Genomic DNA, 144,179 nt, shown 5'->3' on the forward strand with positions numbered 1-144,179 from the left:
TTTTCCCTTCTACCCAGTGGCACCTACCATGCAGGTTCTGGGTTCACCGATGGGCAAATGGAGCCCGGAAAAAATGGCATCAGAGCATGTGAGGGGCATTTTCTGGGGTATGTGGAAGCTCTTGGGTGTAACTGTTTTTTTTTACACTTCTTCTTTAAACTTTTTATTTTTCCATCACATGGGGACAAAAGTCCCCAATCTGATGCATTTTTGGTGACAGGCAGGGCCATCTTAATGAGAGGGCACACCTGGGCACAGCCAAGGGGCCCCAGCTACATGGGGGGGGCCCTGCACTTTCCCCAAAGAAGCTGCTCCTTGATCCCACGCTGCCCGGAAATTGGCAGCCCTATGATGGCACAGAGTGATGGATACATGGGGGAGACAGGCTGGCAGCTGTGTGCCAAGCTGTAGAGAACAATACGTATTTCACAGCCAGCAGGGATGGGCGGGGTCACAGCACCAGTGATGCTCTGACCCTGCTCCATGCAGCTTGAATGCTCGGGACTTGAAGTCCGCAGGGTAGGAGATGGAGTGGGATCTGCTGAGTTGGCAGCACTGAGAGCCTGCCTGTGGAAATGAGATTGTGGATGGTGTCATGGTGAGCCCAGCTGTCCAGCACTGTTTTCACCGAAGGGCTTGGAATGCCCAAAGGAATGCTCCCTCCTCCACCCCTCCTTCTGCATGCATGACTTCATTGGTATAGGTGAGTCCTTGCTAGAGGTGGGTACATATCCAAAAGTTCACATGCACTGTATCTCCACTGGAAACGGGGGTACTACATGGCTGGAATAATGGTGGTGGGGATTTCAAGAGTGTATGGGGGAAAAAAACAATGCTGAGGGGGGATCTGGAGTGTATAGGGGGTAGCAATGCTTGGGGTATCTTGGGTGGCTATACTGCTAAAGGTATCAGGGATATAGAGAGGCCACAGTGTAGGCAGTGTAGGGGGTATCAGGAATGTAGTGGGGTCACAATAAAAGGAGTATCTTATTATATATGGTAACAATGCTGGGGGAATATCTAGGGTGCAGAGAGGGATCAGAGTGCTGGGGGATATCTGGGGTGTAGAGGGGTCAGAGTGCTGGAGGATATGTGGGGTACAGAGAGGGATCAGAGTGCTGGGAGATATCTGGGGTGTAAAGGGGTCAGAGTGATGGGGGGGACATATGGAGTGCAGAGAGGGATCAGAGTGCTGGGGGAATATCTGGGGCGCAGAGAGGGATCAGAGTGCTGGGGGGATATCTGGGGTGTAGAGGGGTCAGAGTGCTGGGGGGATATCTGGGGTGTACAGGGGTCAGAGTGCTGGGGGGATATCTGGGGTGTAGAAGGGTCAGAGTGCTGGGGGATATCTGGGGTGTAGAGAGGTCACAGTGCTGGGGGGGAATCTGGGGTGTAGAGGGGTAACAGTGCTGGGAGGAATATCTAGGATGTAGAGGGGTCAGAGTTCTGGGGGGAAATCTGGGGTGTAGAGGAGTCACAGTGCTGGTGTGATATCTAGGGTGTAGAGGGGCCAGAGTGCTGGGGAGTTATTTATTTGTAGCTGAGAATCCAGGGTGTGGAGGTGGGAACAGGATAACAATGATAGGGAGAAACCTGGTGTATGTATGAGGGGGGTTAGTTGGGTGGAGTTAGGAGTGATGGATGTATATAAGATGTAGAGGGGTTACAATGTCTGAGGCCCTGTGAGGCTGAATGGTGCTTCATGATTTTTATTGGCGGCCATGTCTATACTTGTCACAGCTGTCCTGAGCATCATTCTAGCAGATATATTACATGCACAGGACAGTTTTGATACTTTATGTATGTAGTATTTCCCCACTGTTTCTTTGCTGTACAGAATGATTGTTCATGTAGTTAAAGCGGAGCTCCGCCCAAAAGGGGAAGCTCCGCTTGTCTGCCTCCTACCTACTTGATGTCTGTTTACCTGCGCTGTCTCCATTGTAGGGGCCCCAGAGCATTACTTTGCCCAGGGGGGCCCATGATGCTATTAAGACCGTCCTGATGACAGGTTCTCTTTAATGAGACATCAGAGGTCTCACCTGTCATCACTGATCTTCTCTTCCTCTACCTGGTGGCACCCACCATGCAGGTTCCGGGTTCACCAATGGGCACAGGTTTTTTTGGTAACAGGTTCTCTTTGATGAGACATCAGGAGTCAAAAAGAGCCCTGATGTGACATCTCACCTGTCCTTTAATAAAACTAACAGGACTCAGAAGTGATGTTTTAGATGTTGCTTTTGGGTTATTAACAGGAAGGGGAGATCAACAAAGAGACATTGCTGATCTCCCTCTCATCTATCTGGTCCCAGGTTTTCTGATAGACATGGAGCCTGGAAACCTGATGGAGGAGGACCCAAGATCACTGGTGGGGGACTCCAAATAAGTTTCAAAATTCAGGGCCTCTCTGTGCCATCCTGTTGCACACAGAAGATTAGTCTAACAGATTTGTTATTTTAACCACTTCAACTCTGGAAGGTTTTACACCATCATGACCAGGCTATTTTTTGTGATATGGCACTGTGTTGCTTTACCTGACAATTGCACAGCTGTGCGACGCTGTACACAAATAAAATTGATGTCCTTTTTTTTCTCACAAATAGAGCTTTCTTTCGGTGGTATTTGATCACATCTGTGATTTAAATTTTTTGTGCTATAAACAAAAAAAAGACTGACAATTTTGAAAAAAAAAAAACAATATTTTTTTACTTTCTGCTATAAAACATTATCAATAAAAATTTTTTTAAAAATCTAATTTCTTTATCAATTTAGGTCAATATGTATTCTGTTACATATTTTTGGTAAAAAATACCAATAAGCGTATATTGATTGGTTTGTGCAAAAGTTATAGGGTCTACAAACTACGGGATATATTTATGGATATTTTGTTTTTATTATTGTTTTTAATAGCAATGGCAGCGATCAGCGCTTTAAAGCAGGACTGCAACATTGCGGCAGACAAATCTGACACTAAGATACACATTTTGGGGACCTGTGACACCAATACAGTGATCAGTGCTAAAAAAACGCACTGTCACTGTATAAATGACACTGGCAGGGAAGGGGTTAAATGTGCTCCTAAGGGGTGCTTTCTAACTGTGTGGGGATGCTTAGTTGAAGCACAATATCTCTCTTTACTCTCTGACAGAACAGCAGTCTGCCTTGTTTACATGGGCAAATTGCTATTCTCCCTTTCCTCCTATCGGTGGGTCCAATGGCCGCCGGGACCCGGACTCACTAATTGGCTCCCATTGTGTCCAGTCACAATGGTAGCAGCTGTCTGGTGGCACGCACGCACCCCCTGGATTGCGTGCATAAAATGATGTACCTGTATGTGAGTTTGCACGGCCGGGCTGTCTGCGGTGGGCAGTCCTAAACTGGTTAATTAAGAAAAAAAAAACATTACACCCACCTTAACAGGAAAAGGAGATAAGCAAATGGACATTCGCTGATCTTTTTCTCATCTACTTAGTGGCACCCACTAGAAAAAAACATTCAAAACATTTTATTCATCACATTCGGACAAAGTCTCCTATGTGATGCATATTGTTACTGTTTTTTATTGTTAACCATTGTTTGCTTTTCAGGTACACCATTCAGCTACAGCACTGATCTGTTTACTCTGACAGCAACAGTGTTTGCTTTTAGAATACATAAATCAATGACTACAGCGCTGTAGGAGGTGATTTCACCACAATTAAATAAAAGAGCATATATGAAGCATATGTGAAGCATGGGGGCTCGAGTGGTAAGAGGGCGGATCACCCCTATGCTTCGGCATATGATTTTTACTCTTTTTTGGCACAGATTGCAGGTACGCCATTCAGCTGCAGCACTGATCTATTTATTCTGACAACAGGGTGTCAGGGCTGGCTTAGCCCTTCCTCCTCTGGGCTGGCCGCTCAGCTGTCGGCTAACTGCCAGCTCTCTTCTTTCTCCACTCTTACCAGCTGTTTCTGATGATGCTCGTCTGGCCAGCCTATTTAAAGTCTCCAGCTCATTTCTCCATTGCCTTCACGTTTGGTCACATCACTAGGAACCAGCTCCTGCTGTTGTTTCAAGACTGGCTTGCTGACATCCCACCTGGCTTCCATCCTGCTTGCAGTTGCTCACCTTGGATCCCTGACGTCTGGACTGGCTGATTACCCGATCTGGTTTATGAACTTTGGACTGGCTGACTACCTGATCTGGCTACTGGACTCTGGCTTGCTTGACTACGCTTTTTCCTATTTACCTTTTTATTTTTATTAATAAACAAGTGTGATTTGATTGTACTTCTGTCTCTGTCTGTTTCATGGTTCCTGACACAGGGTTTGCTTTCAGAATATATAAATCAGTGACTACAACCACCCTTTTAAATAAAAGAGCATATATGCCAAAGCATGGGGGCTGGGGTGGTAAGAGGGTGGAACACCCCTATGCTGAGGCATACAGTGCCTTGCGAAAGTATTCGGCCCCCTTGAACTTTTGAACCTTTTGCTACATTTCAGGCTTCAAACATAAAGATATAAATTTAAATTTTGTGTGAAGAATCACCAACAAGTGGGACACAATTGTGAAGTGAAATGAAATCTATTGGATATTTTAAACTTTTTTAGCAAATAAAAAAACTGAAAAGTGGTGTCTGCAAAATTATTTGGCCCCTTTACTTTCAGTGCAGCAAACTCACTCCAGAAGTTCAGCGAGGATCTCTGAATGATCCAATGTTGTCCTAAATGACTGATGGTGATAAATAGAATCCACATGTGTGTAATCAAGTCTCTGTATCAATGCACCTGTTCTGTGATAGTCTCAGGGTTCTGTTGAAAGCGCAGAAAGCATCATGAAGACCAAGGAACACACCGGGCAGGTCCGTAATACTGTTGTGGAGAAGTTTAAAGCCGGATTTGGATACAAAAAGATTTGCCAAGCTTTAAACATCCCAAGGAGCACTGTGCAACCGATCATTTTGAAATGGAAGGAGTATCAGACCACTGCAAATCTACCAAGACCTGGCCGTCCCTCTAAACTTTCAGCTCAGATAAGGAGAAGACTGATCAGAGATGCAACCAAGAGGCCCATGATCATGAACTGCAGAGAACTACAGCTGAGGTGGGAGAGTCTGTCCATAGGACAACAATCAGTCGTACACTGCACAAATCTGGCCTTTATGGAAGAGTGGCAAGGAGAAAGCCATCTCTCAAAGATATCCATAAAAAGTCATGTCTAAAGTTTGCCACAAGCCACCTGGGAGACACACCAAACATGTGGAAGAAGGTGCTCTGGTCAGATGAAACCAAAATCTAACTTTTTGCCCACAATGCAAAACGATATGTTTGGCGTAAAAGCAACACAGCTCATCACCCTCAACACACCATCCCCACTGTCAAACATGGTGGTGGCAGCATCATGGTTTGGGCCTGCTTTTCTTCAGCAGGGACAGGGAAGATGGTTAAAATTGAGGGGAAGATGGATGCAGCCAAATACAGGACCATTCTGGATGAAAACCTGTTGGAGTCTGCAAAAGACCTGAAACTGGGACGGAGATTTATCTTCCAACAAGACAATGATCCCAAACATACAGCAAAATCTACAAAGGAATGGTTCACAAATAAACGTATCCAGGTGTTAGAATGGCCAAGTCAAAGTGCAAACTGCTGTTCACAAACACTCTCCATCCAACCTCACTGAGCTCGAGCTGTTTTGCAAGGAAGAATGGGCAAGAATTTCAGTCTCTCGATGTGCAAAACTGATAGAGACATACCCCAAGCGACTTGCAGCTGTAATCGCAGCAAAAGGTGGCTCTACAAAGTATTAACGCAAGGGGGCCAAATAATTTTGCACACCCCACTTTTCATTTTTTTATTAGTTAAAAAAGTTTTAAAAATCCAATAGATTTTGTTCCACTTCACAATTGTGTCCCACTTGTTAGTGATTCTTCACAAAAAATAAAAATGTTATATTTTTATGTTTGAAGCCTGAAAGAGGAAGTAAACCCTGATGGGTTTACTTCCTCTTTTTTTCCCTGCAAAGGTAAAGCATAATGGACTACTATGCATCGCATAGTAGCTCATTATGTGTCACTTACCTGACACAGGAGCCAGCGAAGTCGCCGCTGTCCCCTGTAGTCCGCCGCATCCATCTTGCTGGTGGCGTCTCGCAGCTCCGACGAATCACAGCGGCGAAGCCGCGATGACGTCACTCCCGCGCATGCGCACGGGAGTCGCGTCTCGCAGCTCCGCCGCTGCCATTCGGCGAAGCCGCGATGACGTCACTCCCGCGCATGCGCACGGGAGTCGACAAATTAGGCAAATCCATTCTTGGACTTGCCACATTTAGTGCGCCTGCGCGCCGCTGTCTACGGCGCATGCGCCGTAGACAGCGGTGCCCATTTTTGGGCAAATATCTCCTAAACCATATAGGTTTAGGAGATATTGCTTGGACCTACAGGTAAGCCTTAATCTAGGCTTACCTGTAGGTCAAAGTGGTTTGAAAGGGTTTACTTCCTCTTGAAATATGGCAAAAGGTTGAAAAGTTCAAGGGGGCCGAATACTTTCGCAAGGCACTGTAAGTGTCCGATTATTAAAAGTGAGCAGCTGCAGTATGTGCAGCTGCTGGCTCTTAATTTTTGCAGCAGTGGGCGGACCTCCGCTTTAAGCTAAGGAAAAATCTCCTTGCAAAGTCTGGAGATGCTCTGATGTTTAAATTTGGGATCATTTTCTTATTGTAAATCCCCCCAACGGGGATACAGACAGCTAAAAAACCTGACAAGGGAGTGTAAACCTCCAACACTTTATCCAAGCCTACAGAAACAATTCAATGTGAAAGGGAGCATGGGCAGGCTGATTGTACCCAATCGATCAACTTGGGTACAACCAGCATTTCGGATTTTTAGTATGCGATTATTGCCATCAGCTATAGCCATTTAGCTATAGCCGCTAGCAGTAAGCATTGTGCTCTCCCAGCAGGGCTCTCTACGTCCCCTCCCCTTCCCCCCTCCAAAGGGAGAACACATTATCTCCATGGGAGAGATTCCACAATCAACACTGACTGTGTTGATGGGGGAAATAGAGCATTTTTCTTTCAGACGCAGGAGAAAAAAAAATAGCACAATCTAAGGCCGGCCAGCTCTTACATCTGGACTGTTTACCCTTGGTCTTACCAGTCTTGTAATAAGAATCATGATTACTTAAAGTGACAATAATCTGTATTCTCCAAATATAATCCATATAATCCAATACTTTATGGCCCCACAATCTATTTTTCTTCCTCCATGTAATGTCCTCCTTTTCCCTCTCACATTCATATGTTTGGAATAAGCAGTGAATGTTAGTTGTGATCATGTGTACTGCTCTATGAACACTACCAATCCCATAGTCCATGTCAGGAGTGAGCAAATGATGACGACTACGTTCTTTTACACAGAGGGATCATGGAGTATAAACGTAGCCAGCCACCCTCTAACATTAAGTCAGATTACAGCAGCAAAAAAATAAAAAAAAATAAAAGAAGGAATTTATAGGAGGTTGATAGCAATAGAATACAGAATAGATTTTTTGAAAAATCAGAGATTAGTGTCACTTTAAAGCAGAGTCCCCTCCCAATCCAAGCATGAAATAATTTGGCTACAACACAAGCATTAATACAATCACTGCATTTTTTATTCAAAATTATTATTATTATTATTAAACACTTGGAGTCTATTGTTAGTATCTCCAGGTTAATAAGATACATCATTTATAGTAAAAAAAATCCTCCCAAAAACAGAATTGCTTTTGTGCAATCGACCTCTGATAATGCAATTATTTTACCCTACTGTGCAAATAAAAAAATAAGCATTGTCCAGCACATGCCAAAAAGGAACATATAATAGTTCTGCCCATACGGCTGCAGTTCACAGACAGAGCGATTAATGCCAATTCAACAAGAGCATACAAAAGCTTTTAATATCTGTAACAGCTTTGAGTATGTCATGCTCCTGGCTTGTGGAGGGATGTTGTCGTCCCCAGTCGTTACGATTATCAGGTCTCAGTACTGCACTGCTAAGCCATTCCTTACCCCTGCGGTACCAGCTATCAGTGAATCCTGCACTGTACAGCTGCTCAGTACCTGGGAAGGGAGACAAGCACATAAACAAACTTTTACTAGTATCTTTTCTACCATGTTTAGCACCAAAAGTAACTGCACTGTACACTTTGAAGATCACCTGTTCAATAGTCTGAGAGTGCTCAATACAATGCTTTACCTCTAAAGCTCCAATTCTTCTTCATTGTTAAAAAAAAAAAAAAAAAAAGGAAGAAGAAATATTGTTATGGTGGGCTTATAAAGATCACAGACAGTATGGCCCGGGACAAGGGGTGGGCAAGAGGGACAGTTGCCCTGGGCGCAATGGTTTACTGGGTGCAGGATCCTCTAAGCTTGCACATCATGAATGAGGGAGGGGGACGCCATTTGGCATCTTTGTCCTGGGTGCTGGACTTGTCCCAGCACTGCGGACAGTTATTGCACCATACAATTAAAGGAAACAGCCATGCGATACAAGCATTGCCAAATTCCTCCTGAGAATTCTAGTTGTCTGGATGTCATGTAGACCTTTTGCATCTATAGGGACTCAGTCATTGTCCATTCAGGGCAAACTCACTTTTTGAAATTAACCCCCTTGAGCTACTTGCTACATTACTCAGTTGGAGTTGCCATAAATACCCAGGGCTTAGCCAGAACCAGCTGCTGACAAATGCTATGCTAACACTCCAAAAGATCCAACTATACCACAATCACTGAATCCACATACACTTTGTTATATTCTTCAAGCTCCGATGGAGAGGGTGGCGTTACAGCCCCCAATATGCCTTGGCTTTGCAAACAATCATTGGAATAAATTTGTATTTGTACTTGAATACCACAGTGTGGTGCTTCAATTCCAAGGTGACCTTGGAAGCCCTTCATTGGGCAGAAGCTGCCAAGACAATATTTAAGCTCTCTATATTCACTACTAACATACACTAGCATTAAACAAAATAATGTAAAACAAACGTATCAAAGGAAACAAAGGGTACCAGCACCTCTTATGCACTTCCCCAAATGTTGGGCGCAAAGGGGTTACATCAGCCCTGTGTAAACTCCATTGTCATCTGACACAGAACCTACACAGGGGTTAGAACTGCGCATGAATGGAAAAGTGGTGAAGGAGGATTAAAGGTTGGGCCAGGAGTGAGTTTCAAAGAGACTGTCGCATTGCCCTGAATGGGAAAAATGGCCGTGTCTTTATCAAATGACTGACCTGGAACAAGGGTGTATCTGAAGTGTTGACTTCAATGGCCTAATGCTTGCTGCAGGTCAGAGATTCATAAGATGGCCATGATAAGAAACTGCATGACAGCCAGGCAACTGGTGCTTTTGAAGGAGGATGGCAACATATCTCATGTCAGATACTGGATACTCTTCAATCATAACTGGAGAGAACGCCATATAATTGAAATGGCTTGTACAAATTTGCCTACAATCTCTTGTACAAATCTAAAAGGAGAAGAAAAAAGTTCTTCAGCTGTTCTGAGGGCCTGTTCCACCAAGCTTGTCCATGCAAAGCCAATCTATTTCCACAGCATGGATACTTTATATACTAGGTCATTCCATAATAAGGATTGTTCTTGATGTCCATAGCAACCAGATTTTCCCTTTCATTCTCCCAGAACTTAGTGCACTGTAGAGAGAATAGGTTGCTATGGATGACCAGATCAGTTCTTCTAGTCTAATGTGAGGAGAGGGCACAAGGGGCTGGATTGAAATAAATTAGAAGAAGTTAGCAACTTTTTAAGATTCCAGACATATCAACCTGCAGAGTTTATAATCCCTTTTGTAAGTAACTAAAAATAGCGCCTGAAAAAAGCGGCTCCTTTAACTCCAGTGTGAAAGCCGGAGGGCTTTCACACTGGAGCGGTGCGCTGGCAGGACGGTAAAAAAAGTCCTGCTAGCAGCATCTTTGGAGCGGTGAAGGAGCGGTATATTCAGCGCTCCTAAACCGCTCCTACCCAGTGAAATCAATGGGGCAGCGCAGCTATACCGCTGGCAAAGCGCTGCTACAGGGGCGCTTTGAACCCATTTTCAGCCGCAAGCGGGGGGTAAAACAGCCCTGCTAGTGGCCAAATACCGCTGCTAAAACGATGATAAAGCGGCGCCAAAAATAGCGACGCTTTACCGCTGACACCCGCACCACTCCAGTGTGAAAGGGGCCTTAGTCTATTGTCCACTTCAGACAGATCATAGAAGCTCGGTTAGCATGCCATGGCGCATGCTTTAGTTCTCCAGCCTCTTAATTCTGAAATAAATGGGCAAAGCTGGGAGTTAAGCTAGTCCACATTTTCCCTTTTCTAGCCTGGTACACACTAAAGCCGGGTACATATGGGCCAAATGTCAGGAGACAACGGTCGGTTAAAAAAAAAAAAAATGTCTGACATTTGGCTCATGTGTATGTCAGTCTGTCGAACGAAAAAAAAAAACCTGACAGGTCTGAGCCACTGTACTAACCATCCAACATTAGTACAGTGATCTCCCCTGCTGAGCTGTTGTGTGCTGACAGGGTGACCGCCCCCCCCCCCCCGCCAAAAAAACTCCGATCAGCGCTTTCAGCCATGGGCTGAGAGTGCTGATGGGGAGCCGGTTGGCTGCTGGTTTTCCAGCATGCTCGTCCGACAGAAGACGGCCAAACGGCTGGCTTCTGTTGGACCGGCTGGCATACACACAGGCCGAATGTTGGCCCTTTTTTTTTTTTTTTTACCGGCCGATGTCGGGCAGCATATGGCCTGTGTGTACAGGGCTTAAGAATCCGGATATCCTAGTCACATACCCCTATGACACTAGTATAATCTTAAGATTCCTGGGATATCTTTCCAAATTTCTTTAATACATCTTTCATCCTTCTGACTGCTCTAGTCTGACAAAAAGATACAATTTGATTGGTTGATACAAGTAATACCAATTTGTACATCTCTTCCCACTGTCCGAACAACAATGTAAAGTCAGTCAGGGAAGAGAAAGAAGGTGCTACTGGTAAAACTACACGTGATCTAGTAAAGGAGGAATACTCCAATTTACCAAAAGGCCTTCTGAATTGGATTCACTTAATTCATTTAAAAAAAATCCTGGACAATGAAAGCACACGTTTTATGGGCCAAATCACTTCAAAGCCCAATTGTAGTCTTAGCCCTTGTACACACAGTCGGAGATTCCGACAACCTAATCCATTGGATTTTGTCCAAAACTGTTGCATACACACGGTCGGTAGTAGCCAATAGCTTTGGTGTAGGAATTTGATCTGAGCATGTGTGGCACTTTGTCCGATCTGAATTCTCTACACATGATCGGAGCATTTTGTCGGAAAACTTTACCAACAAGTTGGAAAACTTGGTCCGTCGGATACTCCGACGGAAACAGTCCAATGGAGACCACACACAGTCGGAATATCCGCCAAAATGGTCCGATCGGACACATTCCTTCGGAATCTCCGACCGTGTGTACAAGGGCTTATACCTTTTCTTTTCACTCCTGTATGTCTGTATTTTATGGCACCTGTGTAAGTTCACCTTACAGAGTTTTCTGTAAAGGTGAACTTACCCTTTAACAAAAGTGGGCCCAATTCATAAAGCTTTACACAAGGATAAGAAGCTTTAATTTCAGCCATGTAACCAGATTTGAATCTCACAGGACTCAGCTGAGTTTTCTTTTTGGAAACAAGGCTCCTTATACTGGTGTTAAACTGAGCCTCATGTCTGGCTTAATATCTATTTCTAGGACTTCAGTTGGGCTTTAAGGGATTTCCAGACACAAGTGACATCACCAAGCCTCAAGTCTCGATGAGGTTACAAGTCTCCTGCAAACCCTTGTGCTCCTGATGTTTGGCCAACAATGACTTCACAGGGTGGAAACCGGTAGACAGATGTGTCTAAGGAGTGTTTGGGGACTCAGGCAATGGAAACTCGGCCAATTTAGTGCCAAAAAAGTCAGTCTGAATTTGCATTGTTCCAGTTAGAAAATGTAGATACAAAAATGTCATTACGGAGATGCTACTGTTGATACATTGTGTGATGCCCAGTCTGGGAAGTTGTCTAGATCAAACATAGGTATTCCCCATGTATAAAGTCCAAAACATAACGTCAGCATGCTGATAAGGTTTGTCCCCAGTCCCGCTTTCATCTAAAAAAAAGAAAAGAAAGATTAAGTATTGGCAAAAAGCCAATGTGTGCTATGTTCAATTACAATATACACTATATTGTCAAAATTATTGGGACGCCTGCCTTAAATGCACATTAATGGTATCCCAGTTTTGGTCTGTATGGTTCAATTTTGAGTTGGCCCACCCTTTGCAGTTAATGCAGCTTCAACTCCTCCGGGAAGGCTGTCCACAACGTTTAGGAGTGTGTCTATAGGGAATGTTTGACCATTTTTCCAGAAGCGCATTTGTGGCACTGATGTTGGATGAGTAGTCCTGGCTCGCAATCTCCGCTCTAAATCATCCCAAAGGTGTTCTATCGGGTTGAAGCCATTCAAGTTCCTCCACCCCAAACTCACTCATCCATGTCTTTATGGACCTTGCTTTGTGGCACTAGTCCAAATAATTTGGTGGAGGGGGATTATGGGGTGGGGTTGTTTTCAGGGGTTGGGTTTGGTCCCTTAGTTCCAGTGAAGGGACATTTTGGAAAATGTTATGCTCCCAACTTTGTGGGAACAGTTTGGGGATGGCCCAATCCCTGAAAACAACCCCACACCATAATTCCCCCCTCCACCAAATTATTTGGACCAGTGCCACAAAGCAAGGCCTGTAAAGACATGGAAGAGCGAATTTGGGGTGGAGGACCTTGACTGACCTGCACATAGTCTTGACCTCAACCCGATAAAACACCTTTGGGATGAATTAGAGTGGAGACTACGAGCCAGGCCTTCCCGTCCACATCAGTGCCTGACCTCACAAATGCGCTTCTGGAAGAATGGTCAACCATTCCCAATGCTGGGAATTCCCATTTCCTAAACTAAGTGGACAGGCTTCCCAGAAGAGTTGAAGCTGTTATAGCTGCAACGGGTAGGCCAACTCAATATTGAACCCTACAGACTAAGGGCTCTTTCACACGGGGCGGATCAGTGATGATCTGCCCTGTGGATATCCGCTTGCTCAGCGAGGATCGACGTAGCAGGAAGATAACAGGTCTGTCTCTGCACTGTGCGCAGGAGCGGACCTGTAAGAGCGCCGTTCTCCTCCTATGGGAGATCGGATGGCGACGGACCGCACAGTCCGTTGTCACCCGATCCGATGACGGATGGAAAAGTAGGTTTTTCCTCCGTCACACTTTTTCGGATCGGAGCGGGTCAGATGTCAGCGGACATGTCACCGCTGACATCCGACGCTCCATAGACCTCTATGGAGCATTCGTTCAGGTCCGCCTGAAAAACTGACAGGCGGACCTGAACGGATCAGCCGTGTAAAAGAGGCCTAAGACTAGGATGCCATTAAAGCGGGAGTCCGCCGGGAGTCCGCGTTTTTTTTTAAAAGCCAGCAGCTACAAATACTGCAGCTGCTGACTTTTAAAATAGTGACACTTACCTGTCCAGCGTGCCCGCGATGTCGGCACCCGAAGCCGATCTCTCGATCGTCTCTCGGTAGCTGCCGCCGCCATCTTGGTTATGGGAATCAGGAAGTGGAGCCTTTCGGCTTCATTTCCCGGTTCCCTACTGCGCATGCGCGAGTCGCACTGCGCAATAAGAATGGACCCGCTGCCTCTGGGATCTGTGTGTTTCCCAGCAGGCAGCGGGGAACCTTCGGAAAGGGGCGTAATGTACGCCCCTTTCCGCAGAGAGCTATCCTGGAAGTGGGTGAAGATATCTGTGCTGTACAGGTACCTGCACCCCCCTCCCTCCTGAAAGGTGCCAATTGTGGCGCCGGAGGGGGGGAGGGTTCCGATGAGCGGAAGGTCCACTTTAGGGTGGACCTCCGCTTTAATGTTCATGTGCGTGTAAAAGCAATACTTTTGAGAAGTTTATCAAAAGCTTTACTTTAGACAAGATTTTTTTTAGCTCTGATTTCAATTTAAAAAACATAAGATACCGTGTGTATAGTTATTTGAATTTTAGAATTCTTTACGTATTTCTTTCAGATCTGTGCAGTAATCCTGCATGCCACAATGTCTGCGTTTTGCCCCTGTTCAGGAGTTTCCTGTAATAAAGACCAGTCACTGCTGCTCTCTCTCTCTCTCTTTGTGCAGGGTGACTGGTCGTGTCTCCGCAACCTTCTGCAGCTTTCCTCTGGCAGCCTGTAGTGGATGGACTTGCTTAACCCCTCTCACAGCTCTGCTCTCTGCACAGGCTATATGCAGTACAGTGATTGGGTCACTGCTACTTGGAATTTGGCCCACACAAAGTGGGTTTTACATCATTCATGGCAACTGAGGAACATAAATAAAAAATATTTTTTGTGCCGCAAGTCCAAATTTAAAAATATAAGATCTTCTGATTTCTTCCAAGCTGTACCTGCAAAAGCATGTTGTAGCCATCTTTTACAGCTACAGTAGCCTGCCACTAAAAATGGTGGTAACAGTATATATAGATATATTATTCTGTTATCCACTTTTACAAGTGCTATGCACTGTGTGGTGTATAAGTGACCAAAATATGTATTCTCCTTTTTTCCTGAAAACTTTTGTTTGCGTTTGCACCATTTAAAAAAAACAAAACCCCAAAAAAAAATTAAAAAAATTAATTGGTATGATCTACTCACCATGTCTGGCACAGTTAAATGGCCATATGAAAATACAATGGCATTTGGAGGATTGGCAACAGGCAAAAGGAATGCACATGAGGCACTTATTGTAGCTGGTATAATTACTAGAAGGGGGTTCACTCCGATTCCTTCAGCCTTTAATCAAAGGGAGAAAAAAATGCACAGATTAATTAAATATTAGAAGCTATGGAGATATTAAAGACACAGATCATGTAATTATTAATACAATGAAGTGGTTTGTGGGAGGGCCAGCTAGGTACCACATATCCCTTGACAATGTAAGCATACAAAAAATTAAATATAGTGGTAGTGGGACTTTAAGGTGATTGTAAAGGTCCTTTATTGTAAAGGTCGTTTTTTTGTTTTTTGTTTAAATAACAAACATGTTATACTTACCTGCTCTGTGCAAGGGTTTTGCACAGAGCGGGCCCGATTCCCTTTTTCTGGGGTCCCCCGGCGGCGCTCCTGGCTCCTCCTCCGCATCAAGTGCCCCCACAGAGAGCCACTTTCCATGGGGGAACTCGTGTGGGCGCACTCTCGAGTCCTGCTGCTGCGTCTATTGACATAGATAGCAGGACTCAGCCCCGTCCCCCATGTCACTGGATATGATTGAAAGCAGTGGGAGCCAATGGCTCAGTCTATCCAATGAGGACCCGAGAACTGCTGGGCTCGTTCTTGTTGCTGGAATGATCGGGCTCAGGTAAGTAAAAAGGGGGTCTCTGGGGGGAAGCTGCACCACAGAAGGTTTTTCACTTTAGTGCATTAGGGTGAAAAACCACGAAACTTTAAAACTCCTTTAAGGTGGAAACATATCTAAAAACAAGTGGAAAATTCCACATATGTCTATTTCACATGTATCGATTGAACATGGCTTATACCACCCAATATTCACCCCATCTGTACGGGGCTTAAAAGATTTTATTCTGCAACAAAAGCCAATGTGTTTCGGGGGCTCAATACTCCCCCTTCATCAGGGCTTGTAGAACAATAACAATAGTCCATCCTGGACTGTAGGTTGGAACCCAACTAGGCATATACAAATGAAGGAGTGTGAACAAAGATGGCTTTACCCAGTCACCAGACTGGGCCAGGTCCAGGAGGATCTAGGCTCACAAAAAAAAAAAAAAAGGGTTGAATGATGCTACGCCATCAGCAGAAAAAAATATTGCAGGGGAAATCTCTGTATTGAAAGGGAATATTGCAACAAAAACTGCTTTTTTATTTCATCTTTTAACAATGTCTTCATGCTTATCTTGTTATTATTGGCTGGAATTTTGCTGGAAATACCAAAACCCAAGCTGTGTAAAAATCATAGCAATCCAGTCATATCTGCATGAGAACAGTTTCTGGCATTGAGATTTACATTGGTAAAATACCAATTACCCTTCAAGACAGTCAGTAACTACATCCTCTAAATAATGATATAGTAAAGCTTCTATAAGCTGTACACACACAATAATTATCTCTAGCATGCAAGCACAATTCAAAAATACTAACTCAATGGGGAAGGGGCGAGCTTAAAGGGGGCGTCAGAATGTGGCTAAGAAAGTTAGTAAAAGTGTATAAATATATCATTTAGGCAGGAGCCATCTAATCTATCAATGTATCTTGTATGGGCAGATTCGGAGTTCATGGAACTCTCTGGGGTGGCTGTGGATTGTACCTGCATGTTCATCTACACTGTAAAATCTATGTGTAGTGTAAATCAGGGCTCAAAATTTTAAGTCCTGAGCTACTAGCCAGGCCTTAAGGGTTACTCGCCACCAGTTGCCCTACCCAACCCCTACCCTGCCCCACTCCTAATTCCATCCCTAAACACGCCCTCATAAATTATCTCATGAAATGACACTTAGGCTACTTTCACACTGGGGCATTGCGGGCGCTGGCGGTAAAGCACCAATATATTTAGCGGTGTTTTACCGTCGTTTTACCGGCCCTATGCAGCCATCAGTGGGGCAGTTTTAACCCCTGCTAGCTGCTGAAAAAGGGTTAAAACCACCCGCAAAGTGTAGCTGCTCTGTGCAATATTTTTGCACAGAGCAGCCCCCAATCCTCTTCTTCTGGGGTCCCCCACCGGCACTCCAAGCCTCTTCTTTTTGGCAGGTGGCCCCAACAGACAGCCGCTTTCCATGGGGCACCCGTGCGTGTTCGCTCCCAAGCCGCCCTGCCTGCTTCTATTGACAGAGAGCGGGTGGCATGGCACCACCCCACGCTTCCATGTCACAGCATTTGATTGACAGCAGGGGGAGCCAATTGGCCCCCACTGGCATCGATCTGCCCAACGACGGGGGGAGCCACTGTTCTTGTACACGTCGTTGGATCAGACTGGGCTCAGGTAAGAAAGAGGGGCTCTGGGGGGAAGCTGTAAGACAGAAGTTTTTTCTCCTTAATGCATAGAATGCATTAAGGTGAAAAACCTTAAGGCTTTAGAACCACTTTAGGTGTTTTTTATTTGCTTAAAGCGGAGCTCCGACTAAAAGGGGAAGCTCCGTTTGTTGGCACCCTCCCCCTCCACTGCCAACGAGTATGATCCGGCCCCTATTCCTTCCTCTCGCTGCCTTCTGAGACACGCACAGTTCCCAGAAGAAGGCAGAACCATTCAGAAAGCGCAGCGTGACCTGTGCATATGTGCAGTTGAAAACTGGCGGTGAAGCCTCAAGGCTTTACTGTCGGTTTCTCTTAATGAAGATGCTGGCGCCTGCACCGGAAGCCGATTTGAAGAATGCATTAAGATAAAACAACCTTCTGCCTTTACAGCCACTTTAACATGGAGGAGCAACCAACCTGAAAATGGAGCACAGAACTTTACAAACTTGTTTGGGCCACTCTTCTGAACTAAAACATTGGCAATGTATGGGTAAGGGGGCAGGAGCTGGAAGGAGCACAGCAGAGACTGCCAATTGTGGGGCAGTAGTAATCAGATTCTGCTTCTATCCTCTGATCACTTTTTTCTTCCAATAGCAGCTCAGGGGCCACCCACAGGTAGGAGACTGCTTCATAAGTGGATCAGGTGACAATCAGGCAATGGTTATGTCATATCTACAAGTGCACTAAAAATGAAATTTTGCACACCGTTTCTGAATTTGTGACATACCAGAGAAGAAAGGATGGGTTGGAATATGGTAATAGTGGCCGGGTTGCTTGCCACTTCTGTAACAGAAGTCACCAGTAGACAGACGATCAGTACAATCACCCAGACAGGCAGGCTGCTTAAAGGTTCCATCTTGTGTCCAACCCATGTTGAAAGGCCAGAGACCTGAACCAAGAAAAAAAAAAGATTAACATTGTACTATTGTACTATTCAAACAATTCTACTATACATTCATTACAATGGGTTCAATAAAGTGCAAAGCGCAGTAATGCACAGCAGTCAATCAAATATGCTCCACCAATTTGAACACTAATATCGAATTGGCTAATACAGGTTACCACGTTATACTGCCAATTATGGTCTGTATACAGTATAATGCTTATATTTGTGCAAAGAAAAATAAGCAAGAGTTAAAGTTAAACTCAAGGCAGATATAAAATACACCAATTAATGAAGCCATATATTCATGATCAATTCATAATGCAATGCCCTTTATAACAGCATTCAGGAAGGGAGATGAATGGGCAGGACTTAGAGCTAATCAGGTGCACTGTTATAGGTAAATATGCTGACAAGGAAAAAACCGATAAGAGGAAACAGTAGATTGAGCAGAGAGATGACCTCATCCATCTGCTGCTGCTCCTCTTTCAAGGGTCTCTGTTATATCAGAATCGCAAAAGGCATCTGCTTTTAAGAATGCTAGTTCCCTGGCAGTCATGTTGACGCTTTGGCTTGACTTCCTGATTCAGAACAAGCATGGAGGAAAAGAACACTCAAAAGCACAATCAGGCATAAAGCATTTTCTTCAAGCCAGTTATGACAGCCTCCACAATTCCCTTATTACAATGTCTCTTGCACTGCCTAGTCAACAGACCTTATCTAGCCATAGATTAGTCCGTGTTTTTTTAGTTCAAGCAGGCTAAAAGGAAAAAAAACAGACCCGATCCCCCCATCCACACATTCAAGGTGAATGAGGAATCCTTCTATTGTGTCATTGTATTCTGACAGTGGGCAGGCTTCCCCGCCGTCAGAATACACTGATCAGTGCTGCAGGCTAAAGTACAGTGTGACCCAAAAAGACAAAATTTAGTGCCACTCAGGTAGAGGAGGTAAGTCCAACTAGACCGCAGGGACAGGGAGGCAGTACAGGCATGGACAGGCATGGACAGGGAGCTCATCCTAGCTCCAAGCTGCATCAATGTCATAAGCCGCACATCATGAAGCAGACCCATGTGCATGAAGTGAGATGAATGGCAGCCTCAGCCTGGACTCCAACCAGGCCATGCTCCCAATGCGTTTTGTTCTGATCCTTGGAGCTTAATCATGGAGATCCCCGTGATTTAGCTCCAAGGGGCAGAGTAGATAGAAGACAAAAAAAAAAAAACGAAAAAACTAGGCACTAAAAAAAAAAAAAAAAAAAAAAAAAAGTAAAGATAAAAAAAAGGCATCGTCCTTAAGAGTCAACCTATTTTTTTTAACCTGCACTACAAGTAGATGCCTGGAAAGTGTTTTATTTCAACAGCTCTCTTTTATGTATGTACATAGAGGCAAAAGAAAAATTGGCAAGCAGCTCATCAGTTTATATTTAGAGACACATCCCATGTGATAGAGCCATTTTGCTGGTCAAAAACCAGACCACTTTTTGCGATTCGGCACTGTGTCGCTTTAACTGCCGATTGCACGGTCATGCGACATGGCTCCCAAACAAAATTGACGTCCTTTTTTCCCCACTAATAGAGCTTTCTTTTGGTGGAATTTTATCACCCCTGCGGTTTTTATTTTTTGTGCTATAAATGAAAATAGAGCGACAATTTTGAAAAAAACGCATTATTTTTTACTTTTTGTTATAATAAATATCCCCCAAAAATATATATAAAAAAATTTTTTTTCCCTCAGTTTAGTCCGATACATATTCTTCTACATATTTTTGGTAAAAAAAAATCGCAATAAGCGATTATTGATTGGTTTGCGAAAAAGTTATAGCGTTTACAAAATAGGGATAGTTTTATGGCATTTTTATTAATAATTTTTTTTTACTAGTAATGGCGGCGATCAGCGATTTTTATTGTGACTGCGACATTATGGCGGACACATCTGACATTTTTGACACATTTTTGGGACCACTGTCATTTATACAGCAATCACTGCTATATAAATGCAATGATTCCTGTGTAAATTACACTGGCAGTGAAGGGGTTAACCAGTGGGTGGCAGTGTAGGGGTTAAGTGTTCCTAGGGGTGTGTTACTAACTGTTGGGGGCTGGGCTTTCATTTAGTGAACACTGATCTCTGCTCCAATCACATGGAGCAGAGAACAGCGTCACTAGTTGCTAGGCAGAACGGTGAGATGCTGTTTATAACAGCATCTCTCCGTTCAGCCGCCCCTTGAGACAATCGCGGGTATGCCCGCGCCGATCGAGTCCGCGAGACCCGCAACCAGACTCACGGGGGTCCCGAACCAGCACGCCGCACTCGCGATGGCAGGGCGACATTAGAGATTGGATGTACCTGTACGTCAATATGCCTGCCCATGCCATTCTGCCGACGTACATCGGTGTGCGCTGGTCGGGAACCGGTTATGATACAAACTGAATTCTGAGTTACTGACAGTAGGTGGAAGATGGGACATGACTATGGCGGTGCCACTGTGGTGAAGTTCTTAGCCCTTGTACACACGGTCGGACATTCCGACAACAAAATCCGTCGGAAAATCTGATCGTTTCTAACGTGATGATGTTATTTCGTTACGACGGAACTACGTTCGGGCTAGTAGCCAATAGCTTTGGTCTAGGAATTTGATCTGATCATGTGTGGCACTTTGCCCGATCGGAATTCTCTACAAACGATCGGACCATGTTGTCGGAACATTTTATAGCCCAGCTCTAAAATGTTGTCAGTCGGATATTCCGACGGAAACAGTCCGATGGAGCCCACACACGGTCGGATTATCCGACAACACGGTCCCATCGGACATTTTCCGTCGGAATGTCCTACCGTGTGTACAAGGGCTTAAAGGGATATGATAATTGGAAGGTATGAGTACATTTAGAAAGTAGGTTGTATTGACTGTAGAGAAGTGCATATAGCTATTCAATATATGTGAATGACTCACTTCACATCCCTTAGCCAAGGCAAAACCCCCTCCAACCAATATAACGATATGCCAAGGTATACATTCTTCAAACTCCTTCCAGGTGATCATCGATGTGTACTCCCCAGACTGGGAAGGCTTAGACTTTTCTAGAATAAAAAAACAAAACAAGGGCATTGTAGATATAAAGGCAAGGTAATGGAACCAAAAATATATTTTAGGTCATTCAAACCAGCAACAACACAAAGCCAGCAGAGAAGGTTTAGCAGAAATGGATGTAACCCACGAATGGAACGCATGTACTATATTGAAACATCAGACGCTTAGAAGTCCCTTGTCACTATAGCCAACACAGGCTACTATAGCAGAGGTATAGACTGGTGTGCACATGAATAAGTCATCTTAAAGTGGTTCTAAAGTCAGAAGGATTTCTATCTATTCTATGCATTACTATAAAAAAAAACTTCTCTGTGCAGCAGCCCTTACCTACTTACCTGAGCCCCATCCCAATCAAACGATGTGGATGAGTCCCTCAGTCATCTGGGACTCTCCCTCCCGATTGGCTGAGACACAGCAGAGGCACCACTGGCTCCCACTGCTGTCAAAGTCAGTTAGCCAATGAGGAGAGAGGGGGTTGGGCCAAACCTTGGCTCCACGTCTGAACGGACATACAGAGCTGCGGCTATGCTCGGGTGCCCCCATAGCAAGCTGCTGGCTGTGGGGGAACTTAACAGGATGGAAAGGCCAGGAGCGCTGGCGAGGGACCCGAGAAGGGGAGAATTGAGTCAGCTTTGTGTTATTATTTTTAAAGAAAAAAATAACCAGACTTTAGTATCACTTTAAGTGGAGTGACAGGCCAATTTGGACAGGACATTTGCATACAAATGCTCAGGATAACCAAATCCTTAAAACCAAGTCTATTTTGTGAGTGTTGCTTTAAACAAACTTGCATGCAAAGCTTAATAACCAGACACCTACAATACCGCTATATACAACTTACCTCTTGATCTACAACGCAGCCAGCTGGGTTTGCGTCCAGGTATAATAAATAACAGAAATCCAAAGAGAATAGCTGAGGTAGCGTCCGACTTATACCCTTTCCTGTTCAAAGAAAGACATAAAATAAAAAGGCATAAAATGTTACATCACTGTAGGAAAACATCCTGGGGGGGGGGGGGGGGGGGGGGCTGCATACCAACACCATTACAGGAAAGGTTTGCGTTGCCCATAGCATACAGTCAGATTTCAGACGTCATTATCTAAAGTAGGTTTGAAAATGTAAGGATGGAAAGGAATAATTTGGATTCTATTAGCGAGAAGCAAAAAATAAATAAAAATTGCTGTGCCAGTAAAGGTTAACTACCCCCAGATTTATTTGTAAACTGGTAAAAAGTGGTCTGGTAGTAGCGAATGAACAAACTACAAGTACCATCTTCCACCACGGCAGATGAACTTGTATTTTCATCGGTTGCAAGGGCACTGATGAGTGCTCTCGTAGCCCACTGACACATCCTCCTGCTTTCAAACAATGAAATCAATGGAACCGATATTCCTCTACTCTCTTCCTTTACAGTATATATATTCTTTATCTATTAGTAATTAAATGATTCTTTTTTTAGCTTGTATAATCTCTCAAATGGCAATATCCTAAGTTTGTGTGCAACCAGGATACAAGCTAAACAGACAGGGGGACATAGCATGCAACTCGGCAACAAACGCAGGCGCTATTCAGGCTGTATTTGAGACCCCTGCACATGCAATCCTGGATAGCAAAGAAATCTGCAAATGCCTGAGGCAGATTAAGAGCTTGTTTACACCATGTGGCTTGAGCTGTATTGATTAGCCTAGATCTGTGCAAGTTCAACGCAAGGGCACATAGAAAACAATTGCCCCATTCACACCTGAGCATAGGGTGTGATTTTACCGCAATTTTAGCGTTTTTTTACCACAATTTTGTGCAGGACAAAAAGTCACCAATGTAAAAAGAAGAAAAACACCCAAATCTGCCCAATTCGAGCGACAAAAAAGGGTCCAGAACTTGTTTGAGCTTCAGGCGTTCGGCTACAGGCGACTTGTACTGGAGATGTGATCCATCTCCATTGAGAATAATAGATTTTTTCCCCTCCAGCGTTTTGTAGCTTCAGGTTTCAAGCTACAAAACGCTCAGGTGTGAATGGGGCCTAACACTGCATTAATAATGCAGACATGCTGCATGTTTACACAACGCATATAACTGCACTGTGTTGCAATGCACTGCAGTGCATGAAGGTGAGTGATGTGTTATTTTGTGAAACTTCAATAAAAAAGGTATAAAAAAAAATGTAAAACAGTGTGTGTTTTAACAAAACATCGCACCACCCCTCACCTCCCCTACACAAGGTACTCCAGCATACAGGTTTTTGTGTGTGGGCTGGTATGAAAGCGATCTTAGCATTCAATATGAGATACATTTATAAAGCAAAACAGACATACAAATGAAGCGGAACTAAAGTCTGAAATAAAAAACCTGTAAGCAGGAAGGTTCTTTATTGCAGAATAAACATGCAATGTCTCTTCTTCAATAAAATAAACCTACCTGCCTGCTCAAAGTTTTATGTAGGATATACACTGAGCTGCACATGTGTAGCTCCGTTTACATTCTGGCACAGTACCCGTGTTCTGGGATTACTTCACTCCTGCACATAAGAGTGAGTGAGTTCACCCAATGCCAGCTAAATCGAAGTGGCCAAAGACCGGAAACCCATGAGAAGCCAGGAAGAAGATGCCGTTGCCAGCAATCAATCTCACAGGAATTCAACTGCTGAAGCAGATGTAAGTATGGTGGACTTTAGTTCTGCTTTAAGAAGTGCTCAGGCACAGGTTTAGTCTGCCGCAGTATTTTATAGCAGCTAAGGAGGGGAATTCATTCATCGGGGCTGCAACCTTATGGTAATAATCTAATAATCTATAATCTGTCTTGCTGCTCCTGTTTAGCTTTGGCCTTGCTGTGTGACATATTTAATAATTGTACATAAACATTCATGAAGTGTACATCAAATTAAAGAGGAGTGACAGAAATCATTAAAAAAATTGTGTTATCCACCTAGCACAACTCACAGTCCAAACAGTGAATCCCAACCTGGGACAAATCCGGGATCCCGGGTGAACCAAGACAAGGCCATTAACAGGAAGATTGTGAGCGTTACAACCTCCTGGTAGCTGCAAGGAAAAAAAAAAAAAACATTTATTGCCAGATCTTTAGAATGCAGATGTTCCAAACAATACGGCATCATGATAAGGACCTAGAATTATAAAATTGGAGAACTATGGTCAAACTATAAAATCACACATGCTGAGGCTGCCCATGCAAGTTAGACTGGGCTCTCTACTTTTCTGGAATATTTTGTAAATGCCTGTCAATCCTTCTGGTAGAACCATTAGATGGGCACTTACTGTGATAGGAGGACACCACTCTTGCTTACACAGTACAATCACTATCACCCGTGTTGCTGCTGTAGCTGCTTAAACCTAGAACACATGGGCCGAACGTTGGGAGGCATCGGTCGATTCAATAGAAACGGCCGACATTTGGGCCGTGTGTACGGCAGCCAGACGTTCAGCCGGCTTCTGTCGAAGGGTCATGACCAAAAAAGGTCTGCAGACCAGCTTCTGATCAGTGCTCTGAGATGACTGGAGTGTTCTGGGAGGGGGGCGACCATTCGCCTGTCAGAACGCAATAGCACAGTAGGGGAGATTGCGGTACTAACATCGGATTGTTAGTACAGTGGCTCTGACCTGATTCAACCAGAAAAAAAAAAAAACTAGCAGTGTGTATGAGGCTTTAGATGCTGACATAGCCATGCCTAGGCTCTGCCCACAGCCCCATAAATGTCCACAGGAGTTAGAGCTGCACGATTCTGGGAAAAATGAGAATCACTATATTTTTGCTTAGAATAAAGATCACGATTCTCTGCGTAACATCATCTTTCACATTATACAAAAAATTGGGCTAACTTTACTGTTTAGTTTTTTTAAAATGCACTGAAGTGTATTTTCTCCAAAGAAAATTGCGTTTGAAAGACCACTGCGCAAATAGTGTTACATAAATTATTGCAATGACTGCCATTTTATTCTCTAGGGTCTCTGCTAAAAAAAATATATATATAATGTTTGGGGGTTCTAAGTAATTTTCTAGCAGAAAATACTGATTTTAACTTGTAAGCAACAAGTGTCAGAAAAGGGCCCAGTCTTTAAGTGGTTAAATTGCCTTAATTTACAGACAGAAGGTCATTCCTTTGAATGAAATCTAAAATAACTAAATGTTACAATGTTTCTTTTTATCTTCCAGCACTGAGCAATGTTGATAAACATTTTGTTGTTTTTTGACAGATGTGAGTGAGCAGAGAATGGCTCTGTACTTGTTACATCAATGAATTGTGGAAATGCTGGATTAAGATCGCAAGGGGGGTTGAATCGAGATTGCGATTTTTTAACAATTACTCCTGCAGTTCTAATAGGAGTTCATAGATATGTTGAAATGGCCCTGCTCATTACCCCCTACCCCCATTCAGCACTGCCTAGCAGGATGCTGGAGAAATTCAGCCTGACAACTAAAGTATTTACACAGGCTTTTTAAGTTTTCACTCTAAAAAGTATTTAATCTTCAGCATAATGCAGTATCAAAAAAGGTATCTGGCTACTTGCATCACTTGCAAGTTGCCATATAAAACATACCTTAAGGGGCCCAGCTTTTCATACTCTTGTCTCAAAATCTTCCTGGAGTCATCTTCCGTAGGAGATTTTGATTTTCGACAGCACTGCATTTCTTTTAGACTGGAAAAACAATATATAGTGTACATGTTTTATATTGACTTCGTATAAACACAAAAAAACAAAAGGTTAATTTTTTTTAGATTTATATGTAAAGGTTTAGCTTGGTGAAAACCTGAGCAGTGTGTTTAAAAAACCTTGTTTTTCAATTTGAATGCATGTAGATGGGGACAGCCAGATGTGATTGTTACATATGCAGTCTCTGCTTACTACTCTACTGGGCTACACAATGGCTGTTCTTTACTGTTCCTTCTCAACTCTATAGTTTTGCAGCCTGCTGAAATACATATAGCAGATGTCTCCACTCAACAACTGTTGAGGCTAAGTGACTGCAGCGGAATACAGCACGCCCTCTAGTGGTTATTCTACAAATGTCTCTCTCCATCTCTGTCTCTCTCTCTCTTCTTCTCCGTCCCCCTCTCTTTCCATCTCTATCTCTGTCTCTCTCTCTCTCTCTTTTTCCACCTCTCTCTCTCTCTTTCCATATCTCTATCACAAAAGTGAGTACACCCCTCACATTTATTCTATCTTTTCATGTGACAACACTAAAGAAATGACACTTTGCTAAAATGTAAAGTAGTGAGTGTACAGCTTTGTATAACAGTGTCAATTTTCTGTTCCCTCAAAATAACACAACATGCCATTAATGTCTAAACCGCTGGCAACAAAAGTAAGTACATCCCTAAGTGAAAATGTCCAAATTGGGCCCAAAGTGTCAATATTTTGTGTGGCCACCATTATTTTCCAGCACTGCCTTAACCCTCTTGGGCATGGAGTTCACCAGAGCTTCACAAGTTGCCACTGGAGTCCTTTTCCACTCCTCCATGACAACATCATGGAGCTGGTGGATGTTAGAGACCTTGCTCTCCTCCACCTTCTGTTTGAGGATGCCCCACAGATGCTCAATAGGGTTTAGGTCTGGAGACATGCTTGGCCAGTCCATCACCTTTACCCTCAGCTTCTTTAGCAAGGCAGTGGCCCTTTTGGAGGTGTGTTTGGGGTCTTTATAATGGTGGAATACTGCCCTGGGGCCCAGTCTACGAAGGGAGGGGATCATGCTCATGCTCTGCTGTAGCTCCCCAGTGCCGGCAGCACTCATACAGCACCAGACCATGACACTCCCACCACCATGCTTGACTGTAGGCAAGACACACTTGTCTTTGTACTCCTCACCTGGTTACCGCCACACAAGCTTGACACCATCTGAACCAAATACGTTTATCTTGGTCTCATCAGACCACAGGACATGGTTCCAGTAATCCATGTCCTTAGTCTGCTTGTCTTCAGCAAACTGTTTGCGGGCTTTCTTGTGCATCATCTTTACAAGAGCCATGCAGACCAATTTGATGCAGTGTGCGGCGTATGGTCTAAGCACTGACAAGCTAACCTCATACTCCTTCAACTTTTGCAGCAATGCTGGCAGCACTCATACGTCGATTTCCCGAATACAACCTCTGGATATGATGCTGAGCACGCCCACACAACTGCCATTGTCGACCATGGCGAGGCCTGTTCTGAGTGGAACCTGTCATGTTAAACCACTGTGTGGTCTTGGCCAACATACTGCAGCTCAGTTTCAGGGTCTTGCCATTCTCCTTATAGCCTAGGGCCTATCAGTCGAGGGATTGAGGGATTATCAGTCCCATCCACTATACAGAGCCACTGGTAGGTTTAATTTTGTGCTAGCACTTTGAAATAAATAAGTTGGTTTTGTGTTGCTGTTTGGGCACTCAGGCTCAAAAGGTCTGCCATAAATGGCCTAATCCATCTTTATGTAGAGCAACAATTATTTTTTTCAGATCTTCAGAGAGTTCTTTGCCATGAGGTGCCATGTTGAACTTCCAGTGACCAGTATGAGAGAGTGAGAGTGATAACAGCAAATTTAACACACCTGCTCCCCATTCACACCTGAGACCTTGTAACACTAACAAGTCACAAGACACCGGGGAGGGAAAATGGGCCCAATTAGGACATTTTCACTTAGGGGTGTACTCACGTTTGTTGCCAGCGGTTTAGACATTAATGGCTGTGTGTTGAGTTATTTTGAGGGGACAGCAAATTCACACTGTTATACAAGCTGTACACTCACTACTTTACATTGTATCAAAGTGTAATTTCTTCAGTGTTGTCACATGAAAAAGTATACTAAAATATTTACAAAAATGTGAGGGGTGTACTTTTCTGGGATATATATAAATCAAATTAAAAATATAAAAAAAAAAAAAAATTAGCTGGTTAAAAAATATACTTTTCCTTAAAGGGCCAGTGTAGGAAAAAGAAAATTGATGTATGAGTGTTGCAGGGTGTGAAGAGATAAATTACACCTCCAGGCTACTGATCAGGAGGTCCGCAACCTCAAGTACTGCCTCTTATCATCTGCATTCTGCAGATGTCTTTGAGGATTTCAGACAACCCATCTGGTAAAGAGAAGCATGCAGGGAATGTGTATGTGCCTGGGGCCAGCATGTGTAAGATGGAGATCTCTCAAATGTTAGCACAGAGGAAAGTCATTTAAATCATGATACGTTATAACACCCGATCTAGAGTTCTCTCCTTCCTAGACTTGTCCCTTTAGGCAAAATGCTTTTGCATATAACTTTCCTTAAAATGAAAAGAAAAAGAAAAAGCCCAGCCTGTAGAGAAAAGCATTAATATCTCGCCGGCCCGTTGGCCAAACTCTACTGCCTTATATGATAGCCCCCTTTCACACTGCATAGCGGAGCAGACACAGACGCGTCATCTGCCTGCTCAGCATGGATCAGCGGAGATCCCCCGCTGAGCAGGCGGATCTGCTTGACTGAGTCCACCCCGTCTGCAAGGGGCCATGAACTTCTTGAAATACCTTCTGCATCTGACGCTTTTTAGAGTATCTAATGCCTGCATACCCTGCTGGGCTCTGTGGTCATCTGCCGGCTTCTACAACTTTAACAGGACCCAGTAGTGACAACGTAGGGGCCAAATGAATTAACCAAAAAGTACAGCGGGCAACCAGAAAGCCAACACCCCTAGAAGGGTTCAGATGCTGAAGATTTTTAAGTAATTATCCCAACAAGACAGCAAAGTTCATCTACGGGACAGGTAAATGTTAGTAGGACTTTTCTATGCAAGCAGAATTTTTACCTTTTTTTCTTTTTATAAATAGCTACAAAGTTAATAATATTTTTAGGCCGATTTTTTTTTAAGTTACCAATTCTTTCTAGGTAAGGCAAATATGAAATGTTTTATTCAAAGCTATATTTAGGATTTGCTTCCAGCAAGTTGTGCATTTAAATCAGTTCTCCACCACCTTTGGAGAATCATGCTGTGTTGCAAATTGATCTGCTATCCAAAGGCATACACGGCTGAATGGGCCAGGGGAGGGACACATCTTTTCCATCTCATACGGCTCAATTTTTGGGTTCCATTAGACCAACCTTTTCCAACCTAGTTAACAGTGCGGAAACCTTGAAATAACTTTAAGATCTTCGGAAACTTCTGCTAATAACTATTATGTCTACAGATCATGGGAAATTAGTATTAACATTAAGTTGTAGATGTAAGAATGAATAAAAGAATATAGAAATGTAGAATATTTTGCATATTCAACAACCATAGCTACTCTTTACAACAAAACTGCCATCAGTAAAAATAATCATATAAAACAATAATAAGGGCCAAAAAAAAGGGAAAATTCTAGTGCTTTCACATGTGGTTGGGCAGTGGAGAAGTGCCCCCTTACATTGTCAGTGGAATAGTAACCTTTTATACTGGTGATCAGTAGAAAAGTGCCCCTTATATTAATGTTCATTGAAATAGTACCCCTTTACACTAGTGGTCAGTAGAAAAGTGCCCCATTACATTGGTGGTCAGTAAGGGGTCCATTTACGTTTGTGGTGAGTGATGTATCTGCTGGATTGGATGTCCAGTTTATAAGGGTCCCTTGGATCAGTAGAAGGACTACATTGATCAGTGGGAAGAATGCCCCTTGTATTAGCAATCAGTGGGAAACCTGTCCCCTAACAGATAGCATTGTTGCACCTTATAGACCATCAGTGGTGTCAGTTGTAACTTATCTGAGTGACAAAAATTGCTCATTGTTCAAGAAACCCCTAGCAAACTCTGGAGGAATCCTGGTTGAGAAAGGCTTATTTAAAGAATCAAAATGAGCAGCTACTGCTGGGTTTTCTTCAGAAAGCCCCAAATACGATGCAGACATGAAAGCACCTTGTATTAAAGCGGGAGTCCGCCGTTTTTTTTTTTTTTAAAGCCAGCAGCTACAAAATACTGCAGCTGCTGACTTTTAAAATAATGTCACTTACCCGCCCAGCACGCCCGCGATGTCGGCACCCGAAGCCGATCTCTCGATCGTCTCTCGGGTGCTGCCGCCGCCATCTTGGGTATCGGAATCAGGAAGTGGAGCCTTTCGGCTTCATTTCCCGGCTCCCTACTGCGCATGCGCGAGTCGCGCTACGCAATAAGGATGGTCACCGCTATCTCTGGGATCCGTGTGTTTCCCAGGAGACAGCAGGGGACCTTCGGAAAGGGGCGTAGATTCTGCGGAAAGGGGCGCAGCTTCTGCAGAATCTACGCCGGAAGTGGGTGCAGATACCTGTACTGTACAGGTACCTGCACCCCCCTCCCCCCTGAAAGGAGCCAATTGTGGCGCCGGAGGGGGGGAGGGTTCCAATGAGCGGAAGTTCCACTTTAGGGTGGAGCTCCACTTTAAGGAGAAGTAGGGTCAAAGCTCTTTTGGCTCTACTTACTCCTATGGGTCACAGGAGTGCACTTGGTTCTGCACTCCTGTGATCCGTATTCAGCTGTCAGCAAGCTAAATTCGACTGACCTCACTTAGCCGGTCCAAGCTTTGGAGCAATCCTGACTTGAATGTCCAGATGCCTGGACGGCAGCTGGCTCAGGCTCTCTGCGGCGATCACTGAGTACGTGGTCTTAGAGGTAGCGGGGGACAGATGCAGCATCCATCTAAGCGAGTAGTACTGTTTATTTTATTTTTTTACTTCACTTCTCTTTTAAATCTCCCCACCATAATTCTCACTTGTTCCCTCTAACTGATTCTAGAAAGCCAAATGATGGCTTCACTCCCCTCCGAAGGATTCTTTACAATGTGAAAAGAAGAAAAGAAAATTAGAAATAAAGACACGTGTGAGCACATGAGTGATTCAATCAACGTGTGAGTTTTTTAACCTGTCTTTTTCTCATAACATTAATGTGATATATAGATATAGATTACAGAGCTATATATATTTTTTTATATATATATATATATATTTTTTTTTTTTTTTTTTTTTCCGTTTTTTCATATATATATATATATATATATATATATATATATATATATATATATATATAATTTTTGTCTTTTTCTCATAACATTAATGTGATATATAGATTACAGAGCTATATATATATATATATATATATATATATATATATATTTATTTAGTTTTTTCTATATATATATATATATATATATATATATAAATGTGATTGTAAATGATCACCTTGTAAAACAACCCATCCAGTCTAAAATAGAAATAGAAGGAAAACCATTTGTGTATAGATATTAGATATACAAAAATTAATACAATTGATATTTATAATGTTTTTTTGATAAGTGATCAGATTCCCTCTGTTCTCAGCTACATAACAGCTGGGGAGGAGAAACAGCACTACACTAGTCTTCTCAGTATTTGGCTGTGCGGGGGGTGGTGGTGGGGGGACGTCAGGATGAGTTTGATCATTGGAAGAGAGCAGTTTCCAGCCCATTTACAGAACTGGCCACAATGTATTCTGCAGCTTAGTGTGGTCAGTTTTTGATAAGCGAGCAGAGGGACTGGCAGGAACGCCAGCCATTTCACACAAAGGAAGAAATACAAAGAAGCACTTGTCATACAAGCAATACGTGATTTGCCATTTCTTCTGAGTATGCTGGTTGTTTGACTGTCGCTGGCTCTTAGCAGTACAAATGTAGCCATCACTCCTGATCTCCATCTAGGTCATTTAAAGCCGAAGGATCAACACGACAGTCAAGCAAACGAGCATTCGCACTTTCCACATGAGAGGTTTCCGAACCTTCAAAGGTTCAGATAGTGTCCTGCATATTGGGCATTCATTGCAATAGTTGGCCGGTTGCTCCAGATCAAAGTCTCATCCAGTTATCTGAGTCCTGATCACCTTCTACAAAGTATCAGGATAAGAGGACAGGATAAATTATATAGTTCAATAAGCCAATTTTCCCCTTACCTGAAACCCAGGAATAACCAGGTGATCCACATCCAGGTAAATATCAGGATGATGAATGCAATAGGAAATGAGAAGGCGATCCAGGAACCGAAATTCACAAACTGACAACCAGGGTAACGACTGCATGAAGAAGGAAAGGACAAAAGACATGAATACAAACATTCTCACATCATAGTAGAACTGATATTTCATTGGACACCTCATTACACCCCCTACAATAATAAAATAGAGAGAAGCACAACCGAAAAAAAGAGAGAAGGGCTTGATTTTTAAGAGGAAGTGCATTTTGGTAGGAAAATGCACCCCCAACCCATAACACCCCCCCCCCCCCATCAAATTCACCAATTGAAGTTCATATTCCAAGTACAGATCCAAGTTCTTTCTGCCTGGCCTGCCTATGGCTGGAGAAAACATTGCATCTTCCAGCAGCCTCTGAAACTACTGCACATAAGGCAGGCCTGGTTGTAGGAGATAAAAGGGCACCCTGTGGGCTTGTTCAGAGTATGAAGTGGAGAGAACAACTATAGGCAGCTGGAAATCACACGCTGACAATGGCAAATCAAAAGCATAAAAGTAGAACTATAGGCAAAACTTTTTCTTTTTCATTTTGGATAGGGCGAGGGAGGGTTATAACTTTTTTTCACCATCAGTGTCCCATTGAAGCGATGTCCCTTCACTTCCTGTCCCATGGTTAAACAGGAAGTGAGGGGAAATCCCTGCAAATTAAGGGAATCCCCCCCCCCCCAGAACTAGTGTGCCCATTGGAAGATTTCTCCTGTATTACTTTTCTGTAGACAACCCAAAATTTGGGATTTTCTTTTACTGTCACTTTCAATGCTAATGGTAAACAGCACAAATAGAGAGGTCAATCTCCTTAACGGGGACATAGACAGCAATAAAAACCTGACAGGTGTTCTAATCCTTCTCCAATCTATCCAAAACTAATAATTTGTGCCCTTAGTTACACTTTAAGAATCATGCACTCTAGTCTACACAGCCAACTAGAGGACAGAGTACAGACGCCAATGCTGACCTTTGGTGGACACAGGTAATCTACAGGCCCCATAACTAGGTATCATGTGGCATGCCTTTAGTGTATGTTGCTGGTAGCTAAGCCCTACACCTAATATAGCTTGCTATTTTTCCAGCCAGGCAAGACTATTACATGCAGCAGAGACTGCCGCTCCTCTGGAAAGCAATCTGCTCTTAGATTTTAAGAGGAGTTTGACACGCAGGGAGGAGGCTAAATATCGCCTCCTCACCGCCTTCTTTAACCCTCAAAATGCTGCAACGCAACTACATGTGGCTAAAGGGTGGTTACAGTGTAGCCATATTCATTTGATTGGGTTGCATTCAGCAGAACACTACAGAGGATTTAATTCCTGCCGCTGCCATGAAGCAAGGCATCACAAGTGTACAGCCCTAGCCACTGCCTTTGCAGCCTAAAGTGATTGTAAACCCTCACATATACCCAGCGAAGTGACTGGCCCTCAGGGGATACACAGAGATTAAATAAATCCTTCTACGTAAGTTGTACTTGTTTATCTGCAGTCTTCTAAACATTTGTTCAAATTCTAGAATTTATAAAGCTTGTCTGAGCCGTCAGAAAAAAAGGGGGACTGGAGCTGTAGTTACTTTCTGCAGAGCTCAGTGAGGAGAGCTCTAAGAGCTGATTTGAGGGGAGGCACAGTACAGCCCCTCTTTCACACAGGAACAAAGCTGTCAATCAGCTGGACATGCCTCCCATCACCTTTTTTCTCTTGGTGTCAGGAAAACTTGTCAGAAGGGATTAATGCGGACAGCAGAAGAAGGAAGCAGCAGACAGAAATGACACTTAGGGAGAGATTTACTCCTAGGTGGAGATTTAGAGATTTAGTCCTAGGTGGTAAAAACCCAATAAGATCAGTTTCTTCTTTTCATTATACAAGACGGGTCTGGTTGGCTTCCTGTGTCAGACCGGGTAATATATGAGATCTACAGTAATGTGTTCCATGAAACAAAAGACCATGAAATGCAAAGCTGCTGGCTATGTGACCCAATTACTCACGTTTCAAACTGTTCAATAAATATGAGATTGGTGGAAGTCCCTGTAAGCGTGGCCATCCCACCAATGGTTGACGAGTATGCGATGCCAAGAGAGAACGCTTTGCACATCATGTGATCGCGCTTAGTGCGGTAGAAGCGACCAGATTTAGACTGTGGAGACAAACAATGAAAGATACATTTATATTGGATTCAGCACAAACATTTCAGTTTCAGAAGATTTCTTATTTTTGCCATGTGATATTTTTTCCAACAAAATAATCAATTCAAATTAACTTTGCATCGGTGGGGAATCTTGCAGCGCGACAGATCTTTAAATTGTTTAAATATAAATATATTATAGTGCATTTTCTCTCTTTTTCAACTGGCACTATTCTTTTCTTGCCTTAACCCTTTCGTGTCCAGAAGTCACTGAAGCCTAGATGCCCAAGGCCAGGTTTAGCAGCAACAGCCTACAATGGTAAGCTTGATTATAACGCTAAAAAATATGCATACCTTCCTGCATATATTCACATTCTTTATTCACAGATTCATTTTCCACTGGTGGCAAAGAGGAATGCAGTATTGGTTCTTGCTGGTATGATGAAGCATGTGACTTTTTTTTCCCCTTTCTACAGGTTGGCCATATGTGGAACAAATTTATTTGAAATTAGCTTGATTTCCCCATTAGCCCACTGGGGTTGATTTACTAAAGGCAATGTGCACTTTGCAATGTGCAGTTGCATTCTGCAAGTGCAGTTGCTCCAGAGCTTAGTAAATGAGGCAAGCCTTGACTTTACAAAGAACACCCATTAATGTGCAAGGAAAATAAAAAAACAGCATTTTTGCTTGCACATGATTGGATGATAGAAGTCAGCAGAGCTTCTGCTCATTTACTAAGCTCTGGAGCAACTGCTCTTGCAGAGTGCAACTGAAATTTGCAAAGTGCACTGTCTATTTGCCTTTAGTAAATCAACCCCACAGTGTTGATGTGGGAATACCTTCTGCTGGGCCATTCTCTTCTCCCGGCAGGGTCCCCACCAGAAGACTATGATTATTGCTAAATCACGGGTAAAACCTGGCATGCTTGTACCCAAGTTGATCGATCAACTTGGTACATTCAGCCTGCCCATACACAGTTTGAATCTGAGCTGATTCAGCAGAATTCGAACCATGTATAGCTTGCCTAACACAGCTATGATGCTGGTGATTGTGATTGGCCCTGTGCTGTCACTGAGAGAGACATCAGCCTTGTGCAAACCCTGGTTGGGCTAGACCGAGAGCTTACATGGAGCTTCCTTTCTCCCTCCTAGTAACAGGGGAGCAAAGAGAATTGATTCAATTGATTCAATTCTGTGAGCTGCCTGACTTTAGGAGCTGTGTCAATGGGCTTTTAGACAGGTTTTGCATTTCCATACAAGTCTATGGGAATGCATCCGAACTTGAAACAAGTCAACTGCAGGTCAGAAGGAGGTCAACTGCAAATGTCAATGAATTCTGAAAGATCTCAGAAAAGTCTCCAACTGATGTCATTCACACAAGCCCCAAGCCCATCAACTCAGGCCCTAAAAGTAAGCTCGAAGATAATAAGCTTGAAAATAGTAAGCTCTAAAATAGTAATAGTAATGTAAAGTAATAATCCACAGATATCCTGAGTATATAGTATTAAGAAAACTTCTCAGTTTTAATCATGATAATTGGAATTTGTGACACGGGGAGGAAAGTATGGGTACCATGCACCATGTGGCTTTACCAACTACCTCTTACACTTCCTTTCCCATTAGGCCCCATGAACACCACCCTGCCCAAACCCCCTCGGTCTTCCCATCCCCTGGTCTCTGCCCCCCCTTTTCTCTCTCTCTTTACTTGTTATCCCTTCCCAACCCAATGACCATTTAGCTTCCCATTGGGAACACTGACTTTAGCCCCTTCCTTTAACAGAACTTACTTTAAGAACAATTTTAGAACCAAGGTAGTGAATTGGCTCAACCTCTGGAGTTGGCAACCCAATATGTATAATGTTTTGTATTCATATGTGGTTCCTCTATTAAAGCAGCTTTCAACACAAAAGTGGAAGTTCCACTTTAAGCACTCCTTACCCCCTTACAAGCCACATTTGGCATGTCTTTTTTTTGGGGGGGGGGGGGGGGGGGGAGTAGGTACCTAGTTTTCACAGGTACTCGCTTCCACTTCTCAATGTAAACCTTGTTTTATATTTGCTTTGTTAAACATCATATGGTTTGACATTGTTTAACATTTTATACTGTACCCTTTGGATGAGACAATAACGTCTTTATAGTATTAAAAGCAAGGAGCTGAAAAATACATTTCAGGAGCTTCCACTGACTACTGGTGGCTCTCTACAGCCTGGATGGAGCTGTGGTTGGGATCTCTGTGCAGGGAGAAAGACCCTGCTCCACCAACAGCTACTCCTCCGTCTTCCCAACCTACTACGTTTTTTTAACAAATAAGATGGAGCTCCGGAATTGAGTACCCTGCATCTTGAATATATAGTAATGTGCCGAGTCAGTTTTCCTTGAATGCTCCTACATGTTATATATGATATTGCCTTACATGGGTTGCGGTCATAGGATAACCCTAGCAGATGCTAGAGCCTATTTTGATCTGTAGTCATTTTGGACTGATGCGGTTTTATTTTTGTTATTTTATGCAAAAAACTGCATCTGTTAAAAAAAAAAAAAAAGTAGCAATCTGATAAGCAGAAAAAAAAAAGATTTTATGGTAAATTTATAGTAAATATTTCTGCAAATACTAACAGTCTTTATTCTAGCTCAGGTTAGGGGCTAACAGGGAAAATCCACTAGATCCACTTTAGAACAGCATGGATGTAAATGTTGAAAGTTACATAGCAAGCTACTTTAGACTTCAATTCGTGCATAAAATGAGAAGACCTCTAGATTATATTTGTCTGCATTTATATCTGCCTTTCACAGCAACTGGTGAAAAAATGCAGAGATGAAGCTTCAGCTGCATAGGGAGAGTCTGCTCTTCAGTCAGCCAGGAGTGACATTTGCACCAAGAGAAAGACTTTTTACATTTTAATGTTAATGTAATGATGATGTCATTAGAAGAAATGATGTCATGGAAGTTATGAAGCATGGACGGTGGCTGGGTACCTGCTTTGAGTATCGCCTGCTTTCAAAAGCTGGTTCTTCCTGAAAAAAACAAAAAACAAAATACATTTTAAAAGATATATGAACTTCTACAAGGAACTTATTTGCTCCCTTTAATTTCTGTGATCAATGCCTCATGGACACCGTAATGAGCACTTTTACAGGAAGCATTACTGGCAGAATCAGTGTGAAGGCCCGAGCGCTTCCACACTGGGGCACTGTGCTGGCAGGGCGACACAAAAAGCTCTGCCAGCAGCTTCTTTGCAGTGGTGAATACACTGCTCTTCCACCGCTCCTGCCCATTGGAATCAATGGGGCATCACTGCCATACCGCCCTTTTTGCGGCCTCTAGCGGGGGTTAAATCCCCCAGCTAGCGGTGAATAGCGCCGTTAAACGTTGTTAAAGCGGCGCTAAAAATATCACTGCTTTACAGCCGACGCCCGGGCGCTTTCAGTGCGAAAGCACTCTTAAAAACCTGAAAAAAATGTATGCAGCCACCAAAGAGGCAGGCATGTCATTCACTCAGCATTTTTCAATGAATGCAAAGCATTCTCTGATTTGTACAAGGTGGAAATTGTGATGTCACCATCCTGCCTCTCCGTCTCTTTCCAATCAGAGAATGCTTTGCATTTATTGTGAATATGCAAAGTGTTCTCTAAATGAAGCCCATGCTGAGCGGGTGACCTCCTGTGTTCACAATACAAAGGACCTGGAAGCTAGTGGAGATCACTTTAATAGCTGTACCTACTGTTTGCGATTTCCAGCTTCTACTTGAATCAGCCAGTTACTGAACATACATGCCTAGCCTGGTCCAAGCTATACCAATGTACCCAAGTAAAAATATCCATACTGGGAATTCATCTTTAAAGGTACAATTGTTGTATATTCCAGCATGACAGTCAGGGCCATTTTTAAGGCAGGGCAAAAGGGGTAGCTGCCCTGGGCCCTGTTATTGTTGTGGGGCCCAAAGCAGCTGCCTCATGCTTGCCAACTATCCTGGTTTAAATTCCCTTGAGGATTTTGTTTTGTGCTGTGTTCCCCGATATCTCAGTGTGAAGTGCTGCTACTAATGCTGCCCAGCTCTTCCCTATTGTTGTGTACAGATGATTCACCTGCAGACCCTGTGTTTACATGTAAATTACCGGCATTCATATGTAAATAGTGGCGGCCGACAGCATTTATATGTATATCATTGCCCCCCCCCCACCCGAGATCATATTCACACTAATCTCTAGCAACAAATCAACAAGCAGAAATCATGTGCTGTAACCTCTAGCAACTAATCAGTGAGCCATAATGTATGGTGTAACCTCTAGCAACCAGTCAGTGAGCAGTAATGATACACTGTAACCTCTGGCAACCAATCGCAATAGCTGCCTGATCTGATTCAGTAAACTGATTTTGAGTCTAGCTGCTTTTTATTGTATGTGTCAGAGCAGCAGGTGGAAAGCAAAACTGCATGGGGGGTGGGCAAGAAAAGTTCTGCCCAGGGTCCAATCAATATTAAAGACGGCCCTGAATTTATTGCTGCAGAGTTTTAGCAGTCCTCATACATATAAAGACCTAATCAGTTGGTGATTTACCATCACATTTCTTATTTTAATGGATTTGTTAAATTGGTTAATCAAACCAGAAAGCAGCACGCAACCACCCAAACTGCATAGAAGATCATTTTATCATAAAATGCACTAATCGATCAATTTTAATCTGTTAAATATTAACTGAAAGATCAATCAGCCATGTTTGTTGATCCAAAGCCACACAAATTGATTTGTTACAAATTGTTGGGTATATGACATGTGTAAGTCACGGATCCCCCTAAAGAAAATATGATAACCTGATGCGGGATAAATCATAGATAGAGGTGGAGACTGACAAGCCATGAAAGTTGACTTCATTATCAAACTCTCCCTATTATCTATTGTAGTAATCAAAAATCGCTTCCGACAAGAATGAATAGGAATGACGGGTAGAAGATAGTGTGCGCCAACAAACCTCATTTTCTTCAGTGCTTGCGGTTCCATTATCCAAAATATTATTGCTGAAAGAAAACCAGAAATGACATTCAGATGTCAATATTTTCACAGAGGACGCATCTACTTCCCAGCACTACAAAATGATTATCCTGATAGACAGACAGACAAAGCTCACTCTGTCAGTATTCCTTTTCACTGCACAATTCAGAAAGCGAACAGACTCAGATGTCTGTGTACAGAACGGTTTTGTTTCCTCCAAGTTTAGAAACTAAAGCTAAAAGCTTAAGAGCAGGGGAAAAGAAGCAGAGACGTCTGTATGTTAGGCCTTGTTTACATGGGCAGATGGGAGGGATGGTAAAATTAGGTGGCTGAGCTGCAGTGTGACCAACACCCAAATCACCATGCCATAAGTTAACACAGCCACTGGCTGTGCTGGAACTCACTGCCGCAGTCACGGAGCATCAAAATGAATACAACAGGTCATGTTCGGCTTGAAGTACCGCCGCCAAACACGACCCATTCAACTGAATGTGGCCGTACTGCAACTGTGAAATGCAAACCGTTTGTGAGGCAAAAGTGCAAGGGAAAAATTAAGGGTTCAATAGACACCTGAAGTCTTCATAAAAAGGACCTGTTACCTGCACAATACTATCACAAGGGGCTTATTATAATTTTTTTCCCACACACATGCAAAAATAGTAGCTGCCAGCAGTGATCACTGAATTCTGCCGGTGCTATCCATCAGCGGAACACCATAGCGCTGTGGGAGGGATTCCCCCATCAACACTGACTGAGTTGATGTGGGAATCGGGTAATTTTCTTTCCTTCAATCCAAGGTTGAAAAAAGAAAACTTTATAATGTATGGCCTGTCTTATTCTGGTGTGCACGTGGATACTGAATATGTGTTGTGCATTCTGAAATGATATACATATGTGCTTCCTAATACAGTATACAAATAGATAGCTCACACATACTTGCACAACATTGATGATTCATTTTAGCAAAGAAATATTCAAATTAATGTTTTTCCTAGAATGCCATTAAATGCAAATTTTAAAAGGCGTTGTAAAGTCAGAAGGTTTTTATCTTACTGCATTCTATGCATTAAGATAAAAAAAACTTCTGTGTGTAGCAGCCTCCCCAGTCCCCCTAATAGTTACCTGAGCCCCATCTCTCTCCAGCGATGTCCACGAGTGTCTTAGCTGTCCAGGACTCTCCTCCTGATTGGCTCCCGCAGCTATCAAAGTCAGATAGCGAGTCAGGGGAGAGAGGGGGCGGGGCCGGGGCTCCATGTCTGAATGGACACAAGGAGCTGTGACTTGGCTCGGTGCCCCCATAGCAAGTTACTTGCTATGGGGGCACTCGACAGGAGAAAGTGATCAGGATCACAGAAGAGGGACCTGGGAAGAGGAGGATCCGAGCTGCTCTGTGCAAAACCATTAGGCCTCTTTCACACGGGGCGGATCAGTAATGATCCGCCCCGTGAAGATCCGCTCGCTCAGCGGGGATTGCTCCGTTGTCCCCACTGAGCCGGCTGCGGACAGGGCGGTCTCCGCACACTGTGCAGGGACCGCCCTGTCAGATCTCCGCTCTCCTCTATGGGGATCGGATGAGCACGGACCGTCTGTCCGTGTTCGTCCGATCCGCTCTGCAGACGGATAGAAAAATAGGATTTTCCTCTGTCTGCAGAATCGGACTGTTGCGGAGGCGGACAAAATCGGGTGTCTGCGGATGCTCATCCGCAGACACCCGCTATCCCATAGGGATGAATGTATGTCCGTATTTCATCCGCAAACGGATGGATGAAATACGGACATATCATCCGCATGTGTGAAAGGGGCCATACATAGGGGAGGCAAGTAAAACATTTGTTATTTCTTTTGTTTTTAAAACAAGACTTTACAATCACTTTAATATTTACCTTTCAGGAAAAGATGCAAGATCAATCTTTGTAGTATCTGTTAAAAAAAATTAAAACAGGAAATGATTATATGAAGATATATATATATTATGCACATATTGTTTTTTTAAATGGCTCATAATAGCAACACCGCCTGCCAAAGATTATTGATCAAACCAAATCTGGCCGTACAAAAATCGAAAACATGGCCGGTTCAGCAGGACCTGGTCAAATTTTTATCAGTTTGTGACCGGCCCTGCTCGACAGAACTCGATCATGCTGTAAAATTCTGTCGGTCCACAGCTGCTGATCATTGTATTCTGATGGCAGAAGGGAGATTCCTTCATCCACCTCTAACTAACCTAACTCCACCCACAACACGTTAAAACCATTAGGGCAGCGGGTATTTTTCCCTCTTTTCGAAAAAAAAATGTTTTAATAAGCTCACCTACTGCAATATTATTATACCCATATTCAAGGTGTAACATGTTACGAACGGACCGCCCCCCACACCCCCCGATCTGACATCTAGCGGGGATCCTCCCCACCCCCGCTAGCTGTCACAATTATTTAAAAAATGTGGCCAAGCGTGGCTCTGCCTGCATGGCTACATCACTCATTCAAAGTGTCCGATGAATAGAAAACGACAAGGTCCGGCAGCCTTTTCAGTTGTCAGGTTGTAGTTTTCAATGAACTACTATGGCGCTGTGGCGTGCTCTGGTAGTTCATTCTCTCTTCCTGTCAGATTGTATCTGCTTGTCTGTACGAGATGTACAGGTACACAGATACACTGACAGTCTGCAGGAGACCTGCATGGTATCAGTGATCTGCTGATTGCCGGTGCAATGCTCTACAGGCTCCAGAAATAAAAAATAATAAATGCAAATTTTTTTCTTACCTGCATTGATTATTTTTTGTTAAAAGGTGAACTTATCTTTTAAAGCATAAGAATAAAATCTGATCATTGTAAGCACTCCCAACAGTGTTATATGGCTTGTCCAAACCCCTATAATAGTAACTTTTTCTTGACAGCTTGTACAGCATTTCAATGTGGTAAAATAAATATCTGTATAAAGACATATGAAATCAAAAATTAAAAAGATTTTTATAAACTTAATGCTCTCATAACAGGTACAGTATTACAGTGTTACTAAATCCATAATAGTAAAATCAGTCTGTATATGCATGCTTGTTATACCCACTGTGGATCCTAAGGGGTTAATCTTCCGCATTGTGTAAAAAGGTTGTTTGATCCTGTCTTCTCTGATCCTCCCCTTCTTCAACAGTCCCCAATCCATCTTGTGAGAAGACAGAGCCTTTGGAGTCACTCTGCACATGCTCAGTTTGGTGTGTATTGCTAGCGAGATTTTTTTATTTTTTCTTGGAAGAGTGCATGTGATCGGCACAGGGCAAATCAGCACTTTCCAGACAGAGGGTCAAGGGTCATCCAGCATCATAGGACAGTCAGAGTAGAATGAAAACTCCTCCTACAAGCTTTAACCAGACACTGATAGAAGTCACAAGACTGCTATATACTGCTGGTGAGAAAACCAGTAGTGAATGCAGGGTCCTGGGTTTAGTAACACTTTAATCATATGCCAGAGTACAACATTTTTCACCATAGTGGACTTTAAGAGTGAGCCTGTTTAAAAACATGTATTTATTTCAAAACACTGAGCAGACAATTCTAGCACCAGACAGCTGCTGACTTTGTATTCCCCAATTATTAAACAAGAAGTTCCTAAAATGATGGTGCTCTAGGGGTATGTGGCAGACGTCATCTCCTCTGCCAATCTACAATTATATTAATGAATGACTTATTACAGGCTACAGCCTAAGTTTAGTTAAAAAAATAAAAATAAAATAATCAGCACAAGGGACATCACTTCCAATCACTGTGATTTGTACCTTGTGCTGCTGGCTGGTTCTTTAGATTAAATCTTCCATTCACCGTTCCCCCACTTTCAGTTTTTTCTTGTTATTGTGTGTATCATTGGGAGATTTCCCTTCACTTCCTGTATTGTAGACTCAACAGGAAGTTGGAGAATTTATTTTCAATCTGAGGGACATCCCTTCTAAAGCAAGCCATAATCCCTCTCGCTTCATCATTGCATTCTGACAGTAGGAAGTTCCCTCGCTGTCACAATACAATGATTACTGCCGTTGGCAGCGATCACACAGCAAAAAAAACATCAGACTGGTTATACTGGACCTGATCAATAGATCGACATCAGTACAACCAGCCTGCTCATAGGTGGATCGAAATTCAGCTAGTTCCTGCTGTATTTCAATTGGTTTATGGCCAGCCTTAAATTGCTGTCCCAGGCACAAAAAGTCACCATTGGAAGATTTTTCCCCTACTCAATCCAAATATTTTAATCACTTGAATTCCCTGTGACATTGATGATCGGGACAAATAAAAAAGGTGACACTGTCTAATGGGGATTCGAGCAGCAATAAAATCCTGGCAGTAGTTCTTCTAACCCAGGGATATGCAATTAGCGGACCTCCAGCAAAACTATAAGTCCCATCATGCTTCTGCCTCTGGGTGTCATGCTTGTGGCTGTCAGAGTCTTGCTATGTCTCATGGGACTTGTAGTTCTGCAACAGCTGGAAGTCCGCTAATTGCATATCCCTGTTCTAACCAATAATTACTCTATTCCAATCTAATAAAACTTTTTGCCTTTTAGTTACACTTGAACAAAGGCTTTTATTGATAGCAATGATGGTTCGAAACCATGCGGGGGCCGGCTGAATGTACCAAAATTGATTGATTGGACAACTTGGGTACAACCAGCCTGCCAGAGTTTACATTCAATTGCTGCTAGCGGCTGTTATAGCCGCTAGCAGTAATCACTGGCATGGGGCAGGGGAAGCCGTGGCCGCCAGGAGAACACAATGGCTCCGTGAGAGGGATTTCCCCATCAACTCAGTGAGGGTCGATGGGGGAATCAAGTGATTCTCTTTCCTGCAACCCTTGGTTAGTGTTGTGACACTCGACTGCTAGCGAGACTGCAGTGGGGAGATTGTGAATGGAGTTTGTGATTACATTGCTGCAATTTGATTCTATATGACAAGCCTGGTATACCAAGTCAGCTTGCATATTGTTTAATTTGAATAAAATACCTACCACAGGACCTTACAATGCCAGTGTGCTTTTTGTTTCGTCTTTTTTGTGTGACTGCTGCCCTGAGATTTAAGGCTCATTCACAACAGCGGCCAAATGATACCGCGGTTTCTGGCATGTGCTGTGAAGGGATAAGTGCCAACGTTTTATAAACGAGGCGCCACACAGTTTAATTTCTTTTTTCAACATTATCGAAATGTCACAAAGTGACAGCTCATTCATCTTTGATTACTGCAGCGATGCGTCGCAACATGCCGTGTTAACAAAAAAGTAGCGCATGTCCTACTTTTCTTTCTTTTTTTTTTTATTGCCACACACCACTGCAGTGAAATGTTGTGAACTGAAATCATAAGACTTTAAGTAGAACTAAAAAAGTAAAACTTTTTTGTCCCCTTTTTTTGTGAGAGTTAAGATGCATACACACGATCAGAATTTCCGACGGGAAATGTTCGATGTGAGCTTGTTGTCCGAAAGTCCAACCGTGTGTATGCGCCATCAAATTTCCGCGTACAAATGTTTGAGAGCAAGTTCTCAAATTTTCCGACAACTTCACTTTTTGTCGTAAAGTCCGATCGTGTGTACACAAGTCCCACACAAAAGCTCACTCATGCTCGAAATCAAGCAGAAGGAGCCACACTGGCTATTGAACTTCCTTTTTCTCGGCTCGTCGTACGTCTTGTACACCACCGCATTCTTACATTCGGAATTTCCGACATTTGTGTGACCATATGTATGCAAGACAAGTTGGAGCCAACATCCTTCGGGAAAAGAATCCACGGTTTTGTAGTCGGAATGTCCGATCGTGTGTACACGGCATTAGGGTGAGGCCTTATTCACACGGGCGTACCTAAGCATACGCCTGTTGAAGGGCTGTGTTTTCCTGCACAGAGTTGCACAGTTGTTCCATGCATCCCCGTGCAGGCAATCCATTCATGTCAGTTGTGATGCAGCAGCTGCACGGACACAGTCGCTGCTGACCGCCATGCATGTACTTGGTCCCAAATGCTCTGTTTGGAGCTGCACACTCACTGTCAAATTGCAACCAGTGGCTGTAGCCATGCAGTCCCTTTGTCCCACCTAACATGAATGCACCTACCTGCACAGGGATGCACAAGTACCTGTGCATCCTGTGTGGGCAAACATGACCCTTGCAAAGGGTTACACATGAGTACGCTCTATGGAATGAAGCCTTGTCAGACTTTTTGCCATCTATGTCCCACTGGGGAGATTTCCCTTCACTTCATGCCCTGTTGTCAAAAAAGGAAAAGAGAAATCCCTCCGAAGTGAGAGAATCTCTGGTTGTTCCCAATGGAAAATTTCCCCTTTATTCCTGTTCTAGTAACAACCTAAAAATTTTGAATTTTTCACTTCCACTCTCGATGAGAACAGTAAACAGGACAAATATAGAAAGCGATTCTCCTTAAGGCCCCTTTCACACAGGGAGGACTGCTCAGCAGGGGATCTCTCCGCTGATCCAGGGGGTGACAGGTCCATGTCCGCTCTGCTCATGCAGAACGGACATGGATGGCTCTCCTCTATGGGCTGCCGGATATAAACAGACTGCCTATCTGTTTACACCTGACTGTCATCCAATATGATCCGCTGAATAGAAGGGGAACGGATCTCCATCTGCCTCTTTTTGGCAGATCATATCCAATGTAGGTGGGTGTAAACGAACACATATCTGTTTATACCCGCTGCTTCATACAGAAGAATGGAGGTTCTGATCAGGTACACCTGAAAAATGGACAGGTGGGCACGATCGGAACTTCCGTGTTAAAGGGGCCTTACAGGGCATAGACAGCAGCTCTAATCCCTCTCCACTCTATCCAAAACTTAAAAAAAGTTTTGCCTTTAATTATACTTTGAGTCAATCTGCCTTCTCTACGTGTTAGAACTGCACTTTTAGCAAAGCTGCTCAGTGCAGCCCAATGCATATGTTGTGAATGGGTTCCTAAATTTTGGGCATTGGGTACTCATTCACATTGGATATTGTGGATGAAGATGAGATCAGTAGTCTTGCTAAAATTCTTAGAGGTTTTTAATATTATTTTATTCAATCAATTTAGCATGCTAGACAATTTCAGCGTGGCCCCTGGCATTACTACATACCTACAGGCTATATGCTAATCTCTTTTACTAGCAGATGGCTAAACTGCTAACTAATAGGTCACTAAGCTACCCCCCCCCCCCCCGGTCACGTTTTGCACTTCAAAAAGGTGCCATACCTTCAGTGTTGGGTTCTGGGTTTGGTTTAGTGTTTGTTAATGCTCTCTCCTCTGGTGTAGCACTGTTTAGCTGGTACAACACGGCATCTACGATGGGCATCACCATGGCAGCTGTAGAAGTATTACTTAACCACATGGACAAGAGAGATGTGCAGCTCATGAAGCCTAGTAACAGCCTTAGAAACACAAAAAAAAAATAATAATCAGGATGAAAACATAATGAACATTTGTTCTGAACATGCACAGAAGGCACACTACAAAGAATATATTGGATATAAATTGAAATATTAGTAAATAAATACGTGAAACCGATTACTTTTAAGTAAATCTTACCAAATGTGTTTAAAATAAAAATAAAACATTTATATGTATTGTATATGCACAAGTAGATGGAAGCAGCCATATCTAACTATTACATATTCATACAGTGGCTGTGCTTTGCTGCTCCTCCTCACAGTGCAATGTATGAATGTATGCAATGTATGAAGCAGCTGATCCAGTGAGAAAAAGGCCTCTTTCAGCCCTTGTACACACGATTCCGACGGAATGTGTGTGATCAAACCGTTTTGTGTGTGGTCTTCATTGGACTGTTTCCATCGGAGTATCCGACGGACCAAGTTTTCCAACTTGTCGGTAAAATTTTCCGACAACATGATCCGATCGGACCTTGTCCGATCATGTGTAGAGAATTCCGATCGGACAAAGTGCCATGCATGCTCAGATCAAATTCCTACACCAAAGCTATTGGCTACTAGCCTGAACGTAGTCCCGTCGTAATGAAATAACGTCATCACGTTCTGAACGATCGGATTTTCTGACAACTTTGTCTGACCGTGTGTATGCAACAGTTTCGGACAAAATCCGTTGGACAAAATCCGACGGATTTGGTTGTCGGAATGTCCGACCGTGTGTACAAGGGCTCACACAGACTGTCCGTTCAGGTCCTCCTGCCAGTTTTTTAGGTGGACTTGAACGGACACTCCATAGACCTCTATGGAGTCGGATGTCAGCTGTGACATGTCCGCTGGCATTCGACCCGCTCTGATCCGAAAAAGTGTGACGGAGGAAAAACATACTTTTCCATCCGTCTGAGGATCGGATCGGATGACCACGGACTCTACGGTCTGTCCTCATCCGATCCCCCATGCAGTGTGCAGAGACAGACCTGTCATCTTCCTGCTCAGCGGAGATCAATGGAGCACGTCCGTGTGAAGGCACCCTAATGCACCCATATGTCTCTGTTCTTAAAAAGAAATTGGACGAGTTAGAACCGCTATCCATTACTGCTGTTCATGTCTCCATCTCGGAAGCTCCACTTCCTGTCCCACATAAATCAAAGAGAAATAAAAGAATTAACAGGACCAGACCTCCTCTCATCGTGAAAAATGAAAAAGTGAACTAACTCCAAATATCCTGGCCACCCCTCCAGGGCCATCTTAATAAAATCATGAGTCCCTGAGTAAACTAGTGCTGTGGGGGCCCCTACCAGTCTGCCCCAGTGTATGCACCTAATCTCAAGAATTAAAGTACAGTTGATAGAATTAAACATATTTAATTATTTTAGTTTACCCTTTGATGAAGTCACGTGTTCAGTGACGCAACACTCCAGGGAGGAAGTTCCTGTTTTGATCTTACCGAACTGTAAGTTAGTACTTGTTTTTTTATTAAATTGTATTTGAATACTACACTATGGAGTCCTCCTTCTTATTAAATGGTAATACCACATTGGATGAGCCTGAAACCCATCATGGTCTGGGATTGTTGTGGATACCTGGGAGCGGATAGATCGCTGTAGGGGTCTACCTGTGAGGTGGGAGGCTGGGGCAAACGAGTGGCGCACATCGGATGGTGAAATTGGATGAAGTGGAAATTCTGACTTCTGTTATGCATATTGAAGTAATTAATTCCTTGTTAGTTTAGCACGGCCACCTTAGTGTTATATACTGTAGGATTGATTGCACATTCGTATAGTTAGCATTTACATTTTATTATTGAGCTGAGTCAGCGCCACATATCTTTCCTTTTTCAATTTTATTTTTGTGTGAACATGTTGGCAGCTACTCCATCATCCCTGAGTGTAGTATAGGTTTGCGCATTAGAAATTTACCCTTTTACATTATATATTTATTTGTACTTTCAATAAAATTAATTTTAAACAATAAGAAAACAAGTCATAAATCAAAGACTAATCAACATAAAACAGCACAGTATGGAGGGGGAGGCAGAAGGGCACAGTATGGGAGGTCAGGAGGGCACAGCACAGGTTCTGGGACACAGCCATTCATTGGCAGCTTAGGAAAAGCGTAAAAGCAAATCCGGGACAGTTGGCAAGTATAATGTTATGCAAGATTATCATGGGGCCCCATGAACCCTGGCAGTGCCCACACATTAAGAAGCCCCTGCACCCTCGCTGACAATAGTAGCCGTGATGCCCTGTACTGCTAGTGTACACCACAATACACAGCCCCAGAGTGAGTATCCATCATAATGCTTGCAATGGCAAGCACTCATTTGTCAGGGCAGTCACGTGACTGTGCTGAGGAATGAGAAGCGTATCTGAGGATTCTTCCAGTATGGTGTCCCAGAAAAAGCACTTCTCATTGGTTCGTGTGGTCACACTGGCCGGTGAGCCATTGCGAGAAATATAATGGAAACTTGTTCCAGGGCTGTGCATTGAAGTGTCTGCGCTGCTGCAAGAGGGATCACGGGCGCTATGTGCAGCAGGGTCTGGAAGGGTGGACAGGATCTTTGGGGTTCTTTCACTTTTTCATTTTCACGAAAAGGTGAACTTACCCTTTAGAGGAAATCTAAGTGCTAATAATGGCTGCCGATTTTAACGCACTTATGATGTGTTTTTCATAGGTCATGTGACTCAAAAATGCTACACGGGTGCGTTTTTGATGTGTTCATAATGTGTTTTCAATGCAGTTCAATGTGGAGGTGCGTTTTTGGCGTGTTATGTTTAACTGACCAAATATGCACCAAAATGCAGCACGCAAATTTTAAGACCGCAACAGAAGTGCAACAAACCAGTGTTAAGGTATACATAGAATTTAAAGGAATGCGTTTCTCATGGGCTTTTCTTGCGCTTTATTTATTTATTTTTTAAAATGCCAAAGCCCTTAAAAAACTGCTCAGCGTGAAAGCAGACTATTGGCCGAAAAGGTGCCGATAATGGCTGAAAATAAATTCATTTTCATTTAAATTCATGATATTAAATTAAAAAGTCTAACATAATACAATTAAATATTAAAAAAATATATATATTTCCAAAAAAATAAAAAATAAATCGGTTTTGGACAAGTGCATCCTGAATTTTCGGTTTCGGTACTGGAATTTTTAATTTTGGTGCACCACTAAACAAAAATGTAATATATTGTAGCTTATCAGTCCTCAGGTGTGGTGGTTCCATTTGTTGAATTTTTTTCAGGCTAAGAATACATCTTTCTATAAGTACAGAAATGTCTCTGGTGCCCTTGCCATAAATCCATCATCCATGGAACTTCCAGTGCACTGAACATAAGCCTTGAGGAATCTTATTAGCCTTCTTAGCTATTTCTATGTATTAGAGAAGACGACAAGGGGAGTTGTTCTGTAGTCCTGTCCTAGGTTGACAATGCTACCCCTTCATAGATACAGAACAGTGAGTAACTGATGACACCATAAGACAGGAGGCGTGTTACTGGCTGGATCACCAGGTGAAACTAAAGGAGCATAAAAAGCAAGAAAAAAAAGAAAAGAAATGCATTTAACAGGCAATCTATAAAATATGCATTCTCTGTTTTTAGGTTTAGATACACTTTAAGGGACAATTGTCACGAGCAAACCTTAGCAACTAATCAGACTATCTTGCATTGGTTTAGCTCCGCTTGAGTGAATTTTGATCATTTGTTTTGGAGTACTCGCCAGGCAAATTGCTATATAAACAAATGAATAAAAATATATGGAAGCTTTCTTACTTGCCAAAGCATTTGCCCCCCCGCCGGTGCTCTTGGCTTCTCCCTTCTGCCGCATGCCCCAATGGTGGGTGGCTTGATGTGGGGGCGCTTGTGTGAGCTTGATCCCGGGCCCCACTGTGTGTGATCACTGGACACACGCAGCACGGCTCAGCCCTGCCCCCACTCTCTCCTTACAGTATGTGATTGGCAGCGGCGGGAGCTAATGGCTCCCACCGCTGCCTCCATGGCTCAGCCCTTCCTTCTGAGCTGGCCACTCAGCTGTCAGCTCTATCTCTCCACAGTTACTCAGCTGTTGATGATATCCTGCTCGTCAGTCATGTCTACTTAAGCCATCCAGTCCAGAAGAGCTCTGCCTTCAGCTTGGTCAAACATCACAGAAACTGAGACGCTCTCCTGCGATCCTGTTCAAGACTTGCTTTGCTCACATCCTTTCTGGCTCCAGATCATGCTTGCTGTTCCACTACATTGATCCCTGACTTCTGACTTGGCTGACTATCCATTCCGGTTACTGAACTTTGGCTATGTTTTGACTACGTTTGTTCTTTTTACTTTTATTAAACAAGTGTGATTTAACTGTACTTCTGTCTCGGCCTGATTTCATGGTTTTTGACAAGATGTTCTCGTGCACAGCACTGAATCGACATCAGAGTCAGATAAGTACGCTGAAGCATAAAGCCCAAGTGGCAGCACTGCTGAAGAAAGCCAGGTGGCTCGGAATTTTTCATTTATTGTTTTTGGGAGAAGAACCCCTGTGGGGCAACCACGTGCATGTATGAACTTTGTTTTGTTCCTCTTAATAAAAGTGGCCTACCATGCCCTTAAACTAAAGTTCCTGTTTATTGTGTTGTGTACTTACTGAAAAGGCATCTACCACTGAGTTAAACATCCCCCAATGTCACTATATATATATATATATATATATATATATATATATATTTATATACATACATACATACATATATATATATATATACACACACACACACAGTTACATTGGTTTAGGCTGGATCATGTAATTACATAAAATTGCCATATCTGAAAAAAATAAAATAAAAAAAAGTCCATAAATCTTTGAATACTTGAGTCCAGCAATTCCTGAAACTGCAAAGAAGAAAAGTAAAGCAACTGAAACTGTAGGAGGGATAATCTGGAATGCGGCGTTAATTGTGGAGCAGCTTTCCTTTGAACAGTCAGCTTTTTATCTTGCTTTGGCTTGCAAGCTTCATTGCAGCAGAACAGACTATATTTCTAAGTAGATCAATTACACACACACACACACACACACACACACACACACACACACACACACACACACACACAAGAATGTTGCATTTCCCGACAGTTTCTGAGCAACCATTTGTATGCAATAGTTTCTCTGTATATGCAGGAAACAAGCTGTCACATCGCCCACATCTGGATCATGACATCACCGTGAAAATAAAGACACCAGGCCCAGGGATGTCTTGGTAATAACCAAATCACTTTTCCCAGCACTAAATACACCCATGTAATGCCCAGGAGCATCTGCAATTAAAATGTAGATTGTCATAAAAACAGATTGCAGGGAAATTAAAAGCTTTTCATTTTTGTCTCTCTTGGGAAATGGGTATTATCTAAAGAGCATTAAAATGCCTTATATCATCAAAAGCACAAAACCGTTTAGCACTCCTTGTCCACAGGAGGGGCCCGGCTGCCTTCCGCACAGCACAGGAGGGGCCCGGCTGCCTTCCGCACAGCACAGGAGGGGCCCGGCCGCCTTCTGCACAGCACAGGAGGGGCCCGGCTGCCTTCTGCACAGCACAGGAGGGGCCCGGCCGCCTTCTGCACAGCACAGGAGGGGCCCGGCCGCCTTCTGCACAGCACAGGAGGGGCCCGGCTGCCTTCGGCATAGCACAGGAGGGGCCCGGCCGCCTTCCGCACAGCACAGGAGGGGCCCAGCTGCCTTCCGCACAGCACAGGAGGGGCCCAGCTGCCTTCCGCGCAAGCACAGGAGGGGCCCGGCTGCCCCACCCCAGTAGCACAGTAGGCGCCCGGGTGCCCCCCACGCAGCACAGGAGGTGCACGGCTGGCTGACCCCCCGCGCAGCAAAGGAGGCACCTAACTGCTGCCCACACATGTAATGGAGATGAATAGATATGGGCATGCTTGTAGTCCATATGAGCTGAGCAGCTTAGATTGACAACCAGGGCTCTCTCCAGTGATAGTGGTGGAGAGAGTATAGCCACTCAGACAGTGGGTTCTTTGCAAAATTAATAGGTGAAAATAAAACAAAAGAGGTTTGAAAAAAAGAAAACAAATGCAGCCACCTCACCAAGGACTAGGAAGCTACAATATATTACATTTTTGGCTTTGGGTTTAGAAACACTTTAAAATGAAAAGAAACCAAACATTGTTGTTCAAAAAAACATGAAACTAAAGTTTCTTTAATGCAAACTTTGTAAGTTAGGAAAAAAGTAAAGTTCCTAAAATGTAATTTAGTCTTTGTGAAGTTTAGTAGCGCTTCCCCGTAATGCATATGTACGGTGGTGAATAAAATGGGCTTTAACACCCACATGCCGCACATTTGTGCCCATGGGCAGCAGAGGCTTCTGTCCTAAGAGTGCGTTCCTCGTACAATGACTGAGCTGTCAACAACAGCTCCAAGCCTCTAGTAATGATCGGGAGCCAGCAAGAACCGGCTCCTGATCACATGACCACTGTGACAGCCAATCACAGTAATCATGTGATCAGACAGGTCTTCCTACTCCCTGGGTGTTAGAGCCCAGTTACGCCGGGGCTTAATAGATGATCTTTATAGGGAAAGAAGCAGACGTCGGTAGGGCCGACATTTGTTTCCTCTGGTTGGTGTGGCTTGCAGAGCGCAGACCATTGAGAAGCATTCTCCTGAGAATATGGAAAGTACATTACAAGTTCACTTTAGTCTATTTTCAGAGGTAAACTACTACACTGGCCTACTGCCAGCTGTAATCCTGACCTAGTAGATCAAGGATACTATTATTATACAACATATAGTATTCAGGAGAGAAACCCAGTCCCAGGATGCTGAGACTAATTGTTGGTTTGATACTAACATGTCAGAGCAAGTAGAGAGCACAGCAAGAGCAAGAAATCTTACCATCCGGGCTGGCTGCCCACAGACAAGACCATCCAAAGTGCTATCCGCTTGTGCAGGTTCCACTTTTGGATAGAGGAGGCCAGACAGACGACACCAAACAGAAGCAGATGGATGTCCTTGAAGTATTCTGATGCTACCTGTAATAAAATAACACGTGGTTGGACATCCACCAACATATCAGAAAACACAACCTAAAGATAGATAGAAAACACACACACGCAGTATTTGACAAAAGTGAGTACACCCTGCACATTTTTGTAAATATTTTATTATATCTTTTCATGTGACAACACTGAAGAAATGATACTTTGCTACAATGTAAAGTAGTGAGTGTACAGCTTGTATAACAGTGTCAATTTGCTGTCTCCTCAAAATAACTCAACACACAGCCATTAATGTCTAAACCGCTGGAAACAAAAGTGAGTACACCCCTAAGTGAAAATGTCCAAATTGGGCCCAAAGTGTCAATATTTTGTGTGGCCACCATTATTTTCCAGCACTGCCTTAACTCTCTTGGGCATGGAGTTCACCGGAGCTTCACAAGTTGCCACTGGAGTCCTCTTCCACTCCTCCATGACGACATCACGGAGCTGGTGGATGATAGAGAGCTTGCGCTACAGATGCTCAATAGGGTTTAGGTCTGGAGACATGCTTGGCCAGTCCAAAACCTTTCCCCTCAGCTTCTTTAGCAAGGCAGTGATCATCTTGGAGGTATGTTTGGGGTCATTATGTTGGAGTGCAGCCCTGCGTCCCAGTCTCTGAAGGGAGTGGATCATGCTCTGCTTCAGTATGTCACAGTACATGTTGGCATTCATGGTTCACTTAATGAACTGTAGCTACCCACTCATGCAGCCCCAGACCATGACACTCCCACCACCATGCTTAACTGTAGGCAAGACACACTTGTCTTTGTACTCCTCACCTGGTTGTCACCACACACGCTTGACACCATTTGGACCAAATAAGTTTATCTCGGTCTCATCAGACCACAGGACATGGTTCCAGTAATCTATGTCCTTAGTCTGCTTGTCTTCAGCAAACTGTTTGTGGGCTTTCTTGTGTGTCATCTTTAGAAGAGGCTTCCTTCTGGGGTGACAGCCATGCAGACCAATTTGATGCAGTGTGCAGCGTATGGTCTGAGCACTGACAGGCTGACCCCCCACCCCTTCAACCTCTGCAGCAATGCTGGCAGCAAACATACTTCTATTTCCCAAAGACAACCTCTGGATATGACGCTGAGCACCTGCACTTAACTCCTTTGGTCAACCATTGGCGAGGCTTGTTCTGAGTGGGACCTGTCCTGTTAAACCGCTGTATGGTCTTGGCCACCGTGCTGCAGCTCAGTTTCAGGGTCTTGGTAATCTTCTTATAGCCTAGGCCATCTTCATGTAGAGCAACAATTCTTTTTTTCAGATCCTCAAAGAGTTCTTTGCCATGAGGTGCCATTGGACTTCCAGTGACCATAAAGTATAATTTACTGATCGCTGACAGCACTTGGTTGAACTCTGGTGTCCGTTAAGCTACATGGTCATAATTAGATGACCTGCACAACTGCTGTAACTGAAAAGTGGATGTAATTTTAGTGCATTGTCTATCTGACTAAATACCTACTGTATTTCTGTGACTTCAGTTAAGCTTTAAGATGTTTTGGTCTCATTTGGGGGAAGCCTGAAATGCAAGTCTAGTAGTACAACAGCTACACAAAGGGGGGGGGATTTACTAATACTGGAGCACAAAGAATCTTGTGTAGCTGTGCATGGTAGCCAATCAGCTTCTAACTTCAGCTAGTTCAATTCATACCAGTGAACCGATCGGGCCCGCATTTCCGTTTTTCAGGCAGACCCAAATCGGACCACCTATTGTTCCCTATGACCAAAGTCAGCAGACATATGTTCGCTGTCACCCATGGGCACCCGATCTGGTCCATTAAAAACAGATGGATGGGGATACATTCACCAACCGTCCGGTAGCTCAGATGACAATCAGATGGAAACGGGCATGCAGTCTTTTTCCATCTGACCGTCCCATAGAGAGCAGCAAGCTGTGTCTACTCTGCATAGTGGCACGAACACAGGCCTATCATCCTCTTGCTCAGCAGGGAGATCCACTGCTGAGCAGGTGGATCCGCTTGGACAGATTCTGCCCTGTGTGAAAGGGGCCTATAGCATTGACAATAATACCTAGAAGCAGATTGGTTACTATGCACAGCTGCACCAGACTCTGTACACCAGCTTTAGTAAATCTCCCCCAAAGAGCCTTCTCAAGGCAATGAAATCTGCCGCAAAGCTCTGCCTGCTACATGTAATAAAAATTTAATATTCCATATTTTTAAATTACAAAAATTATTATTTAAAAGGTATATTTTAGTACAGGATATAATGGGTTATTTCAAAAGAGAAATGATAAGCCTCCTTTACAGATAAAGAACAGAAAGTCATTACAAGCAAAGTAATTACTAAGAATATACTAACCTCGCTTGACTTCATGATACCAAAGAGTGGGAACAAAAATGCCGGGACCAGAGCCGCAGCACCCAGAGGAATGGCCTCTGAGATCCAGTATGTGGCTGTGACCAGTAGTACATAAGCACATGCTGCTTCCTGAAAAACAGAATAATTATAAAAATTGTTATTGTGTACTTTTAGTCAGGGGATTGTGTTTTTTTTTTGGTCCCCATCCATCTCTATTAGAAACCTAGTGACATCTCAATAGTGTACTAATAAAAACCAGTCTGGCCCTTCCAATCATTTATCCACATTTGCTGGGCTGTATAGCTTTAAAAACAAAAAACAAAAAGGTGCATCACTCAATAGTAGAAACCTCTTACACATATTCTGGGAATGTCCAGCTCTACAAACTTTTTGGCGTACGTTTTTAGAGGTCATACACCAAACCACAGGATTTGCCTTGGCAGGCAACCCAGAGTCCTATATCTTGCAAGAGGAACCAAAAATCCATGCTGATACAGCTACTAAATGTTGCAAAGGCATGCATCCCTAGCGTTTGGAGTATAACCCCCCTCCCCCGACTCTGAGACAATGGTTTGCCAGGGCAAATGATATTCAAGAGATGGAGGAACTTACAGCAGCACTCAGGGACAAGATTTATTGGAGCCAATTCACATATTCCTCTAGGTGCCAACAACTGCTCAGACACACTAGGCCTCGAGCACACAATCAACGGCCTCTCCCTCCTTTGGCCCTACATTGGACTAAGGTGGGACTGTCTGATAAACCTAGGTTGCATTCTTGACCTTAATTAAAAAATGTTCCCCATCACCTACCTCCCAACCACTCCTCCTCCTCTTCTCCACAAGGGACAGTTCCCCCTGAGAGGAAAGCCTCATCTATACTCTCTTCCCCACTTATCGAGATCCCACTTCCATCGGACCAAGGGGTGGCCATCCCAGACACTCTTTGCTTTCCCCTCCTCAATGTTGGAAAAGTTGGGTGCCATCATGTTCCTCAACATCCCATGGACCATGTCCCATAACACTTGTAGTATGATACTCTAGTTATGGGTACCGGACACTCACCTTTACTATAACATGTATCTGTACTTTGTATGCTGTTCATATTGAATGTTCTCACTTCCTGGAAAGGGGACACTGGGGGTAGATTCACTAAAACTGGAGAGCGCAAAATCTGGGGCAGCTCTGCATAGAAACCAATCAGCTTCCAGTTTTTTTATTTTTGTCAAAACCTAAATGAACAAGCTGAAGTTAGAAGCTGATTGGCCAAAGGCTACCATGTGGAGCTGCACCAGATTTTGGACTCTCCCGTTTTAGTAAATCAACCCTATTGCATATTTGCTGGATGAGACCCTCTCAAAATAAAGAGAGGAGAGAGAAGATAGATATAGAGGTGTGTGTGTGTGCACGCGTGTGTATATATATATATATATATATATATATATATATTAGGGGCACTCTCTTAACCACTTCAGCTTTGCTCTGTTGGGGAAGTTTTACCCCCTTCCTGACCAGAGTACTTTTTATAATTTGGCACTGCATTGCTTTAACTGGTAATTGCACAGTCATGCAACACAGTACGCAAACAAAATTTGCATCCTTTTTTCCCACAAATAGAGCTTTCTTTTGGTGCTATTTGATCACCTCTGCGGTTTGTTTGTTTTTTGCGCTATGCACAAAAATTAAAAAAAAAACAACAATTTTTAAAAAAAAAAATTTTTTTACTTTTTGCTATAATACATATCCCCAAAAATGTTTTTAAAAAACAAATGTCTTCATCAGTTTAGGCCAATATATATTCTTCTACATATTTTTGGTTAAAAAAAAAAAAAAAATAGCAATAAGCATATATAGATTGGTTTGCACAAAAGTTATAGCATCTACAAACTATGGGAAAGATTTATGGCATTTTATTTTTTACTAGTAATGGCGGTGATATGCAACTTTTAGCAGCATTGCGACAGTGTGGCGGACAGATCAGACACTTTTGACACATTTTTGTGACCACTGACACTTATACAGTGATCAGTGCTATAAAAATGCACCGATTACTGTGTAAATGACACTGGTAGGGAAGGGGTTAACACTAGGGAGCGATCAACTCTATGGGGATAGGACTGAGTAGAAGCGGAGACATATCGCTGTTCTTATTTACTAGGAACAAACAACATGTCTCTCTCCTCTGACAGCACGGGGATTTGTGTTTACACACACAAATCCCCCGTGCTGGCAATCGCGGCCAGCGGCCACGTGCATCAGGTCCCCCATGCAGCGGGTGTGCGTGCACCCTCTGGCGGTTCTTAAAGGAACCCTGTATATGTACAGGGTTTTGCGCAGCGGTGCCATTGTGCCACAGTATATGTACGTGAGCCGCTTGTTACCTGTATAGAAGACACCTGCCCAGAGAAGCAATCAATCATATTCCAATCTCTCCATTATGGCCAAGACCAAAGAGTTGTCAAAAGGATGTCAGGGAAAAGATTGTAGACCTATGCCAGGCTGGAATGGGCTATAAGACCATCGCCAAGCGAGAGGGTGACAACAGTTGGTAAGATTATTCGCAAGTGTAAGAAACATAATATAACTGTCAATCTTCCCTCGGTGTGGGGCTCCATGCAAGATCTCACCTCATGGAGTTTCAATGATCATGAGAATGGTGAGGCATCAGCCCAGAACTACATAGGAAAATCTTGTCAACGATCTCAAGGCAGCTGGGAACATAGTCACCAAGAAAACAATTGGTAACACACTACACCATGAAGTACTGAAATCCTGCAGCGCCCGCAAGGTCCCCCTGTTCAAGGAAGCACATGTACTGGCCTGTCTGAAGTTTCCATGTTTAAACTGGGAGGGGGAAGAGGAGGAAAAATGCTGCCTATGACCCCCAAGAACACCATCCCCACAGTCAAACATGGAGGTGGAAACATTAAACATTATGCTTTGAGGGTGTTTTTCTGCTAAGGGGACAGGACAACTTCATTGTATCAAAGGGATGATTGACGGGGCCATATACCGTCAAATCTTGGGTGAGAACCTCCTTCCCTCGGCCAGGGCATTGAAAATGGGGCGTGGATGGGTATTCCAGCATGACAATGACCCAAAACACATGGCCAAGGTAACAAAGGAGTGACTCAAGAAGTAGCACATTAAGGTGCTGGAGTGGCCTAGCCAGTCTCTAGACCTTAATCTCATAGAAAATATGTGGAGGGAGGTGAAGGTTCGAGTTACCAAACATCAGCCTCGAAACCTTAAAGAGGGATTTCACTGGAAAAAAAAAATATTAAAAGGCAGCAGCTTTAAATACTGCAGCTGCTGACTTTTAATAAATGGACACTCACCTGTCCCAGGATCCAGCGATGTCGGCAGCCAAGGCCTATCGATCGCTCGGCTCTCGGAGGCTGCCATTCTAGGTGAGGGAATCAGGAAATTAAGCGTTGCGGCTTCACTTCCCGATTCCCTACTGCCCATGCACAAGTTGCACAGCGCAATAGTAATGGTCTGCGCCGTCTCTGGGACCCGTGTGTGTCCCAGTAGACAGCGTGCCGGGACAGCAAGAGACATAGACTCCTGTGGGAGTCTATGCCCGGAAGTGGGTGCAAATACCTGTCTTAGACAGGTATCTGCACCCCCCTCGCCCCTGAAAGGTGCCAACTGTGACACCGGAGGGGGGGGGGAGGGTTCCGATGAGCGGAAGTTCCACTTTAGGGTGGAACCCCGCTTTAATGACCCCGAGAGGATCTGCAAAGAGGAGTGGGACAAAATCCCTCCTAATATTTGTGCAAACCTGGTGGTCAACTACAAGAAACGTCTGACCTCTGTGATTGCCAACAAGGGTTTTGCCAAGTACTAAGTCATGTTTTGCGAAGGGGTGAAATACTTTTTCACTCATTAAAATGCAAATCAATTTATAACTTTTTTGAAAGCAGCATCTTTGTTATACAAGCTGTACACTCACTACTTTAGGGTCGGTTCACACTGGGACAACTTGTCAAGCGACTTGACAAGTAGCGTCCCGTTCTGTACAATGGAACCGTTCTAATTGGAGCGACACAAGTCGCTCCGACTTAGAAAAAGGTTCCTGTACGACTTTGGGGGCGACTTGAGGCGACTTGCATTGGCTTCTATACAGAAGTCATTTTGCAAGTCGCCGCAGCGGTCGCGTCCAGGTCGCCTGAGGCAGTCACGCTGTAAGTCATGCTGCCTCAGTGTGAACCGGACCTTACATTGTAGCAAAGTTTAATTTCTATAGTGTTGCCACATGAAAAGATAGAAGAAAAAATTTACAAACAAAGGTGAGGGGTGTACTCACTTTTGTGAGATACTGTACATACACACGATTATGATAAATGGCTGCTTTAGCAAACTATTGCCCTTCGGTTAGGTTTTTTTTTTAATTATTTATTTATAATGATATTTAGAGGTTTGTACATGCAAATAAAAAATAAAATAAAATAATAAAATTAAAGAAAATCAGAAAGTCACAAAGAAAAATACGGCAATACTTCAAAATGTAGAGGAACAGTAAGGGCACTATATGTGCTCATTAGGAACTATAACCAAATGTCTCGTGACAGTCCTCATCTCAGATCCTTCAGGTCTGTGGCCTTTAGCTGTGTATGTAACAACCAGCCTGCAGACTTCCTGGATGACTCTACACGGTTTAAAGATTTTCCGCTTGCCAATTTTAGCACTTCTCCTCTGAGAAGTCTTCACTATACGAGTATCAATGGCAGCATTTCAGGAAGGTGTATACACTGAAGGTACAGAAACCCAGAACAGGCCCGGCATTGTGTCCTATGAAGGCCTCTCTGACTTCTACCACAGATAAAGTTTCCTTACACTCTATACGTGCCGTCCATGAAATAAGTCCTGGACATTGCATCAGACCTCCATTCTCCGGACACGTGGCCACACTCTCTGTACTTTCACACTTACTGCTGTAGAGTTAGGCCTTATATTTTATATATTTTATTTTTTTTTCTGCAATTAGATTTTCTAAAATACAGGAGAAGTCATCTGGGAAATGTGGACAACTTTTTAGGCCTCTTGAAAAAGCTCAGTACAGCTTTTTCTTTGTTTTTTTACTGAGCTAAAATACAGCCCATAAATGAATGCAGACAGGCGCATAAACAAGCGCCGTGCATTCTTCAGTAAAAAAAAAAATATATATATATATATATATATATATACACACACACACACACACACACACACATACACACACTTTTGGTCAGTAATTTACAACTCATGCGTGCAAATGCTCACAAATGTGCGCAAATGGCCATTTACATATTGTACAGAACGAGAAAGTGAGAATACTTTTTTGCACATTTGCGCAAAAATGCACAAACACATATACGCAAAAAAAATCTCAAACAGGAGTATCATGTGCAAGAGGCCTTAAAACATTAATAGGAATAGGACAGTTTGTATTAAAGCGGAGGTCCACCCTAAAGTGGACCTTCCGCTCATCGGAACCCTCCCCCCCTCCGGCGCCACAATTGGCACCTTTCAGGAGGGAGGGGGGTGCAGATACCTGTACAGTACAGGTACCTGCACCCACTTCCGGGATAGCTCTCTGCGGAAAGGGGCCCGCCCCTTTCCGCAAATGCCCCGCTGCCTGCTGGGAAACACACAGATCCCAGAGGCAGCGGGGACCGTCCTTATTGCGCAGCGCGACTCGCGCTAGCGCAGTAGGGAACCGGGAAATGAAGCCGAAAGGCTCCATTTCCTGATTCCCATACCCAAGATAGCGGCGGCAGCACCCGAGAGCCGATCTAGAGATCAGCTTCGGGTGCCGACATCGCGGGCGCGCTGGACAGGTAAGGCCGCGTACACACGCGGGGACTGTTCGCCCAACTTTGTCCGTCAAACAGTTTCAGCAAACAGTCCGCTCAAAATTAGCATGGACGGACATGGCCACACACGACGAACGAACAGTTTGCTGAAACCGTGCGCGATGACGTGAACGGCACGTACGACGGGACGAAAAATACGACGTCCTATACACTGCATTATAACTTTCGGCGTGTAAATCCTTTCTGAGCATGCGCGGAACTTAGTTTGACGAACAAGCCTACACACGAGGGGACTGTTCGCTGAAACAAAGTTTCAGCGGACAGTTTTTCGGAATTTCCGAAAAACCTTGTTCAGCGGACTGTTCGCTGAAACTGTCCGCTGAAAGCCCACACACGAGCGGACTGTCCGTCGAAACACTGTTCAGCGGACAAAGTTGGGCGAACAGTCCCCGCGTTTGTACGCGGCCTAAGTGTCACTATTTTAAAAGTCAGCAGCTGCAGTATTTGTAGCTGCTGGCTTTTAAAAAAAATAAAAAACGCGGAGTCCCGGCGGACTCCCGCTTTAAAGTGGAACTACACTGCATCTGGTTAGCATTAGCTAACCAAAAATGCTATTTAATTCATTTTTTATATTCAAAGCAAGCTCCCCCCCATCCATCCATGACTCCATGCTTTATTTTGCTCAGAAGTCCCTTTGAAAACATCTCCCCTAGTATTCATAGTGGTGGCCATCTTGAGTAAGGGCAGATGATTCTTAGCTCAGGCATACAGGCAGGAGGGTGTGCTTAGCTGAGAAAACCCCTCCTCCCCTCCCAGACTGGGATGTATGACACCATTTTGGCCTAGGCTTGGATATATATATATATATATATATATATATATATATATATATATATATATATATATATAAACACAAGTAAATATGGCATACTTTCCTATCCATTAACCATTTACTAATGCTAGCAGCATAAGGATTTAAGATAGTTAAAGCGGAGCTACACCCAAAAGGGGAAGTTCTGCTTTAAGGCCTCCTCCCCGGCTCCGATTTTGACAGGTATCCGCCCCCACTTCTGTTCCGATTGCCTTAGGGCACAAGCACAAGCGCGTCTGTACCTGAGACGACACATTTCGCACACATGGCTCCAGCATGGTAACGTTTGCAGACACTGCACTACCTTCTTAGAACTATAGACCAGGGGGGTCAACTCAATTTCATCACAGGCCGCATCAGGAGCATGGTTGCCCTCAAAGGGCCAGTTGCATCTGGGGTTCACAACATTGCAGAGTGTAGGGTTCAGGGGTGCGCTAGGTACAGAGTGTAGGGTTCTGGGGTGCGCTAGGTACAGTGTGCAGGGTTCAGGGGTGCTCTAGGTACAGAGTGCAGGGTTCAGGGGTGCGCTAGGTACAGAGTGCAGGGTTCAGGGGTGCTCTAGGTACAGAGTGCAGGGTTCAGGGGTGCGCTAGGTACAGAGTGCAGGGTTCAGGGGTGCGCTAGGTACAGAGTGAAGGGTTCAGGGGTGCGCTAGGTACAGAGTGCAGGGTTCAGGGCCCAGGGTGCACTAAGTACAGAGTGCATGGTTCAGGAGTGCGCTATGTACAGAGTGTAGGGTTCAAGGGTGCGCTACGTACAGAGTGCAGGGTTCAGGGGTGCGTTATGTACAGAGTGCAGGGTTCAGGGGTACGCTACGTACAGAGTGCAGGGATCAGGGGTGCGCTACCTACAGAGTGCAGGGATCAGGGGTGCGCTACGTACAGAGTGCAGGGTTCAGGGGTGCGCTACTTACAGAGTGTAGGGTTCAGGGGTGTGCTACAGAGTGCATGGTTTAGGGGTGCGCTACATACAGAGTGCAGAGTTAGGGGGTGCGCTACGTACAAACTGCATTGTTTAGGGGTGCGCTATGTACAGAGTGCATGATTTAGGGGTGCGCTACTTACAGAGCGCATGGTTTAGGGGTGCGCTATGTATAGAGTGCAGGGTGTGCTGTGTACAGAGTGCAGCGTGTGTAACCCCCCCCCCCCCAAATGTCCTCCCATCTTTCTCTCCTACCTTGACCAGCTCTACTGCCTTGCTGTGTAGGCGGCTCTGTCTTGCTGTATAGCATTTGACCATTCTGGAAGAATGGTCAAACATTCCCGAAGACACTCCTAAACCTTGTGGACGGCCTTCTCAGAAGAGTTGAAGCTGTTATAGCTGCAAAGGGTGGGCCAACTCATTATTGAACCCTACAGGCTAAGACTGGGAAGCCATTACATTTCAGGAGCCTGTAAAGAAAGGTGTCCCAATACTTTAGATAATATAGTGTGTATGTGTGTTCGTCCACATTGTGTAAAATTGCAGTAATGCACACCACTGCTGCAATGTGCTCCTCTGTCATTCTAATAGTTAAAAAAAAAAGTAACAATTGCAATACATTATAACAACGCATTTCACTACTTTCTACATAACGCATGTATTATATGGAGCTAACACACGGGGATGGTGTGAATGGGCTCTAACTAAAATCTCGGCTGAGCTGAGCTTGCAGTCCTCTGCCATCATCTGTAGTTCTAGTGAAGGGGAGAGTGGATCGGACTCATTAACCTAACCACACTTTGAGGTCCATTCCTCAGACATGTCCCCGCTCACCGATCCGGTCATCTAACAGATAATTATCCTGTACAGATCATGCTTCTGCCTTAAGTTTTTATAGACTTGTTATACTTTTCAGGTTTTTAATTAGCAAGAAGATCAGCACACAGATCAGTTACTAAAATAACACAGATACCATAGAACCCAGCCGTTCACCATACTCTTCTGTTCATGATCATGTTGCTAGGCCATTATTGTCAAAATGTAACGCTAAAGTTGGCTGTACATAGATCCAAATTCATCTGGTTCAGAAAGGACCGGCTGAGATTCGATCCGTCTATGGGCAGGCTGATTACCCAAGTCGATCCATCGATCAACTGGGGTACAACCAGGCTGTTTGATTTTTTTATATGTGATTACTACCAGCAGCTACAGCCGCTAGCAGTAATCACTGTGCTCTGTATAAACAGAAAAGTCAGTGCTACTACCCATACACCACATAGATAGCAGAGGTCCAGGAGCTCGATCCACAGTCGCTGACTGAGTAGACTAATGTAGAAAAATGATCCGCACTCCGGTTGTTGCTCTTAAAATTTCTTCAGCCTATAAGGTCTTAGTCATAACCACCAGTCATTGGTTATAACTAAGGCCTTATAGGCTGAAATGCGTCAACTGACTTAATCTGCGTTTGTTCACTGTGGCCATTCAATAAAATGAAGAAATTTTAAGAGCAACAACTGGAGTGCAGATAATTTTTTCTAAACCATTATGCTCTGCCAGCTGGGAAGGCTTCACGCAGAATACAATAGCGCTGTGGGAGGGATTCCCCATCAACACTGACTGCCTATCGGCTGCTTAAAGGTAAAAACGTTTGGATTGAGTACGGCAGGCCATAGACTGTGCAAATTTCTTTCCTGCAGCCACGGGTTGCAGGAAAGAAATTAGCATAATTCTCCTACCAACATGGACAGTGCTGACAGGGGAATCCCTCCTGCCAGGCCATTGTCTTCTCTGGGCAGGGGAAGCCATCCCCGCCAGGAAAAGACAGTGATTATTGCTAGCGGCTATAACAGCTGCTTGCGGTAAATCGGGAGAGAATCAGGCAGGCTGGTTGTACCCAAGTGGCTCAATCGATCAACTTGGTACATTCAGCCTGCCCATCAATGGTTCGCATCTCGGCCGGTTTCTGCTGAGCCGACTCTAAGATTTAAACCGTGTATGGTCGGCCTAAGGAGGGAAATCGTTCATTCAAGAAAAACTTTCCCTCTCCTTTGAATTCACTGCAATCGAAAACGAAAGTTGATCTGACCCCCTCTAAAGCCCCATTCACACACGCAAGTTCCCGATTTGATTTTTTTCCAATTTTCATGCGATTCCACGTGTCACAAATAGAGCAGCTCATTCACTTCAATGGGCTGATCTATGCGTGTTTGTTGCTCAAAAGAAGCTGCTGCTCCTTTTTTTGGGTGGCAAGCTTCGTGCGATTTTTACATTTTTTTACATTTTCCCAAGAGTTTCTGTCTTAGCGGCAAAAATCACACCATGTTTGTGATGCTATTTAGAATGAATGGCCCCCAAACGTGCATTGCACATTTTGCAGATATTGGGAATTGTGGGCAGAATGACGCAGATTCTGCCCGCGATTCCACATAACCAAGTGTGAATAGGGCCTAACTTGTAGAAAATAAAAATGTTCTATAACTGAATATCTACTAGTGTATGGCTAGAAGTTGACTGTACATTGTTAGAAATGTTTTGTTTTAGGATCTGATATCTAATCTTTAGTGGGGCCCAACTGACACTTAATTTGGAGCGCAGCGGTGCAAAAATTTGAGGGCCAGTTCACACCAGAACACGATGTTGGAAAGGTACGTTCTCTGCCCATTTCTCGCATTCAAGACGCACAGCATTTGCAATCTGCTGCACATTTTTAATCACTTTAGGTCTGCCATAAAGCAGTTTTACTGCTACAGGACAGCACCTGTGCACCGGATTGTGTATATATATATATATATATATATATATATATATATATATATATATATATATATACATGCATATATATATATATATATATATATATATACATATATACATATACACACACACACATACACATGTGATCCAATACTTCAGAGTAGGGGGCGCGCACGCGCATCTATGTCTTCCAGCACCAGCTGATCGTCATGCAGAGAGACAGAACTGAGATCTGCCTATATAAACAAGGCAGATTGCCGTTCTGACAGGTAGGAAGAGATGGCGTTTATGTCCCTGCCCCTGGTAAAAGCACCTAACCCGCGGTATTGACCAGTTGAGGTCCGAGCCATAGCCGTATGACGGCTACAGCGTGGAACTCAATTTCCGGGAGACTGTCATAGGACGTCCTCCCCTGGGCTCACGGGGAGCTCTCTGTGATCACCGAGTCACGGAGACTCGGCTGATCACCGATCCTAGTAAGGGGCCGGTCCCGGCCCCTTACCATGTGATCAGCTGTCAGCCAATGACAGCTGATCATATGATGTAAACAAAAGCTCGTGATCTTTTTTTTTTCTCCTCACACCGACAGCGTGAGGAGAAAAAAAAGCTGATCACCGGCTTATGTTAAAGGGACATCGGTCCCGAAGAGGAAGGAGGTAAAGATGCCTCCTCTGTGCCATTTAGTACCCCCTGCCAGTGCCACCTATTGTCACCTGCCAGCGCCCACAGTGCCACCTATCAATGCCCATGAGTGCCACCTATCTATGTCCACAAGTGCCACCTATCAATGCCCACCAGTGGTGCCAATCAGTGCCACCTAGCAATTGTGCCAGTGCTCATTACTGCCACCTCATCAGCATACATCAATGAAGGAGAAAAATTTGCTATTTACACAATTTTATAACAAAATATAAAAAAAAAAAAAATAAAAAAAAAAAATGTAATTTCATCTTTTTCTATTTTTTTAACAAAAAATAAAAACTGCAGAGGTGATCAAATACCACCAAAAGAAAGCTCTATTTGTGGGAAAAAAATTATAAAATTTCATTTGGGTACAGTCTAGTATGACCGCGCAATTGTCATTCAAAGTGCGACAGCTCTAAAAGCTAAAAATAGGTCTGGACAGGAGGGGGGGGGGGGGGGTTTAAGCGCCCGGTAAGCAAGTGGTTAAGAACTGGGGTATGTAAAATTTGATCAGGGTCATTTGGGTAGTTTCTGTTGTCATTATGATTGAAAAACAGTAAACACAGTTGATTGATAATAAATGGCTTCAGCCAAACACTAACCATGAGTGAAAGAAATGTTTTTGAGTTATTCATACTCTGAAAAATGGCCAAGAAATCATAAATTCTGCCAGGGTGTGCAAACTTATGAGCACAACTCCAGCAAATAAGTAAATAATATTGTTTTTTTTCTTCAAAATGTTTCTTTTTTGTTTATAGTGCAAAAAAAAAAAAAAAACGCAGAGGTGATCAAATAATGGCACCAAAAAAAATACGTAATTTGTGGGGGGGGGGGGAGAGAATAACATACATTTTATTTGGATACAGCGGCACATGACCGCGCAATTGTCAATTAAAGTAACGCAGCCCCATACACACTATCAGATTTAATGATGATTTTGGTCTTCAGATTTACCAAAACCATGTAGTGTAAAGGCCTGCCTGATTGCATACAAACTGAAACTCGTATGCCCTGTACACACGGTCGGACTTTCCGATGGAAAATGTGCGATCGGATTTTGTTGTCGGAAAAAAACTATCGTGTGTGGGCTCCACCTGACTTTTTCCATCTGAATTTCCGCCACACAAAGTTTGAAAGCAGGATCGAAAAATTTTCCAACAACAAAATCCGATCGTTTAAATTCCGAACGTGTGTAGACAAATCCGACGCACAAAGTGCCACGCACGCTCAGAATAAATTACGAGACAAAAGCTATTGGCTACCGGCCCATTTATAGTCCTGTTGTACGTGTTCTACATCACTGCGTTCAGAGCGATCAGATTTTCTGACAACTTTGTGCGACCGTGTGTATGCAAGACAAACGGGCCAAACTCCGTCTGGAAAAATCTGTTGGAAAGTCCGACCGTGTGTACGGGGCATTAAGGTTTGACCTCATATTTTATGGTTCTGGTAAATCTGAAGGAAAAAATCTGCAGAAAATCTGATCGTGTGTATGGGGCTTTAGACCCAATGATCGTTGGGAAATTTCCTAGTGTATGATCAGCATTATGCTCATCTTTCCCTGTGAGATTTCTGACAATACTTGTCAAAATCTTCCCTGCCGATCATCCTATGTGCTCAGGAATTTTCCATTCAGTCCTATGAAGCTCTCACATCCCAATTCCCCATAGGATTAAATGGAGAATGGGGCTTGTGTGACACCAAGAAAACCATGGAGCTGAGATCAGGAAAGGTAAGTCCCCTCCGTCACACCTGAGCTGAGCATCTTTGCTCTATTTTTGTACAGACATTTTTTTTTTGCAAGCTTGAACATTTTTTATTTTTTAGCCAATTAAAATTTTGCTACTAGGCAGGAAAACGTGCATTTTTTAGGCGTGCTAATAAAGTCAAATGGGGTTAAAATGCACAACGTCCGAAAAGAAGCTCATGTACTTTTTGAATTGACGAGGTTCGGGGAGCAGTGCGCTCAGGTGTGATCGGCACCACTGAATATAATGGGAACACAGGTGATCAGAGTTCTGGTGAACCTTCAAACTTGGTGGGTCTGAACAGGGTCCAAGGAACTGGGAGGGAGCATTAAAAAAAAGAGAATACACATTAAAGAAGCTTCTACTGAAGAAAAAAAAAGTACAGGGGGTGCCAATGCAGACCTCGCCTCTAAAAAAAAAAAATGCTATTTGCCTGGCTGTCATGCTGACTCAGAACACGTATACAGTTGAGTAGTTTGGTATTTTCTGGCCGGCGTGCTTTTTTCCAGCTTAGTGACTCAACCTACCAAAGCCACCGGATCAGCATGACAGCCAGGAAAGTAGCATTGTACAAAGGAGAGGACAGCCAATGTATTCCCTATATTCCTCCCAGCTCAGGATTCCATGAAAACGTGGATACCGGCAGGAAATTAGTCACTGTCTATTGCTATGAATGAGATTCATCATTACAGTGCCTTTCCTCCTACTGTGTGTATAGCAGAGTGGAGGAACCCCCGCCATACATTCCTTTACCTCCTATCAGATCGGGGGAAGGGCCCCTCCATACAGCACACAGCATTCCTTCCATCGTATTCCAATCAGAGCCATAAATTGTCACATCCCTACTCAATACACAGGGACTGGCGAGATTCACTGTAGATGGACCTGATTGGGACCGCAAATCAGGAAAGGGACTGGGAAGGCAAAATTGGAAGAGAGAGCACTGGGAATGGGAGGGGATAGGACTGACTTAGGGACTGGGAAAGGAATAGGGAACAGAGACATGGACTGGGAATGAAACTGGGAAAGAAGCAAGGAACAGAACAGTGGCAAGGACTGGTACAAGAAAGGGAGAGGGAGAGGGACTGGTAGTGGGACAGAGAACTGTACTGGGAAAGGGACAAGGACTGGGAATAAAACTGTGAAAGGCACAAGGAACAGAACAGTGGCATGGACTGGTACAAGAAAGGGAGAAGGACTGGTAGTGGGACAGAGAATGGTACTGGGGAAAGGGACAAGAACTGGGAATTGAACTGGGAAAGGGACAAGGACTGGGAATGGAACTGGGAAAGGGACTGGGAATGGAACTGGGAAAGGGACAAGGACTGGGAATTGAACTGGGAAAGGGACAAGGACTGGGAATTGAACTGGGAAAGGGACAAGGACTGGGAATGGAACTGGGAAAGGGACAAGGACTGGGAATGGAACTGGGAAAGGGACAAGGACTGGGAATGGAACTGGGAAAGGGACAAGGACTGGGAATGGAACTGGGAAAGGGACAAGGACTTGGAAAAGAGCCTGGTACTGGGAAAGGGAATGGAACAGTGACAGGGGCTGGGAAAGGGACAAGAGCTGGGAAAGGGACAAGAGCTGGGAAAGGGACAAGAACCGGGAAAGGGATGGGGACCGGGAATGGTACAGGTACTGGGAAAAGGACAGGGAACAGGTCTGGGTACTGGGAAGAGAGTCTACCACTGTAATTGGAAAAAAAAGAGAGTCTGGTAAAGGGACAGGGAATAATACTGGGAAAGGGACAAGGACTGGAAATAGAACTGGGAAAAGGACTGGGAATAGTACAGGGAAAGAGACAAGGGCTGGTACTAGAACTGGAAAAATGACAGATACTGGGACTAGGAGAAGGAGAGGGAATGGTACTAGGAAAGGTGCTGGTATTTGTAAAGGGACAGGGGCCGGTACATTGACATTTATGCTCTAGTTCTCAATATTGTATTGATGGCTATCACATCGAGCCTTGATATCATATGATATGTATTAATGTTATTTTGTTGCTGATTGAGGTCTTCATTCAACCAATGTATCTTTAGCTATTGCGGACGTTGGCACTTTTTACCAAGATTTATATTGGGATATCCACTTTTACCACTAAGTGCCTTTTGATATCCCCTATTCATTTTTTGCAATAACTGGTACTAGAACTGGGAAAATTAGATAGACTGGGAAAAGGGGAGGGAATGGTACTGGGAAGTGGAATGGATCAGTAACAAGGACTGGGAATGGTACTGGGAAAGGGACAATAACCGGTACTAGAACTGGGAAAGTGGCATTGACTGGGGCAGAAAACAGTACTGGGAAAGGGACAGGGAATGGTACTGGGAAAAAGAGAGGCACTGGGAATGGTACTGGAAAATGGACAAGAACTGGTACTAGAACTGGGAAAGGCAGAGGGACTGGGAATGGTACTGGGAAAGGGACAGGGAAAAGGATGAGGACTGGGAATGGTGCAAGTTCTGATAAAAGGACAGGGAATGGGAAAGACTGGGAATGACACGAGGAAAGAGATAAGACTGGTACTGGGAAAGGGGAAAGGAGAGAGTTAGTACTGGGAACGAATGAGGACTGCGAATTGTACAGAGATCCCCAATCCCTGACTGCAGATACGAGGGCCCTTCCTCCTGTGATAAGTGATGCCCCCCATGTAATGGTCTCCTGTAGCCCCCCATCGCTCACCTTGCTCTGCGCCCCTAGTGGTAGGGGTAGGAGTATTATGGGGAGGATGAAGGTGATGATGACGTCCTTCTGCTGCCAGACACAGTGCAGAGCGGAGCCGGCCATGTGTACACACAGCAATCCGGGGATCCAGACGGGCAGTGGGCGCCCCAGAGGTGGGATGTCCGGTCCTGGCATTGGGGAGGGCCGGGATCTCCTCTCCGATCACCTCACCATCCCTCCCCCACCTTCCGATGGGCCGCCGGCGAGTCGGATCCACACAACCGGCTCTTCCACAAAGGAGTCCGGACTATGGGGGGAGGGGGCACCGAGACACGTCACCGGAGGAGCCACCAACCAGGAGGGGAGATCACCCCCCCATACAGGGGGAGGAGGGGGGACTGTGAATGCGGCATTGTGAACTCATCACCCCGCCCCTCCTCCTCTCCTCCCCGCCCCTTCTCCTCTCCTCTCCTCTCCTGCTCATCTCTGATGCTGGACCAGGCATGTCTGGAGGATCCTCTGTCATTATCTATGGGAGATGCTGAGCCCTCCGCTTCACTTCTTCACCACCCCCCCACACCATCCATCCCCCCCACCAACACCATCCATCCCCCCCACCAACACCATCCATCCCCCCCACCGACACCATCCATCCCCCCCACCAACACCATCCATCCCCCCACACCATCCATCCCCCCCACCAACACCATCCATCCCCCCCACCAACACCATCCATCCCCCCCACCGACACCATCCATCCCCCCACCGACACCATCCATCCCCCCACACCATCCATCCCCCCCACCAACACCATCCATCCCCCCCACCAACACCATCCATCCCCCCCACCAACACCATCCATCCCCCCACACCATCCATCCCCCCACACCATCCATCCCCCCCACCGACACCATCCATCCCCCCACCGACACCATCCATCCCCCCACACCATCCATCCCCCCCACCAACACCATCCATCCCCCCCACCAACACCATCCATCCCCCCCACCAACACCATCCATCCCCCCACACCATCCATCCCCCCCACCAACACCATCCATCCCCCCACACCATCCATCCCCCCCACCAACACCATCCATCCTCCCCACCGACACCATCCATCCCCCCACACCATCCATCCCCCCCACCGACACCATCCATCCCCCCACACCATCCATCCCCCCCACCGACACCATCCATCCCCCCACCGACACCATCCATCCCCCCACACCATCCATCCCCCCCACCAACACCATCCATCCCCCCCACCAACACCATCCATCCCCCCCACCAACACCATCCATCCCCCCACACCATCCATCCCCCCCACCAACACCATCCATCCCCCCACACCATCCATCCCCCCCACCAACACCATCCATCCCCCCCACCGACACCATCCATCCCCCCACACCATCCATCCCCCCCACCGACACCATCCATCCCCCCACACCATCCATCCCCCCCACCGACACCATCCATCCCCCCTACACCATCCATCCCCCCCACCGACACCATCCATCCCCCCCACACCATCCATCCCCCCCACCGACACCATCCATCCCCCCCACACCATCCATCCCCCCCACCGACACCATCCATCCCCCCTACACCATCCACCCCCCCTACCGACACCATCCACCCCCCACACCATCCATCCCCCCCACATTATCCCAACACCATCCATTCCCCCCCACACCATCCCTCTCCCCCGACACCATCCCTTCCCCACACCACCCCCCCCCCACACACCATCCCAACACCATCCATCCCCCCGACACCATCCCCCCCCACAGCATCCATCCCCCCACCGACAACAAGCTGAGATTAGACGCACTCCCTTTAAGAGAGTGCTCCTAATCTCAGCTTGTTACCTGTATAGAAGACACCTGGGAGCCAGAAGTCTTGCTGACTGATAGAGGATCAAATGCTTATTTCACTCATTATAATCCAGATTAATTTACAACTTTTTTGAAATGCGTTTTTCTGGATTTTTTGGTTGTTATTCTGTCTCTCACTGTCAAAATAAACCTACCATTAAAATTATAAACTGATCCTTTCTTTGTCAGTGGACAAACGTACAATATCAGCAGGGGATCGAATACTTTTTCCCTCACTGTAAACAAAATATATCACCCCATTTAATGGTAAAATGTAAATAGAGTAAATACATAACTAACATGTCAAGTCTTGAAATTCTGTGCACCCGTGAAAAAGAAACAAATTTTGGCACCCTATATTTTCCATAGGGGGTGCTTTAACCACTTGCTTACTGGGCACTTAAACCCCCCTCAGTCCCAGACCAATTTTCAGCTTTCAGCGCTGATGCACTTTGAATGACAATTGCGCGGTCATACAACACTGTACCCAAATGAAATTTTTATCATTTTTTTCCCACAAATAGAGCTTTCTTTTGGTGGTATTTAGTTACAGCTCGGAGTTTTATTTTTTGCTAAACAAACAAAAAAAGATGCAAAAAAATAAAAAATAAAAATCATGTTTTAATAGTTTGTTATAAAATTTTGCAAACAGGTCATTTTTCTCCTTCATTGAAGTGCGCTGATTAGGCGGCACTGATGGCTGCATTGGTGGGCACTGATGGGCTGCATTGGTGGGCACTGATAGGCTGCATTGGTGGGCACTGATAGGCTGCACTGGTGGGCACTGATAGGCATAGTTAAGGCGGCACTAATAGGCACAGATAAGGCGGCACCGATGGGCACAGATAAGGCGGCACTGATGGGCAAAGATGGGCACAGATAAGATGGCATGGATGGGTGGCACGGATAAGTGGCACGGATGGGTGGCACGGATGGGCACTGATAGGTACCACTGATAGATGGGACTGATGGGCACTGATAGGTGGCACTGATAGGTGGCTCTGATAGGTGGCACTGCTGGGCACTGATGGGCGGCACTGCTGGGCACTGATGGGCGGCACTGCTGGGCACTGATGGGCGGCACTGGGGTGCAGCACCTTTGAGGCACATTGTGGGCACATTGTGGGCACTGTGGGTGGCACTGTTGGTGGCACTGCTGGATGGCACTGTGGGTGGCACTGTGGGCACTATGGGCACTGCTGGGTGGCACTGCTGGGGGCACTTACTTTTATTCAGGATGGCACTGCGGTGGGCAGGTGGGCACTGGCAGGGGGCAGGTGGTCAGCTGTATTGCTGGCCGTGATCGGGACTGATGTCCCGATCACGGCCGCCGGTGATCGGCTTTTTTTTTTTCTCCTCGCGCTGTCAGCGCGAGGAGGAATAATAGCCGATTACCGGCTCCGTTCTATCACATGATCAGCTGTCATTGGCTGACAGCTGATCACGTGATAAGGGGTCGGGATCGACCCCTTGCACGGATCGGTGATCAGGCGAGTCTCACGGACTCGCCGATCACAGAGCGCGCCGCGCGCCCCTCAGGGCGCGCGCAGGCCGCTCGTACCCGGGACCACGTCAATAGACGTAGTCCCGGAAAAGTAGATCCGCGCTAATGCCGTCATTTGGCAATAGCGCGGATCCCAAGTGGTTAACAGCTCCTATGGGTCATCAGTTTAGCGTTTGCTGTGAATAATGAGCGTAGAAGTATTCCTCTCACCCCGGCATGCACAGCGATATGTAACGTGTACTGCAATCAACATTCTCATGCATAGGCACCCCAATGTGCATTTACATTTGTACGTGGGGGAGGGGGTTCAACATTTGACGGAGGATTTTAAGTGCTTGGCTGTAGCTTTAATTTTTTACACTTTTTTTTTTATTTTGTTTTTACTAAAATTATTTTTTTTGTCACACGGGGGACAAAAGGCCCCCTATATGATGATTTTTTGGGGACAGGTTCTCATTCACATGTCCTCCAATGAATGAAAAGGAGTGCAAATGGTAGTCCATTCATTTCTTCTCCTGCCATACTGGCCAGGAACACCAACACCCAGGAGTGACATTTCATACATTGCTTCCTGGTTAGTAACAGGAAGCGGAGACTAAATTTACAGACAGTTTCTAATAAAAGGGACGTTTTTCTGCTGTCCATAAATGTCTTACAGTGCAAGGAATAACTATGATATAGGAGGGAGAAATGGTGACCAGAAACCCCCTTACATCAGATTTCCCATTTACACTAGAGTCTGCAGAGTTCCCCTTTAAATCAAGACCTGCTGATTTCCTCTTCACTCAGGGTCCGCAGAGTTCCCCTTTACACTAGGGTCAACAGTTTTCCCCTTTACGTCAGGGTCTGCAGAGTTCCCCTTTTCACTGTAAGGGGGAACACTGCAGACTCTGATGTGCAGGGGAACTCTGGGGACTCTAGTTTAAAAAGGAACTTTGCGGGGCGAGTGGACCCTGATGTAAGGGGGGCTCTGATGTGAACAGAGGGTTCATCCTGATTGCTGCACTGTATATGTTTTGTATGTTACTTATTCCTGACCTCTGCACTGTATACATTATGTTGTATGTTATATAGTGCTGACCAAGGTTTTCATTCTCTCAACAGTTGCTGGTTTTAATGAAGTTCTTCTTTAAGGTAGGCTCAGTCAGACAAAACAATATACTTTTTTGTGTATATAAAAAAATCCTATGTCCTGAGGTTTATTTGTGTCTGTGAGTCTGTAAGTTCTGGCACAGTAATTAGGAATATTTTGTGGGTACAAGGACTGTTATATGTGTGCGGTGTGTGTAGTGATTGGCACAGATTCTGTTTAAAGTGGTAGTAAGGTCTTCTATTTGACTTGTACCTCCATGTAAGACTATAATTAAGGCTTACCTGTAGGTTCAGTGAATATCTCCTAAACTTGCACTATTTGTGCAATTCTTTTATTTTTTGGCCAGAAGATGGGGACATTGAGATGCTGACCCCTTCCTCAACCATCTTGGGAAGGAACGACTATTGGGGAGTGTAGTTCTTCATTCAGCATTCAAAACATTGTGCTAATGGGAGATCAAATTACAACTCCTCAGAAGTCTCGGAGGCAGAAGAAGCCAGAAAAGGGGGGTATAAATTAAAATGGCAAGGAAAGATTGAGGGTTGTTGGAAGGGCAAAGGGTAAGGACTGAGGAGATGGCGGGTCTGCACCATCCAGATTGCTGCTCACTGCGCCTAGAGGCGATTCAGTTCACATTGTGTGCTATACAAGTATTTAATTCATTCATTCATTCATTCACTGCAGCTGCTGATCGCTGGACTGAAACCTGTAGAGTATCTGTATCTGCCTGTTTTCACCAGATCCTGCTCTGAGGCCCTTTCATCTGCTACCAGGGGAACCAGAGTATATAGCCCTGTATAGTGATGGACGAACTTCCGACGGGACATTTCGCAAACGCGGCCAATAGTTCGCGAACCGGAACATTCGCGGCGGGCCCCATTGACTTCAATGGGAGGCGAACTTCGCAAACCTACAGGTCAATTTTGCAGCCACAAAATAATTAATAGCTGTGCAAACATATTCCCACCACATGGCCAATGACATAACACATGTATGAGGTGAATCTGGGATCGACAACTACAAGCATTCTTTTTTTATATGGGAAATTGTTGTGACAATTCAGGACTGTGTAGCGCATAAAGGCAATGGAGGAGAGGCAAGGTCAGGGACCAGGGTAGGCAAAGAAGAGGGTGCAGGAGATGATCACCAGCAGCGTGACATACAGCAATGACACCTGCACCGTGATAGAGTCATCTGACAACAGCACCGTGATAGAGAGCACTGACATCAGCAGCGTGACATAAAGCACTAACACCAGCACCGTGATATACAGCACTGACAGCAGCACCGTGATAGAGAGCACTGACATCAGCAGTGTGATATACAGTACTGACACCTGCACCGCCCCAGGAGGAAGTCAGCATAGCACAGGGATGGTGGGAGCCCCTAATAATGAGCATAGCACAGGGATGGTGGGAGTCCCTCATAATGAGCATAGCACAGGGATGGTGGGAGCCCCTCATAATGAGCATAGCACAGGGATGGTGGAAGCCCCTCATAATATGCACAGCAGAGGTACAGCCCCAGGAGGAAGTCAGCACAGCACAGGGATGGTGGGAGCCCCTCATAATAAGCAGCCCCAGGAGGAAGTCAGCACAGCACAGGGATGGTGGGAGCCCCTCATAATAAGCAGCCCCAGTAGAAATATGACACTGCTCAACCTCTTCAAAGAGGAGAGTACGGGCATATAGTACGGTGTGCTTTTTTGGACAAGGAAGTGAGCCAAATGAAGAAAGAAAGTCTTTGTGCTTGTTTAAAAAAATTGTTTATAGACATATACATGGTCTACTGGTCACATGTGTTGAATTCCTCCGAGATCCATGCCTCATTCATTTTTAGAAATGTGAGGTAGTTAACACTGTCGTGAGCTAGGCGAGTACGCTTATCGGTCACGATCCCCCCTGCTGCGCTGAACGTCCTTTCGGACAGGACACTGGATGAGGGGCAAGCCAACAGTTCGATTGCAAATTGGATTGGTACCCGTAACTCCTTCTCTGGGAGGGGGAATTGCTCCTCTGCCAGCGCACGCAAAGGCAGAATGCAGCATTTCTCGAAGCAAGGCCTGGAAGTGCTCTATTCTGCCAGCCCTCTGTGACGGCGGTAACATTTCCGCCATTTTGTGTTTGTACTGGGGGTCTTAGTACGTTGCCACCCAGTACTGGTCCTTGACCCTTATGTTTTTTATACGGGGGTCCCTATTAAAACACTGGAGCATGAAGGCCCCCATTAGCAATAAAGTGGAAGCGGTGTGGTGGCCTGGCTTCTGCTCATCATCCAGGATAATGTTGTCCTCTTCATTCTCCTCTCCCCATCCACGCACAACAGGGATCCCAGAAAGGTTTAAAGCATGCTCTTCTTGCTCCTCCTCATCCGCCCAGGCACCATCCTCTTCAGACTCCTGTTGTTGACTTGTCTCAGATAGAGTAGCCCCCCCTGGGAATTCATCCAGCATTGCGACTTCCTCATCTTCCCGCTCCTGCTCTTCCACAGCTTGATCAATGACACGACGCAATGCACGCTCCATAAAGAAGGCATAAGGTACCATGTCACTGATGGCGCCATGGCTGCGACTGACCAGTTTGGTGATCTCCTCAAATTGGCGCAGAAGTCTGCATGTGTCGCGCATGAGCAGCCACTGGCGCAGTGAAAAAATCTCCAGCTCCCCAGAACCGGTTCTGCCGCAGAGTTCATACAGGTAGATGTTAACTGCACGTTTCTGCTGGAGCAGCCTATCAAGCATATAGAAGGTTGAGTTTTATCGCGTCAGGCAATCGCAAATAAGACGTCTGACCGGCAGATTGTGTCGCCGCTGAATGTCAGCAAGGCGAGCCATGGCCGTGTAAGATCTTCTGAAATGGGCCGAGATTTTCCTTGCCTGCCGCAAGATGTCCTGGACCCCAGGGTATTTGACAACAAATCGCTGCACGACCAAGTTTAAGACGTGTGCCATGCATGGCACGAGCGTGATTTTGCCCTGTTTCAATGCGCTAAGCAGATTGGCACCGTTGTTACACACCACTTTACCAACTGTCAAATTGAGCGGTGTTAGCCACTGATCTGCCTGTGAACGCAAAGCTGAAAGGAGTGCCGGGCCAGTGTGGCTCTTGGCTTCCAGGCACAACAGACGCAGCACGGCATGGCAACGTCTCACCTGGCACGTCGAATAGGTTCCGGGAGCTTGGGCGGCGCAGCGGAAGAGACGCTAGCAGCGGAAAAGGAGGAGTCAGCCGAGGAGGAGAGAGAGGAGGATGGAGTAGGAAGAGGAGGAGAAGAAGAGTCAGGCCTGCATGCAATCCGTGGCGGTAAAACCAAATCTACACGGGTGCCACGGGTTACATGCTTGACGGCCGTCAGAAGGTTCACCCAGTGGGCAGTAAAAGTGATATACCTTCCCTGCCCGTGTTTGCTAGACCACGTGTCTATGGTCAGATGTATTTTGGCACCAACACTGTGTGCCAGAGATACATTCAATTGCCGCTGAACATGGCCATATAGCTCTGGGATGCCCTTCTCTGAGAAATACTTCCTTCCTGGGACCTTCCATTGTGGTGTTCCAATGGCCACAAATTTGCAAAAGGCCTCCGAGTCCACCGGTTTATATGGCAGTAGTTGGCGGGCTATGAGTTCTGACAAGCCAGCCGTCAACCATTGAGCAAGAGGGTTATCCGGCGTCATCATTTTTTTACGCTCGAACATTAGGCCCACGGCAGCCTGCCTTTTTGCAGAAAAACGTGAGCTTGGCGTGATGGAAGGTGGAGTGGAGGACAATTGTGAGGAGAGAGGAGAAGGAGAAGTAGAAGATGAGGCTGGACGGTGAGAGCCTGCAGTGTGGCTTTGTGCGTTCCGTTGCTCCCACTCGGCTCGGTGATGGCTGCTCATGTGCCTTCTTAAGGCGGTCGTCCCTAGGTGAGTGTTGGGCTTACCGCGACTAATGCGTTGACTGCAAAGATTGCAGATGGCAACGCTATTGTCAGCAGCGGACACCTTAAAAAAAGCGCACACTGCGGAGCCATGTGCCGGCGTCCTGGGAGCACCAGATGTGACTGTACATGGTCGATGACTCACTCCTGATACATTTGCAGTCTGCTTTGTCCCTCCTGTGCAATGTAAGTTATTCCTGCTTCTCCTCCCTATCTGCTGGTCCATATCTCCCTCTGAACTCCCCTCCTCTTCCTCTCTTGTGGGCACCCACGTGACATCACTAGACACGTCATCATCAACGTCACCTTCCCCACCGCTATAAGAAGAGATCTCGGAGTAGGCAGCAACAGCGGGGACCAACCTCCTCCTTGGGCTGATCTGGGTACTGTCGTCAGACTGCTGAGTAGCGGTTGTTGCTACCTCCTCTTCCTGATCCAATACCAAGAGTGGCTGCGCATCAGAAATGTCTTGATATGGATCGGAAAATAATTCCTGTGACTCAAGCGGAAGGTATGTGGTGGTGGTGGTGGTGGTGTTGTTGGTGGTAGTGTCTTTGGGGGTGCACATAGCAGAGAGTGAAGAAGAGGGTGCAGATCGAGAGGATGAGGAGGGTGCAGAAGAGTAAGGCTGAACGAGCCACTCAACCAAGTCTGGAGCGTCCTTTAAAGTAATTGAACGCACCTTCTGCAACTTCCCACTTTGGCTCAAGCCTGTTGCTCCTGCCCTACCCCTACCACCCCTGTGGAAGGGCCTGTCTCTTCCTCTGCCTGTCATTTTTTAACCACTTGACCACTGGGCACTTAAACACCCTTAATAACCAGACCAATTTTCAGCTTTCGGTGCTCTCGCATTTTGAATGACAATTACTCAGTCATGCAACACTGGACCTATATGAAATTTTTGTCCTTTTTTTCACACAAATAGAGCTTTCTTTTGGTGGTATTTAATCACCGCTGGGTTTTTTATTTTTTGTGCTATAAAAGAAAAAATACCGAAAATTCTGTAAAAAAACGAATTTTTCTTTGTTTCTGTAAGGCCGCGTACACACGGGCGGACTGTTCGCCCAACCTTGTTCGGCAAACAGTTTCATCAAACAGTCCGCTCAAAATTTGCATGAGCGGACTTGCCCACACACGAGCGGACTGTTTGACGAACAAGGTTGGGCAAACAGTTCGCTCAACTTTTGAAATGAACGGACTCGCCCACGTAAGGCGGAGGCAAATCCGCCCATTTCGAGCGCGTGTACAGGTAGGCGGGGCCCGCGAAGGAGACGTCGCGGGCTCCGCCGCCTGGAATGGGCTTAAAGGGGAACCCCAACGCCGAAAAAAATCGGCGTGGGGGTTCCCCCCAAGTCCACACCAGACCCTTGTCCGAGCACGCTACCCGGCCGGCCAGGAAAGGGGGGCGAGCGAGCGCGCCCCCCCTCCTGAGCCGTACCAGGCCGCGTGCCCTCAACATGGGGGGTGCCTTGGGGAAGGGGGGGCCGCGCGGCCCCCCCCACCCCAAAGCACCTTGTCCCCATGTTGATGAGGACAAGGGCCTCTTCCCGACAACCCTGGCCGTTGGTTGTCGGGGTCTGCGGGCGGGGGGCTTATCGGAATCCGGGAGCCCCCTTTAAGAAGGGGGCCCCCGGATACCGGCCCCCCACCCTATGTGAATGAGTATGGGGTACAATGTACCCCTACCCATTCACCTGTGAACTAAAGTACAATAAAAAACACAACACAGAGAAAAAATATTTTATTGCACAGCTCCGGGGGTCTTCCGTCTTCGGGGGTCTTCTCGCCGGACTCCTCCGCTATGTGTGTGTAGCTCTTTTGCTAGCGGAGGAGTCCGGCTTTCTTCCTCCCCGCCGCCGGCCTCTTCTCCCGACTTCGGGGGTCTTGTCCCCCTCTTCGGTTCTTCTGCCGGGCCACCGCGCCTGGTCCGGTGGCCCGGTCTTCTGTCGCCGTCTTCCGTTCTTCTGTCGCCGCCTTCGGTTCTTCTGCCGGGCCACCGCGCCTTCTTGTAGCTCTTTTACAGGCGGTGGCCCGGTCTTCTGTCGCCGCCGCCGCCTTCCGTTCTTGTTCTTCTTCTTGTTCTTCTTCTTCTCCTGGAGATGTTGACTCGACGAGCTCTCCGGCCGGAATGCCAGGGACACGCTCCGCTGCCACTTATATAGTGACAATGGGGCGGTGTCACATGGTATATGTCACATGGGTTGGTCACATGGGTTGATGTCACATGGGGACTATGACATCGTAAGGGGGCGGGGTCACCATGTGACCAACCCATGTGACATATACCATGTGACACCGCCCCATTGTCACTATATAAGTGACCGCACAGCGCGGCTCTGGCATTCCGGCCGGAGAGCTCGTCGAGTCAACATCTCCAGGAGAAGAAGAAGAACAAGAAGAAGAACAAGAACGGAAGGCGGCGGCGGCGACAGAAGACCGGGCCACCGCCTGTAAAAGAGCTACAAGAAGGCGCGGTGGCCCGGCAGAAGAACCGAAGGCGGCGACAGAAGAACGGAAGACGGCGACAGAAGACCGGGCCACCGGACCAGGCGCGGTGGCCCGGCAGAAGAACCGAAGAGGGGGACAAGACCCCCGAAGTCGGGAGAAGAGGCCGGCGGCGGGGAGGAAGAAAGCCGGACTCCTCCGCTAGCAAAAGAGCTACACACACATAGCGGAGGAGTCCGGCGAGAAGACCCCCGAAGACGGAAGACCCCCGGAGCTGTGCAATAAAATATTTTTTCTCTGTGTTGTGTTTTTTATTGTACTTTAGTTCACAGGTGAATGGGTAGGGGTACATTGTACCCCATACTCATTCACATAGGGTGGGGGGCCGGTATCCGGGGGCCCCCTTCTTAAAGGGGGCTCCCGGATTCCGATAAGCCCCCCGCCCGCAGACCCCGACAACCAACGGCCAGGGTTGTCGGGAAGAGGCCCTTGTCCTCATCAACATGGGGACAAGGTGCTTTGGGGTGGGGGGGCCGCGCGGCCCCCCCTTCCCCAAGGCACCCCCCATGTTGAGGGCACGCGGCCTGGTACGGCTCAGGAGGGGGGGCGCGCTCGCTCGCCCCCCTTTCCTGGCCGGCCGGGTAGCGTGCTCGGACAAGGGTCTGGTGTGGACTTGGGGGGAACCCCCACGCCGATTTTTTTCGGCGTTGGGGTTCCCCTTTAAGCCCATTCCAGGCGGCGGAGCCCGCGACGTCTCCTTCGCGGGCCCCGCCTACCTGTACACGCGCTCGAAATGGGCGGACTTTCCGAGCGGGAACAGTCCGCTCATTTCGAAAGTACAGCGGACAAGCCCACACACGGGCGGACTGTTCGCTCAAACACAGTTTCAGCGGACAGTTTTTCGGAATTTCCGAAAGACTTTGTCCGTCCAACTGTCCGCTGAAACTGTCCGCTGAAAGCCCACACACGAGCGGACTGTCCGCCCAAACACTGTTCAGCGGACAAGGTTGGGCGAACAGTCCGCCCGTGTGTACGCGGCCTAAGAAAATTTAGCAGATTAGTAATTTTTTCTTCATAAATTTTGGCCAAAATTTATACTACTACATATCTTTGGTAAAAATAAGTACAAATTGGTGGATATTATTTGGTCTTTGTGAAAGTTATAGAGTCCACAAGCTATGGTGCCAATATCTGAAAATTGATCACACCTGAAGGACTGACGGCCTATTTCAATTCTTGAGACCCTAACATGCCAGAAAAGTACAAATACCCCCCAAATGACACCTTTTTGGAAAGAAGACATTCCAAGGTATTTAGTAAGAGGCATGATGAGTTTTTTGAAGTTGTCATTTTTTCCCACAATTCTTTGCAAAATCAAGATTCTTTTTACTTTTTTTTTTTTTTTCACAAAATTGTCATATTATCAGGTTATTTCTCACACGCAGCATATGCATACCACAAATTACACCCCAAAACACATTCTGCTATTACTCCCGAGTATGGTGATACCACATGTGTGAGACTTTTACACAGCGTGGCCACATACAGAGGCCCAACATGCATGGAGCGCCATCAGGTGTTCTGGAGCACCCAGGACAATTCTGACATTTCTCTCCTACATGTAAAAATCATCATTTATTTGCTAGAAAATTACATAGAACTCCAAAACATTATATATGTTTTTTTAGCAAACACCCTGGAGAATACAATGGTGGTCTTTGCAACTTTTTATCTCGCACGGTATTTGCGCAGTAATTTTTCGAATGCTTTTTTTTGGAAAAAAAACTGTTTTGTGCTTAAAAAAAAAAAAACACAGTAAAGTTAGCCCAATTTTTGCATAATGTGAAAGATGAAGTTACGCTGAGTAAATAGATACCTAATATGTCACTCTTCAAAATTGCACACGCTCGTGGAATGGCGGCAAACGTCGCTACTTAAAAATCCCCATAGGCGACGATTTACATTTTTTTTACTGGTTATATGTTTTGAGTTACAGAGGAGGTCTAGGGCTAGAATTATTTCTCTCGCTCTAACGTTCGCAGCGATACCTCACATGTGTGGTTTGAACACCGTTTTCATATGTGGGCGGGACTTACGCATGCGTTCGCTTCTGCATGCGAGCACATGGGGACAGGGGCGCTTTTAAAAAAACATTTTTTTTTATTGTTCATTTTACTTTATTTATTTTAGTTTGACATTTTTTTCCCCAAAAATAATTTTTTTGATCACTTTTATTCCTATTACAAGGAATGTAAACATCCCTTGTAATAGGAATATGGCATGACAGGTCCTCTTTACAGTGAGATGTGGGGTCAATAAGACCCACATCTCACCTCTAAGCTGGGAAGCCTGAAAAAAAAAAAAGATTCTGGCTTTGATCGTATTAGCGATTCGGTAGAAGCACCGGAGGGCGGAGGGCGGCGGGAGATGTCTATGGCTGGGTATTGCAGGGTATCACCGACTATGGCTGGGTATCTCAGAGCATGGTGTTGCAGAGTACTGCGTTGCAGAGCATTGCAGGGTATTGGCGGGTGTTGCAGAGCATTGCAGAGTGTTGCAGGGTATTGGCGGGTGTTGCAGAGCATTGCAGAGTGTTGCAGGGTATCGGCGGGGGTTGCAGAGCATTGCAGAGTGTTGCAGGGTATTGGCGGGGGTTGCAGAGCATTGCAGAGTGTTGCAGGGTATCGGCGGGGGTTGCAGAGCATTGCAGAGTGTTGCAGGGTATTGTCGGGTGTTGCAGAGTGTTGCAGAGTGTTGCAGGGTATTGCAGAGCGTTGCGGAGTGTTGCAGGGCATTGCAGAGTGTTGCAGGGCAATGCAGAGTGTTGCAGGGCAATGCAGAGTGTTGCAGGGCATTGCAGAGTATTTGCAGGGCATTGCAGAGTATTTGCAGGGAATTGCAGAGTAATGCAGAGTATTTGCAGGGAATTGCAGAGTAATGCAGAGTATTTGCAGGGAATTGCAGAGTAATGCAGAGTATTTGCAGGGAATTGCAGAGTAATGCAGAGTATTTGCAGGGAATTGCAGAGTAATGCAGAGTATTTGCAGGGAATTGCAGAGTAATGCAGAGTATTTGCAGGGAATTGAGGGGTTAATTTTCGGTGAGCAGCGATGTGGGCACTGCAGATGCAGCCCACATCGCTGCTGACACCGATCTCTTCCCCCTCCGCTGTACCGATCGGTACAGAGAGGGGAGGGAGGAACCGGCGTCATAACATGACGCCGGCTTGTTTACAAGTGATCACTCCGTCATTTGACGGAGCGATCACGTGGTAAACGGCCGCGATGAGCGGCCGTTTACCGTGATTCGTGATGCGCCGGGTCCACTGGACCCAGCGGTCACGGATGCTCTCGTGTGCGCGCCCCAGGGGGCGCGCGAGAGCAGAATTCTGGGAGGCCGTTAATTAACGGCCTCTCAGAGTTAAACAACCGCCCTGAAGCCGTTAATCGGCAATGGGCGGTTGTTAAGTGGTTAAATGACCCTGTGACAAAACTCTCAGTCCCTATACCGATGAAGGACTGCTGCAGTATAGGGCAGCGGTCAGCAGTAGTGCACCTCAACCCTATGTATTGTGGACCTATACCAGTCCTTATATAATGGCAGACTGTACCTCACTCAACCCTATGTACTGTAGCACCCTAGACAGACCAAGTTACCAGTCCTTATAAGGACCTTTGTGGACCAAGTAGGTTGTGTGTGAGTGATTAGCAGACTGTACGTCAGTCCCTATACCGATGAAGGACTGCTGCAGTATAGGGCAGTGGTCAGCAGTAGTGCACCTCAACCCTATGTACTGTGGATCTATACCAGTCCTTATAGAATGGCAGACTGTACCTCACTCAACCCTATGTACTGTAGCACCCTAGACAGACCAAGTTACCAGTCCTTATAAGGACCTTTGTGGACCAAGTAGGTTGTGTGTGAGTGATTAGCAGACTATACGTCAGTCCCTATACCGATGAAGGACTGCTGCAGTATAGGGCAGCAGTCAGCAGTAGTGCACCTCAACCCTATGTATTGTGAACCTATACCAGTCCTTAAAGAATGGCAGACTGTACCTCACTCAACCCTATGTACTGTAGCACCCTAGACAGACCAAGTTACCAGTCCTTATAAGGACCTTTGTGGACCAAGTAGGTTGTGTGTGAGTGATTAGCAGACTATACGTCAGTCCCTATACCGATGAAGGACTGCTGCAGTATAGGGCAGCGGTCAGCAGTAGTGCACCTCAACCCTATGTACTGTGGACCTATACCAGTCCTTATAGAATGGCAGACTGTACCTCACTCAACCCTATGTACTGTAGCACCCTAGACAGACCAAGTTACCAGTCCTTATAAGGAGCTTTGTGGAACAAGTAGGTTGTGAATGATTAGCAGACTGCAGCAGAAGGGCAGCAGTCAAGTATAATATTCTTTCTATATTTGGAAGAAAGAATATTATACGTGTACAAGCCTATTACCATACCACTGATACCAGTCCTGAAAAGAACCTTTGTGAACCTAATATAGTAACAGCTACTGATTAAACTGACCCTCACTGCCTCACACACTGCTTCCTGCCTGTCCCTATATAAACTGACAAAACAGAGGCTACTGGAACAATAACTGGAATAGCACTTTTGTGGACCTGATAGTAACAGCTAATGATGATGACTAAACTGACTGTCTCTACAGCAGCACACACCGTTCTGTCCCTTTCTCTAAACTGACAAAAGACACTCAGGCTGCTGCAACAATCAGTAGCACAGCAAACCTATATACACCTAACACCTATACCAGTCCTGAAAATAACTTTTTTGTACCAAATAGCTAGCGATTTGGGTCACTGCAATCTCTCCCTGCTCCACACAGCAACCTCTCCCTATAGTGACAGAAGAAAGAATGTAAAATGGCCGCCGGATCGGGTGTATTTATAAGTTAGGGGGAATGTCCAAGTGTACATGTGCTGTAATGTCTCAATTGGCTGTCCTGTACCCCATGATGGATGTGTCATCATAGGTCAAAGTTCTTTTACACAGTAAACACGGAAGTCCGCTGGGCGAACGGCGCCAATAGTCCGCCGAACGGGCGGACCGTGAACAGCCGAAATTCGCTGCGAAAAGACCACCGGGCGAACCGTTCGGCCATCACTAGCCATGTACAGTGATCTGGTCCTCTTGCCATTCAGGGATGCTGACGTACTGCTACTGCACCAGTGGAACCACCATTTACCAGGCAACTAAAGGAAGCCACCTGGAATCCTCATAACACTAAAAGGGGCCCCTCCATTGGCAAAACCTGTTGCAACAGATCCGAGGGAGTTTGTGCGTGGGTCATTAACCCATTATTTCCCTATTTGATGACATTGTGCAGATCCTTTGTGAAGTTCGATCACCTTTTGCCCTACTCAATGTTACACTTGACCGCTAGTAAGCATTGCTAATCCTATTTGCTTATATCACTGAACTTTAGCTCATTATCTGACCCCTTTTACTTCAGTGTCCTAAGGAACCCATTGTCTTCTTAAGACTAGATCAGCAGTCTCAAGATTATCCAACACCATTAGGCACGCTAACGTCTTTAACCACTTACAGACCAGACCAATTTGCTGGTCAAAGACCAGACCACTTTTTGCGATTCGGCACTGCGTCGCTTTAACTGACAATTGTGCGGTCGTGCGACGTGGCTCCCAAACAAAATTGACGTCCTTTTTTTCCCACAAATAGAGCTTTCTTTTGGTGGTATTTGATCACCCCTGCGGTTTTTATTTTTTTCGCTATAAACAAAAGTAGAGTGACAATTTTGAAACGCATTCTTTTTTACTTTTTGTTATAATAAAAATCCCCCAAAAATATATAAAAAAACTTTTTTTTCCCTCAGTTTAGTCCGATACGTATTCTTCTACATATTTTTGGTAAGAAAAAACGCAATAAGCGATTATTGATTGGTTTGCGCAAAAGTTATAGCGTTTACAAAATAGGGATAGTTTTATGGCATTTTTATTAATAATTTTTTTTTTTTTACTAGTAATGGCGGCGATCAGCGATTTTTATTGTGACTGCGACATTATGGCGGACACATCGGACATTTTTGACACATTTTTGGGACCATTGTCATTTATACAGTAATCACTGCTATATAAATGCAGTGATTCCTGTGTAAATGACACTGGCAGTGAAGGGGTTAACCAGTGGGTGGCAGTGTAGGGGTTAAGTGTTCCTAGGGGTGTGTTACTAACTGTGGGGGGGTCGGGCTTTCATTTAGTGAACACTGATCTCTGCTCCAATCACATGGAGCAGAGATCAGCGTCACTAGTTGCTAGGCAGAATTGAGAAATGCTGTTTACACGGCATTTCCTCCATTCAGCCGTCCCATGAGACGATCGCGGGTATGCCCACGGCGATCGAGTCCGCGGGACCCGCGACCGGACTCACGGGAGCACGCTTGCGATGGCAGGGCGGCATTGAAGATTGGACGTACCTGTACCCCAATATGCCTGCCCGTGCCATTCTGCCGACGTACATTGGCGTGCGCTGGTTGGGAACCGGTTAAGGGCCCCAACGTAGCCAGCAGAAGACTAATTTTAAGGACCCTAAATTGTTCATATGAGGGTAGTTACCATTACATTGCAATTTTCTTTTCCAAGAGGCTAAGCTTAGATCCCTCATTGTAAGAGCCTATTGGCAACTTAACCTATAGTTGTGCTAGTGCTGATACCTATATATATTGCCTTTTTCATACTTATTTAGTGAAGGGGGGGGGGGGGGCTACAGTTTATACTGGATAGATTTTAGCTTAATTTAGTACCTAGTATTTAGAATTCAGAGTTTATAAAGAATGCAACAAGAAATGTAAGGGTGCAATAAGGACGGCTAAGATAGAACACCAAAGACACATAGCGGAGGAGAGCAAAAAAAAATCCCAAGAAATTCTTTAAGTATGTAAACAGTAAAAATGGGATGACAGACCATATTGGCCCCATAAAGAATGAGGAAGGACATCTGGTTACAAAGGATGGGGGGATGGCGAAGGTATTGAATTTATTCTTCTCCTCAGTCTACACGAGGGAATTGGGGGGCTTCAGTAACCAAAACTGCAGTGTTTATCCTCAAGACATATCACAGAAAGCACCTCCATGGTTAACAGAGGACAGAATTAACATTAGACTTGGGAAACTTAACATTAATGAATCACCGGGACCAGATGGCTTGCATCCAAGGGTGCTTAGGGAAATCAGTCAAGTAATTGCCAGACCATTGCTCTTAATTTTTACTGACAGTCTACTGACTGGAATGGTACCAGCTGATTGGAGAAAATCCAATGTAGCTCCAATATTTAAAAGGGACAAAATACATCCCTGGGATTTACAGACCAGTTAGCCTAACATCAATAGTATGTAACTCTTGGAGGGGATGATAAGGGACTATATACAAGATTTTAGTAATGAGAACAGTATCATTAGCAGTAACTAGCATGGATTCATGAAGAATCGTTCTTGCCAAACCAATCTACTAACCTTCTATGAGGAGGTGAGTTGCAGCTAGATAAAGGAAGGCCCATAGACGTGGTGTATCTGGATTTTGCAAAAGCATTTGACACAGTTCCCCATAAACGTTTACTGTACAAAATAAGATCCTTTGGCATTGACCATAGGGTGAGTACATGGATTGAAAACTGGCTACAAGGGCAAGTTCAGAGGGTGGTGATAAATGGGGAGTACTTGGAATGGTCGGGGTGGGTAGTGGGGTTCCCCCAGGGTTCTGTACTGGGACCAATCATATTGAATTTGTTCATAAACGACCTGGAGGATGGGGTAAACAGTTCAATCTCTGAATTTGCAGACGATACTAAGCTAAGCAGGGAAATAATTTCTCTGCAGGATGTGGAAACCTTGCAAAAAGACCTGAACAAATTAACTAAATGAGGTTCAATGTAGAAAAATGTAAAATAATGCATTTGGGTGGCAAAAATAGGAATGCAATCTATACACTGGGGAGAGAACCTCTGGGGGAATCTAGGTTGCAAAAGGATCTGGGGGTCCTAGTAGATAGGCTCAACAATGGCATGCAATGCCAAGCTGCTGCTAACAAAGCAAACAGAATATTGGCATGCATTATAAAGGGGATCAACTCCAGAGATAAAACAATAATTCTCCCGCTCTACAACACTCTGGTCTGGCCGCACCTGGAGTATGCTGTCCAGTTCTGGGCACCAGTCCTCAGGAAGGATGTACTGGAAATGGAGCGAGTACAAAGAAGGGCAACTAATCTAATAAAGGGTCTGGAGGATATTACTTATGAAGAAAGGTTGTGAGCACTGAACTTATTCTCTCTGGAGAAGAGACGCTTGAGAGGGGGATATGATTTCAATATACAAATACCATACTGGTGACCCCACAATAGGGATAAAACTTTTTTGCAAAAGGGAGTTTAACAAGACTCGTGGCCACTCATTAAAATTAGAAGAAAAGAGGTTTAACCTTAAACTACTTAGAGGGTTCTTTACTGTAAGAGCGGCAAGGATGTGGAATTCCCTTGCACAGGTGGTGGTCTCAGTGAGGGGCACTGATAGTTTCAAGAAACTATTAGATAAGCACCTGAACGACCGCAACATACAGGGATATACAATGTAATACTGACATATAATCACACATATAGGTTGGACCTGATGGACTTGTGCCTTTTTCCAACCTCACCTACTACTACTACTATCTATGAACAGAAAAAAAATGAAGATTCCTCCATCAACGCGGATGGATGAATGTCTGCTGCGGCTGTTGTATTATGACAACCAGCCCCACCTGCTTTCAAAATACGCATACACTGCCTGCATTTGATTGAATGCCGACACTGTTCAGCTGACAGTTTTCCACCCTTCTCTTTCAATTTTTCAATCAAAGGATGTTGTTTGGGAAGGATGAACAGGGACACCAAGTGAATTTTGCTGGGAATTAGATGAAATTTGAGCAGTGTATGTACAGCTTTACCTTTTCCGCTGCCCATGTCACTAGAGTGTCGTAATCTTCAAAATAAATCTTTGTGTGAATTTTGCAGGAAGACCAACAGTTCCTGTGAGTATCGATATCCTGCGTCCACCACAGAGGTCATTGGTTCCTCCTGCTGCTCTCCAAGCATTGCAAGAACCAATGGTATGACGAATGTCATCAGGAGGAACCGCTAAGCACTTCTGACAACTGTGTCCATGTAGGGAGAAATCATTTGCTCATCTCCTTTTGAAAATGCTAGTTGCCTGGCTGGTAGTCCTTTCAATTGTAACCCCTTGCACACACGGTTGGAGATTCCGTCGGAATGTGTCCTATCGGACCATTTTGTCGGATCTTCCGACTGTGTGTGGTCTGCATTGGACTGTTTCCATCGGAATATCCGACGGACCAACTTTTCCAACTTGCCGGTAAAATTTTCCGACCAAATGCTCCGATCGGACATACTCCGATCATGTGTAGCCTACTCCGACAGACAAAGTGCCACGCATGCTCAGATCAAATTCCTAGACCAAAGCTATTGGCTACTAGCCTGAACGTAGTCCCGTCGTAACGAAATAACGTCATCACGTTATGTACAATCGGATTTTCCGACAACTTAGTCCGAAAGTGTGTATGCAACATCACTTCCGGACCTCTTCCGGAATTAATCCGTCGGAATTACTCAGACAGATTTGGTTGTCGGAATCTCTGACCGTGTGTACAAGGGCTAAGAAGTACGCATGGTATGAAGGCACCATTATGTGTACATGCTATATGAAACATCCATTGCAAGTGTTAAGAGTGAGATAGAAATCTGGGCCATAGGCTTCCTGCAAATGTCATTGTGTACAGCCGCATTTACTACAACCCCACCCGTGGTCTGGAAGTTTGTGTTAAGTCATCAAACATCAGGATAAGTCAGATCTGATCACATGCATGCTTGGCTAAATCTCTTAAAGATCTGCAACCTAAGATAAATGTACGGGATGTGCTGATATGCCGTTCACAAACACTTTCCCAGAACAGATGCATACCTTCAAGCTTTCGGAAATGATAACACCAAAGCTAAGCTGCAACTGCATTTATTTTGTCAATCAGAAAAGGAGCAAATATTTAAGGGGCCATTCACACCATTGCAGTGCATTAGAGCGCACGTAATTGCGCAATGCGCTAAGGCAGCCCATTCATGTATTATTTCTGGTTGCGTGCTCCATAGCAACACATCAAAGTGTTGTATTGGTGCGTCCTGTGCTGCGCTGCAATGCACATCTGTCCACAAGGTGTGTTGGGGTGCCATTTAGAATGACTGGCAGCACATGGCACCAAGTACCATTGTTGTCACAATCCTGTAGTGTAAATTAGCCCTATAGGAAACCTGTACTGAGAAAGTACAGAGGTTGCCTGTGCTGATCTCTTTTTGTAAAATACCTGCTTCCTGGCTGTCATACTGATCCATTTGGTAAGTTTACAATCACTGATCCAGAACAGGGGAGCAGGTGAAGAGCTCTGACTCAAACAGTATTAAAGTGACTGAATCTGTGTGACAGCCAAACAGCATTTTCAGAAAGATGACAATACAGCTGTATTCTCTCAGTACAGGTAGTGCTTAACCTCTTTTTTAGAAAATACCAGTTGCCTGGCTCTCTGGAGACATGACCTAGAACAAGCATGGAGAAAGTTGGACAGAAGTCAGAAATCCGAGGTCATTATCTACATACTGGAATTCAAAGATGGTGGTGAGCCATAGCAACCTTTATATCTCTCACTACAGGTTTTCTTAAATCCGGGCTTTTTTTTCCCTTTGCAGTGGGACTTCGTCTGCACTGCATGGGGGCAACTGCTTGTTTTTTCTAGGGGTGAGCACAATGTTTATACTCACCTGATCTATTGATCCTCTGGAAAACCACATTCCCCCACAGTCCAGTGGTGGACTGTTCCTGACATCAGCATACTTGACACCAGTGGCGGCCCATCCATTAGGGGCACACGGGTGCCCCCCCCCCCCCCCCCCATCCATGCGTCCGTTTTTTTTTTAAGCAGGTGATTAGAGCCAGGCCTCTTAAAGGCTTCAAAAAAGGGTGGGCTCGGGGTACAGAGCACTGTGCCTCGAGTGCTCAACCAGTTGTATGACAATAGTGAATTAATATTCGCCGTTGTCACACTGATTCTCCTCCTGGGCAATCCCTTGTCTTGATTGGCCAAAAGGAGAAGCAAGCCCAGTGACCCAGGAGGGAGGAGGGTAGGGACGGTATGGCAGAGCTGCTGGAGAGTTGCGCAGGCCACGGAGCTACAAATCCCCCTTGCCCAAAGCACCCCCCCCCCACGTGACCTGGTATGGTTCAGGATGAGGGGGGCCTTGTTCATCTGCCCCTCCTTCTTTCCTGACTCGTCAGGCTGCATGCTCGGATAAGGGTTTGGTATGGATATTAGGGGGGACCCAAAGTTGTTTTTATTCTACTTTCATTTTGGCATGGGGTCCTCCTTAAAATCCATACCAGACCAGGTGTGGATTGGGGGGGGGCCCACACAATTGTTTTTAACATTGTATTGCTGGAAATTGAAATGTCATTTTTATTTCTTTATAAATGTCAGTTATGCTGCAGCAGGTTCTATACATGGTACAGATGCACCACGTTACAGGCAGACTAGGGAATTTTTCATTTTTATTGTTTCACTTTAGGCATCATTACAATCACTGCTCCTGTAAAAATTATCTTTTTAAAAAAAAAAGATTTTTGCATTGATACGTGTCCCCCAGGGCAGTACCGGGCCCCATACACTTTTTATGAGCAATAACTTGCATATAAGCCTCCAAAATGGGGGCTTTTGATTTTTCAAATTTGGGTCCCATAGACTTCAAGGGGGTTCAGGTTTAAACTTTTTGATGTTCAAGAGTTCTTATGCGAACCAAACTGGGGTGTGTTCGGCCCATCTCTAGGAAGTGAAAAACAAATAGGGGAGGGAAAAGGAAAGGGGTAAAGGAAAGGAAAGAGAGTGAGAAATTTAATAAAAGAAAAAAAAGGGGAGAGGGGGAAAACAGATGGGAGAGAAAAGGGGGGGGCTGGTGAGTGGGGGGGTCATTGAGCAAAGGGGGGGGCAAGGAGGGTGAAAGAGGAGGGAGAAAGGAAGGGGCATATTATAGTATATACATAGTATGAAGATACAGAAAGTTTAGAGGTCCCAGGAAGTAAAGGCTGGCTGGGAATGGGGGTACCAATGCTCAGCATGGATTTGCACCACTACAGGGAAAGGGTAAGAAGTGGGGGTGCATTGAAGCACACACACTCCTGACTCCACTGCCCATGACATCACAGTCTCTCCTGCTGGCTGTACATCAATTTCAGACTGCACACTCCCAGTCCACTCCGGGATGCCTCCCTAGCTCTCCCAACTGTGCGTGTCACTCATCAGCTCTCCTAGCTGCACTCTGGTGGATTCCTCCTGGAGACTTGCCCATCAACACTAACTCCCATTGTCTTTCTCGGTTTCTCTCTGTGCCTGCTGTCTAGATCCTTCTTTGTTACTCAAACAGGCTCCGACTTGCACTCGAACTCCACAGGCCCAAGTTCACCCTCCCCCAGACTGAGGAGTGGATCAAAGGACCCGACAATCTATTGCTCCATCTCCAGCTTCTTCCATCCGACAACTCCTCCCCAGCTGGGCTGACTCCAAATATTTAAGGAGGCCTGCCCCCTGCCAATCCAGGTTGGGGATTGGTCAGGGCTCCTTAGAACACCCCAGGCAGCCCCACCTCACTTCCCCTCTTTCCTTCTTAAAATCCTCTAGAAGCAGAAGGGCGGTAACTGAAAGATGATGCTATCTGTGAGTCATCAGCCTACACTGAACCACTCCCAGCCCACACAGATCAAAACAATCAGTCCCTGCTACTATCCGAATAACTTTACCTTAAAAAGACTTGAGGCATCACATACCACTTGACCCACAAGCAGTATGACTATCTCTCCTGCGCCTGATGTCATTTTCGGCGCTGTAACATGGTGCTTTATGACTATTGCGCTTGCGTGTGAGGTCATTTCCGGTGCCGTTCGCACATGCACGGTGGCAATTTTTGGTGTCTGTGCCTCCTTCAGCGCCATTGGACGCTGAGGAGGTGGAGGGGACATAAAGGGATCTCCCTTTCTGCAGATATGGCAGCGGAGAAGTCGTGCGTCAAGTGGTATGTGATGCCTCAAGTCTTTTTAAGGTAAAGTTATTCGGATAGTAGTAGGGACTGTCATATTGGAAGTTAGCAAGTTGATCTGAATGTTTTTTTTTCTCCCGCTTCTTGGTTATTGATTAGGATACTTGACGGCTTGGAAATTCCTTCTGGGTGAGTCTGACTTCAAATTTGTTAACCATCTGGGAATACCATTTGCTAAGATATCCACCACTGACTGACTAGTTCCGAAATCTGTATTCAGAGGTTAGAATATGTTTATTCTCCCTTGATTATATTTTATTGATTTTTTTAGCTTGAGCTCACAATATATCTCTTTCCAGATAGAGTTCGACCTCTTGGAGCCTGTATGTCCATCTCTGTGATACACCAGATTTCTCCACATCTTTCAGTGTCCCTCAGACATCAGGGTTGTGTCCTCCATAGATAGGACACGTTTTACAGTTTAGGTGGGGATGCAGGGAGGCTTTCTTTGGTTCAAGAAATTTTGGTTACGAGAAAATGTAATTTTATTTTGATTTGATTTGTTAAAATTTGTTATGATTAGTGATTATCGATCTTCTAACATATTGTCTTTTACCTATAGTGACCACATTATGCAGTGCTTATTGGAAATAAGTTCTTGGGCCCCCTAAATATCCCATTCCCTTTCTTCTGCCAATATATGTATTCATAGGGATGTGGTGCCCTTTTGAATATCCAACTTCCAGCAATTCACAATATGTTTTATTATTCATGTTTCTTACCCAGTTTTACATAGAAGCAAAAATCCTACCCCGCTCACATGGGAAATTTCCAATAGGTCACAAAATGTTCTAGTGTGATAATGAGTATCTCAAGCATTGGTAAGTGTTTTTTATATTCCCCTAAGGAGGCCTGATTATTACAAACAGCATTCAAAGTGGAAGGGTTGCTTGTAATAATTGAGCAATTTGTGGTCCCCCTAATCCACAAACAATGTCATTGTTGACTACCTACAACAGGTTTTCTCAATCAGGGGTCTGTGAAACCTTAGGCCGCGTACACACGCGCGGACTGTTCGCCCAACTTTGTCCGCTGAACAGTGTTTCAGCGGACAGTCCGCTCGTGTGTGGGCTTCAGCGGACAGTTTCAGCGGACAGTCTGAGGAACATAGTTTTTCGGAATTTCCGTAAAACTGTCCGCTGAAACTTGGTTTGAGCGGACAGTCCGCTCGTGTGTAGGCTTGTTCGTCAAACTAAGTTCCGCGCATACTCAGAAAGGATTTACACGCCGAAGGTTGCATTGCAGTGTATAGGACGTCGTTTTCTAGTCCCGTCGTACGTGCCGTTCACGTCATCGCGCATGGTTTCAGCGGACTGTTCGTTCATCGTGTGTGGTCAAGTCCGTTCATGCTAATTTTGAGCGGACTGTTTGTCAAACTGTTTGACGAACAAGGTTGGGCGAACAGTCCGCGCGTGTGTACGCGGCCTTAGAGTTCCTCCAGAGGTTTCTAAGGGTTCCCTGAGCAATGAGCAATTTCTGACTCTCAGATAAGTAACCACTGACACCATTGATCTTTTTGGCTCTCTATAATGAGGATATCTTCTCGATGACCACACATGTAAGGAGCATTTTCCCCAGTAGACAGCACAGTATTGTACGTTAAGATTTAGATATAGCAATTATTAGCAGGGGTTCCCTGAGACTGGGAAGTTATTTCAAGGGTTCATCCATGTTAAAAAGGTTGAGAAAGGCTGACCTCGGACAATCTCACAGAAGTGTAAATACAGACTATAGAAGATGCAGATAGAAGGGACCTGTGAAATGTGTCAGTTTGCTTCAACCTATGTTATCAAAGCAGTTCTACTAAACATTGTGTGCACATACAACGTGTCCCTGTATGAGGGCTTCCTACTAATGGCAATCATGTGGTATGTGGTTTGCTTGTTTTGGTGACATTTCCCGCTTTGGGCTTGTGTCAGGCTGCGAGAAAACAGATTGCGAGATTTGTAGCCAACATCAGTGAGTTTGACCTTTAAAGAGGAAGTAAAGGCAACATTTTTTTTTTTTAAAACACACCCTGTAAGGCAAAGGCATAATGAGCTAGTATGCATAGCATACTAGCTGTTTATGAATAACTTACCTGAGAACGAAGCCCCCGAAGCGGTCCTCCGTCTTCATCTTCACCGCTGCCATGTATCCCGGAGCGACTTCCGGGTCTCGCAGCTCCGGCGCTGTGATTCGCCGGAGCCCGCGATGACGTCACTCCCACGCATGCGCGCGGGAGCCGACACTCGCGGCATATCGTCGCGATCTGTGGCCTGCCCAGTGCGCCTGCGCGCGGCTGTCTTCGGGTAAATATCTCCTAAACTGTATAGGTTTAGGAGATATTTCTTGGACCTACAGGTAAGCCTTAATCTAGTGTGAGGGGTTAGCTCGGCAGCGGGTGTGTGTGACCCCCTGGATGGGTTCACACCACAAAATCAGGCACAGCAGACAGCGTTGTAAGTGGAAAAAACAAAAGGTGCGGTTTATTCATGCTACATGCAGTAAAAAATATAACAGCCAAAACAAAAGAAAAACATGAAAATAAATCCTGGTCAGCTTGACCTCTAATTACACACTTAGATTCCCTGTCTAACAACTGAGTGCAGCCTTGTGCTGCACCAGTCCCTGTCTCTGTTGTAGAGGTTTGCCACACAGGCGTTAACTCACCGCACAGAACAGGTATCACACTCCCCAGTCTATACACACAAAACTGGTTCCAGGATGGAGCATCTCCCTAAGCATGCTGGGGTTTTTTGTAGAGGTCTTAATGAGCCCACTTACTTCAGCTGGGCTCATTAACTCTTCCCCTCTAGTTGTACAAGTCTGCATAAAGCCTGAATCTAGGGCACACATATTTCCCATCCTGGATACAACCAGGTGACTTTACCTGCGTGCTGCCACACTAGGCTTACCTGTAGGTCAAAGTTGGTTGTAAGGGTTTACAACCACTTTAAAAGGGTCATTGGAGCTACCACAGACATCAGCCATACCATGGCACTCTAACTCAGGGTTTCTCAACTCCAGTCCTCAAGGCACCCTAATGCCCCATACACACTGTTTTTTTCCTTCAAGTTTACCAAAACCATGTAGTGCAAGGGCCTGCCTGATTGCATACAAACTCCTAAGGTTTGACCTCATATTATATGGTTTTGGTAAATCTGAAGGAAAAACTGAGTATGGGGCTTAACAGTTTTCAGGATTTCCCTCAGAAGAAACGGCTATGGTAATTACTAAGGCAGTGAAACTGATCGAATCACCTGTGCAATATAATGGAGAGCCTGAAAATATGACGTGTTGGAGCGCCTTGAGGACTGGAGTTGAGAAACACTGCTCTAGCTTGTAAAGATCACAGGCAGTCGAAACCCTTGTACCAAATCCAATTCACTATTTGTTTGAAAACCTATGATGGATCATGATATGGGACAATTCTCGGTGGCTGAACAAGGGACCAGCCATATAGCAGAGCCATAAAACACCATTAAGCATGAAGTATTTAGAGCTCATCTATCAAAGCGAAGTTTCACCGTCCTTTACAAGTATGTTTTATTTAACCACCTCATGCAGATATACTGCGGCAGAAGGGCACGTACAGGCAGAATCACGTACCTGTACGTTGCCCTTTAAGAGGCCCCCCGCCGGTAGCTTCGTGAGCACGATCGCGGGTCCCGCAGACTCGATGTCTGCGGCGCTACCCACGATCACCTCATGGAGAGGAAGAACAGGGAAATGCTAATGTAAAAAAAGTTCCCCAATCTGCCTAGTGACACTAGTGACACTGTCACTGATCAGCGCTCCGTGTAATCGGGAGCGGCGATCAGTGTTGTCCCTGCCCCCCACAGTTAGAATAACTCCCTAGAACACACTTAACCCTTACAGTGCCACCTAGTGGTTCACCCTTTCACTGCCAGTCACATTTGCACAGTAATCAACGCATTTTTAATTGCACTGATCACTATATAAATGTGAATGGTCCCAAAATCGCGCCAAAAGTGTCCGATCTGTCCACCATAATGTCACAGTCACAATAAAAATCGCTGATCGTCACCATTACTAATTAAAAAAAAAGATTAATAAAAATGGCATAAAACTATCCCCTATTTTGTAAATGCTATAGCTTTTGCGCAAACCAATCAATAAACGCTTCTTGCAATTTTTTTTAACAAAAATATGTAGAATACGTATCGGCCTAAACTGAGGAAAAAATATTTTTTTATATATTTTTTGGGGATATTTATTTTAGCAAAAAGTTAAAAAAAATCCTTTTTTTTTTTAAATTGTCGCTTTTTTTTGTTTATAGTGCAAAAAAAAAAAACCGAAAAGATGATCAAATACCACAAAAAAGCTCTATTTATGGGGAAAAAAAGGACGTCAAGTTTGTTTGGGAGCCACGTCGCATGACAGCGCAATTGGCAGTTAAAGCCAGTGCTGAATCGGAAAAAACGCTCTGGACTTTGGCCAGCCAGATGGTCCGGGGCTTAAAGAGGAAGTAAACCCTGATGAGTTTACTTCCTCTTTCATTCCCTGCAAAGGCAAAGCATAATGGACTACTATGCATCGCATAGTAGCCCATTATGTGTCACTTACCTGACACAGGAGCCAGCGAAGTCACCGCTGTCCCCTGTAGTCCAGCGCATCCATCTTCTCGGTGGGGTCTCGCAGCTCCGCAGCTGTCATTCGGTGAAGCCGCGATGACGTCACTCCCGCGCATGCGCACGGGAGCCGACACGCGCGGCAGCTCCATTGCTGGAAATGCCGCGCTCAGTGCGCCTGCGCGCCGCAGTCTACAGCGCATGCGCCGTAGACAGCGGTGCCTGTCTTTGGGCAAATATCTCCTAAACCGTATAGGTTTAGGAGATATTTCTTGGACCTACAGGTAAGCCTTAATCTAGGCTTACCTGTAGGTCAAAGTGGTTTGTAAGGGCTTACAACCACTTTAACTGGTTAATAGCTAATACTTGGTATTTAATGTTTGGATATATATATTTTAAAGTCTCCCTTTTATATTGTAAAATGATGTATAAACTGTTAGTGCTAAATCCTGTATAATAATAATAAGTACTTTTTTTTTATTTTAAAATTCCTGCCATTTCGTTCTAGTCCGCCACCGCGATTGACATGATCAAAGATGTCCCATTGACTCCTGGGATATCAGTGCCATTAATCCCAGAAATTAACGGGCATCCTCCACTGTTGTCATCATCTCTGTTGTCATCACCTCCCAGAATAACCCGACCGCGATGTAGCCGCCTTTTTGGCTATGGCCCGGTCGGCATGTGGTTAAAAGAATTCTAGTAAGCACAACGAGTATCCTAAGGCAGGGCTCACATATATGTAAATTGGATGTGGAATTCTCCACATCCAATTCGCATGACAGGTGAGTGTGACCAGCTCTCAATGGAGCCAGTTCACACAGGTCTGGGGCAGCCATGATCCAGATTGCAGAAGGGTCCTGTGCATCTTTGGGTCCGATTCAGGTGCGAATTCAGGCAAAAATTGTGAACAGACATGCATCGGACCCCAAGCATGAACCCGCGGCCGCACATATGTGAACCCGGCCTAACTGGCCCATCCTGTCACATGTCAGACAAAATGTCGCCATGGTGGAGGGAGATCAGACACATTATAACTTACAATGATGCCCATTGATCTTTTAGCAGACCAGGTTAAGGCCTGTTCACACATGTGCTGCTGAAAATGCATTGTGTATGTGCATTGTCATTAATTTGAAATGACACCTAATGCACATACACTGCTAGCCTGCAATACAACACACGGCAGAACATCACAACTTTGCACCGCAGTGTATCGAGCAAGAGCAGTTTCTCCTGCATAGGGGGCCATTTAAAATGAATGAGCTGCAGTAGTTCAGTGTGCCTCAAGGCATCATAAAACAGGTTGCAGTGCATTCCACAATGCAGTCTACAATGTGCTGTTCGAGTTATGCCTCATAAACAAGGTCTGATTGTTGGATGTCTGATTTTTGGCAAAAGGGCGTGTGCAGGATCCGCGTCCACACGACCGGACTTTTCGACAGACTAGGTCCGACGGACTTTCGACGAAGTTCCAACGGACTTTCCAAATGAACAGACTTGGCCACACACAATCACACCAAAGTCCAACGGATTTGAACGTGATGACGTACAACCGGACTAGAATAAGGAAGTTCATAGCCAGTAGCCAATAGCTGCCCTAGCATCGGTTTTTGTCCGTCTGACTAGCATACACATTAAAGGATTTCTCGATAAGAACTGGGTCCGGCGGAGTTCCGGACGATAAATTTGAAACATGTTCTATTTCTAAATTCTGTCAGATTTTTGGACAGCAAAGGTCCGAAGGAGCCCACACACAATCGAATTGTCCAACAGATTTTTTTCCATCGGACCTTTGCTGTCAACAAGTCCGGTCGTGTGTACGCGGCATAACTATCTGCAAATTGTCGTTTGACAAACACAAACGTAGTGACGTACTATTTTGCCGTGTATACACAACCGGACTGTCTAGCAGAGTCTAGGTCTGGAGTCAGTCCGTCTGACAATCTGATCGTGTGTGGGCTAATCTGATCATTTTTCATTTTAAAAATCCGACTGACCTAGAAATAGAACACGTTTGAAATCTGTCCGACAGCCTCAATTCCTATCGGGAAAACCGTTCGTCTATATGCTGGTCCGATGGACCAAATACGACACAAGGGAAGCTATTGGCTACTGGCTATTGAACTTCCTTTTTTAGTCCCGTCTTACGTCATCACGTTAGAAACTAACGGACTTAGTCCGTTCATGTGTGGCCAAGTCCGTTCATTTGGAAGTCTGTCGGAACTCCGCTGAAATGTCATTTGGGAAGACCGTCGGATCTAGTTTGCCGGAAAGTCCGATTGTGTGTACGCGGCATGAGAGTATAAAGAGGAAGTTGATTTCTCAAGCGCCACCCTTTGGGCCCCTCCTGCTGATTTCATGTTAGTAGAAGTTTGGTGAGCGTTGATTGGCGATTTTCAGATTGTACAAAACAAATGCCCTTTAAAAAACGTTCGGTATAACTACATGCAAAGCAGCTTCATTATTATAACATTAAAGAAGATGAGAATTTTGACATTTCAATTTCAATTGCCGCATCACAAATGTTAATTCTAGATTACGAACAGTAGTTTACAAGCCAAACTCCTCACAGTCATTCCTCAATTCCGATCATGCGTATTTGTACTTTTGACTTTTGTGTGACGCATTTCTGTACTGACTATCTGAAAATCAGAGGTTGAGTTCACATCACACAAAAATGTTATAGCCTGCACATCCAGGTTTTGTCTGATGTAAACGTCAAATCGTCTGTCGAATGTACCGTACTAACGATACGAAAATCTGCAGACAGTTCATCTTCAGACTTTTCTCTTCTGATTTTCGTACTGTGTGTACGAGGCCTTAAGCCTCGTACACACGGTATGAAAATCAGAAGGGGATTGTCGTTTGACAGGCTGTTGTCTGAAATCCTTTGTACGCTCTTTTAGACAATGGTTTTCCAATTTTCGAACAAATGTTGGATGACAGGCTAGTAAATTTTTGGCGGACGACGTCTCCACATCTGATTTTCGGATGGTCAGTACACAACACCGTCACACAAAAGTCGAAAGTACAAACACGCATGATCGGAAACCAAGGAACAAGACGGAAGCAGTCAGTCTTGTAAATTAGCGTTCGTAATGGAGAATTAACAGTCGTGACGTGGCAAATTATGAAATGTCAAAATGCAGCGCACATTCTCTTCTTCTTTAATGGGATAATAATGAAGCTGCTTTGCTGATGATATTGATGGAGTTATGCCAAACTTTTTTTTAAAGGCTTTTGTTTTCTAGTGATATCAAGAATCATATTATTATGCTTGTTGTTTGAGCAACACCATTATTCTGTTGTTTTTAAGATCAAAGATTCAACTATATTGGTGTCCCTTGTTAATTTTACATTGTATTTTTTTAATGTAACTGCCTACTCCTAAACTGTCATTTGAAGTAAAACACATAGCCAGGTATTATTCTCTACAATTTTTTTTATTGTGCAGAAAACAAATAACACAAATTAAATTACAGATGCCATTTCCCATCCAAATACAAAGAACTTAACAAAAAAGTGCATTCTATGCATACAAAAATATAGAAAATATAACAAAAAAAAATGATTCCAAAAAACACAAAATAATAGAAATTAGTAAGTGGGAAAGGGGTGAAAATCCCCAGACCAGCAGGGTTGTTGGGCTTCTTGTGGCTGGTATTGCCACTGACCGCCATGCTGCTGTAGTGGGTGGGTTGGCTGTGGAGGTGGCGTATGTGGGCCCCCAAAATCACGCAGGTGGGTGGTGGCATAGATATTGCCCGTCGCCCCCCCTGTTGAAGAGCTGCAGGATGAGATCCTTGCACCTTCTCCTCTGGTCATCGGCCATCCCTCGCACTCATCTGGGTCTGTCCAGATGGCAGTGTTGGCCTGGCTGAGGAAGGCAGCTGTGGCCTCCTCCAGATTCCTGCTCTTCCTGGCCCTTTTAGCAGGAGGGCGTAGGGGAGGGATCTGGGACTCTTTCTGGCTGCTCTCCGCTGGCTCCTCCAGACTGACACTTTCTTGTGTATGAAAATGGGACATAATTAGAATCTTTTTATTGGTTTGGTCATCAATCACACACAATTTTGATCTCCTCACTGTTGCAATTTGAATGTGGAGAAATATAATTGGAAAAGTGGAACTAAACTCAAAAAGTAAAGATTTTCAATGTTATATGGAAAAAAAACTGACCCGATTCCCCCATCTACACATTTAAGGTGGATGGGAAATCCTCCCACTGTGTCATTGTATTCAGGCAGCAGGGAGGGTTCCCTGCCAATAGAACACACAGATCAGCCCTGCAAGTTAGCCCTGCAAGTTCACACTAGCACAATCTCAGAGAATGCATGTGATTCGCACCCGCACCGCAGATGTCGATCACATCCGATCTCCGAGCACTGCAAGTTCAGCAATACAGTTGTATGGCTGAACTCGCATTGGATTTGCACAGAAAATAGTGCAGGAACTTGTTTTTCCCCACATTAGAATCGTATCACATGGGTGTACTCACCTATGCAATCCGATTCCTGTGCGAGTTCACAGTTCGCACTGTGATCTGTGAACTGATCTGAGGGTGTAATTAACATTGTAATGACACCCACAGGGGTTCGCAGAGGGCAGTGTGAACTGCCTGCAGAAGAAGAGTAATGAGGGAACCAGCACAGTAATCATGCTGGTTCCCACATCACATCAGTGTGAACCTAGGCTTATAGCCTGAAGCTCTGATCATACAAACTGGCATAGCAGGAAATTGTAACCGGCTCTCTATGGAGCCTATTCACACATCTCCGAATCGGCTCCAGGGTGAATTGCATAGGAGCCCTGTGAGTCTTTTGGTCTATTTCAGGTCCAAATTCAGCCCAAAATTCGGGCTGAAATCGGACCTGGAACAGTGAATGGGGATGCACCGGACCCCAGCTGTGAGCTGCTCCATGCTACGGCGTGAACCCAGCCTCAGCCTAGTATACACTGACTAAATGTCAGGTGGCACTGGACGGTTCAATAAAAAACGTTTGGACAAGCATGTTGGAAAACTAGCATCGGAGTTTTGGCGAGGAGAGGGCAGGGACGGGGGCATCTAAAACCGAGAGCTTGACCGAGTAAACTAGGTTAAGCTGACCTCGCGCTACCGAAACCCCCCACCCCATTTTCGGGTCAGCTTGACTAGTTAAACCTACTACAGTGATCCTCTGCTTCGACAATGATGGGCCAAGCATGGCATATGCATCTGTACATTGGTCCAAGCTGCACCAATGTAACTATGCAAAAAATAAATAAATGCAATTTAACAATACAATATATGGAGTTTAACTTACTGTACATTTAAGGGCCTGGCACCTGCGCTTTAAAGTGGAACCCCATCTTGTAACTTACTATGCATATGACCAGCATTATTGTCACATAGCACAGGGATAGAGACCTGTATAGGGACTGGTATATTTGCAGTGTACATGTAACAGTTTTTATGAGTAGTACGGCATTAGGCTTTATTTACACTTGTATGAATACAAAGTTGCGCTGACTTTAGAGTGCAATTTTGGATGGGTGCAACAATTTTTGCATTGTATAACATTCGGGTACAACTATCATGTCACTTTTGAGAATTAACATTGAAGTCTATGGCCCTCAAGTTGCATGAAAGTCAGAAAACATGGAAAACATGGGGAACAACTTGTCATGCAACTTTGATGTACAAGGTTGCATGACAAGTCTTACAAGTGTAAATGGAGCCTTAGGCCGCGTACACACAACCAGTTTTTCCATCAGAATAAACTTTGAGGGTCTTTCCGACAGCGTTCCACTGAAACAGACTTGCCTACACAGGATCACACCAAAGTCTCTTCGTTTAGAACGCGATGACATAAGACAGGACTAGAAAAGGGAAGTTTAATAGCCAGTAGACAATAGCTGCCCTTGCGACGGAATAGCATACAGACAAACGGTTTTCCCGATAGGAATTGATTCCGTCTGAAAGATTTAAAACATGTTCTATTTCTAGGTCCATCAGAATTTTGGGAAAAAAAAGTCAGATGAAGCCCACACACAATCAGAATATCCAATGAAATGATTCCGTCTGACCTTTTCTGCCAGAAAGTCCGGTCATCTGTATGCGGCATGAGTCTTTAACCGGTTCCCGACCAGCGCACGACGATGTATGTCGACAGAATGGCACGGGCAGGCATATTGGCGTACAGGTACGTCCAATATTCAATGCCGCCCTGCCATCGGGAGCGCGCCGCCGGCGGCGTGCTCTCGCGCTGGTCGGGACCCCAGTGAGTCTGGTCGCAGGACCCGCGGACTCGATCGCCGCGGGCATCCTCGCGATCGTCTCACGGGACGGCTGAATGGAGGAAATGCCGTGTAAACAGCATTTCTCCATTCTGCCTAGCAACTAGTGACGCTGATCTCTGCTCCATGTGATTGGAGCAGAGATCAGTGTTCACTAAATGAAAGCCCAACCCCCCCACAGTTAGTAACACACCCCTAGGAACACTTAACCCCTACACTGCCACCCACTGGTTAACCCCTTCACTGCCAGTGTCATTTACACAGGAATCACTGCATTTATATAGCAGTGATTACTGTATAAATGACAATGGTCCCAAAAATGTGTCAAAAATGTCCGATGGGTCCCCCACAATGTCGCAGTCACAATAAAAATCGCTGATCACCGCCATTACTAGTAAAAAAAAAAATAATAAAAAATTATTAACAAAAATGCTATAAAACTATCCCTATTTTGTAAACGCTATAACTTTTGTGCAAACCAATCAATAATCGCTTATTGTGATTTTGTTTACCAAAAATATGTAGAAGAATACGTATAGGCCTAAACTGAGGAAAAAAAAAATTTTTATATATTTTTTGGGGATATTTATTTTAGCAAAAAGTTAAAAAAAATCCTTTTTTTTTTAAATTGTCGTTTTTTTTTGTTTATAGTGCAAAAAATAAAAACCGCAAAGATGATCAAATACCACAAAAAAGCTCTATTTATGGGGAAAAAAAGGACGTCAAGTTTGTTTGGGAGCCACGTCGCATGACAGCGCAATTGGCAGTTAAAGCCAGTGCTGAATCGGAAAAAACGCTCTGGACTTTGGCCAGCCAGATGGTCCGGGGCTTAAAGAGGAAGTAAACCCTGATGAGTTTACTTCCTCTTTCATTCCCTGCAAAGGCAAAGCATAATGGACTACTATGCATCGCATAGTAGCCCATTATGTGTCACTTACCTGACACAGGAGCCAGCGAAGTCACCGCTGTCCCCTGTAGTCCAGCGCATCCATCTTCTCAGTGGGGTCTCGCAGCTCCGCAGCTGTCATTCGGTGAAGCCGCGATGACGTCACTCCCGCGCATGCGCACGGGAGCCGACACGCGCAGCAGCTCCATTGCTGGAAATGCCGCGCTCAGTGCGCCTGCGCGCCGCAGTCTACAGCGCATGCGCCGTACACAGCGGTGCCTGTCTTCGGGCAAATATCTCCTAAACCATATAGGTTTAGGAGATATTTCTTGGACCTACAGGTAAGCCTTAATCTAGGCTTACCTGTAGGTCAAAGTGGTTTGTAAGGGCTTACAACCACTTTAACTGGTTAATAGCTAATACTTGGTATTTAATGTTTGGATATATATATTTTAAAGTCTCCCTTTTATATTGTAAAATGATGTATAAACTGTTAGTGCTAAATCCTGTATAATAATAATAAGTACTTTTTTTTTATTTTAAAATTCCTGCCATTTCGTTCTAGTCCGCCACCGCGATTGACATGATCAAAGATGTCCCATTGACTCCTGGGATATCAGTGCCATTAATCCCAGAAATTAACGGGCATTCTCCACTGTTGTCATCATCTCTGTTGTCATCACCTCCCAGAATAACCCGACCGCGATGTAGCCGCCTTTTCGGCTATGGCCCGGTCGGCATGTGGTTAAAAGAATTCTAGTAAGCACAACGAGTATCCTAAGGCAGGGCTCACATATATGTAAATTGGATGTGGAATTCTCCACATCCAATTCGCATGACAGGTGAGTGTGACCAGCTCTCAATGGAGCCAGTTCACACAGGTCTGGGGCAGCCATGATCCAGATTGCAGAAGGGTCCTGTGCATCTTTGGGTCCGATTCAGGTGCGAATTCAGGCAAAAATTGTGAACAGACATGCATCGGACCCCAAGCATGAACCCGCGGCCGCACATATGTGAACCCGGCCTAACTGGCCCATCCTGTCACATGTCAGACAAAATGTCGCCATGGTGGAGGGAGATCAGACACATTATAACTTACAATGATGCCCATTGATCTTTTAGCAGACCAGGTTAAGGCCTGTTCACACATGTGCTGCTGAAAATGCATTGTGTATGTGCATTGTCATTAATTTGAAATGACACCTAATGCACATACACTGCTAGCCTGCAATACAACACACGGCAGAACATCACAACTTTGCACCGCAGTGTATCGAGCAAGAGCAGTTTCTCCTGCATAGGGGGCCATTTAAAATGAATGAGCTGCAGTAGTTCAGTGTGCCTCAAGGCATCATAAAACAGGTTGCAGTGCATTCCACAATGCAGTCTACAATGTGCTGTTCGAGTTATGCCTCATAAACAAGGTCTGATTGTTGGATGTCTGATTTTTGGCAAAAGGGCGTGTGCAGGATCCGCGTCCACACGACCGGACTTTGACAGACTAGGTCCGACGGACTTTCGACGAAGTTCCAACGGACTTTCCAAATGAACGGACTTGGCCACACACAATCACACCAAAGTCCAACGGATTTGAACGTGATGACGTACAACCGGACTAGAATAAGGAAGTTCATAGCCAGTAGCCAATAGCTGCCCTAGCATCGGTTTTTGTCCGTCTGACTAGCATACACATTAAAGGATTTCTCGATAAGAACTGGGTCCGGCGGAGTTCCGGACGATAAATTTGAAACATGTTCTATTTCTAAATTCTGTCAGATTTTTGGACAGCAAAGGTCCGAAGGAGCCCACACACAATCGAATTGTCCAACAGATTTTTCTCCATCGGACCTTTGCTGTCAACAAGTCCGGTCGTGTGTACGCGGCATAACTATCTGCAAATTGTCGTTTGACAAACACAAACGTAGTGACGTACTATTTTGCCGTGTATACACAACCGGACTGTCTAGCAGAGTCTAGGTCTGGAGTCAGTCCGTCTGACAATCTGATCGTGTGTGGGCTAATCTGATCATTTTTCATTTTAAAAATCCGACTGACCTAGAAATAGAACACGTTTGAAATCTGTCCGACAGCCTCAATTCCTATCGGGAAAACCGTTCGTCTATATGCTGGTCCGATGGACCAAATACGACACAAGGGAAGCTATTGGCTACTGGCTATTGAACTTCCTTTTTTAGTCCCGTCTTACGTCATCACGTTAGAAACTAACGGACTTAGTCCGTTCATGTGTGGCCAAGTCCGTTCATTTGGAAGTCTGTCGGAACTCCGCTGAAATGTCATTTGGGAAGACCGTCGGATCTAGTTTGCCGGAAAGTCCGATTGTGTGTACGCGGCATGAGAGTATAAAGAGGAAGTTGATTTCTCAAGCGCCACCCTTTGGGCCCCTCCTGCTGATTTCATGTTAGTAGAAGTTTGGTGAGCGTTGATTGGCGATTTTCAGATTGTACAAAACAAATGCCCTTTAAAAAACGTTCGGTATAACTACATGCAAAGCAGCTTCATTATTATACCATTAAAGAAGATGAGAATTTTGACATTTCAATTTCAATTGCCGCATCACAAATGTTAATTCTAGATTACGAACAGTAGTTTACAAGCCCAAACTCCTCACAGTCATTCCTCAATTCCGATCATGCGTATTTGTACTTTTGACTTTTGTGTGACGCATTTCTGTACTGACTATCTGAAAATCAGAGGTTGAGTTCACATCACACAAAAATGTTATAGCCTGCACATCCAGGTTTTGTCTGATGTAAACGTCAAATCGTCTGTCGAATGTACCGTACTAACGATACGAAAATCTGCAGACAGTTCATCTTCAGACTTTTCTCTTCTGATTTTCGTACTGTGTGTACGAGGCCTTAAGCCTCATACACACGGTATGAAAATCAGAAGGGGATTGTCGTTTGACAGGCTGTTGTCTGAAATTCTTTGTACGCTCTTTTAGACAATGGTTTTCCAATTTTCGAACAAATGTTGGATGACAGGCTAGTAAATTTTTGGCAGACGACGTCTCCACATCTGATTTTCGGATGGTCAGTACACAACACCGTCACACAAAAGTCGAAAGTACAAACACGCATGATCGGAAACCAAGGAACAAGACGGAAGCAGTCAGTCTTGTAAATTAGCGTTCGTAATGGAGAATTAACAGTCGTGACGTGGCAAATTATGAAATGTCAAAATGCAGCGCACATTCTCTTCTTCTTTAATGGGATAATAATGAAGCTGCTTTGCTGATGATATTGATGGAGTTATGCCAAACTTTTTTTTAAAGGCATTTGTTTTCTAGTGATATCAAGAATCATATTATTATGCTTGTTGTTTGAGCAACACCATTATTCTGTTGTTTTTAAGATCAAAGATTCAACTATATTGGTGTCCCTTGTTAATTTTACATTGTATTTTTTTAATGTAACTGCCTACTCCCAAACTGTCATTTGAAGTAAAACACATAGCCAAGTATTATTCTCTACAATTTTTTTTATTGTGCAGAAAACAAATAACACAAATTAAATTACAGATGCCATTTCCCATCCAAATACAAAGAACTTAACAAAAAAGTGCATTCTATGCATACAAAAATATAACAAAAAGAAATGATTCCAAAAAACACAAAATAATAGAAATTAGTAAGTGGGAAAGGGGTGAAAATCCCCAGACCAGCAGGGTTGTTGGGCTTCTTGTGGCTGGTATTGCCACTGACCGCCATGCTGCTGTAGTGGGTGGGTTGGCTGTGGAGGTGGCGTATGTGGGCCCCCAAAATCACACAGGTGGGTGGTGGCATAGATATTGCCCGTCGCCCCCCCTGTTGAAGAGCTGCAGGATGAGATCCTTGCACCTTCTCCTCTGGTCATCGGCCATCCCTCGCACTCATCTGGGTCTGTCCAGATGGCAGTGTTGGCCTGGCTGAGGAAGGCAGCTGTGGCCTCCTCCAGATTCCTGCTCTTCCTGGCCCTTTTAGCAGGAGGGCGTAGGGGAGGGATCTGGGACTCTTTCTGGCTGCTCTCCGCTGGCTCCTCCAGACTGACACTTTCTTGTGTATGAAAATGGGACATAATTAGAATCTTTTTATTGGTTTGGTCATCAATCACACACAATTTCGATCTCCTCACTGTTGCAATTTGAATGTGGAGAAAAAGAATTTTTTTAAAGTGGAACTAAACTCAAAAAGTAAAGATTTTCAATGTTATATGGAAAAAAAACTGACCCGATTCCCCCATCTACACATTTAAGGTGGATGGGAAATCCTCCCACTGTGTCATTGTATTCAGGCAGCAGGGAGGGTTCCCTGCCAATAGAACACACAGATCAGCCCTGCAAGTTAGCCCTGCAAGTTCACACTAGCACAATCTCAGAGAATGCATGTGATTCGCACCCGCACCGCAGATGTCGATACATCCGATCTCCAAGCACTGCAAGTTCAGCCATACAGTTGTATGGCTGAACTCGCATTGGATTTGCACAGAAAATAGTGCAGGAACTTGTTTTTCCCCACATTAGAATCGTATCACATGGGTGTACTCACCTATGCAATCCGATTCCTGTGCGAGTTCACAGTTCGCACTGTGATCTGTGAACCGATCTGTGGGTGTAATTAACACTGTAATGACACCCACAGGGGTTCCCAGAGGGCAGTGTGAACTGCCTGCAGAAGAAGAGTAATGAGGGAACCAGCACAGTAATTATGCTGGTTCCCACATCACATCAGTGTGAACCTAGGCTTATAGCCTGAAGCTCTGATCATACAAACTGGCATAGCAGGAAATTGTAACCGGCTCTCTATGGAGCCTATTCACACATCTCCGAATCGGCTCCAGGGTGAATTGCATAGGAGCCCTGTGAGGCCGCGTACACACGGGCGGACTGTTCGCCCAACCTTGTCCGCTGAACAGTGTTTGGGCGGACAGTCCGCCCGTGTGTGGGCTTTCAGCGGACAGTTTCAGCGGACAGTTGGACGGACAAAGTCTTTCGGAAATTCCGAAAAACTGTCCGCTGAAACTGTGTTTGAGCGAACAGTCCGCCCGTGTGTAGGCTACTTTCGAAATGAGCAAACTGTTCCCGCTCGGAAAGTCCGCCCATTTCGAGCGCGTGTACAGGTAGGCGGGGCCCGCGAAGGAGACGTAGCGGGCTCCGCCGCCTGGAATGGGCTTAAAGGGGAAAACCAACGCCGGAAAAAAATCGGCGTGGGGGTTCCCCCAAAGTCCACACCAGACCCTTGTCCGAGCACGCTACCCGGCCGGCCAGGAAAGGGGGGCGAGCGAGCGTGCCCCCCTCCTGAGCCGTACCAGGCCGCGTGCCCTCAACATGGGGGGGTGCCTTGGGGAAGGGGGGGCGGCGCGGCCCCCCACCCCAAAGCACCTTGTCCCCATGTTGATGAGGACAAGGGCCTCTTCCCGACAACCCTGGCCGTTGGTTGTCGGGGTCTGCGGGCGGGGGGCTTATCGGAATCCGGGAGCCCCCTTTAAGAAGGGGGCCCCCGGATACCGGCCCCCCACCCTATGTGAATGAGTATGGGGTACAATGTACCCCTACCCATTCACCTGTGAAATAAAGTACAAAAAAAAACACAGCACAGGGAAAAAATATTTTATTGCACAGCTCCGGGGGTCTTCCGTCTTCGGGGGTCTTCTCGCCGGACTCCTCCGTTATCTGTGTGTAGCTCTTTTACTAGCGGAGGAGTCCGGCTTTCTTCCTCCCCGCCGCCGGCCTCTTCTCCCGACTTCGGGGGTCTTGTCCCCCTCTTCGGTTCTTCTGCCGGGCCACCGCGCCTTCTTGTAGCTCTTTTGCAGGCGGTGGCCCGGTCTTCTGTCGCCGCTGCCTTCCGTTCTTCTGTCGCCGCCTTCGGTTCTTCTGCCGGGCCACCGCGCCTTCTTGTAGCTCTTTTACAGGCGGTGGCCCGGTCTTCTGTCGCCGCTGTCGCTGTCGCCGCCTTCCGTTCTTGTTCTTCTTCTTGTTCTTCTTGTTCTTCTCCAGGAGATGTTGACACGACGCTCTCTCCGGCCGGAATGCCAGAGCCGCGCTGTGCGGTCACTTATATAGTGACAATGGGGCGGGGTCACATGGTATATGTCACATGGGTTGGTCACATGGGTTGATGTCACATGGGGACTATGACATCGTAAGGGGGCGGGGTCACCATGTGACCAACCCATGTGACATATACCATGTGACACCGCCCCATTGTCACTATATAAGTGGCAGCGGAGCGTGTCCCTGGCATTCCGGCCGGAGAGCTCGTCGAGTCAACATCTCCAGGAGAAGAAGAAGAACAACAAGAAGAACAAGAACGGAAGGCGGCGACAGCGACAGCGGTGACAGAAGACCGGGCCACCGCCTGTAAAAGAGCTACAAGAAGGCGCGGTGGCCCGGCAGAAGAACCGAAGGCGGCGACAGAAGAACGGAAGGCAGCGGCGACAGAAGACCGGGCCACCGCCTGCAAAAGAGCTACAAGAAGGCGCGGTGGCCCGGCAGAAGAACCGAAGAGGGGGACAAGACCCCCGAAGTCGGGAGAAGAGGCCGGCGGCGGGGAGGAAGAAAGCCGGACTCCTCCGCTAGTAAAAGAGCTACACACAGATAGCGGAGGAGTCCGACGAGAAGACCCCCGAAGACGGAAGACCCCCGGAGCTGTGCAATAAAATATTTTTTCCCTGTGTTGTGTTTTTTTTTGTACTTTATTTCACAGGTGAATGGGTAGGGGTACATTGTACCCCATACTCATTCACATAGGGTGGGGGGCCGGTATCCGGGGGCCCCCTTCTTAAAGGGGGCTCCCGGATTCCGATAAGCCCCCCGCCCGCAGACCCCGACAACCAACGGCCAGGGTTGTCGGGAAGAGGCCCTTGTCCTCATCAACATGGGGACAAGGTGCTTTGGGGTGGGGGGGGCCGCGCGGCCCCCCCTTCCCCAAGGCACTCCCCCATGTTGAGGGCACGCGGCCTGGTACGGCTCAGGAGGGGGGGCGCGCTCGCTCGCCCCCCTTTCCTGGCCGGCCGGGTAGCGTGCTCGGACAAGGGTCTGGTGTGGACTTTGGGGAAACCCCCACGCCGATTTTTTTTCGGCGTTGGGGTTCCCCTTTAAGCCCATTCCAGGCGGCGGAGCCCGCGACGTCTCCTTCGCGGGCCCCGCCTACCTGTACACGCGCTCGAAATGGGCGGATTTGCCTCCGCCTTACGTGGGCGAGTCCGTTCATTTCAAAAGTTGAGCGGACTGTTTGGCAAACAGTTCGTTGAAACAGTCCGCTCGTGTGTGGGCAAGTCCGCTCATGCAAATTTTGAGCGGACTGTTTGCCGAAACTGTTTGCCGAACAGGGTTGGGCGAACAGTCCGCGCGTGTGTACGCGGCCTGAGTCTTTTGGTCTATTTCAGGTCCAAATTCAGCCCAAAATTCGGGCTGAAATCGCACCTGGAACAGTGAATGGGGATGCACCGAACCCCAGCTGTGAGCTGCTCCATGCTACGGCGTGAACCCAGCTAAATGTCAGGTGGCACTGGACGGTTCAATAAAAAACGTTTGGACAAGCATGTTGGAAAACTAGCATCGGAGTTTTGGTGAGGAGGGGGCAGGGACGGGGGCATCTAAAACCGAGAGCTTGACCGAGTAAACTAGGTTAAGCTGACCTCGCGCTACCGAAACCCCCCACCCCATTTTCGGGTCAGCTTGACTAGTTAAACCTACTACAGGGATCCTCTGCTTCGACAATGATGGGCCAAGCATGGCATATGCATCTGTACGTTGGTCCAAGCTGCACCAATGTAACTATGCAAAAAAAAAAAAAAATGCAATTTAACAATACAATATATGGAGTTTAACTTACTGTACATTTAAGGGTCTGGCACCTGCGCTTTAAAGTGGAACCCCATCTTGTAACTTACTATGCATATGACCAGCATTATTGTCACATAGCACAGGGATAGAGACCTGTATAGGGACTGGTATCTTTGCAGTGTACATGTAACAGTTTTTATGAGTAGTACGGCATTAGGCTCTATTTACACTTGTATGAATACAAAGTTGCGCTGACTTTAGAGTGCAATTTTGGATGGGTGCAACAATTTTTGCATTGTATAACATTCGGGTACAACTATCATGTCACTTTTGAGAATTAACATTGAAGTCTATGGCCCTCAAGTTGCATGAAAGTCAGACCAAAGTAGTGCATGAACTACTTTGAAGGAACTTTATGTCGCACATATATGAAAGTTTATCATTGGAAAACATGGGGAACAACTTGTCATGCAACTTTGATGTACAAGGTTGCATGACAAGTCTTACAAGTGTGAATGAAGCCTTAGGCCGCGCACACACAACCAGTTTTTCCATCAGAATAAACTTTGAGGGTCTTTCCGACAGCGTTCCACTGAAACAGACTTGCCTACACAGGATCACACCAAAGTCTCTTCGTTTTTGAACGCGATGACATAAGACAGGACTAGAAAAGGGAAGTTTAATAGCCAGTAGACAATAGCTGCCCTTGCGTCGGAATAGCATACAGACAAACGGTTTTCCCGATAGGAATTGATTCCGTCTGAAAGATTTAAAACATGTTCTATTTCTAGGTCCATCAGAATTTTGGGAAAAAAAAGTCAGATGAAGCCCACACACAATCAGAATATCCAATGAAATGATTCCGTCTGACCTTTTCTGCCGGAAAGTCCGGTCATGTGTACGCGGCATGAGTCTTTAACCGGTTCCCGACCAGCGCACGACGATGTATGTCGACAGAATGGCACGGGCAGGCATATTGGCGTACAGGTACGTCCAATATTCAATGCCGCCCTGCCATCGGGAGCGCGCCGCCGGCGGCGTGCTCTCGCGCTGGTCGGGACCCCAGTGAGTCTGGTCGCGGGACCCGCGGACTCGATCGCCGCGGGCATCCCCGCGATCGTCTCACGGGACGGCTGAATGGAGGAAATGCCGTGTAAACAGCATTTCTCCATTCTGCCTAGCAACTAGTGACGCTGATCTCTGCTCCATGTGATTGGAGCAGAGATCAGTGTTCACTAAATGAAAGCCCAACCCCCCCACAGTTAGTAACACACCCCTAGGAACACTTAACCCCTACACTGCCACCCACTGGTTAACCCCTTCACTGCCAGTGTCATTTACACAGGAATCACTGCATTTATATAGCAGTGATTACTGTATAAATGACAATGGTCCCAAAAATGTGTCAAAAATGTCCGATGGGTCCCCCACAATGTCGCAGTCACAATAAAAATCGCTGATCGCCGCCATTACTAGTAAAAATAATAAAATAAAAAATGATTAACAAAAATGCTATAAAACTATGCCTATTTTGTAAACGCTATAACTTTTGTGCAAACCAATCAATAATCGCTTATTGTGATTTTGTTTACCAAAAATATGTAGAAAAATACGTATCGGCCTAAACTGAGGGAAAAAAATGTTTTTTTATATATTTTTGGGGGATATTTATTATAACAAAAAATAATGCGTTTTTTTCAAAATTGTCGCTCTATTTTTGTTTATAGCGCAAAAAATAAAAACCGCAGGGGTGATCAAATACCACCAAAAGAAAGCTCTATTTGTGGGAAAAAAAGGACGTCAATTTTGTTTGGGAGCCACGTCGCACGACCGCACAATTGTCAGTTAAAGCGACGCAGTGCCGAATCGCAAAAAGTGGTCTGGTCTTTGACCAGCAAAATGGTCCGGTCTGTAAGTGGTTAAAATACAAAATATTCTTAGTCTTCGATAGGTAAAAATAAGCTGTAAATTTTAGAATGTGTAAATAATTATCATCAGACATATGCTTAAAACAAAGTAACTCCTGCCACTGACTGAGCATGACCTGCATGTATGTGATGTACAGCTCACTAGCCTCCCCTGGTGGTGATCAGTCAGCACTGTACATACTGTATACTCTATTGTACTCATAGAAGATAAGAAGAGAGGGTAAGGTGCAGGAAAAGCGATAGCAGTAAATTGCTGATAAAAAAAGATGGAGAAATCTGCAGACTTGCATGCCAAGCAATAAAATTGTATCTTCTAAGAGCGCTGTGTCATGTGTACTCTACTCAGGACGTGAACAAGGCAATCCCCGCGCAATCATTTCAATAGTAAACAGTGCTTAAAGAGGGATTCCACCTAAAAAAAAAATATTAAAGCGGGAGTCCACCGGGACTCCGCGTTTTTTTTTTTTTTAAAAGCCAGCAGCTACAAATACTGCAGCTGCTGACTTTTAAAATAGTGACACTTACCTGTCCAGCGCGCCCGCGATGTCGGCACCCGAAGCCGATCGCTAGGTCGTCTGTCGGGTCCTGCCGCCGCCATCTTGGGTATGGGAATCAGGAAATGGAGCCTTTCGGCTTCAGTTCCCGGTTCCCTACTGCGCATGCGCGAGCCGCGCGGCGCAATCCGGACGGTCCCCGCTGCCTCTGGGAACTGTGCGTTTCCCAGCAGGCAGCGGGGCACTTGCGCAAAGGGGCGGGCAGTTGCGGAAAGGGGCGTAATCTACGCCCCTTTCCGCAGACAGCTATCCCGGAAGTGGGTGCAGTTACCTGGATTATCCAGGTAACTGCACCCCCCTCCCCCCTGAAAGGTGCCGATTGTGGCGCCGGAGGGGGGGGGGATTCCGATGAGCGGAGGTCCATTTTAGGGTGGACCTCCGCTTTAAAAGCCAGCAGCTATAAATACTACAACTTAATAAATGGACACTCACCTGTCCCGGGTTCCAGCGATGCCGGCAGCCGAGGCCGATCGATCGCTCGGCTCTCGGCTGCTGCCGTCACCATTCTAGGTGAGGGAATCAGGAAGTGAAGCGAATCGGCTTCACTTCCCGGTTCCCTACTGCGCATGCGCGATTCGCGCAGCGCAATAGGAATTCTCCGTGCTGTCACTGGGACCCGTGTGTGTCCCAGCAGACAGCGCGGCAGGACAGGATATGACATAGACTCCCACGGGAGTCTATGCCCGGAAGTGGGTGTAAATACCTGTCTTTGACAGGTATCTCCACCTCCCTCCCCCCTGTAAGGTGCCGATTGTGACACCGGAGGGGGGGAGGGTTTTCCGATTAGCGGAGGTTCCACTTTAGGGTGGAACCCCGCTTTAAGTGTGTTTATCTAGCTTATCATGCTACAAAGGCCACAGCTCAGAGCTGGGGCTGTGACTGATCAGCATCCTAGACACATAACATATACCCAGGGCCAGTGCTAGAAAATTTTGCACCCTAGACAAGACCAGCTACTTGCACCCCACAAACCCCCTCCCCCAAGAATAAAAAAATAAAAAGGCCACCCTGGGTTCTCCCTTACATCAGCATTTACCCTTTTCATTAGAGTCCCCAAACCCCCCCCTTTACTTCAGGGTCCCAAGAGTCCCCTCTCCCAAAATCAAGGACCCCAGAGTTCCCCCTTACATTAGAGTACCTCTTTTATTAGGATCCCCAAAGTCATCCACTTTACTTCAGGGTCCCCAGAGCCCCCCTTATATAAGGGTCCCCAAAGTGACCTTACATCAGGGTCCCTAAAACCCACTTAAACACTGTGGTCCCTAGAGCCCATTCCCTTTCAGGAGGGTCCCCAACGTTAGATAGGAATAGCAAAGTGGGGTGAGAACAGCGGGCAGCGCAGATGCTGTCAGCCACCATACATTCAGGGGCAGTCCTGATTGCTGCACAGCCTGAGCTGTTGAAGTAGGGACTCTGACTGGGTATTTAGGAAGGAGGCTCGGGGGGTGGGTTGGACCCAGCAGCAACTGGCCATGGCTGCGCCCTAGACGGCTGCCTAGTTTGCCTAGTCGTAGCACTGGTCCTGCATATACCTACCATGACCATCCCATTTGAGTTGCCACCTCATCCCTTTAAACCTGAACACATATGAATTACACAGGTTCTGGGGCTAATTAAATGCACATAAGGCAACAAGTGAGTTTAATTGCCACCTTAATCAGCCACAGAACCTGTGTAATTCATATGTGTTCGTGTTTAAAGGGATGAGGTCGCAACTCTACATCCCACGCATGTTTTAAAAGAGCTATTCAAGTCAGCAAGCAAAATCAGTCAGTTGGAGCGTACCTGAACCTGATGTGCCAGCTTTTTTTTCAAACTCTTTTCCCTTTGTTTTAACCTGGTAATTCTGCACATAACACACTTTTAGCCCCCGTTTGTCTACGCTCACTCCTCCACTATATCTATGGAGAGGGCTATGGCTCCCACCTAAGCTGGACTTCAAACATGTCTGTCTGCTCATATCATATCCATTACATGGGATTAGAGGTTTACAGAAAGAACAAAGCATTTTTTGTTTGTTTGTTTAACTCACAGAAAGGGAAAAGGACCCTGCATTAATTATGAAGCAGGATAATTAGCCTTCAAAACGCATGGATGAATTGAGATTCCCCCACCCCAGGGTCTGAATTGATGGCCACTGTAAGAACAAACAATTGACTATCTTGTGGGAGATTCACTAAAACTGGTGCAATCAAATTCTGGTACAGCTGTGCATAATAACCAACCACTTTCCAACTTCAGCTTGTTCAATTAAAGCGGGGCTCCACCCTAAAGTGGAACTTCCGCTCATCGTAACCCTCCCCCCCCCTCCAGAACCACAATTGGCACCTTTCAGGGGGGAGGGGGTGCAGATACCTGTATAGTACAGGTATTTGCACCCACTTCCGGCATAAATATCCGCAGAATCTGCAGATATTTACGCCACTTCCTGCGGGTCCCCCGCTGTCCGCTGGGAAACACACGGATCCCAGGGACAGCGGGGACCATCCTTATTGCACAGTGCGATTCGCGTACGCGCAGTAGGGAACCAGGAAGTGAAGCCGCAAGGCTCCACTTCCTGATTCCCATACCCAAGATGGCGGCGGCAGCACCCGAGAGATGATTGAGAGATCGGCTTCGGGTGCCGACATCGCGGGTGCGCTGGGCGGGTAAGTGTCCTTATTTTAAAAGTCAGCAGCTGCAGTATTTGTAGCCGTTGACTTTAAAAAAAAAAAAAAACGGCCGAACTCCCGCTTTAAGCTTTGGCAAGAAAAACCTGGAAGCTGATTGGTTATTATGCACAGCTGCGCCAGATTTTGTATGCACCAGATTTAGTAAAGCTCTGCCAAAGACTGTATATGACCAAACTATGGGGTAGTGTGAAGGGTATTCTCTGTGAACAATATTAAAGTTATAATATCAGTTGTTCTCGCTCTTCTTTGCGCAGAATTTGCTACTAATTAATTTTTCTGCTCCTAGAAGCTAATAGCGCTATCTTATGTGTTCATGCACACTATTTTATGCTAGAAGCATTTTTCAAGCTTCAGCATTTAGGAGCAGAAAAAAAAATGTTTTTGTAGAGTTTTTGGGAGCATTTTCCTGGCACAAAAACAAAAAACTTTAAAGAGGAAGTAAACCCTGATGAGTTTACTTCCTCTTTCATTCCCTGCAAAGGCAAAGCATAATGGACTACTATGCATCGCATAGTAGCCCATTATGTGTCACTTACCTGACACAGGAGCCAGCAAAGTCACCGCTGTCCCCTGTAGTCCAGTGCATCCATCTTCTCGGTGGGGTCTCGCAGCTCCGCCGCTGTCATTCGGCGAAGCCGCGATGACGTCACTCCCGTGCATGCGCACGGGAGCCGACACGCGCGGCAGCTCCGTCGTTGAGAATGCCGCGCTCAGTGCGCATGCGCCGTAGACAGCGGTGCCTGTTTTTGGCCAAATATCTCCTAAACCATATAGGTTTAGGAGATATTTCTTGGACCTACAGGTAAGCCTTAACCACTTTAAATGCTCCTAAACTCTTCTTAAACTCTCCTAATAGCTTTTTTTTTAGCATTTATTTTTTCTTCCTGTTTTGTAAAAATGCTAATTAAACCCTAACACTCCTAAAAGCTTGTAAAAGTTACTAAAACACTACTACGCTTTTATCAGCATTTTTCATCTAGCATTTTTTTTAGCTTAAAAAAACGCTAGTGTGCATGTATATAATTTTTGTTGAGAAATATAAGATAACCAAATAAATTTTTTATTCCTGCATTGGTTTATATTTGGTATATTCACTAATAGCCACTGAAAGTCACGTTGGTTGTTTTTTGTTGGTGTTGATATGATTTTAGGGATGCCAATATAGTTTTCAGTAAGACAGTCATTTGATGGCCTGACAGTACAGCTGAGAACAAAAGCAACTGTTACAGTTATTATCCATGGCATGCCTTGTATGTTTTAGAAAAGCATGATTTTTTTTAAATATTGCACCCTTAATGTCCCATCTCCTCTTTTTGGGTTTTTCTTCCCAATAATTCTTGATGCCTTGTATGTGTTTTGAGAAACCATTAAAGTGGTTCTAATGTCAGAAGATTTTTTTATCTTAATGCATACTATGCATTAAGATGAAAAAAAACCTTCTGTGTGCAGAAGCCCCCCTTGGCCCCCCTTACTTACTTGAGTCCCATCTCTGTCCAACGTTGTTATAGGAGAATGTTGGCTGCCCTGGACTCTCTCTCCTCATTGGCTGAGACGGCAGTGTGGCACCATTGGCTCCTGCTACAGTCAATCAAAATCAGGGAGCCAATGAAGAGAGAAAGGGGCAGGGCTGAACTGCAGCTTTGTGTCTGAATAGACTTAAGCCTTGTACACACGATCAGATTGTTGGCCAACAAAGTGTCAGACTTTTGTCTGAAGGGTGTGTGCTAGGAACTTGTCTTGCATACAAACGGTACACAATTGTCAGCCAACAGACACAAAAGTAGTGATGTGCTACGAGGAATTTCAGCTCTTGAACGCCACCATTTGGACACCTTCTGCTAATGTCATATTTGGTGAGCACTGATTCTGAGCATGCGTGTTTGTACTTTCAGCTTTTGTGTGACAGACTTGTGTACACACAAGACGAAAATCAACAGACCGTTGTCTGCCAAAAATTTACTAGCATGTCATCCAACATTTGTTGGCTGAAAGTTGGACAACAATTGTCTGATGGAGCGTACTAACAGTTTAGGCCAACAGTCTGTCATCACACAATTCCCTGCCGAAAATCTGATCGTGTTTACAAGGCTTAAGGCTGGATTCACACTTATGCGTAGGGAATCCGCATCCAATTTGCATGTCAAGAGCCTGTGTCCGTCTCTCAATGGAGCTAGTTCACACATCTCCAAGACGGCTGCTGAGAGAATTGCATAGGGGTCCTGTGTGTCTTCTGTCCATTTCAGGTCAGAATTCAGCCAAAATCTTGGACCGAAATCGGACCAGAAATGGTGAACAGGGACGCATTGGACCCCTTACTGTGAGCCGCTCCGCACAAAGGTGTGAACCTTACAGAGCAGCGGCTCATGTGCCCACATAGCAAGCTGCTTGCAGTTGGGGGGCACTCGCAGGAGGGAGGATCCAGGAAAGCCGAAGAGGTCCCCGAGAAGAGGAGGACCTGGGCTGCTCTGTGCAAATCCACTGCACAGGGCAGGTAGAGTTTGTTATTTTGAAAGAAAAAAACTGAGACTTTACAATCACTTTAAATCGATGTGTTTAGCTTCAGTTTAGGATTTTACGTAAAGCTACATTTAAAAATTTAGATGTACCCCATAGGTATGGGCAGCTGAATGTACTTATCTTCTTTGGGGGAGATTTACTTGTTCACACCAGAGCCGCTTTGAAGTCACGCTACTTCGGTGCGATTTCATGTGCGACTTGCTGACATCTGCGTGAGTTCGTTTACCACTTCAGCCCCAGAAGGATTTATGCCCTTAATGACCAGGCCATTTTTTGCGACACAGCACTGCGTCACTTTAACTGAAAATTGTGCGATCATGCAATGCTGTACACAAGCAAAATTGTTGTCCTTTTTTCCCACAAATAGTGCTTTCTTTTGGTGGTATTTGATCACCTCTGTTTTTTTTTTGCACTATAAACAAAAAAAGACCAACAATTTTAAAAAATAAAACAATATTTTTTACTTTTTGTACTGTTTTTTACTGTTTGCAGCCATTTGGCTATATGCTGGGTGTTCAGTGTGCCCCTGTACCTTAAGAAGGGGTGGCTCCCCTTCAGCCCACCTGCTTTCACCTATCCATCAGAATGCATGTGCCTCCACTGTGGGGACACTTATAAATGCATTTGCAAATATGCAAATGTTTGCAGATTAAACCCCTGCTTTTAACACATACTGTTAGGTTATTTGGTTGTCTGTGGGTTTGTGGTAAGTTAAGTTTGGCTTTTCCCTTGGATTTATCCTTGGCCTTGTTTGTACCTGTTGTTAGCCTTCCAATGTTTCTCACTGCTATAGCCAGCTATAGATGGGAGCAAGCGGCATCTTTTTTGTATCACTGACAGGGGAATAACTCCTCCAGTGAGGGTGGGAGTAAAGCCAAGGGAAAGGAAAGACAGATTCTGGTGGTAGGGGACTTAATTCTTCGAAGGACAGAGAGGGCAATCTGTCGCAAAGACCCAAAGCGCCAAACTGTATGTTGTCTACTGGGCGCTCGGGTTCAGCACATCGCGGATCTGGTGGACAGATTACTGGGAGGGGCTGGGCAGGACCAGGCTGTCATGGTGCACGTTGGCACCAATGATAAAGTCATAGAAAGATGGAAGGTCTTATAAAACAATTTTAGGGACTTAGGAGCTAAATTGAGGAAAAGGACCTCCAAAGTAGTATTCTCAGAAACACTACCAGTACCTTGAGCCACACCAAAAAGGCAGAGGGAGATTATGGAAGTAAACAAGTGGCAAAGGAGCTGGTGTAGAAAGGAGGGGTTTGGGTTCCTGGAAAACTGGGCCAACTTCTCAGTCGGTTACCATCTCTATAGAAGATGGCCGAAAAGTTAGAGGGGCTTTTAAACTAGGCGATGGGGGGGGGGGGGTCCAGAGGTAGAGATAGTCAGTGCGGAACATATTCCAGAGGGTTGTATTGGGGGCATTAGTGGTAGGTTGACTAAAGCACCTAAACCCGAGGTAAGTATAGTAACAAGTCCTATTTGCAACACCAGAGCACCCAATAAGGAGATAGTATGCGACCAGTCTGGATGGAAGAACTGGAGCTACTGTTGTACAAGGAGGTTTTAGATTTTGTAGGCAATACAGAGACTTGGTTCGATAGCTCTCATGATTTGCTGGCAACCATTCAAGGGTATTCCCTATATTGCAGGGATAGAGAGGGTAAAAAAGGGGGAGTGGTATGCCTGTATATCAAAAATGATGTACAAGTGAATGTGAGAGATGACATCAGTAAGGGAGCAAGGGAGGAGGTGGAATCCTTACGGGTAGAGCTACAAAGGGAGGAAACGAAGGAGAAAGTAATAGTGGGCGTATGTTATAGGCCCTCTAACCAGAGGGAGGAGGCGGATCTCCTATCACAATTTGGATTAGGGGCAAGAATGGGAAGTTTCATTATAAAGGGGGATTTTAATTATCCAGACATAGACTGGGTGGAAAGAACTGCGCATTCATATAAGGCTCGCCATTTCCTAAATGTCTTGCAAGACAATTTCATGGGTCAGATGGTAAATGCACCAACCAAAAACAAAGTGTTACTAGACTGTCACGGTACCTACCGTGTCTTTTAGACGACCAGGCGTGGTCGTGCCCCAAGTGGCTCTGGGTGGTATTGAACTAACGACTGTCTGTTTAGTGCTCCTGTTACCTTACCTCTGAGCCACACCTCAGTTCCTTTCAGCCTGTTTTACAGCTTTGCACAGTTCTGCATAAAATACTAGGACCATGCTCTGGGTCTTGTTGTTTAGTACCTGTCACTCCTGGATCCGCTGAGGCAGGTTACCTAATCAGCTGGGTATAAAACACTGCCTCACTCTGAGGGCTTTGTCAGTTCATTGTCTCCTGTTTTGCCTAAGGCTCCAGAATGCCTGTGCTCCAGTTACAGCATTCCAAGACTGACTCTGGCTTCTGACCCTGGCTCTGCTTATCGTTTAGTCTGACTTCTGGAATCCCTGACTACGGCTTTACTTCGACTATCCCTTGGCTATTCCAGTTAAGCCCCCGTGCACAGATTCACAGCCCAGGTAGCTTATCTCTTTGGTACCGTGGGCTGTGTGTATTTGCAAGAGTGAGCGTACATCTCTGCACCATGGGCTCCAACCTAGGTAAGCCCTCACATAGACCTACTGATTACCAACAATACAGACCTGATGTGGAAATACGGGGCAATTTAGGAAACAGCGATCACAGGTCAATTTCTTTTAGTATAAATCACACAAATAGGAAACAGAAATTTCAAAAGAGCCAACTTCCCTAAACTACGATCCTTGCTAGAGAATAATAATTGGGATAAAATCTTAGGAGCAAAGAACATGGAGGAAAAATAGGTATGCATCTTATAAGGGCATTAGCCAGTGCATCCCAATGGGAAATACATTTAAAAGAGCTATTAAAAGTCCTGGGTGTCTTCCACTCCAACGTAAAATGCATATAGAAAGAAGGCCTTCAAAAAATACAAGGCTGAGGGATCATCATCAGCATTCCAACATTACAAAGAATGCAATAAGAAATGTAAGGGTGCAATCAGAGCAGCTAAGACAGAACACGAAAGACACATAGCGGAGGAGAGTAAAACAAATTCCAATAAATTCTTTAAGTACAGTAAGAAGGGGAAGTCAGATGATATTGGTCCCATAAAGAATAATGACGGGAATCTGGTTACTAAGGATGGAGAGATGGGGAAGGTTTTGAATGTATTCTTCTCGGTCTTCAGGGGGGGGGGGGGGCTTCAGTAACCAAAACTGCAATGTTTATCCTCATGACATGTCACAGGAAGCACCCTCATGGCTAACAGAGGACAGAGTTAGAAATAGACTTGAAAAACTTAACATTAATAATTCACCAGACGGCTTGCCCCCGAGGGTCCTTAAGATAGTCAAGTATTTACCAGACCATTTTTCCAAATTTTTACGAACAGTCTACTGACTGGAATGGTACCAGCTGATTGGAGAAAAGCCAATATAGCACCAATATTTAAAAAAGGGCCAAGCTGCATCCTTGGGAATTACAGACCAGTTAGCCTAACATCAATTGTATGCAAGCTCTTGGAGAGGATGATAAGGGACTATATACAAGATTTTAGTAATGACAAGAGTATCATTAGCAGTAATCAGCATGGATTCAGGAAGAATCATTCATGCCAAACCAATCAATTAAGCTTCTATGAGGAGGTGAGCTGCCATCTAGATAAAGGAAGGCCCAAAGACGTGGTGTATCTGGATTTTGCAAAAGCATTTGATACAGTTCCCCACAAACATTTACTGTGCAAAGTAAGATCCGTTGGCGTGGACCATAGGGTGAGTACATGGATTGAAAACTGGCTACAGGGGTAAGTTCAGAGGGTAGTGATAAATTGGGGAGTACTCTGAACAGGTTTCTAATCTGGAACCAATCCTATTTAATTTATTCATAAACGACCTGGGGGATGGGGTAAACAATTTAATCTCTGTATTTGAGGATGATTTTAAGCTAATCAGGGCAATAATTTGCAAGAAGATCTGAACAAATTAATGGGTTGGGCAACTAGATGGCAAATGAGGTTTAATGTAGAAAAATGTCAAATAATGCATTTGGGTGGCAAAAATATGAATGCAATCTACTTACTAACCTCTTACTAACCTCTAAGATGGAAGATGGAAAAGGACCTGGGGGTCCTAGTAAATGACAGGCTATTGGGGGAGGGGGGGGGGGTTATCACTGCATTCCTGTCTGTCTCCCATGGGGCGGGTTGGTTTCCCGCCACCCTCCCAAAATATTCAGCACCAGCCACCATTGCTCCAGGCAAACAACTAAATATAAATGAAATACGGATAAGTGAGCTCTTTTACCTACTAGTGGATTTGGATATCAGTATATCCACTCCTGAGATAGACTCAGGTCTGTCACATAGCTCTGGCAGGGCAGAAGACCTAATCTTTTTCTGCCAAAATTCAGTAACATTTACAGTCCTGCCCCTAGCCTGTGATTGGACAGGGAAAAGAGAAGCAGCAGCCTAAAAAGGTAATTTCTCTGTCACCGTGATCTCTCCCACAGTCAGCATGCCCACTGCTATTAACTGCCCCCCCCCCCCCCCCCCGCTGCTTATTCCCCTCTCAATCTGAGGTCTGCTATACAGGGACTGTAAAAGGTACAACAGTACAAAATAGAGCATGTTGCTCTATTTTATAAAAAAAAAAAAACAACAATTAATGAATAGTGAGCTGGATTAATGTGTATTTTATATCTACATGTAGTTTAGCTGCTTGATCGTTGCTATGTGATCAGGCTCAGAGACTCCAAATACTTCAGGTGGAATATCAGTTCTGGGCAAACTGCTGACACTTGAGTGATGTTGAAATATCAGTTTTAATTGGAGTTGAGTTGTAAAACTGAATGAAGAGCATTAGCCACAAACACACAATAAAGTTGACACCACAATACTTCCATTGCAGCCCATAAAAGCTTAATTATTTTCTTTTAGAAGTGTAATGCAATAAAAAGATAAGTACAAAGTGTAATCAGCATATACAGTGTATTACCTATTAGATAAGAACCGGTAACCTTCCCTCTCACCCAGTACATATCTGTCTCATAGAAACTGTTCCTGGTCATGAACAGATATAGGGAAAGGTTGGTTTAGCCCCCGTCCACAGCAGTGTGGCTTTGTAATCGCGCTAATTCCGCGCAGTTTTAAAGCTGCACATTAGTGCAATTTGCACTGCCAATCTTTTAACAGAAGTCTATGTAAATTGCAATGAAATCAGCAAAAAGTAGCACAGGAACCTTTTTCATAATCGCTGAGACGTGAGTCGCAATGATATGAACGGTTCCATTTCCATTAATGGGGTACGACTTGTCATGCAATTTGCAACTGTCAAATCACATGACAAGTCCCACCAGTGTGAACACGAGTTTAAAGTGGTTGTAAACCATTTACATCCACTTTTTACTGCATAATTAGGCTTACCTGTAGCCAGTGGTGTCGCTAGGGGGTGGCTTTTGGGGCTATAGCCCCGAATCTGGGGTCCATGGCCCAGAGTCTCTGCAGGGGTCCCCAAGGGGTGGGGATGTTCTCTGTGGACCCTGATGTAAGTGGGGGGCTCTCTGGGGACCCTGATTTTAAGGGGGAGGCTCTCTGGGGACCCTAATGTAAGGGGGGCTCTCTGGGGACCCTGATGCAAGGGTAGGCTCTCTGGGGACCCTGATGTAAGTGGGGGGCTCTCTGGGGATATACACGCACACGTATATTACTGTATATACATGTGTAGTCTCGACCAAGCATATGACTTTCTTTACTACGCTGCTATGGGCTCTAGCCCCAGATCTTTTGTAGACCTAGCAACACCCGTGCCTGTAGCTACACTGGATATCTCCTAAACCTGCATGGTTTAGGAGATATCCCTGTATTTGCAATGCTGACGTCATTGACACATGCACACTTAAGCAAACTGAAGCAACAGCACGTACGTACTGTTGCTTCAGTTATACTGTGCCGTTACCAGCAGTTCCCGCGAATGCGCGGGAGTGACATAATTGCGGCTCCGGCCAATCACAGCACTGGAGCCGCGATACCTGGAAGTAACTCCGGGAGAGATGACGGCCGCCAGAGCAGTGAACGAGGACCACTGCGGGGGCTTCGATCTCAGGTAAGTAATTCATAATGAGCTAGTATGCTATGCAGGTTTTTTTAGGGTTTACAACCACTTTAAAACCGAATTCCATGTATAAAATTTTTTCAAACTTACATTCATACACCTAAGTCCAGTGTAAGTATGTATGTGCCATACCAGCGGGATCCCCATTCAGAGAACACTTTACATTTTCTTAATGCTTGCAAAGTGCACTCTGATTGGACGAGGTAGAGATTGTAACATCATGCCCCACCTCTCACCTTATCTATTACTTTTCTGGTAGATAAAAATTACTTTCCCCTGCACTCTGGGGCCTAAGGTACTTTGATGTCAAGACCAATGCAGGGACCATAGCCCTATGTTGGATTTGAGGAGGCTGAGGGACAGTCCACTGCCAGAGCATGGATCACTTTTCATAGGTGTTTGACAGGCAGTGAGAAGGCGATATGATGCACACCTGTTTTAACCCCATAAACATACCTCCCAACATTTTGAGATGGGAATGAGGGACAACTACTAGCAAATGTATGTAGACATAGGACACGCCTCTTGTCACACCCCCTTAATGGAGATTTAACCCAAAAAAATGGATAAATAAACCCACAAGTGCTTTTTTTACCACTACTATTCCTTTATATTGGTTTTTAAAATGTAAAAATGCAGCCATTTCGAATTTGGATGAACAGTTTAGCATTGGGAAGTGCATTTTATATATAACTATATAGATCAGACCAAAATAAGGGGCAAATGAGGAGGAATGAGGGACAGAGGAACATTGCTCCAAATCAGAGACAGCCCCTCGAAATCAGCGACAGTTGGAAGTTATGCTTAAATGCTGCATTAACACTGCCACAACTGCATGCATTGTTTGCACTTTCGGGTATTTGCTGCGCATCCCCATTCGCTTAAATGGGGCGCGTTCTGCCCACCTGAAAGTGAAAGGGTGGATCATCTTTGCAGCAGGCACAAAGCAGAGCATTGTGGCATGTAAACACCTCACCTGCTGCCTTCTTATGCTGATAGCGTTAATAAATAGGAAAGTATATCATATTTGCTTGTTTTAAACTTTTTTTTTTTAATTTCTTCAGTTTCTACCTGGCTTCCATGCCTAGGCCATTGATGTCATACATCCTAGCAGTCTTCAGTGGGGGAGGAGGGGCTTTCTCAGCTAAGCACACACTCTCCTACTTGCATGCCTGAGCTAAGGGCAGATGGATTCCAGGAAGTAAATACTACATGAATCATCTGCCCTTACTCAAGATGGCCACAACCAGAAATGGTAGGAAATGTTTTTCAAATTGCTTTCTCAATAAAATAAAGCATGGATGAATGGGAGTGTTTGCTTTGAATATTAAAAATACATTAAATAGCATTTTTGGTTTGTGGTACTCAGATGAAGTGTACAGTGCATCCAGAAAGTATTCACAGTAGGGCTGTTACTGATTAAATTTTTTGTGTTCGATTAAGCAACTAATTTCGATTAATTATAAACGCACATACAGATTCAACTACTTTAGTCAGTGGTAAATGTGGTATTGTCAGGGCTGGCTTAGCCCTTCCTCCTCTGGGCTGGCCGCTCAACTGTCGGCTAATTGCCAGCTCACTTCTCTTTCCACAGTTACCAGCTATTCGCGATGATGCTCCTCTGACCTGCCTATTTAAAGCCTTCCAGCTCACTTCTCCTTTGCCTTTGCGTTGGTCACATCACAAGGAACCATCTCCTGCTGTTTGTTTCAAGACTGGCTTGCTGACATCCCTCCTGGCTCCTTATCCTGCTTGCAGTTGCTCTCCTTGGATCCCTGACTTCAGGCCTGGCTGATTACCCGATCTGGTTAATGAACTTTGGACTGGCTGACTACCCGATCTGGCTACTGGACTCTGGCTATGCTTGACTACGCTTTTTCTATTTACCTTTTTATTTTTATTAATAAACAATTGTGATTTAATTGAACTTCTGTCTCAGTCTGATTCATGGTTCCTGATAGGTATACACTATATGCAATCACTCGACACTAGTTAGTTTCCACAATCCATGACTTAACTTCACAGTTCACACAAATATGTTTTAAATTCAAACTGTAGCACTGACGTAAGTCTTTTTTTTTCCACAGTAGCGTGACAATCCCTCCACCTCTGGTCTAACTAATCACTCTCACCTTATGGCATGGACCCATGTGCAAACAGGTGGTCATGCAAGCGGGTATCAAAAGGGTTGACACGGATCATAAACTTCTCTCACGTCTCCTTGGATCTCAGCAAGGGCGCCAAGTCATGGGTAGAAAGAAAAGATCTAAGTGCTCACCGCTTAAGTATCAGATTACATTTTTGTGTTCAAACACAAACTACTCACATAAAGATGATAAAAACACAGCATGTAAAGCCGACAACCGTTTTAGTTCTGTAGGGCAGCAGTGGGTGATGTCATGCATAGCTCCTCCCCCATACACGCTACGTTCAATCAGAACTTCGATGTCACCGGACTCCCCCCCCCCTTCCCTTCGTTAGCAGACGGAGGCACTTGGGGAAGGGGGGAATTAACCTTTAATTTCCACAGCCCTAATTCACAGCGCTTCAGTTTTTCCATATTTTGTTATGTTACAGCCTTATTCCAAAATGGATTAAATTATTTTCCTCAAAATTCTACAAACAATATCCCATAATGACAACATAAAAGAAGTTTGTTTGAAATCTTTGCAAATTTATTAAAAACAAAAAACAAAACAAATCCCATATACATAAGTTTTTACACTTTTTACAGCCTTTGCCATGACACTCAAAATTGAGCTCAGGTGCATCCTGTATCCACTAATCATCCCTGAAATGTTTCTACGAGTTGATTGGAGTCCACGTGTGGTAAATTCAGTTGATTGGACATGATTTGGAAAGGCACGCACCTGTCTATATAAGGTCCCACAGTTAATAGTGCCTGTCAGAGCACAAACCAAGCTAAGAAGTCCACAGAAAATTGTCTGTAGACCTCTGAGACAGGATTGTATCGAGGCACAGATCTGGGGAAGGGTACAGAAACATTTCTGCAGCATTGAAGGTCCCGATGAGCACAGTGGCCTCCATCATCCATAAATGAAAGGAGTTTGGAACCACCAGAACTCTACCTAGAGATGGCCGCCTGGGACCTTAGTCTGGGGCCTTAGTCAGGGAGATGATCAAGAATCTGATGGTCACTCTTGACAGAGCTCCAGCATTTCTCTATGGAGAGGGGAGAACCTTTCAGAAGAACAACCAGCTCTGCATCACTCTACCAATCAGGCCTGTATGGTAGAATGGCCAGATGGAAGCCACTCCTCAGTAAAAGGCCCATGACAGCCCACCTGAAGTTTGCCAAAAGGTACCGGAAGGACTCTTAGGTCATGAGAAACAAAATTCTCTGGTCTGAAGAAACAAAGATTTAACTCACTGGCCTGAATGACAAGCATCATGTTTGGAGGAAACCAGGCACTGCTCATCACCTGGCCAATACCATCCCTACAGTGTAGCATGGTGGTAGCAGCATCATGCTATGAGGATGTTTTTCAGGAGCAGGAACTGGGAGACTAGTCAGGATCGAGGGGAAGATAAATGCAGCAATGTACAGAGGCACTCTTGATGAAAACCTGCTCCAGAGTGCACTGGATTTCAGACCGGGGTGAAGGTTCATCTTCCAACAGGACAACAACCCTAAGCACACTGCCAAGATAACAAAGGGGTGTCTACGGGGCAACTCTGTGAATGTCCTTGAGTGGCCCAGCCAGAGCCCAGACTTGAACCTGATTGAATATCTCTGTAAAGATCTGAAAATGGCCATTCACCAATGCTCTTCCTCCAACCTGAAGGAGCTTCAGAGGTCCTGCAAAGAAGAATGGGGGACACTGTTCAAAAATAGGTGTGCCAAGCTTGTAGCATTATACTCAAAAAGACGACTCTGTAATTGATGTCAAAGGTGCTTAAACAAAGTATTGAGCAAAGGCTGTGAATACTAATGTTCATGGGATTTTTTTTGTTTATTATGTTTAATAAACTTTCAAAAATTTCAAACAAACTTCTTTCACGTTGTCATGTGGTATTGTTTGTACAATTTTGAGGAAAATAATGAGTTAAAGCGGTGTTTCAGCTGAAAATGTTTTTTTTAAAAGTCAGCAGCTAAAAAAAAAGTAGCTGCTAACTTTTAATAAAGAGACTTACCTTTACTGGGTGCCTGCGATGTCGGCTCTTGGGTCCCATTTAAATTTTTTTAAGAATATTAATGATCTTTTTTTTTTTTAGGGTGGCCCTCCACTTTAAATCCATTTTGGAATAAAGCTGTAACATTACAAATTGTGGAAAAAGTGACACGCTGTGAATACTTTCCGGATGAGCTGTAGTTCCATTTTAAGGGGGAGTGGTTGGGGCATGCTAAAATGCGGCTCAACCACACCATTTATTTTTGTTCAATATTATTATTAGTTTTTGTTCAAGTATACCCAGATAATCCAACAATGCAAAAGGGCTTCTGTAAAGAGACTGAAGATGCTGCAAAAATTTTGTGCATTGTAACAAGTATAACTGTAAAAAGTGGCTTGTCAGCCTTGCACACAAAGACACAATTAAGGAGTGTCAACAGATGCGAGAATGGTAATTGCTATTGATAATATCAGTAACACGTGGCCCAAGATATGGGCATGGCAGATGTTGGGGGATGAAACAGGCTATCTTAAGGCAATAGAGAGACTGGAGAAGAGTAAAGAGAGATAGAGTAAGAAGGGGTGAGTAGGAAGGAGTGGGAAAGGAGGAGGGGGGAGACAGACAGGGGGCCTCTGAGATGGAGTGTAGGATCCTTGTCTAGGTCAGACCAATGAAAGCTTGAGAAGAAGGCAATCAAAATTCCTTGGAAGCAATGGGATTTTTCTCCCCATGCAGTGGAGCTGTGCCTGCACTGCATGGATCAACTGCTTGTTTTTTTCTAGGGGTGAGCACAAAGTTCATACTCACCTGATCCTGCTCTTCCTCATGGTCCAACGGTCCATTTTCAAGACCGCTGGAGCGCAGGGCTGCCCGACCGCTCTTGTGCGGAGGGGATCGCAGGAATTAAGAAGGGCTTTTTGTGGTAGCATGGGTATTAATTTGCAAGATAATATGTGATAGACTGAAGTCTAGAACATATGTACCACCAGGCACACCCAGGAGATATGAAAGTATGACCCTAGGTCTGGACAGCTGCGAAAGAATGACGAGAGGTTGGATGAGTATGAACACCCCCCAACACTAAGTCTAAGCGAGCCCTAAAACTGGCCATTAAAGAGTAGAAAACAAAAATTCTTAGGAAAAGAATATTCTAAAAAAGTTTATTCATTTTATTAATCTTCAGTGCGTCAAATTGATGTTCTTTTTTGACTGCAGTAATGAGAAAATTCAAAGGAGCAGGATGGAAATTTATTTCAAACTAATTTTTTAACAGTGTATGTGGTTTTCGTTCTGTAAAGCAAACAAAATATTTTGAACAACATTCGAATGTTCTAAGACTTTTCCTAAGAATTTTCATTTACAATTCTATCTATTCATGACCAGCTGAACAGTGCTTTTACCTTCCATTAGATTATACTAACCAAACGGTAAACCTTGTAGTACGGGCACAGCCCCACTGCAATGGAAGGTTTTTTTTCATTCTGGAGTTCAGCTTTAGATATCAAACTTTTTTATTACTTTTTGTTATCTGTAGACTTTACTTTCTGAGGCTGTTTCTTTTGCCTTGTTTGTTATCTGTTATAGGCCTGTTTACATTATTAAATAGGTCCCGATAAGTCAATCCATGTAAACTGAGTCAAACAGTCTACAAATAATGTAACATCCTTGTGCAGCAGAATCTCTAACCTCTTCCAGTCTAATGAGAACCTTTGAGGCCACAGACAGCTGACATCCTTCAATATGTAGTGGGTTGTGAGGCATAGTGGGTGCAAAAGAGGTTTTATTTATTTTAACAGTAATTTTATATTTTGCAAGGAAAAGTGGGTTGGGGCCAGGCCACCCTTAAGTAGTTGCAATTTCAATAAGCAGACTCTGAGACTTCAATAGCCATACAGGGGAAGGCCCCAGCATGGTGCTACTTCTGCACATGCAGGTTTGCTGTCCCCTGTGGCTACAGTACTTAACAGTCCCTAATTCAAACGTAACAGTTCTCTCACCTATACTATACGTTCTACTTGTAGTTCTTCAGCCCCTTGAGCTCCTAGTCTCTCACTGGACTCTCTGATTCACTGACTCTGAATCTCTTGAGCTCCTCAAGGCTTTTTGAGGTGGTACCTCCCTCAAGCGCCGCACACGGTTCCTTGCTGGGTCCCTAGCTTGGCACTTCGGATACCTTCAAGCTTCACCCTTGCTGACTGGCTCGGTCCCTGGCTTGACACACAAGGCTGTTTTGCAAGCGTCACCTCTAATGGGTGGGTTCTTGACTTGATCACTGCCTGAGGTTTCCTGATTCTCCACCGTGCCCATTGAAATGGATACTTTGATGATAGGCAACTCCTATCCTCATATTGATTAGTGGTTCCAAATTAATAACTACTGAAGTAGAGAACAGACACAAAAGATACGCTCAGCATCTTTCCAAATAACCGTTCTCCTTTATTATGACGCATTTGAAGGTTTTTATACACATGATTACGTAGGTATCACATTAATATTACAATTGTACGTTTATGGTAACAAGGGGCGTTACATAGGCAGGCTAATTCTAATCAGGACTTGAAAGAATGCAAAACATGTACTGAAAACATTGTTAGTGCCGTGTGCACAGTGAGGGCATCGTGCAATACATATAAAATAGAATACAATTATATACAGAACCTACAAATTTCCATTACAGTCTCCTCTCTTTTGATCAATATTTTGATCACTAACCATACCTGCTATCACCTTTAACCTGGAACCTCCACACACTTAGGTGGAGGTAGTCCTGGCCAAAGAGGCAAAAACTCCATTGTGGAGAAAATAATAGCTGAGCAGCTTTTTTCATTACAAAACGACTTTTCACTGTGAAAAACAAATGATTGATAAGACATATTTACAGAGTACTGGCTGTACACTCCTGTGGCCAGAATGGCCTTCTAGCCTAATTGCTGGTATGCTGACTTATCAGCACATGTAAACACAGACGATTCTACATAAAATGGAAGAGGTACAAAAGACAAATATGACTTCAACATGGCTAAAGTACTTTTCAAATATATATATTCCTTACAATTAAAGTAATTGAATCAAAAAGTACCCTAGACCAGGCATGTCCAAAGTCCGGCCCGCGGGCCAATTGCGGCCCGCGGTCCGGTTTTGAACGGCCCGCCTGGTTGTTTAAACATATATATCTTTTGTGGCCCCCGGCGATCTCCCAGCGCCGGGGCCACAAAAGATGTATAGTCCGGCTGCCTCGGAGGGAGGAGGCGGGACGAGTGCCGTGCACACAGGAGGAGAACTTCCTGTTTACACGGCAGCTGTAATAGGAAGTCCCGTCTCTGCCATTGGACGACTGTGCTGTCCATCAAAGGAGGTGGGACTTTCTCTTAAAGAGGCCGTTGTGTAAACAGGAGATTCTCCTGTAAGATGTCTTTGGAACTCGTCCTGCCCTCCATGGCTGCACTGATGGTAACGGTGGCTGCATTCCTGGCAATTGCATTTGTGGAGCTGCATTCCTGGCAATGGTGAGTGAATTACTAGCAATGGTGGCTGCATTCCTGGCAATGGTGGCTGCATTCCTGGCAATGGTGGCTGCATTCCTGGCAATGGTGGGTGAAATTCCTGGTAACGGTGAGTGAATTCCTGGCAATGGTGAGTGAATTCCTAGCAATGGTGGGTGAAATTCCTGGCAATGGTGGGTGAAATTCCTGGCAATGGTGGCTGCATTCCTGGCAATGGTGGGTGAAATTCCTGGCAATTGTGGGTGAAATTCCTGGCAATGGTGGCTGCATTCCTAGCAATGGTGGCTGCATTTCTGGCATTGGTGGATGCATTCCTGGCAATGGTGGCAGCATTCCCGGCAATGGTGGCAGCATTCCCGGCAATGGTGGCAGCATTCCCGGCAATGGTGGCAGCATTCCCGGCAATGGTGAGTGAATTCCTGGCAATGGTGGGTGCATTCCTGGCAATGGTGGGTGCATTCCTATCAATGGTGGGTGCATTCCTGGCAATGGTGCCTGCATTCCTGGCAATGGTGGCTGCATTCCCGGCAATGGTGAGTGAATTGCTGGCAATGGTGGCTGCATTCCCGGCAATGGTGGCTGCATTCCCGGCAATGGTGGCTGCATTCCCGGCAATGGGGAGTGAATCCCTGGCAATGGCAGGTGAATCCCTGGCAATGGTGGCTGCATTCCTGGCAATGGTGGGTGCATTCCTGGCAATGGTGGCTGCATTCCCGGCAATGGTGGCTGCATTCCTGGCAATGGTGAGTGAATTGCTGGCAATGGTGGCTGCATTCCCGGCAATGGTGGCTGCATTCCCGGCAATGGTGGCTGCATTCCTGGCAATGGTGCCTGCATTCCCGGCAATGGTGGCTGCATTCCCGGCAATGGGGAGTGAATCCCTGGCAATGGCGGGTGAATCCCTGGCAATGGTGGCTGCATTCCTGGCAATGGTGGGTGCATTCCTGGCAATGGTGGCTGCATTCCCGGCAATGGTGGCTGCATTCCTGGCAATGGTGGCTGCATTCCTGGCAATGGTGGCTGCATTCCTGGCAATGGTGGCTGCATTCCCGGCAATGGTGGCTGCATTCCCGGCAATGGTGATTGAATCCCTGGCAATGGCGGGTGAATCCCTGGCAATGGTGGCTGCATTCCCGGCAATGGTGGCTGCATTCCCGGCAATGGTGGCTGCATTCCCGGCAATGGTGAGTGAATTCTCTGGCAATGGTGGCTGCATTCCTGGCAATGGTGGCTGCATTCCCGGCAATGGCGGGTGAATCCCTGGCAATGGTGGCTGCATTCCTGGCAATGGTGGCTGCATTCCCGGCAATGGTGGCTGCATTCCCGGCAATGGTGAGTGAATCCCTGGCAATGGCGGGTGAATCCCTGGCAATGGTGGCTGAATTCCCGGCAATGGTGGCAGCATTCCCTGCAATGGTGAGTGAATTCCCGGAAATGGTGGGTGAATTCCCGGCAATGGTGGGTGAATTCCCTGGCAATGGTGGGTGAATTCCCTGGCAATGGTGGGTGCATCCCTGGCAATGGTGGCCGCTGCATTCCTAGCAATGGTGAGCGCTGCATTCCTAGCAATTGTGGGTCTGCAGATAGACACTGATCCTTGTTTTGCTTCACAGTTCTTTATTTAAAATTTTAAGGTTTTTTTTCCTGAAGTTTTCTTAAAGTGAAGGTGCGTGTTATACGTCAATATATATGGTGTATCCAAATAATACACTTGAGCTCATCTATTCACCACACACAGCCACAAAGGCAAGAGAATTCTTGTTGGGCCATGTATTAGTGCTCGGATGGACACACTTAGACCGAATTTTAATGGTTCAAAGAATGTCAGGCAAAATGGTCGGCCCTCGCGCATGTTCAGTTCATCAAATCTGGCCCTCTTTGAAAAAAGTTTGGACATCCCTGCCCTAGACTGTTATCGCAAGAGGGAAACAAATCAAACACAGAGATTTCTTTCATTTAGACATTTTTGCAGTGTCTGGTGTGGATCCAGGTGACTTTTCTTTCAAGTTTTGCAAAACTGTACATGAAATAGATGCTGTATTGAGTCTCCAAACATTTCCTTATATATAAATGTCTCTTAACAATCCACATGTCTCCTGGCTTTAGTTTTAGATCCTTCCAAACTTTTAGGATCTGGAATTGGGGAGAAAACACATAAATGAGTTTGTCAAAAACCTTAAAAAAATCAGCAACATTCTCTGTGAGAATGGAGGACTTCAGCTGCTGAGACAAAATATAAGCAAGTGAGTAACACACTCCCAAACCAAATCCCATAGGGAGAGAGTCCAACATCCCCCTACGGGCTTGATAAAATATAAGAAAACATTCAGGCAAAAGTTTTCTAGTTTCTTACTCTACTTTGTCCGCTACATTGTAGACAGTAGGGGGTATAAAAATAAAACTTCAAAACTTCTAGTAAGGACTCTCCTATGAAAATGATTTCCGATGTTACTCTCTGTAGATTCTGCACTCTGTACTTACAAACTACTTCTGATAACACTTTTTTACTGTGGCCTTTGCAGTAGCATTTGCCACTGGACATCCAGAAAACATGTCCATACAAACAAAATACATACTCGTAAGATCCTGACTTGGGCATCTGGATATATCTTTTTGTTATCTCTGGAAGGGATGTTCAGCTTTTGGTAACACCTTTGGTAACAGGTAAAACAAGAAGTGGTATGTTATAAAAACAACTGTGGAGGACCCTGGCTCTATCCCACGCTCATTTACTAAGGCAGCCATAACTGCTTGTAACTGATGACACGGTCCATGTGTCAAGCGGAAGGGAAAAGAGTGTCTGGCAAACATAAATGATCACCTTTTCCAAAGTCTTATTTCGTAAGAAGTTGCCCTCTGTGGACCACTTGTGCTTCTCGTTCTGGGGTCCTTAAAGTTGAATTATTAATCCCAGCTATACTGGGCCAGAACTAGGGTGGAATCTGTGAGTTGCACAGACCCAGCAAGTGTCCGGGGCTATAAATGCAGCATCCTAAAGCCCCGTACACCCAAGAGGACTTATGTCCAACAGACTTCCGAAGGAGTTCTGTCGGAGTTCTGCCGGAGTTCCGACAGAGTTCTGACGGACTTTTCGACTGAACGGACTTGGCCACACACAATCACACCAAACTCCGACGGATTCGAACGTGATGACGTACGACTGGACTCGAATAAGGAAGTTCATAACCAGTAGCCAATAGCTGCCCTAGCGTTGGTTTTAGTCCATCTGAATAGCATACACACGAGCGAATTTTTCGGTAGGAACTGGGTCCGGCGGAGTTCCGTCTGAAAAATTTGAAGCATGTTCCATTTTCTAAAGTCCGTCAGACTTTTGCGAATCAAAAGTCCGTTGCAGCCCACACACGATCGAATAGTCTGACGGAATCATTCCGTCGGACTTTGGATGTTGAAAAGTCCGCTTGTGTTTACGCGGCATTAGAGTCGCCTGGTCTGCTTCCATGTGTGAGTTTTAATGTTAGTATGGCTACCTCAGCAAGAACCTGGAAGGCTGAAAACAGCCGATCAAATTAACTTGGCATGCTTGATTGGTTTACCTGCCGAAGTAAAAACAAACTTCTGGCCCTTCAAATGCAACCAAAAGCTCTCTATCTTGACTATCTATATAAATATATACTCTTTTTATAGCTCACGGGCTTTGCTAAAACATGGAGCTCTGCTTCTTGAGCTGGGGAAAAAGGATCCAATGACTCTGAATACAGGGAATCCTTCTGGGTGATAAACTTCATCCTCGGTATAAAACCAGGAATAACACTACAAAAAAGTAAATACTTGGGTCTTCAGGGAGTATGTCCTGCACTGGGCTCACAGCAGCTGATTCCCACGTCATCAATTTAACACATGTGCTTTTTCTTTGTCTCCAGCCTCCTCCAATAGAGGCAATAAGATGGCTGGATTCAAATGTACACATTTTTCATTGTTAGATTTGTACATAAACAAAACAAATTCATATTTTGAACCTTTCATTAGACAAACACTTAGCTATATATTTGCAGAATGTTGGACTATTAAAAATTAAATATTCAACCAAAATAATATCTGTAACTTTGTCTAATAGCACCTTTGCATAAAGCTACAGCTCTGATATATCAGAGTGAACCCTTGATTACTGGGTCCAGCTTGCATAAATACAACAATGGCTTGTTTCCTATCATTCTGTTTGTGTAAAGCCACGTACACACGTAGCCGTCTGTCTGACGTACTTAGTCTGGCGGACTTCCCGCCAGACTGTCCGTCGGACTCTCCGAACGGGCTACTTGCCCACACACGGCACTTTTTCAGCGGACTAATACGGCGACTAAGTCCGCCGTACTATTCGCCCTACTTTTGAAATGAACGGACTCGCCCACACACGCGGAGGAAAGTCCGCTCATTTCGAGCGCGTCTCCAGGTAGGCGGGGCCAGCGAAGGATATGTCGCTGGCCCCGCCGCCTGGTATGGACTTAAAGGGGAACCCCAACGCCAAAAAAAAATCGGGTGGGGGTCCCCACAAAGTTCAAAACAGACCCTTGTCCGAGCACGCTACCCGGCCGGCCAGGAAAGGAGGGGCAAGCGAGCGCCCCCCCCTCCTGAGCCGTACCAGGCCGCGTGCCCTCAACATGGGAGGTGCCTTGGGGAAGGGGGGGGCGTGCGGCCCCCCCACCCCAAAGCACCTTGTCCCCATGTTGATGAGGACAAGGGCCTCTTCCCGACAACCCTGGTCGTTGGTTGTCGGGGTCTGCGGGCGGGGGGCTTATCGGAATCCGGGAGCCCCCTTTAATAAGGGGGCCCCCGGATACCGGCCCCCCACCCTATGTGAATGAGTATGGGGTACAATGTACCTCTACCCATTCACCTGTAAAATAAAGTACAAAAAAAAACACAACACACAAGATAAAATAATTTATTGCACAGCTCCGGGGGTCTTCCGTCTTCGGGGGTCTTCTCGCCGGACTCCTCCGCTATCTTCTTGTAGCTCTTTTACTAGCGGAGGAGCCTGGCATTCTTCTTCGTCGCCGCGGCCTCTTCTTCTGACTTCGGGGGTCTTGTCCCCCTCTTCGGTTCTTCTGCCGGGCCACCGCGCCTTCTTATAGCTCTTTTACAGGCGGTGGCCCAGTCTTCTGTCGCCACTGCCGCCGCCGCCTTCCGTTCTTCTTCTTTTTCTCCTGGAGATGTTGACTCAACGTTCTCTCCGGCCGCAATGCCAGGGACGCGCTGCGCTGCCACTTATATAGGGACAAGGGGCGGTGTCACATGGGTTGATGTCACATAGGTTGGTGTCACATGGTGACCCCGCCCCCTTACGATGTCACTGTCCCGGAGGATGCTGGGACTGTCGCCATGTGACATCAACCCATGTGACCAACCCATGTGACATCAACCATGTGACACCGCCCCTTGTCCCTATATAAGTGGCAGCGCAGCGCGTCCCTGGCATTGCGGCCGGAGAGAACGTCGAGTCAACATCTCCAGGAGAAGAAGAAGAAGAAGAACGGAAAGGCGGCGGCGGCGACAGAAGACCAGGCCACCGCCTGTAAAAGAGCTATAAGAAGGCGCGGTGGCCCGACAGAAGAACCGAAGAGGGGGACAAGACCCCCGAAGTCAGAAGAAGAGGCCGCGGCGACGAAGAAGAATGACGGGCTCCTCCGCTAGTAAAAGAGCTACAAGAAGATAGCGGAGAAGTCCGGCGAGAAGACCCCCAAAGACGGAAGACCCCCGGAGCTGTGCAATAAATTATTTTATCTTGTGTGTTGTGTTTTTTTTTGTACTTTATTTTACAGGTGAATGGGTAGGGGTACATTGTACCCCATACTCATTCACATAGGGTGGGGGGCCGGTATCCGGGGGCCCCCTTATTAAAGGGGGCTCCCGGATTCCGATAAGCCCCCCGCCCGCAGACCCCGACAACCAACGGCCAGGGTTGTCGGGAAGAGGCCCTTGTCCTCATCAACATGGGGACAAGGTGCTTTGGGGTGGGGCCTGGTACGACTCAGGAGGGGGGGGGGCGCTCGCTCGCCCCTCCTTTCCTGGCCGGCCGGGTAGCGTGCTCGGACAAGGGTGTGTTGTGGACTTTGGGGGGACCCCACGCCGATTTTTTTCGGCGTTGGGGTTGCCCTTTAAGTCCATGCCAGCGACGTCTCCTTCGCGGGCCCCGCCTACCTGGAGACCAGCTCCAAATGAGTGGACTTTTCTCCGGGCGGGAAAAGTCAGTTCATTTCAAAAGTACTGTGGACTGGCATACACACGGCCGGATTGTCCGCCGAAAATGCGAGTCCAGCGGGAAGATTGGAGTGTAAAACTACATTCTAAGTACGCCGTACTTTCGGGTCAAAAAAGTATGCCGGAGGCTACACACGGGGGGATTATTTGGCGGACTTGAGTTTGCCGGACTTTTCCACCCGCTTGTTTGATCGTGTGTACGCGGCGTAAGAACTCCAGTTTCATGTTTCAAAAAGACAACTTTTTCCTGGCAATATTATAATAAATGATAACAATACCCTGCAGTCATGCAGAGATGTCCATAAATCCAAAATATTCTTCTACTTATACCCACTGCACTTACAAGGAAAAGGGGTACATCATTTCACAATCCACACATTCTGCTTTGGATTTCAAAAATAAAAATACTAATGATGTGTACCTGATAACCCCTCCTGGCTGGCTTCGCCACTTGAAATGGATATTTTGATGATAGGCAACTCCTATCCTCATATTGATTAGTGGTTCCAAATTAATAACAACTGCAGTAGGGAACAGACACAAAAGATACGCTCAGCATCTTTCTAAATAACCGTTCTCCTTTATTATGATGCATTTGAAGGTTTTTATACACATGATTACGTAGGTATCACATTAATATTACAATTGTACGTTTATGGTAAAGTTAGGCAGGCTAATTCTAATCAGGACCAACAATATGTATGAAGGACAAGAAAGCACTCGGCCATCAAAAACTATAAACCAAAGGCAGCAGCTATCCTAACAGGATGTATGGACTTGATGTGATGGGTCTGTTATATTTACATTTTATTTAGTACTCTCACATCATGGACCACGCATCAAGTTATTATCAGACTTTAAAGCAGGAGTCCGCCGGGACTCCGCGTTTTTTTTTTTTTTAAAAGCCAGCAGCTACAAATACTGCAGCTGCTGACTTTTAAAATAGTGACACTTACCTGTCCAGCGCGCCCGCGATGTCGGCACCCGAAGCCGATCTGTAGATCGTTTCTCGGGTGCTGCTGCCGCCATCTTGGGTATGGGAATCAGGAAATGGAGCCTTTCGGCTTCATTTCCCGGTTCCCTACTGCGCATGCGCGAGCCGCGCTGCGCAATAAGGACGGTCCCTGCTGCCTCTGGGATCTGTGTGTTTTCCCAGCAGGCAGCGGGGCACTTGCGGAAAGGGGCGGGCACTTGCGGAAAGGGGCGTAATCTACGCCCCTTTCCGCAGAGAGCTATCCCGGAAGTGGGTGCATTTACCTGGATTATCCAGGTAACTGCACCCCCCTCCCCCCTGAAAGGTGCCAATTGTGGCGCCGGAGGGGGGGGAGGATTCCGATGAGCGGAAGGTCCATTTTAGGGTGGACCTCCGCTTTAAGATTTCATTTTTGTAGAAAAACTTCTTATGTATCCCATCCATCTTGGATTTGTTAAACATTATGGCAGCTGTATTCAAATTAACAACCTCATCTTAATCTTTTTTTCTTTCCACTCAATAAATGTAAAATTACAAAATTGTTATCTTTATATAAACTAATCCCATTTTTACCAATTTCCCCATTAACCTGGATTTAATTTCCAACCAAAGGTTGTCTAAACCAGTTTCAATCTATATCTTTATTTATTAATAAAATTGTTAAACTCAT

At 45.3% G+C, this 144,179-nt stretch overlaps 1 protein-coding gene across 1 annotated transcript; it reads right to left on the reverse strand.

Annotated features, from left to right (window-relative positions):
* Positions 1–7,615: 7,615 nt before the first annotated feature.
* LOC143938542 (solute carrier family 13 member 1-like) lies at positions 7,616–71,678 on the reverse strand. The gene is made up of 16 exons (XM_077460898.1): positions 71,369–71,678; positions 55,906–56,034; positions 53,435–53,571; positions 46,361–46,536; positions 41,027–41,063; positions 39,124–39,169; positions 37,131–37,169; positions 34,019–34,167; positions 31,972–32,091; positions 25,636–25,734; positions 24,019–24,120; positions 21,923–22,023; positions 20,944–21,071; positions 17,835–17,996; positions 14,738–14,875; positions 7,616–12,165 (listed from the first exon to the last, which is right to left on the reverse strand). The coding sequence occupies exons 1-16, from the start codon at positions 71,543–71,545 to the stop codon at positions 12,025–12,027; spliced, it is 1,881 nt and encodes a 626-aa protein (XP_077317024.1). The 5' UTR covers positions 71,546–71,678; the 3' UTR covers positions 7,616–12,024.
* Between the last annotated feature and the right edge of the window lie 72,501 nt (positions 71,679–144,179).

Source organism: Lithobates pipiens, unplaced genomic scaffold, assembly GCF_037356315.1.
Source record: "Lithobates pipiens isolate NorthernLeopardFrog02 unplaced genomic scaffold, aLitPip1_a1.2 Scaffold_10, whole genome shotgun sequence".
NCBI classification, from domain to species: domain Eukaryota; kingdom Metazoa; phylum Chordata; class Amphibia; order Anura; family Ranidae; genus Lithobates; species Lithobates pipiens.

What these genes read in the sequence shown, in the direction of transcription:
- LOC143938542 (XM_077460898.1), bottom strand. Translation starts at nt 71,545, where the DNA reads ATGCCAGGACCGGACATCCCACCTCTGGGGCGCCCACTGCCCGTCTGG. An exon ending in GTATCATGAAGTCAAGCGAG is followed by an intron (nt 53,572 to 55,905) that starts GTTAGTATATTC and finishes ATTTTATTACAG; the next exon opens with GTAGCATCAGAATACTTCAA. An exon ending in TGGGATTCACTGTTTGGACT is followed by an intron (nt 22,024 to 24,018) that starts GTGAGTTGTGCT and finishes TTCTTTGAACAG; the next exon opens with GAAAGGGTATAAGTCGGACG.